This window comes from Fundulus heteroclitus, chromosome 1 (assembly GCF_011125445.2).
Source record: "Fundulus heteroclitus isolate FHET01 chromosome 1, MU-UCD_Fhet_4.1, whole genome shotgun sequence".
NCBI lineage: Eukaryota > Metazoa > Chordata > Actinopteri > Cyprinodontiformes > Fundulidae > Fundulus > Fundulus heteroclitus.
In genome coordinates this window covers 9,606,063-9,724,583 of record NC_046361.1, presented here as the reverse complement: position 1 = coordinate 9,724,583, position 118,521 = coordinate 9,606,063, and the positions used below count along the sequence as shown (strand labels likewise).

Below are 118,521 nucleotides of genomic sequence, written 5' to 3'. Positions count from 1 at the left end.
TTTGACACTCTTTTACAGCATTTTTTTCTCTAATCCACTTCAAAACAAATCAAACCGCAGGCATTGATGAAGTAACCTTGAACCTTAAGCCTCTGTTGCTTCTTTACACCTTTTCCGCACAGTCCTGTGTCTTTCTATGGCATCCCTATTTGAAAAGTAAGGGACATTGACATGACCTTCCTTACCTGGCAGAAACATCATGAATAAGTTCAAAAAGCTTTCAGCTCACAGCTCTTATGGAACATGAATCCAAAAATATCATTATTTACCAATGTGGCAATGAAATACATAGACATGAAATGAAATATCAGCTGACTGCCATATCAAAAACTTACAATACGAAGATTTTGCAAGTTCAGTGGTTGAAAACAATATGCCAGACCTGACATGCTGATCTTTAATACTTGTTCCTGACTTCAGGGATTTTCTTCCCAACATAGATCATTTCTGATTTCACCTTCTTTGGATGTTCAGATTACCATCCCACTTAATGATTGTAAAAGATAAAATGCTTTCCTCTCAGCTTTTGTACACAATTTTAAGAAGGTTTTGGCACACTCCATACTCCTTAAAGATAAAATCAGTATTTACTTTAAAGGTAAGTTTGCTGTTAAAAAGGTATAATTATGTTTTTGCTTTTTTACTTTAGCCATCCGTGCTTCTTTAGGACACAGATCTCCAAATTTCCAAAAGTTATCTTTATTAACACACCTAAAAGAATCTGAACTCCTCATTATCATTACAAAAAGTGATTATTAAATGATAATTTCATGTGCTAAGGAGAAAAGCTATCCAAACTATCCTGGCCTTGTATGAGGATGCAGTTGGGCTCAACACCCAATACTTGGTTGTGCCAGTTATTGATGGAAGGAGCTGCTATCAAATGTTTGTGATAATAGGGGGCAGCAGTGGTCTTCTGGGTCTTCCACCCGAACTCACAGGATAGACTAAACATCCATTCTGTTCTGCGGACAGAATGGATCCAGGATTAGCTGGAGAGCGTTGTCGGGGATAACAGTCTCTGGGTTTCTCTCCTGGACATCTTACCCCTGCAGTCTCCTTCCTGAAAATTGGAAAACAATGGGCGGAGAAACAGATTTTCTAGTGGCGGTTATAATTCATGATTTTATCAATTAAGGCAGCCCCAAACCACAATACTACCAACACAATGACGGAATGTCATAGATGTGCTCCTTTATCCTGAAAATTCTGTATTAGCTTTACTCTGGATGCCACAGAATGCACGCCTTCCTAAAAGCACCGCTTTTTTCTCTTTCCACATAATAATCATCTTTATATGTCAGTGCAACATTCATTCCACTGAAATTTGTCCTCTGTATTTAACTCATCTCAAAGGGAGCTTTCTGGACTTAAGGGATCCAGAGTGGCAGCCTGTGGGATTTGAACGGGGATACTTGCAGCCTAAATAATAATAATAATAATAATAATAATAATAATAATAATAATAATAATAATAATAATTATTATTATTATTATTATTATTATTATTATTATTATTATTATTATTATTATTATTATTATTATTATTATTATTTATAATAAAGCCTCTGGAAAATTATTATATTTATTTTTGACAAATGTTAGACTGGCCTGGGTTTAAATTGAACTCCGATTTCCTAAAAATTTTGTTTATCAGTTAGTTTAGAGATGGAGGAAGGGAGTTGTACTGTCATATACAGCCAGGTTGATTTAGACAGCTTCTTAATACATTAAATAATATCTACTCTTGTATCGTTGTGAAATACCGCAATCTGAAACATTGAACCAAAAACAGAAAAGAAATGTTTAAAACTGTATCTGGGTCAAAACCATTTGGAAAAACCTAAAAAAAAAAAAAAATCAAATAAGACTACGTTAACAGATTCACATAGATTTGTCTCCTTTTACGCAACACAAGAGTATTTTGAAATTACAATTTTCAACAAACATGTTTGCTAACTCTATGTTTGGTCTAATTCACAGGCTCTACAACAGAGCGTGTGCTGGAAGGACCGGGATTGTGGTGAAGACAACGGGATTATTGGCTGCACTGGCGGTCATTTACATCATAGGTTATGTGACAGGATACTACATCCATCAGTGCCAATGAAGACGTTGCCAGAACAGAAGATTTCTTGACATTTTGTGCATTTGCACTATGATCTTCTGTACACTGATTTTGAGAGGAGTGTATCCAGGGAGCAGAATGGTCAGATTTTGACCCTTGACCTCCATTATGAATCACATAGGATTCAAAAGATTGTAAAATAAATAAAGAAAATTACAGAAAACCTTTTGACTGAAATTTCCTCATTATTGGATGAATTTATTTTTTGTGTTTATAATGCTTCCATTGAAAATCAAATGAGAGCTATTCATATAAGTTTAAGAATGATTGCTTTACACAATGGGAGCAGCTACAAAAATCTTTAACATACCAGCAACAGAGGTTGAACTTTGCAGTGTGTTAATAAGTGAGAATGCTATACAGCATTCTCACTTATTAAGTTCCTTCAGGTCTTGATTATTATTCCGTACGTTTTTCGGCATCTAACTACTGCATACTTCAACCAATTTAAACAATTTTCATATCAAAACGTTCAGCACGATCACGACATTACTGCTATGTCTTTTGGTAATAATAACTTTTATAATATTTAAAATATTTAACTTTTGTGAGTTTTTTGCTCTCATTTGAATGGAGAATCCTTCAAATTCTTCAAAATATTTAGCTTTTTGACAGCTTACTGCTTCAGCCTACTTTCCGCTAGAAACGCCATTCAACTTTTAAAATGTTCAAATAACCTTCAGCTATCTTCAGCTACTTCAGCTTTTTCATATATTTCACCATTTTCATATAGTACATCCTTAAAATAATTTTGCATTTTCATAAAATTCAGAAAAATGAATGCGTTGCTATGGTTGCTAGGGAGTTAATTTAGAGTGGCCACTCTGCCGTTCCTATAGATTTTCCTTCTCTGAACAACTTCTTCTCACTCGCTCAATTTTCACTCTATTCAGATTAATTATACCTCAAAACGTAGGAATTTTTGTCTGGATTCTGGAAATGTAACCATCATTGGTGTGGGATTTAGAGATTTTTTGCAAATCACCCCAGAGCACCATAAAGCCTAAAAGCTCTCCATTGATTTTCTATTGAGGTGTGGTGAAAAATCACACCTGACATTCCCAAGCGACACATGTTTTCACATCGTTGCTACTCCTAAACCGTTTTATGTACAGGCATGAGACTTTCACACATTCATGTCCAGACCCTTCTGGCGCTCAAAAAAAAAAGAAGGAATTTTGTCGATAAATGTTACGGGGTTTGCCGCAGGAACAATTTGTTCGGGAGTAGCATTTTAGGAAAATGCTAAAACAGGATGAGACTTCCATCCCCCCAAATGAGGCACTTTTCTACATCGTCGCTACTCCTAAACCGTTTCATGTACAGGCATCACACTTTCACATATGAATGTCCCAACCCTTCTGGCACTCACAAAAAAGGAATTTTGTCGATAACTGTTACGGTTTTGCCACAGGAACAATTTGTTCGGGAGTAGCGAATGTGCAAAATTCTGAAAACGCTTTGGAACTGCATCCTTCTAAATGATGCACTTTTTTCATCGTTGCCATGCCTACACTGATTTTTGTACAAACATAAAAATGAGGACCACAGTCCTCAAAAGCCTGCTGATACTCACGCTGAAAGAATTATTTTGATATGTCTTATACTTTTTCAGCTAGAGCGATTTGTTCGGGACCGATTTTAGAGGATTTTTGAATTTTCGTCAATATTCCCCTTTATTTCATGATTTTTTGCGCCTACATTAAAATATTTCAAGAAAAAAACGATAGTTTGTCTTGTTCCCCTATCGGTTCCGAAATAAACACAGAAAAAAATACGTCTCTAGCCCTAACAGTTGACGAAAAGTCCAGAGTTGTTTGAGGCAAAGTGATGCCATTTTATTCCAACTAGAAAAAGCTGTTCCTGCGTAACAGCGAGTGAGAATGCTAATCTGCAGAATGATTGAGCAGAAGATGCAGAAAACATTGAAATCAGATTTGAAGAATTTGAAAAAAATGTAAAAATTTGAAGGAATTTGAAGAATTTGAAAAAGTTTGAAGAATTGAAAGAAATAGAAGAATTTGAAGGAATTTGAAGAATTTGAAAAAATTGAAGAATTTGAAAAATTTGAAAAAATTTGCCGCCTTTGCCCCACTTTTCCGGACTTTGCACCCTTTGCCGCCTTTTCCCCCCTCTGCCCCCTTCGCCGCCCTTTGCCCCTTTCCCCCCGCCCTTGCTGCCCTTTGAAGAATTTGAAGAGATTGAAGAAATGTGTAAAATTTGAAGAATTTGAAAAAATTGAAAAAAATTGAAGAAATTTGTAAAATTTGAAAAAATTGAAATTTGTAAAATTTGAAAAAATTGAAAAATTTAGAAAAATTTGAAGGAATTTGAAAAATTTTGAAGAATTTGAAGAAATTTCAAGAATTTGACGAATTTGAAGAAATTTCAAGAATTTGAAAATTTTTTAAGAAATTTGAAAAATTTGAAGAATTTGAAAAATTTGAAGAATTTGAAAAATTTGATGTAGGCCACATTTCTTGTGGAGCTTTCTCTCTAAAGGAAGTACAGACTCTGTGAAGCAGAAGTTTGTACGAGCTTCCTAGAGCTACTTCCGGTTAGCAACATGCTAAACGTTAGCCGCTAACAAGGTTGTGTTTAGTATCACCGGGTGATTGTACTCTGTCAGTTTGGTCCAAATCCTGTACTGGGAAGTGCCTCAAAAAGGGGTGCCAATACTCAATGTCACCAAACGTGACCAAAGTTCATGGGTCAGATCTGCCTCCTTTAGCAACTCAGCCTATCCACATCTGGGCCCAGAACTCAACATTTGACCAAAATGGTCAGTAGCGCCATTTCCCACAGGTGGGTGGTGCTGTATTGCCCAATTGGGTCGTGTCTGGGCATCATGCCAGGTCCTGTTGGAAGCAAAGGCCCAATAGAGAAGCATGTGAAGTCCAAAATGGGAAAGAAAAGTGACACATGGCCGAAAGTCACTTGAAAATTTTAAAATGTCAAGAGGAAGTGACTGTGTGAATTTCAGGTTCCTACATTAATCATAGCCACTGCAGTGGATGTAGAAAGTTGGCATTCTATACGAATGGAGCCTCTCCCTCTGGCCCTCAGAGTTCCGTCGTCATGGAAACTCACTGACACACCTGCAGCCGGCCAGTCTACCGAAGTGCAGACACTATGCTCAGACTCTGCCTCATTGGGTTATAATGGAGAACTTTGCCTCGCACAACACTTTATATCTCCTGATCTGTAAATGGTATAGATGTAATTTTTTCAGCGTTTATTTCGTAACGGATAGGAGAACAAGAAAAACTATCGGTTTTTGCTAGAAATATTTTAATTTAGGCGTAAAAAGTTATGATATAAAGGGGATTTTTATGAAATTTCAGAAATCCTCTAAAAACGATCCCGAACAAATCGCTATAGCTGAAAAAGTATAAGAGATATCAAAATAATTCTTTCACTGTGAGTATCAGCAGGCTTTTGAGGACTATGGAGCTCATTTTTATGTTTGTACAAAAATCGGTGTAGGCACAGCGACGATGTAAAAAAGTGGATGATGTGGAAGAATGAAGCTCCAAAGCGTTTTAAGGATTTTGCACATTCGCTACTCCCAAACAAATTGTTCCTGCGGAAAAACCATAACAGGTATCCACAAAATTCCTTTTTTGTGAGTGCCAGAAGGGTCGGGACATGAATGTGTGAAAGTCTCATGCCAGTACATGAAACGGTTTAGGAGTAGCGACGATGCGAAAACATGTGATGTTTTCGTTTTTTAGACGTCATTTTTGAAAACCGCTCCATAGGAAATGAATGGGGAAGGTTTCGGGTTAGTGTCGCTCTGAGGTGATTTGCGAAAAATCTATAAATGCCACACCAATGAGGGTTACATTTCCTGAATCCAGACAAAAAACCCTACGTTTTGTTGTATAATTTATGTGGATAGGGTGAAAATTGAGGGAGTGAGAAGAAGTTGTTCAGAGAAGAAGAATTTGTTGAATTTCTAGAGTGCACACTCTAAAAGAGCCTCCTTGACGACCATAGCAACGCATGTTATTTGCAGAATTTCTTGAAAAGCCAAAATTATTTTAAAGACGTACTATACGAAAATGGTGAAAGATATGAAAAAGCTGAAACATACCATAATAGCGAAAAGATATTACTACATTTTAAAAGTTGAATGACGTTTATAGCTGAAAGTAGGCTGAAGCAGTAAGATGTCAAAAAGTTGAAATATTTGAAGAATTTGAAGGATTTTCCATTAATTTTCAATGAGAGCAAAAAAAGCACAAAAAGTTAAATATTTTAAATATTATAAAAGTTATAATTACAAAAAGACATAGCAGTTTTGATACGAAAATTGTTTAAATCGGTTGAAGTATGCAGGAGTAGTTAGATGCCGAAAAACGTACGGAATAATAATCAAGACCTGAAGGAACTTAATAAGTGAGAATGCTGTATAGCATTCTCACTGATAAAGAAAAACAGGAAAACAATAAGTGAGAATGCTGTACAGCATTCTCACTTGATTAATAATAATAATAAGCATATTCACACAGCTTCTGGCATAACATATGGTTGCTAGGGAGTTAATTTAGAGTGGCCACTCTGCCGTTCCTATAGATTTTCCTTCTCTGAACAACTTCTTCTCACTCGCTCAATTTTCACTCTATTCAGATTAATTATACCTCAAAACGTAGGAATTTTTGTTTGGATTCTGGAAATGTAACCATCATTGGTGTGGGATTTAGAGATTTTTTGCAAATCACCCCAGAGCACCACAAAGCCTAAAAGCTCTCCATTGATTTTCTATTGAGGTGTGGTGAAAAATCACACCTGACATTCCCAAGCGACACATGTTTTCACATCGTTGCTACTCCTAAACCGTTTTATGTACAGGCATGAGACTTTCACACATTCATGTCCAGACCCTTCTGGCGCTCAAAAAAAGGAATTTTGTCGATAAATGTTACGGTTTTGCCGCAGGAACAATTTGTTCGGGAGTAGCGTTTTAGGAAAATGCTAAAACAGGATGAGACTTCCATCCCCCCAAATGAGGCACTTTTCTACATCGTCGCTACTCCTAAACCGTTTCATGTACAGGCATCACACTTTCACACATTAATGTCCAGACCCTTCTGGCACTCACAAAAAAGGAATTTTGTCGATAACTGTTACGGTTTTGCCACAGGAACAATTTGTTCGGGAGTAGCGAATGTGCAAAATTCTGAAAACGCTTTGGAACTGCATCCTTCTAAATGATGCACTTTTTTCATCGTTGCCATGCCTACACTGTTTTTTGTACAAACATAAAAATGAGGACCGCAGTCCTCAAAAGCCTGCTGATACTCACGCTGAAAGAATTATTTTGATATGTCTTATACTTTTTCAGCTAGAGCGATTTGTTCGGGTCCGATTTTAGAGGATTTTTGAATTTTCGTTAATATTCCTCTTTATTTCATGATTTTTTGTGCCTGCATTAAAATTCAATTAAATTCAATTCAATTTTATTTATATAGCGCCAAATCATGAAACATGTCATCTCAAGGCACTTTACAAAGTCAAGTTCAATCATATTATACAGATTGGGTCAGATTATACAGATTGGTCAAAAATGTCCTATATAAGGAAACCAGTTGATTGCATCAAAGTCCCGACAAGCAGCATTCACTCCTGGGGAAGCGTAGAGCCACAGGAAGAGTCATCTGCATTGTACATGGCTTTGCTGCAATCCCTCATACTGAGCAAGCATGAAGCGACAGTGGGAAGAAAAACCACCCATTAACGGGAAGGAAAAACCTCCGGCAGAACCGGGCTCAGTATGAACGGTCATCTGCCTCGACCGACTGGGGTTACAGAAGACAGAGCAGAGACACAACAAGAGAAACAAAAAAGCACAGAAGCACACATTGATCTAGTAATCTGTTCTACATTAGATGGAAGTAGCGGGTGAGCCGTCTTCTCTGGATGATGTCACAGTTAACAGAACGCCTACTATGAAGAAAAAGAGAGAGAGCAAAAAGTTAAAAGCTGAAATGACGACAGTCATTTGAATGTAATACAATGCAAAACTGGAGAACAGTAGACTGAAGAACAGTAGAAATCAGTAGAGTGAGAAAATTAGACCCTGATGTCCTCCAGCAGCCTAGGCCTATCACAGCACAACTATAGAGATAGCTCAGGGTAACATGATCCACTCTAACTATAAGCTTTGTCAAAAAGGAAAGTTTTAACATTAGTCTTAAAAATAGATAGGGTGTCTGCCTCACGGACCAAAACTGGGAGTTGGTTCCACAGGAGAGGAGCCTGATAGCTAAAGGATCTGCCTCCCATTCTACTTTTAGAGACTCTAGGAACCACCAGCAGACCTGCAGTCTGAGAGCGAAGTGCTCTGTTAGGAACATACGGGATAATCAGAGCTCTGATATATGATGGAGCTTGATTATTAAGGGCTTTATACGTAAGAAGGAGAATTTTAAATTCTATTCTTTAAAAATATTTCAAGAAAAAAACGATAGTTTGTCTTGTTCCCCTATCCGTTCCGAAATAAACACAGAAAAAAATACGTCTCTAGCCCTAACGGTTGACAAAAAATCCAGAGTTGTTCGAGGCAATGTGATGCCATTTTATTCCAATTAGAGCTCGTTGACCATAAGTCTCTGCCTGCAGTAGACGAACACCTGCAGGCGTGAGTGAGTTTCCATGACAACAGAACTCTACTGGCCAGAGGTTACTACAGGTCAGGGACAGGCTGCCTTTGCTTAGAATTATTCCGTCGGCGTCTAACTACTCCCGCATACTTCAACTGATTTCATCAATTTTGGTGTCAATACGTTCGGCTCGTTCCCGGCATGCCTGCTATGACTCATGGTTATGCTAACTTTTACACTTTTAAAAAAATTAAATTTTTTGTGCGATTTTTTTGGCTGTTCCCATTGAAATCAATGCAAATTGCTTAAAATTCCTTCACATTCCTTCAAATTCTTCACATTCCTCCAAATTCTTAAAATTCTTCACATTCTTCCTATACTTCAAATTCTTCTAATTGTTATTAATCTTCAAATTCCTTCAATTTTTTTCAAAATTTTCAAATTCCTTCGAATTTTTTGAAAATTTTCAAATTTTTCAAATTCCTTCAATTTTTTTCAAATTCTCCAAATTTCTTTAAATATGTCAAATTCTTCACATTTCTTCAAATATTTCTAATTCTTCTTTTTCTTCCAATTCTTCAAATGTTTAAAATTCTTCAACTTTCTTCAAATTCTTATTTTTTTTTTCCAAATTCTTCAAATCTGATTTCAATGTTTTCTGCATCTTCTGCTCAATCATTCTGCAGATTAGCATTCTCATTTGCTGTTACGCAGGAACAGCTTTTTCATGTTTCTACTTTACTGCATTTACAAAGCAACAAAAACAACCTGCTTCAATATGACATCAGCTAATAAACTACATTTCCCAAGATTTTCCTCTCTTTTTGCCATTAATGTTAAGATAAATTTTTAGCATGTATGTGACCCGTTCTAGTTTGACAGCCAGTTTTAAATCTGGCCATAGTTTGCTCAAGGAGGAAAGTTTTGTTTGAGTACAGAGATGGATCAGATAAGATTTATCTGCAACAACAGATATATTTTCTCATAGTTCATTGGGTAAAGGTTTGACATCAGTCTCAAGTGACATAATCTTCAAATCAATACAGGAGAGCCATTAACCAGCCCTTATCACTCCTATGTTGAATGTATAATATTTCCATAAAGAAGGTTGAACAGCCATAAGTGATACAAGTGATTCATAAACTAAGGTTCACCACAACTGACAAAAACTCAAGAAAACTACCATGAAATTCAGATTGTATTCTTTATTGGTTATCACCTTTATATTGAAAAGATGGCGCATTCTACGAAAACAAAGTTGTTGTTTTTGGTTGTTGTTGCTAAAATGCATTTAATAGCAAGAAATCATTCTAATAATCCTAATGTATGCATAAACATACAGAGATTTTCAATATGCGCTTGCGAATGTAAGAAGCCTCATCCCGAAACCTCCCATCTGCCATCTCCTGTCTCCCATGTTCATCTCACACCTATTGCTTTTTAAAATACACTTCATTTCCTCTGGAAAAAACAAAGAAAGTTCACAACATTCGATACCATTCTGGGTTATGTACTAAAAAGAAAAGGACATAAAGGAAAAAGAGACCAGATGGGGGAAATCAGGTGGAAAAAAAAACACACACACACACCAGGTAATGTGGTAACATGCATCACAACAGGAAGAAAATACAACATAAACCATAAAGAGGATTGACTGAACGGCAGACCACTTTGTGAAAATCATTGAGAAGTTTAATAGCAACTGAGCCATTTACTGTTTGCCTCTTTTTGTTACATTTACAGCTACAAGCATTTTGCACATCTGCAGTCTGAAATGATTGCATGTACTTCTGTGCCACGTAGATCTAGCTCGGTCAGATTGTATGGAGAGCATCTTTAAAGTTAATTTTATTGTCAAGTTTTGTCACAGATTATCAATGTTTTTTAGGTCTGGGCTTTGTCTGGGCGCATGAATGCACGTTGATTTAAAGCATTATAATTCTGCTTCAACGTTTAAAGCACAGTTTCCTGCTGGAAGCTGAACCTTCACATCTAGTCCCAGGTCTTTTGCACTCACTAACAGGTTTTATTCCATGATATCTCTGTATGTATGTCCATCCAGCTTCCCATCAACTCTGAGCAGCCTCACTGCCACAGTTCAAGAAAAACATGTCCACAGAATGACATTACCCCCACCACATTTCAGTCTGTGGATGTTTTACCTTTGTGAATTGTTAGTTTTGCTGCAATGTAAGTATGTCAAAGGGTCAACTTTGGTCTTATCTGACTATGGCATGTTGTTGAACAGGATTGGAGCTTCCCTGATGGCTTGCAGCAAACCATGCTTTATTGCCAAACACACACACACACACACACACACACACACACACACACACACACACACACATATATATATATATATATATATATATATATATATATATATATATATATATATATATATATATATATATATATATATATATATATATATATATTAAAGTGTGCTTTATATATCACTAAAGAAAGCAAAAGGAAAAGATCTCAAGGCATCTATTGAAAATATTTTCCTCTGGGCTGCCGTACCAATTGTTTTAGCAACACTTAGCAACAGTTTTCAGTATTAAGCGGAACATCTTTTACTTCAAACCTACAGTGAAAATGAATTATACATATACAGTATATGTAGCCTACATCTGATGAGTGGTAACCTACCAGTTATTGAGTCAAAGCTGTTGTTGTGCTTGGGATATTCCATTTGGGAGTAGACAAAGTGGACAATGCAATATTTTGTTCAGCTCTGACGAGGACTAGTTCAAGCACCTTGATATCTGCATCCATCTTTTACCTCTACTAACTGAATTGTTGATAATCTGAAATACACGTTCCGGATAGTAATTTATTGCAGTCATGATGAATTGGAGCTTCCATACAATTTAATGGCAACTCTGACATCATTTATACTTGTCAGAATGTAATTAGAGATGTCTAAAATTGATATTTTGGCTGGTCAAAAATATAATTAGATATATAAATACGTCTAGTCATTGATAATTTGCAGATATCTTGAATGTAAGTTTGGTAAAGCCAATTGTATGGTAGAACGGCCTGCCATATCGCACCCTTTCAAACATAAGGTAAAAATGAATTAGATGAATGAATGTTATATAAAAAAAATTCCTTTAAAAACTGTTGACACTGCAGTGCTACTTGGACAGCTCAGTATGCTGTGATATGGTATTTGTCTTAAAATGTTACGAACCATAGCATTTTATCAGTGCTAGGAGAGCATTCGTTGTGCAAATATATTATTTCCTGGCGGTATAGGGGGATAGCCATAGACATTATATATATCTTTATGACTATGGGCACAGCAGCTCCACCATAGATATCCATTATAAAAGCCTTTATTATGGATATCTATGAGCTCCACTGCTGTGGACCCGCGCGCCTGTAGCTCATTTCCTGTATCTGTGGGGAACTCCGCCATGGTGACGTCACAGCTCTCAGACGTAAGAGGAGGAGGCGGGTTTCAGAGGAGCTGCTCCGCTCTCAGACAGCGAAGTCCACGGCGTGTCTGAGCAAAATGAAACATGGATGAGGAGGTCGGCGAAAGTTGGGAGGAAGCTGCCCATAGCGGGGTAAATAATTAAACACACAGCGGGCCTCCGGGTTTGGATTGATACGCTCCGTGGAGCTCCGTAATTCGGAAGGGCTTTCCTGTGGAAGTTGTCTCAGCGACTCCCACGGGCCAACAATGTGGCTACAGGCTAATGCTAGCTCGGAGAAACTTAGCTAGTCGGCTAAGAATCGCCACTTACTCGGCTAACGGGGCACGGTCGGCTAACTTGATTAGCAACGCGCTTAAATTGGGGTGAAATCCACGCAGTCCTTAGCAGTGGTTGGCCAGCTAACGCGCACAGGCGCAAATGCTAAGGCTAATGCTAACTAGGGTAACGCCGTGTTGGCCAGAGCCGCGTTGAAAACTGAAGCTCAGCCAGCGTGTTGGTGGCAAACACACGCAGAACACCGCAGTGACTCCCGACTCCTGTTCAGTTCATCATCTGCGCCCTGGAGAGGAGAAGTTTGGAGGTTTTAGACAGCGAGCCGCGATCTCTGTTGATCAGACGAGAGCGAAACTGTTTCCTAATAGAACCACAAACAACCTGCGGAGCAGTAAAAGTCACAAGGAAACTTGGTTTGTTTCTCAGAGTTAGGAAAAGTCTTGACTTTTGTGACTTGGACGCGGAGAGGATGTTGAGCAACCCCCCCTCTGTCAACTAGTGCCCTGAGTTACCAAACTGCTCCCTAACTTTTTTTTTCTCGATCATAACTTTATCAGTACAGCGATCAAGTACAAAGTACATCAGTGTATTTAAAAGAAAAAATGTTTTGTATCATTAATATTTTAAGTTTTTTAATATGCAGAGCCACGTACGAGAAAATAAACCCCAGGCAGGTAAACAAGATTTTTAACAGTTATACCTAAAAAAATAAATAAAATAAAAGTAAAAAATAATAATTATGCATTTCACCACGTTTAAAGGATGTGAAGAACATGGATGTAGGTTAGACTATTACATTATGGGCTAACAAATGTACGTTAAATCTACTTTTAAAAAATACGTGAAGAGTTGTAGCTCAAAACCTTTGATGTTCAGCACAAATAGGCCTAAATCTCATGAAATAGAAAGATGTTACTTAACATATATTAATTTATTAATGTACCCTTTTCTGGTTAAAGTAAACAACCAGCAACGTCTGCAGCTAAGCTGCTCTGAAACAAGAGTATTGGTTTTTATTCTTTGTTTTAAAGTAGAAATTATTGATACATTCTGAAGTTAATATAAAATACTTCAAATTTGTTTTCTGGGTATCAATTTTAGTTTGGGCTCAATCAACGAGAAATAATATATCGCATTGTGTTAGTTTTTAGGTACTCATACACATTATCAGCGGATTTTGTTGATTTAAAAAAAAAAAAAAACTAACCAATTGGACATAAATGGGACACAGTTTTGTTCGACCAGAAGTTAGAGGTGTATGAAATTGACCTAATGAATCAGAAAGTTGGGTTCACAAATTTTGTGATGCTGGTCGTTTGAAGCTCCAACAACTGCATCCGGTTGAGAAACATTAGTACCAAGCAGCTATGTTGGGAACGCTTTTTTTTTTTTTTTTCCCCAGTGTCCTGTCTAGCAATATGGCAATAGGAATTGATATCTCAATGCCAGGTAGAGCTCGACAGATTTTGCTTTTACAAGTGGAGCGAACAGCTTTCGCCATAGTGCTCCACTTGATTTATGCTTGTAAATAGCTTTATTGTGATTCCTGCAAGGAGAATTTCAAATTATATGGACATGACAATGGGAGAGTAAAGGAAGAACAAGAAATGAAAGAGAAAGAAGAAAAAAAAGAGTAGAGGTGAAAGAAAGAGAAGATAAAAGGGAGAGAATGATAAAATGTCCTCTGTCTGCTCCATCACCTGGAAAGAGACACAAAAAGAACAGCACAACCAACAGACATAAAGCAACAGATGCACTCGAATAACACCTTGATGCCATTGCTAAATCATATATATTATTCTGTAAGCTGACATGTGTAATGTGATACTTGAAAAAAGAAAGTGAAAGAACATAAATAAATAAATTATAAGATTACTGTATATAAGTGAACACTTAATACCTGGGACCCAGCACCTGTGGGAGTTTGTGAGAGTGGACTAGTTTAGGTGAAAATTATCCAAAAGGAAATAGCTTGATAGTGATTGTGGAGAACCGAAGGCCCGCCTTCCCCGGGAACGTTTTTTTAATAAAATCACGGCAGTGGGGTTTTCAGTACCTGTGAGTGGCGACAGATGCCAGCAGGGGTCGTAGAAATGTGTGTGTATTTATTTATTTATCATAAGATGTGGCATTCAGTAAGATCACAGCTTGGGATCAACGTCTTTTCCAAGAGAGACCCGGGTGCGAGAACGGCTCTGCATTAAAGCGCTGAACCAACAGCTCCTAATTGTTTTGGAAAGCAGTCTTCACAGCTGTTCTGGTCAAGGACACGGTGACTCTTAATTTGGTGGCTATAGTTGACGTGTTCCTATTTTCAGAAGAATATCATTTGCCTGTTTCTGCCCATTAACACAGAAATCAAGAGCTGAACCAGTTATTTTTAAACAGTAGAGATTCATTTTCTTGTCCTTTTTTTTTTCTTATTTAGAAATAGGACGACATCTAACCGAGAACCGACTCAAGACCCGAATGATGCTCCTGACTCCTCAACTGAGCCATTTACTGTTTGCCAAAGCTTGATCAAGAATGGTCCTCGGGGAAGGCTGGGTGCCATAAAGAGTTTTAAAGAAGGAAAACGGGGAGAAAAGGGTAGGTTTGATATGATTTGTTAAAGAAAAGGAGAGGGGTTGTTCTTCAATTAAAAAAATTTAATTAATTGCCTAGCGTTGGCCTTCAAGGTCACTGGAGTTATACAGACTCTTTAGTCTTAGCTACTGCTTTTGTAATCACTTTTGCACCCGTGCACTTACCCAGCCTAATTCCTAATTTGCCGTCTAATTGTATTTATCAAACTGGGCTGATTCCTAACCAGTACTTTATGTCTGATGTTAGCTAAGTGAACTCTCGGCGTATGACTTGGCAGCTGCTCCCTTGTGTATAAATATCTTGTAACCGAATCCTGCTTACCTCCCGCTAATCCTCTCTCCAGCCTGCTACCTACTTCGCTTTTTCCTGTCCCAAATCAATGTTGGTTCACGTGAATTCCTGTTTGCCCTGCTTTCCCCTTCAGGAAATGGATAAACGGTTGGAAGAGAAGCTTCGGATCAGCCCGAGAGAAAAGTAAGAGCCGTAAACGCGTGGAGTAAATGGCCCAGAGAGACAATTGTTTGACTTGGGGCTGAAAGCTGCACTTCATTGTTTACTGTCATACATAAACACTGGAACAGCAGTCAAACTTCTCTAGAAAAATAAAAAGAGGCATTTGTCAGCGCTGTGTGTAAAAATATAGCAGATCTCAGAACTTTTTCCACATAAGTGATCATTGCTGATTAGATCTTGGCCATTCGTTACCAGCCTTCAAGAAATGGCTTAAAATTTTAAAGGAAGACAACTAAGAAGCAAGTAATTAAATCAATTCTGATCATGTATTTCTAAAGGATCTGTGCTTCTTTCTCAGGGAGTCCAGTAACTCTTCCCGATCACCGTTAAAGACAACCATGGTGATCCAGGACAACTCTTTACCAGCAGGACCCCCGCCTCAGATCCGAATTTTGAAGCGACCAGCAAGTAACGGGTCACTGGCGTCCTCCATGAATCCCAACAGGCCTACTCCGCAGGTCAAGTCTCTCGCCCAGCGAGAGGCAGAGTATGCCGAGGCCAGGAAACGAATACTGGGTAGCGCCTGCCCAGAGGAGACTCCTCAGGAAAAGCCCAACACTGACAGGTGACTATGGAGGTTCACAAGCTTTAGCGTTAAAAGGGCTTTTATGCTACGATGGGATCAGGAAGATTTGTTTAATGTCGTCATCTATTTGATTGCAAACAGCTTTATTTCAGACCTGCATAACCAATAATCAGTACTTATCTGGGAAAAAGCGCTGCTCCTAGGCCACATTCTCACTGCAGGTCTTAATGCTCAATTTCTCATTGGTTCTGACATCTTTTTATGAGGTTGTTTACAGTACTTATAAAATCCTGCCTGTGCCTGACTCTAGTGTGAACTGTTCGCTTCTTCAAATTGACCCACATGTGCCGAAGAACAATAACAAGGGCTTCACGGCAGTGAACATTGAACAAATAGGTTTTAAGGTTTAAAGTGTCCAGTCGTTTGAGTCGGCGGGTACTGAGGGGGAAACGCACGGATAAAAAGAGCGAAACACTCTTCACAAAGCTTTGGCAGCACAGAGGTCTGTTTTGATGCTGCCAGGAACGGTGGGGCGGCGATTTTAACAACTTCACAGACCAAGTTCATTCATAGCTTTAGGAAGTCGAGGGCAACTTTTTATTATATACAGGGTTTCCACAGGGTCTTAAAAAGTCTTGAATTTGAACCTCAAAATTTAAGGCCTTTAAAAAGTGTTCAATTCATAAAATCATCATGTTCAAGTCTTACATGTTTTAATAGGCCTTAAATATCTAACGCCCCTTTAATGCTGCCTAAGATGCACAATACAATGCTCCTTTGACTCTGAGTTGTGCTTTATTAAATGTATTTACAACTGTTTGATCATAACGTCATTCAATATTTAAAAATGAAATAACCAGACATAAAGTTATGTGCAAATTTGGAAATCTTGCAGAGTAAAATAAGTTATACCAAAACAACTTATTTCCAGAACACAAATTCATGCAGAAGAAACTTTTCCAAATCCAGTTTTATCTACATCAAACTTATGAAAGCAATACCTACAGTAGATAATGTCTATTAATCAGAAGTGCTAAGTCCTTCCATTAATAATATCTGTTCACAGTATATTTATTTGAGCCAGGGCCAAATGGGAAATATGGGATAAATGGGAAATAACGTTTAAATAACAAAGCTTATGTATAACCAGGAAGTCTCCCTGGTTAAATAAGTCTACTTTTAATTCAGTGTTACTCATGGTGAGTAGAGTTGGCATAAATTTTACTCAAGAATAGCAATATATCCTAACAATATCATTTAAGTAAAAGGAAAGATTACTTTGAAGTGAAACTACTCCTAAAAGTTTTTTTTTTTCTAAAAAGTTACTCAAGTAAACGCACATCTGTCTGTCTGATCTTCTTCAAAAGGTCTTTAAAAGTCTTAGAGTTGAGTTGGTGATACCTGCTGAAACCCTGTAAACATGTCAGCGCCTCTCCTCTTGACTCCTAAGGCAGGACACTCCTAATGGCCGCCAGGGGGCCATCATTAATCCTGTCCAGGTCTGTGCCTCCCCAGACCAACACTGATCCACCACCAAACAGATGCTGCAGGCTCGTATATCAAATTTAAACGGTAATTCATCTTGACCAGCTTGAACCAAGGAGTAAACATTACCGTCTATAGCCACAAGAGGGCTCCCTAGCCTTGTGAAAACTATCCTTTTCTTCTACCGCTTAAAAATGAATTGAAACGTTAACTTATAGACAACAAAGACTGAACACATGTTTGTATGTTGTTTCAGTCTGCATTCACACGACAGAGCGTTGCGTGGTGCAGCTCGAAGGATCCAGACCGCAACAGAACCTGTTATTGGGCTGTCAGTGACGCTAATAACAGTTAGCGCTAGCTTACAGCTCTGTTGTCTGGGTGGGTTACAACTTCACTGATGAACATCAGCTTTATGTTGCCCTGAAACAATCGTGTCGTACTGTTAGCTTAGCACGCAGCACCATTACGCTCATCGTCTGATTTAGGCGTAATTCTGACAGCTTTCAGTGTAACAGGCCATGACGCTGAAATGCGTTGGATAAAACCTTGCTGGTTGGAGTTGCTAATTTACCCCATTCATCCTCCCAGGTATGATCCATGTCTGGTTGTGGATGCTGCTGGAATTTAATAAGTTGTTTTACCAGATTAAATGTCAGTTTTAGTCTGGGATTGTGTGAAATAAATGTCTAAATAAATGCGTTTAGTCCGGTGCGACTTAAATGTTTGTTTTCCTCTTTATGACGCATTTTTTTTTGACTGATGCGACTCATAGTCTGAGATATACGGTACTGCTTGGAGCTGCAGTCAAGCCATGGGGTCTTGTAAATGGGTGCCATTTGCTCACCATCACTATACTGAGAGAAATATTTATATTTTTAAAAGCTTTGACGCTTTTTTCATAGTCATGTCAACTAATTGTTGCTCTGCTGGTTGAAACTTGTTGCTTTAACTTTTGGAAAGTTTTGTAATGAATGTTTCTGTTTTGTTCTTCTTGTTTACATCTTTGTAAGTAAATCTGAAGATTTACTTGTTTTAACAGGACAGTCATTTTAAAATAGTTCTTTTTATATTTAGTTTAGAGCATTTATTCACTAAGATCTTTACAACTTTTACAATTAATTGTGTTCTTGAATCAGTACAAAACATTTGCAGTTAGTAAAAGCCCATTATGTTGTAATAGACATTCAGTAGGACAATAGAAAATAATAAAAAAACTGTTTTTTTTCCCCCTCCCATATGTAAAAGGTTAGGGTTTGCTTTAAATTAATGCCTTAAGTTTTAGTTTCATTATAGATCAGTTTGTCTTGCTGCAGAGCAGCACTGGTGTTGTGATTGCGCCCTCTAGTGGAAGGCTGAAGACATTCTCCTGTGATCCACCTTTTTATTTAGGGATAAACTGATTGACTTGGTGTGGGGCTTGGTTTTGCTTTTTGACTCTCAGCTATTTTTAATTCAGTCTGATGAATAAGATAGTTAATCACTGTATCCCACACTCCATGCTTGTCTTGACAAGGACCTAAAAGATTTGAGACACCGATAAAGACGATTGGACTCGCGTAACACAGACCTCGTATTTACGTGGCTCTGAGAGCAGCGCAGAGTGCCAATGTATGAGAGCGAATAAACAAAACACATCAGTAGAGACTCTTAAGACACTAAAATAAACCAAAGTTAGATTTCAAAAATGTTTTTGGAGTGATAATGGTGGTAATTTAAGAGCTAAGGTGGAACCAGGTTTAAAAAGCTGCAGAACACGTCGGTCCACTAAACTACAGCTAGGTTTGTCAGGAGGCCTAAAACTTGTTTTTTTGATTGCAGTCTGAATAGAAGGAAGCACTGTTGATTGGATGTTTTAATTATAATTAACACTTATACAAGTTACAACAAACTGAATTAGATGATGTAAATGTTTCCATATGTTATTCTGGCCCCTGCAGACGGAGCTCGTGTTGTGAGTAGTGTTGAACACATGCTGAACAGGAAGCAGAGGACGTACGGGGAATAAGCTGCTGTGTCTAACTTAGCCCGCCTTTTCTCTCTTCCCTCAGGCCAGTGCGCAATAACTCCACAATGCCTTCAGAGGACACCAGATCAAACAATCACACTGTCCGGCAGCCCGCCGGCCCAGACGGCACCCAGGGGTTCCGACAGCACAGATAAGCCGGTCTCTGGGACCACGGAGGAGAGAGAGAGGTTAAGAGCTGGCCCAGATCAAACACCATACTGTATTCTTTAATCGTCCTCCCATCAGTTCCCTCATATCAGCCGGACGCGCCGGCCTTCCCCCTCACAGCCGGGCGAATCAGTCAGGGAACGAGGAACCGGCTCACCTCTCTCTCCTGCTCATGTTCATTTGGCACTGTGATTATGGACATACTCTGGACTCACTGTGATTACCCCCCCCCCCTCCTTTAAGAGACGCCCCTCAGCCTCCAGCTCTTTTTTATTTTATATTTTTTTGGTTGTGTCTGTCTAGGGACGCGAGAAGAGCAGAAGCAGAGACTTGGAACATGAGGGGTTGAACGATGAGGCGACACAAAGGGGTCCTATCAAAACTAGATTAGCTCGTTCTTGTACAGCAGCTTCTTCCCAGCAATAATCCCAGACATCACTGTTCATCACGTTTTTCTTTTTTCTTTCTTTTAATCACCTGTCTTTACTTAAGGGATGCACTGATGTCTTATGAATACAGATCACGGTTCTCGCACACCTTTAAGCCCGCGCGCTGAATTGGCACCAGAGGTTAAACGTAACGGGGAATGAGTCACGTTTCTCTAGCTTCTCATCTGGCGGCAGGTCGGAGCTAAAAGCAGCTCTGAGCTGTAGCGTGTTGTCTCTTTATGTAAGCGACACGTTAAATGCTGAACGCTGTTCAAAGAGTCAATGCACACCTTACTATAAGAACTGCCATTTGTTGTTTAAAATCGGAGGTCATGTGTGTCAAGTTGTATATCTGACAAGTTTTGTTTACTTTTTTTTTTTAAGCTTTTAGCAGTCTTCCTCTGACAGTCGCATACTTTCTGTTTCAGAGTAAATTAAGAGCGAAGAGGAGAGAATGGATCCAGGTCGGGCTTCAAGTAGCCTTTTCTCCCCCTTTTTTTTTTTAATTTTTTTTTTTTTATATATGAAACGGCAGCAGAACAAGCAGTATTTTTTTTTTTTTCTTTTTATATATAAACCAAAAGCGCCGCATTTAAAAGAAATTGAGCCACATCTTCATGATTTGAAAATGGTGTAGGGGGAATTTTAGAGAAATTTTTGAATTGCATTCACTGCTGTCCCGTTTCCAATCCCGTCAATAATATTTCTTCACGTCCTCCTCTGAAGTAAATCTCAAGAACTCAGGTCCACGTGAATGAGACTGAATGAATGAAATGAACGAAGATTGTATTTTTCCAGCGGGTTTGTTTTCTCAGAAGACTAAAGTAACGTATTTAAGTTAACGGTTGGCACTTAAAACGGTGCTCTGTTGAGCTTAATGTATCAGGAGACGTAGCTTTGTCAAGGTAAAGTCATTCTAGTCCTTTTTTTTTTTTTTTTTTTTTTTTTTTTAAATAATGTTTGCATCTGGGTGTCAGAACTGTAACTTTGCCCCCTGTAGGACTGTTCAGTACTGCTCAACCCGAGCGGCTCGTTCAGGCTGGGAACCAGGGGACTGGACCGCCTGGCGCTCCCAGGAAATGTTTTCTCACCTTTAATTGTTCAGAGGAGATCTCAAAGCCATACTTTGTGGTGCAAGATCATCGACACAAAAGACTCTTGTGGTAATGGGTGAATTCAGCTTGTGCCTCTTGTATCACATCTTTACTTCCTGGTTGTTGATTTCTATTCCTTTTTTTTTTTTTTGCTTTTAAAAAATATATATATTTAAAGGGGGGATTCTCAATAATGTTGAAGAGATTTTAGATGAGGAAATCTAGTGGCAGAGCAGGAGGAGGAAGTACAAACTGCCTGTAAATACTGATTTAATAAATTGATTTACTAAAAATCGGATTTCGTGTGCATACTTGCTCTGTAACAAACCTCTTGCTGACCAGAAAATCCACCTATAGGTGTCAAGAACGGGGAAGGCAGGGAATCTTCTTGGCTTGTCACCGTAACGCACAATCATGTGAAAACTGGTTTTTAACTTTAGTGTGACTACAAATGAAGACAAACAGAAATGGGAATCACTTGTGTATTGTCCGATTACATATAAAAACCCACAGAAATTGCAAAGAAAATCTCCCAGTTTTCACAGTTGTGTCAAAGTCCACATATGACTTATTTTGTCATTGTGCTCTTAAATAAACTTAGGAAAAGTCAGCAAAAATCTTTTCACAGTAAATATTTTCAGCACTGCTGCAAATGAAAAAGGCTGAGCTGCCTGTATCAGGTCGGATGAAATTACTTTACTGGACCATTTAGAGGAAAATCGGAGCAAATGTGAGTTATGGCTGTTACTAAACTCTCATTCAAGCTAGCATTAAGATCATTCACACTGTACGTTGTACAGTCATGGCCAAAAGTATTGAGGATGACATATTATGTTTTCACATGATCTGCTGCCCTCTGGTTTTCATGTGTGTATGCCAGATGTCATCACACGTACAGAAATACAATTGCAATCACATGAGTAACAAAAGCTTTTAATGACAGAATGAGTTAATGCAGCAAGTCAATATTTGCAGTGTTGACCCCTCTTCTTCAGGACCTCTGCAATTCTCCCTGGCATGCTCTCAATCAACTTCTGGACCAAATCCTGACTGATAGCAGTCCATTCTTTCACAATCAATGCTTGCATTTTTTCAGAATTAGTTTTTCCACCTGTCTCTTGATGATTGGCCACAAGTTTTCAATGGGATTAAGATCAGGGGAGTTTCCAGGCCATGGACCCAAAATCTCTGTTTTGTTCCCTGAGCCAGTTGAAGATCACCTTTGCTTTATGGTAAGGTGCTCCATCATACTGGAAAAGACATTGTTCATCACCAAACTGCTCTGGGACGGTTGGGAGAAGTTGCTCTCGGAGAACATTCTGGTACCATTCTTTATTCATGGCTGTGTTTTTAGGTAAGACTGTGAGAGAGCCGACTCCCTTGGCTGAGAAGCAACCCCACACATGAATGGTTTCATGATGCTTTACAGTCGGCATGAGACCAGACTGGTGGTAGCGCTCACCTCGTCTTCTCCGGACAAGCTGTTTTCCAGATGTCCCAAACAATCGGAAAGGGGATTCATCAGAGAAAATGACTTTACCCCAGTCCTCAGCAGTCCACTCCCTGTACCTTTTGCAGAATATCAGTCTGTCCCTGATGTTTTTCCTGGAGAGAAGTGGCTTCTTTGCTGCCCTCCTTGAGACCGGGCCTTGCTCCAAGACTCTCCGCCTCACAGTGCGTGCAGATGCACTCACACCTGCCTGCTGCCATTCCTGAGCAAGCTCTGCACTGCTGGTAGCCCGATCCCGCAGCTGAAACACTTTTAGGAGACGGTCCTGGCGCTTGCTGGTCTTTCATGGGGGCCCTAGAGCCTTTTTGGCAACAATGGAACGTCTCTCCTTGAAGTTCCTGATGATGCGATAGATTGTTGACTGAGGTGCAATCTTTCTAGCTGCCATTCTCCTTCCTGTTAGGCCATTTTTGTGTAGTGCAATGATGCCTGCACGTGTTTCTTTAGAGATAACCATGGTTCACAGAAGAGAAACAATGATGCCAAGCACCAGCCTCTTTTTATAGTGTCCAGTGGTGTCATTCTTACTCAATCATGACAGATTGATCTCCAGCCCTGTCCTCATCACCACCCACACCTGTGTTAATGGAGCAATCACTGAAACCATGTTAGCTGGTCCTTTTAAGGCAGGGCTGCAATGACGTTGAAATGTGTTTTGGGGGATAAATTTAATTTTCTAGGCAAATATTGACTTTGCAATTAATTGCTGTTACGCTGATCACTCTTTATAACATTCTGGAGTTTATGCAAATTGCCGTTATAAAAACTGAAGCAGTAGACTTTGTAAATATTAACATTTGAATCATTCTCAATACTTTTGGCCATGACTGTACATCTTTCTGCTTTTTTAAAACAACGTGGCTTCAAAAGAAGTGCCTTGTGAAAGTATTTCCACCCTTTAAACATTTTCACATTCACAGTTCTCTGTCAACAGCAGCCTACCCTGCTATAAGAATTGTCATTTGTTTTTAAAGTTGGAGGTCAGGGGTTATATCGGTGAATAATTTACCTTTTTAAGCGCATACTTTGTTTCAGAGTGAATAAGAATGAAAAGGAGAGAGTTTGGTTTCAAGTAGCTTTTGGCCTTTTAATGTGAAGCAGTATTTTAAAAACACCCCAAACCCATGAAAAATAAGCTACATTTTAATGATTTGAATTTTTGAGAAATTTTGAATGAAATCTTCTGTCCTGTTTAACTAATCCAAGAACCTCTGCAGTTACCATGGGCCTACTGGCTGCTTCTCAGATGAATGCTTTCTTCGCTGCCCCCAATTGGCATATATTGGTGAATTTGCAGACACTAACTGAAGGAGATGAGTCGTCTGATGGGTGCAACGTTTGATCTAGTGGCGGCCATGTTTCACAGTGAGACAGCTCCACTGATCTCCAGTTATTCACTGGATTTCTGATGGGCCTGAAAAACTGAAGTCACTGGCCGCCATCTTGCTACTCCCTTCTCTCACAGAACACCATAGCATTTGGCTGCAGCAACAAACAGTTTTCTGGCTGTGGGAAGACGTTTCACAGGTAATTTTAGTCAGTGGATGTACTAACAGTATCAAATGCTGAGAAAGTCATGTGCTGAATATTTTGCATGATATATATATATATATATATATATATATATATATATATATATATATATATATATATATATATATATAAATTCCTATTGCCACACATCTTTGTGTTTTTAGAACCATCTGTGTAAATTCCAAAAAAAGTTAAAAAACAAAGCAACTGGACTTGTTTTCCGTAGTTGAAGACGTTTCGCTTCCTCTGGAGTAATGATGAGTAACAAGCTTGTTACTCATCATTACTCCAGACTTTTTGAATTGAGAAAGCTTCCGGGAGAGGAAGCGAAACGTCTTCAACTACGGAAAACAAGTCCAGTTGCTTTGTTTTTTAACTTTTTTGGAATGACCATGACCTGGATGACTGAGAATCTTCACCAACATCTGTGTAAATGTTAAGGTAATTGTAATATGAGTTTCTAAGATATACATTTGTTTTACCCTTACTTCATTTAGCTTCCAAAAGGTTTTTCCTTTCAAAAACCCTCATGTCCACTCACCAGTCTTTACCAGTAGAGCACTAATGGAAGTTGTTTTTGTTGCACCTGTACACACACGTAATGGCCTGTATTGTTAGCCTCCCTCTTTCTACTTCTGTTCCCTTCAATCACTCAATGAAGTTCTCAGCAATAGCCACCAGACTTTGTGTTCATCTCAATATTATTCCTTTAGGTTTACAGAGTAAATTGTCATAATCTGATTCGCGGTAATAGCTTCCTAGCTTTCTGAAACTGAAAACCCAGGGTATACAGGAATTTAACCCAGAACTCACTTTGGATTTTCAATCACCCCATTTTGCAATATGGGACCCTCCAGTCCAGGGATCACCCACCTTTTTGAAACCGAGAGCTTGTTTATCGGTACCGAGTCACATGAAGGGCTACCTGTACTGACTTTTGAACTATAAGAGTCAGCACACACCAATAAAGATAATGCTTCTCTTTTTAGATATTGTCGTTTTAAAATCTATATAAATGCAAATGGAATTACAAAAGTAGAGCAAAAGCCAAAAATAACTTTTTAAATGCAGCTCACTGGAGGGTTGTGCTAGTTTTAGAACAGGCTTGATGGCACCACATGGTCCTTGGGGGGCTACCTGGTGATCAATGGCACCGTGTTGGTGACCCCTGCTCTAGTCTAACTATGAGGGATGTGGTAAAACAAAGCATCAGGCTGCATTACATTGGGAACAACAAAGAAGAGTGTCTTCACTGTAGAATAAATAAATAAAATAACTTAGAGAATAGGCTCCTCTATACACCTGCAGAGACATATCTGAACTGTCAGTTTTTAGGGAAGTTTGGTTCTGAACCCGTTATGTGGATTTCTTTGCAGTTTGGTAATTTGTAAGGCAGTTTTATTTGTTAAAAAAAGTTTGGATAAAATACTGCAGAAAAGAATCTTTTTTTTTTAAAGGCAATATTTATTGCCTATACCACTTGTTTTAATACTGACTATAATAGCTTCGTTGGACAGCCTCATTGATGTTCAAAGTCCACAGATAAACAAGACCAGTCAATTCCCAGCAGCCCAACCTTGAATGTTCCTTATAGCCCTTCATGGAAAAATTTAAAAGTTTCTCACTACGGTAACTGGCCTCCTGTAGTTACTCTCTGCACTGCTGGGAATTCACGTATTGATATTTGTCACCTTGATAATAAGTTGTCACAGTTTTAGTGTTTTTCAGTGTAAATTTCTGCCCACAGGATAAGATTTGCCTAAACTTGAGTGAGCTGTTTTACCTTTTTGATGAATGTGTAAATATTTTTATTTCTTGTCTGTAGTTCTTCTAAAAAAAACTTGATTAACTTAAGTTCACCAGAAGGGTTTTGGTTTTTTTCTTTAAATAAATGATTTAAAGTAAAAACTTGAAGTTAAACTTTATGAACTTTTTTGGACCATTTCCACTAGAGGCAGTAAGCGCTGTATTGATGTTAAGTCAACCACAAAGGGCCGAGCTTTTAACATATTGATGTTAGAACTCTTATCTGCAGATGCGTCCTTTTAATTCTTTTTATTCAAAAAAGTAACTAAAATATGTATTTGCTGAACTAAACAAATCTGCAGAATGTGCCTATTTTTTAATCTGATTACTCAATTCATCTTAATAATTAATAGAATACTCCGTTACTAAAATATTTATTAGCTGCAGGCCTATCCCAAATCATGAGAAAACGTCCCACTGGGCTTCAAGGAAAGTTGATTCTGCACCTCTCCCGTCTTCCTCATGATTATGTAGCCTATTGACCCAGACTCAGAGACATTTTAAAGGCTCAGGACACTTTGCAGGTGTTATGAGTTAAATCAGCTGATTAGGGAGTAACACCATGGGTTTTCATAATTTATAAGGCATAATCATCATAATTACAAGATGGCCTAAATCCCTTCACTTTGTGATGAATCTATAGAATATTTTACTTTGATGTTCTTAATTGTGTGACAAAAAATGTCGGCTATTCTAAGACATACCTGTAGATAACAAGCACTATCGATGGTAACTATGCTCCCTCTAGTGGCAGTCAGAGGCATATCACTTCAACTTTTTTTTTTAATGGTTTGAACCATCCACCTATCTGAAGTTTCTATTCTTCTTCCTCGTAAATGTGAAGCGAGCTGTGACGAGGCCTCGACTTTGCAGAGAACTCATCATGGTGATGATAAACATTAACACCACCCAGACAAAAGTTTAAATAAAATAACTTTTATTTGGCAGGTAAACATTGCATTGTTGGTTAGTGTGGGATGTTGTTTGGACATCCAACGTGGTTAGGCTCAGGTGAGTCCATTGCTAGGCCAGGTAAACACTAGCTGAAGGAGATGACCGAGTGGTCTGTAGAGGACAGGGTTTGATCAAGTGGTGGCCATGATGCGGAGTCGGACAGCAGAGCCTTCAGACGTTTGTACCGCTTCTTGGACGGACGCTTCCCTCGCAGCGACCGAAGGCAGTTCAGAATGCCCAAATCTATCAGCAGCTGGATAAAAAAATTATAAATTAGTCTGTAATGCAAGTTGTATTCTTTTAGGCTTGCCTGTTCTACTTTTTTCCTTATGTTAAGCACACTTAAAAGGTCAATATATTATAATTTCCTGCGTCAAGTCTGGTCAAATCAGCAGAGGTGCAGAAGAAAAAAAAAACTTAAACACCTTAAGAAAACCAAGAAACGCTGTCATCTTTAAAACATTACCACAACTTTTCAGAACTTCCTGCATTCAGTTTGGCAGTCAGCCTCTTAATTTCTAACCAGTTCTTGTTTTTCTCCCTATCAATTTTGGATCAGTATTAGTCATTTACCATATTTTCAAGTTACTTATCTGCTTCTCTGTAACATGGCCTTTATATAATGCTGAGGATTATTTTACCCTTCAGTCTGATACCTTTGCGCCATAAAATCTGTTTGCAAACTAACTTTTGCCAAAGGCAAGAAATTCCTTTATGTTTTTTTTATGTATATCCAATTCAACGCATTATATTGCATTTTTTATTGTATTTTATTTTATTCCAGATGTGAACTCAAGAATGAAAGCTGTAAATAAATGGATTTTCCTTCAACATAGTGTTAGTTTAACTGTATAAACTTTGTATAACCAGGATATTATAGGTTTTTCTTCCTTCCATGTTTATCCACATCACATTTACTCGATATAAACTTGAACTGTAAAGATTAAGGTTAGGTGGAAAATGTTTAAAAATGATTTCCCATCATCTTTTTATAGGCCACAAAAACCTGCCCTTTTAACAGACGTGTGTAAACATGACTGGTTGTCAGAAGGCCTGAACACGTCGTTGCAAAAAGAGTTTTTAAGTAATCCCTGAGTTAAATCAGACTAGCATGGTCGACGGCGTGAAGGAGACGCCTGCTCACTCCCGTGTCGACTTACCTCTACAACAAAACACACCAGGAAGTTGAGAGCAGCCACGGCAACGAGCAGCATCTTAAAGTTCATGTCAGTGAAGTTGTATAGTTTGAATATTTGTCTTAAGAGGGGACCCGGATACAGCACCAGCGAGGTCATCACGGCAAAGTGGATCAGCAGCAGACAGAGGAAGATCACTGCAAGCAAGAGAGAAAGATCCCATTTTAGGATTGATATGGTAGATGTACGAACACGACAGCGGAGAACAGTACGGTTAAAGCACGGCCTCATGTGTCTGCCAGTCATTCTGGAAACACTTTGCTGACTCACCGTTATGATAGAGAGGCTTCTTATGAGGAAAGCTCTTGGTGACCACCACCGCCATGATGATATATTGATAACCCGCTAAGGCAAACACACACGTGTTCTCCATGTTGGGCAGGTTTTCTGCTCCAAACACTGTTGAATTCAGTGGAATATACCTAAAAAAATATATATTTATAGAGTATAATGTTAGAATTATTCAACTGTGGATCAAATGTTTGATTTTAAGAAATATACAACTATTTCTCTACTGCTGCACATTTTAACTAGTAACAACAGCTGACCCTTCCTGTGTGGTGGTGATGAAGAAGGCGGCCAGCTGGCCCAGGACGATCATGCAGGTGTGAATGAAGAGGCTGCCGAACACGGGCAGGGCCAGCAGACTGGCCGGGGGTCTCCACGGGTGCAGCTCCTCGCTGGGACCTCCCCTCCCCATCACGATGGCCAGCAGAGTCACCAGGAACAAGTCACAGAACAGGAACTGCATGTCAGCCATGGTTGTCAACACCTGCAAGTAAAAGACGACGTTTATTCAAAAAAGGCGTTGAGTAATACAGGAAGTGAAATACAGGAAGTTCCCTGTTAAGAAACGTCATTAGTTTTAGTCCCAAACTTAGAGATCAGCACTGAGCCAGACTCAACGAGGCCAAAGACCAGAGCATGTAAGAAACCTTTAAGAACCACACAAAGTCAATTACTGAATCAGCAGACTTCCTACTACCGTCCTAAAAACCATGCCAGAATAGAGCTACCTGTCAAAACGGTATAATTCTTTTACTTTTAGCAGGTTAGATTATTGTAGTGGTGTCTATAGAGGCCTCTGTTAAACAAAATAAAAAAATCTACTCAAATCAGAGCCCCCCACAGGTGATTGCAGACCTGCTTCCTCTGTGTTCCCAGGACCAGAACTAAACAAGGAGAGGTGGTTTTTGGTTTTAATGTTCCTCAGCTCTGGAACCGACTGCCTGGAAACTTTAGATGAGCAGAAACTTTCGACTTTTTTACTGCAGCTTTTCCACACAGGTCAAAGACTACTTTATCAACTCGTTACAAACATGCCTTGGTGTGGCAACGTTTTTATTTATCTGATGCTTTAAGTATTTCTCATTTTATTGAAACTTTTTTAGCTTTTAATGTTTTATTGAATGCTTTTACAAGTCATCTTATATATGAATGCTACTAAACAAACTTAATTAAAGAAATAGCATTTTATATTTATATGCTACTTTGGAAATATGCAAAAATGTTAAAAATACACATTTTATGAAATGTTTATGACTTCATCAGTTTTAAAAACAGTTATATAAATGTATACAACTAGGCACAGAAAACGTCATTACAGAATATAAGCATGAAATTGATGTTCATCGTACACCAAACTGTAAAAGAAATCAGCAAAGAAAATGATTATTATACCAAGAAAAATGGGATCAGATCTTAGCCTTGGTTCAAAACCACAAGAAACTCCTCCTAATAGGATTAGATGTTGAGAAAGAGGAGTTTGTGTGTTGCTGCCCACCGTGTTGAGGATGAGGACGGAGCAGAACTGGATGAGGCTGTACAGCGCCATGTATCTGAAGAGACTGAAGGACGTCACCAGAGAGCATCTGCCTTCTCTGCAAAAACACACAAACTGATTCGTCGTCTATCGCGGCAGCAAGCATGAGATGTTCAGCTGAATTTTAAAGACCCCACCCTCCGTTTCTCCCCCCTGGAAGCTCACCTGATCAGCAGAGGCACACAGCTGATGTTTTGGGTGTTGGAAGTGAAAGGTGAAGCGACTGAAGCCTCGGCCTCAGACAGGGAAACCCCGACGTCAGCAGCTCTCAGGGCCCCGCAGTCATTGGCCCCGTCCCCACACATGCCAACTCGATAGCTGCCAGAAATTTGATTATGAAAACAGACTTTAGTTATACTATTATTATTCCATCATATCATCTTTACACTCACACTTTACAGAGATGAGATGGCAGCTTAGGATACGAGTACATATAAGTTAGGATAACACTCCTCTAAGCTGAACTTTCTCTGAGGAACAGCAGGAAGTCCTCAGCATGAATTTAATCACGATGCAACAGAGCAGTTATTACACTAGTAATGAGGTAAAAACCCAAACTTACTTCAGTTTCTGCAGCTCCTTCACCAGCTGGGTTTTCTGGTCAGGAGCCATGCGTGCAAACACAGTAGCTTTCATCAAAACCTGAAAGAGCACGCCGAGGTGTCATTTCTGGATTAATGACCTTCATTATTGGGACACTTTTGTTTCTGCACGCGTTAACATCTTCCATTACCTTTGGAAGATATTCAGGGAAGTGGTCACAGAGGGCAGCGAAGGACTTTCCATTAATAGCTAAATGATAGCTAGAACCAGCCTGGTACAGACCCTGAGGGAGCGGGATGGAAAATAAAATATCACTAAAAGATACAAGAAATACAATTTACACAGTTCTGTTAATCAGTCCTAGAGTATGTTCTAATGGCTGAACATTAACAACTAAAAAAGAGCTACAGTTAAACTACTTATGGAGGTATAACCAAACCAAATGTTTCTCTTCTGAGCAACACTCAGCATGAAGTATGTTACGGCCAGTGTGCTGACTCTGGGAGAGACTGACCTGATTCATGACATCTCTGGGGCTTCGGCCGGCAGAGGCCCCAACATCCTCCTCACTGAACCTCAGACTGGGCATGGCTTCAGCCGTGTGGGGGGTCGCAATGACAAAAATCACCTTCTCATCAGATCTCACCATCCCGCAGCTCTTTGCTACATTCACTGCCGTTAAAATATTGTCCCCTGTGCGGTGAGAAATAAAACATATAAAAACAAGCTACTTTTGAACATCCGTACCGTTTTTTCTGACTGTCATGGTACAAGCATAACCTGTAAGATGTACTAGGATTTAATGCAAAAGACCAGCACAAAGTAGAGCATAATTATGGAGGTGGAGGAGAAGTAAAACCACCGTTTACTGCGATCACAACTATAATCCTTTTATGGTCAGACTCAGAAATACTATAATAATCCCAGAGGGAAATGATTTTAATTGGCCTCTACCAACTTTGAACGCAGAGAGAAAATGTAAAATATCTCAAGCTCAGTCAGACCGGATGGAAATGCTGGAAATGGCCTATTCAGGGCAATGTAAAGGTTTGTCTTCCACCATAATTGTATTCATGCATCACAAATGCACATCACAATTTATACATTTCTGCTTGGAAAACCCTTTCTTAGTTCCACTTGACAGTTATTATTACTTTCTGTTCGTCTCCAACATAAAACCTCAAACACATCGACCTTTGTGGCTCTAAGAGGGCAAAATCTGGATAAGGTAAAGGCGTATAAATATTATTCGCAACGCAACGGTATCTACAAGCAATTACATCTATTTACGGTTTTAAACAAGAAAATCTAAGGAGTAGGTGGGCTGTGAAGATGTTCTCACCAGTGACCATGACGCTGCGAACGTGAGCGAGTGTTAGGATGTTGATGACCTCCGGGCTCTCAGGCTTTACCAGGTTCTTCATCATCAGGAAGCCCAGGAACTGCATCTCCTTCTCGACTTCCCCCCTGCAGACCAACACAAAGCAGCCTTGACATACGCAGCCACTTTCACTTTTACTGCATTTTAACAGAACGGCTTTTGCTGGTCTCACCGTTCGATGTTCGTCAGGTCAGAGTTAACATCTACTGGTTTACAAGCGAGTGCTAAAACCCTGAGGCCTTCGCTGGAGAAGTTACGCAGCGTGCTGGAGAACTGAGCTGGAACTAAAAAAAATAAATAAAAAAAAATAAGCAAATCATCCCATTTCAGTTTTAATTCACTAGAAAAATGCGATGTAGGAAAGGCAGAAACTGATTGGATTGGGGAGGACAGAAAAGCTGAACCTGTATCAGAGTCACAGAGGCTAGCCACCATCTCAGGGGAGCCTTTGAGAAAAGCCAGAGCAGAGCGCCCCCCATGGGCCACCGTCACTACGCTCATCCTCTGCAGGGCCGAGGAGAAGGGAAACCTCTTTACGATGGCGATCGCCTCACTGGAAGTCTGATGGCAGAACAAGAAAATAATTTAAGCCTATTTATTACTACTTATTTAAAGCAGCACCATGTAACTTTTAGCCACTAAGGGCGCTAGACTTGTAACTTGCAGGTTTAGCGCCCCTGAAGGCCACTGGCAACACTGCACCGTTGCAAAATTAAACAGTCTTCCTCCATGTTTTGGAATCTGATAGCAGACCACTTTGGACCAGCAGATTGAGAAGTCATGGAATTACTTAGAAAGACAAGGCCACAATGACTGCTCCAGATTAAATCCTACATCAGAGAAAGGTAAGTGTCACATCTGTTCTGTTTTGTTGTTACTCAGACTGGCGTGATTTAGCATGGGTCATGTGACCCAGAGCAGCTCTCTAGTTTACATGACCCATTCAGGGACGGGTCCGACCATCCAAAGTTACATAGGCGAGTTTTTGAGAAGGGCAGCCTTCACAGAACATCGATACGCACCAAGTGCTGTATACCTTATTTAATAAAACTCAATTTAAGCTAATACTAGGGTATACTTACATGGCACTGATTTAAACAAAATAATTCAAATTTAAATGTTTGATTTACGTAATCCTGTGGTAAAAAGGGTTTTAAGTTAATTTCTTGAAGCACATTTCTGATTAGAGTCAGTGAGAGATTGCTGATGTCAGTTATTCAAATCAGTGATTAGACTGTGATTAACAAAATTGTTGCATTTCATTTCACAAGCAACAACCAGGACTGGCGGCTGTCAGCTCTTAAGTATAAAGAAATCATATAACTAGAACCTGGCTGATGAAAGCTAGACATCATGCGCTGATCTAAGAAACTCAACCAGCTGAGAAAAAGTCCTAGGCATAGACATTAGCCTGGAATGGTAATATCAGCAAGTAGCGGATATTTAACCACAATATTAATATTGGAGTTCAATACTGGCCCAAATATTTATATCTGTGCATCACCTAATAACAAGTAATAATTAATATGCTATTTATTTTCAAAAATATACTTTACAATGAAAGAAAATGTTTTTTTTTGTATTAAAAATATCTTCCTTCAGATGTAGGAGGTCAAGAAGCACGAGGGATTTTCCTGAGAAATCAATGTAGTCCTTTGGTTAGCAATGTGTCTTCTCCAGCAACCTTGTTATCATAGTAACTAGCCAGACAGTCTTCAGTACTTTTATTACTCCATCTGGATTAAGCAGAGACATTCACCACAGCATCAGGATGTCTTGCAGCAGACCCAGTGCTCTGTCAGCTCAGCAGAAGGGCTTCAGCTGCCATTAGTGCGTCTAACACGAGTCAAAGATGTTTATATGGAGATGGTAGAAGACAAAAACAATGCAGTTTCTTACTTGAGGGTTTAAATCCTGCTTCGCTACCAACAGCTGTAAACAAATCATCGTTATCCAAGGGAAGAACTTTAGCTGGAAAAAGCTTTCCAGCCTTCATTTCCAAGCACACTCAGCCAGTCTGTCTCAGATCCCTGTGGCTCCTCCTCCTCAGCAAGTTATCCACCATGCAAAGGTTATCCCCATTGCCAATAAAAACTGCCTGAATAAATCCTCCATAGTAGCTCATGGAGCCATCCATCCATTTTTTAACACGTCTATCCCTTATGGGGTTGCGAGGGGTGCTGGTGCCTATCTCCAGCTGTCAAATGGGCGAGAGGCGGGGTTCACCCTGAACAAGCCCCAGTCTATCGCAGGGCGCTCATGGAGCCAAAAACAAGCAAACAAACAAAAACCCTCGAGTAAACCTGGTCCATGAGAACGTTGGTGGATATCTAGATGTCAGGGTGACACATTATTATTATTATTCTGTTGTTAAAAATGAGCAAAAACTAACCTGAACAACAAGGCCAAGAAAGTATCCCTGTTAGATTATAAAAGTTTTCAACAAAAGTGCTTGTAAAGAAATAAAAATAGGATGGACCCTAACAGGTCAGGCAATACATGTTTTTACTCCTCCACACTTTTTAGATCATAATAAAATCCACGCTGACATTTTATACTTCCTCTACTGGGTCAATAATACGCATCGACGTTGAGGGGATGAAGCCACATGATAATCACCATAGTTACAGAGTCTGTGAGCCAAACATCGCTGCAAACAATACAGAGATCCTGCTGTTACCGGACGGGGCGTGTCATATTTATAATCTCTTTATGGGACTCCCATTCACAGACTGGGTCTGTGTTTGAGCCTGTGGGATGGATATACGAGCTACCAGCCTCTGCTGCTCCCAGGATAAGACACGTCAGAAATAAACAGAGAAGTCGGCTCAATGACGCCGTTCCACTACATTTCACACGCGGCTTCATGTGTGAGCACACAGTGGTGCCGACGCTGAGACGCTGAGACATCTGTTTGGTTGATTTAAATCATTAACATGCAAATGCATCCCTTCTGAATGTTTCTTGCACAAAACGAGGTGAAAATAACTGTGAAAACGGCTTTTATGGCTTAAGATTTGCTCTGAGCTCTTCTGTTGACCACGTTGCTGAGACACTTACAGTTCCCAGAGAGTGAGATCTCTGAGTTGGAGGTCTCATTACAGCCAAGACTTTGTGACCTCCAAATGCAGCGTGCACAGCATCTCCTTCTCCCTCTGGTTCCTGGAGAGTCTGAGGAGGCAGAAAGACAAAAATATACAGACTTTCAAACCGATTGGTTTATCGAGATGACTGTAATCGCAAAATGTTTAAATTTCATCTCTAAAAGCAACTAATAAGAAATACACATTACAACATGGACAGTTGAAACTGATATTTCATTCATAAACCCTAATATACCTTTTTAATTTTGCCTTTTGATGACAGCTTATTCCTTTCTGTGTGGCAGTGCAGTCTTTATCAGTACAGGACCTGTTTCACTGTGGATAATATTTATTTCTTGCTCCCTGTCTGTCTCGGATGCTTCCATTTCCGTTTCACTTGCTGCTGGGACACGCAAATTTCCCCGCTGTGGAACAATACAGGCCATTGTCTTTTCTATTTCATACCAGCCTCTGCTAGCATCTTCACAAGGTCTTTCACTTTTGTCCTGGGGCAGACAGCGAACCCATCTCCTTTCTAAACAGCGCATTCTGTTGGACATTCTCATGGTATTTATTCTTGCATATAGTTGGTTGAACAGATGTTCTCATACGAGGAAGCAGGATGTTTGAGATGTGCATTAAAATACATCCAAAAGTCTGCCTCCATTTGATTCGAATGTTATGAATTAACCTCCAAGAAGCTTATGAAGCCGTGATTTCATCTTGTGGACTTTGCCGTATGGTTCGGCAGAGTAATCTTGGTGTATGTACGCTTTTGATTTTGGAAAAAATAATACAGATTTTATAAAATAGCTTTGGTATTCTAATTTACATGAACAGGTAAAGTTTAGTAAAGACAATAAGCTGTATAGGACCATACCCAGCCCGTAGACTCCACCATCTTTAGCTCCAAGGGGTCTCCCAGAGGCTCCCCCCTCAGCAGAGTAACAGTGTGGCAGCAGGCCAGCGCAGACCTCATGTGGCCTGGTGGCAGGAGTTTGGGGTCAGGGACCAGTTCTGAGAGACCAGCAGGTCCACTTTCCATTACCCCCCACACATCCAGACCCTCCTCTGTCAGTGTTCCTGTCTGGGAAAACACATTTTCTCCAATTATGCTGTTAAAACGAACATGAGTTTAGTCCACATAAACAACCCGCTATTAGATTCCCGGCTCACCTTGTCGAAGCAGAACACAGACACCTTGCCACAGACGTTTATTCGCGGAGGACTGATGCAGAAGATCCCGCGCTTCTTCAGCCTGCTCTGGGCGTAAATAGTCCCTGTGGTGATGGCAGCAGGCAAGGCTGGCGGCACTGCGATGGTCACAACATCCAGGCTCCTAATAATTAACTGCAGCCAGGTCACCTGGACAGTCACCCAGCAGAGTTAACCCCTCTGCACATTACTGGCAGAACAGACGATACATCATCTTCTCATTAGAGCACTTACATTGGTTCTGAAGAGGATCACAAATATGTAAATGGTACCGATGAAAGCTGAGGAAAATGTAGGAAGAGATTAGGGAAAAAAACAGAACCTGAGTTCGTGGGTTAGTGAAGTCCCTGCTAGAGCTTACCAATCACGCCAAGGATGAGCAGGAACTTCATGGCATCTTGGTAGAAGCGGAAGTTGATAGGCTGAGGATATAAAATAGAGCTGACCAGGTTACCTTTGGCTGTGAAAAACCCTGCAGTGGAGACACAAGCAGCACAACTGGTCAGATTTTTATTTATTTACAAAATGTACAATTATAATGTGGTGTCTGTTGACAACATAACTTCTACTTCTGCATCCTCTTGAAGGGAGAGGTTGTGTTTTTTTAAGTGGGATTTTGTTAGTCAGATTGAACCGTCTAATAAGTACTCAAATCTCAAAGATGTCATTGCAGGTTAATTCCATTTTATGAACCTTTAAACCAGTGGTGTGAAACTCAAAATCCTCAAGGGCTGGTGTCCTGTATATTTTATTTGTGTCCTTTGCCCTAGACATCTGAATCAAATGGCTAAGCTGCCTCACTAGCACCAGGGCCAGATTATCCATAAGGGCCAGTGGGCCAGTGCCCAGGGGCACCAACTATGGGGGGGCACCACATGACACATGTTTTAAAAATATATTTTTCATAAATTGTTATATTATTTAGTTGAAATTGTTGAAAGACCATACATTATTCGTTTTGTGAACACTGATGTCACAATAATAATAAATGATGAATAAATCAAGATTTTTTTGATTTTAACATTTTAAAATGAGACGTTTGAATATTGCTCACTGCTCATATGCCTACATGTAGTTGTGTAAGTTAGTAAATAGTAAATTACATTACAGAAATCCCCTTGATTATGTCTGGTAAGGGGGGTGGGGGCTTTGAGGTATAGTGCCCAGGGGCACCACATTGTCCTAATACGGGCCTGCTAGCATGCAGTCAAGTTCAGCAGAGCTCTGCAGATGAGCTAGGATTTGAGTCAGGTTTGTTGAAGCAGAGTTGCATCCAAAGGTTAAAGGACCTGGAGCTTGAAACCACTGCGGTAAACAATTGCTATGTCTGCTTTGGACAGTAATCTACACAGATATTCTCCTTCAGGATTTTCTACTGAGACCTGCAGTGCTTTAGATGTTCTGAGTTCTCCCGTGACTTCTTGGGCAGGTTTGTGATTCACTCTTGCGGTAATTCTGGTAGGCTGTTCCTTTGATTGGGAATTAAATTCTGCTCTCCTCAGACAGCTGCTATTAAAGGGAGTTCATGTTTCCACCATGTGGTTGGTCACAATTAAATCATGGCTTCAAAGAGAGTAATGTACTGCATGCCAGATATACACTACTTATAATCTCTTAACAGAACCGCTCTTAAAATGTTCTGAACTCTCCCATTAATCAGTGGTGAGCACAGCTAAACAAAATGTTAGATTCACAAACTCATATTCCACAAACAAAAACATTAGCTTCACTACCGTTAAACCGATGATAAGTAAGCAGCTGCATTTGAGAAAAAAAAGCAACAGTGTGTTTACATTGGAAGCCAGTGTGTCCAGTTCTTGCAAGAGAAAAAAGCAACCAGATCTATTAGCTCTACCTTGTAAACAGTATAAATGAACAAGCACACAGTCGCTGATGATATGTAGGCGTGGCAGCACTGCTGGAAGCCTGGAACAAAGGACTGAGCGTTTCTGGAAGTCCCTTTTCTCCTCTGTCATCAGACTCTTTAATAAATGTGCATTAAATCATGACCTTTTAGGTTACTTATTTTTGTAACGTTAAAACTATAGATTTTGTTATTTTTAATGAGCACTATTTTTGAATTGAAAGCATGAATAAAAATTGGTTTTATTATGGCTGTGTAGAAACACGTTTTCCTATCCTAGACATGCTGGTTAAATGTCCCTCGTGGATTGCTTAGGCAGTAAGCAGGATGTGTTGGAAAAATAAGAGTCCAGCTGAGCCATGTGGTGAACCAAAACCCCAGCTGCGAGTCTAGTCTCCTTCCACCTCATGTGGTACCAGTAACAACCCCAGAAAGTAAGTATGTTAGTAAGTATGTTAAGTAATTTCCCCCTGGGATCATTAAAGTATGTCTGAATCTGAATCTGAAAAAGCTCGGTTATGCTAATTAAAGGGTTAGGGTCATGCAGCACACCCTTTACAGAAAGAAAAATAAATAAATAAATAAATAACAGCGGAAACCAGCATCTCAGTTACAGAGCAATGGGAGCTGACAATATTAAGACCACATCATAAGCAGGACAGTGATGTAAACGGCGGATGAATATCGTGAACGTTGTTATCGTACTTACACTAGGGTGACCATATTTTCATTTGGGAAACCCAGGACATACATAAATACATTTTAAATAAAATGATAATTTTATTTAAAATGTATTTATTAAAAAATGCTTAACATTTCCTGTAATGAATGAATAGTACAATAAAGGCCTCCCATTTGTCTCGACCCGGTCTGAAAGCGAGGAAACTCTTTTGTAAATCTTCGGTAAACATACATTTGAGCTTTGGTATGTTGTTGGCGTACTGACAGCCACGCTATCTATCTTCTGATTAAGAACAGGGCTGCCCGCACTGACGCGGCTCAGGGATTACGTCACACGCAGCGCTGTGCGCAGTGCCCTAGTGCCTGTCAATTTAATGGTCCAATGAAGGTAATTTAAAAAACAGGACATTTCCTCACTTTCTAAAAAAAAAACCCGGGACGCCCGGGACAGGACGTGAAATACGGACATGTCCCGGGAAATACTGACGTTTGGTCACCCTAACTTACATGTATCAAAACCCAATAAAGTGGACGCTAACCCGGTCCGCTAACAGTTTCTGAACAAATGAACGCAATGGACGAAAAGTTAGCGCCGCTATTAACTGTTTACGGCTATAACGTGACTGTGCCCACCACTGCCTTTCATTTCTATTTACAGTAACATTCAACCCATCCCATTCAAAGGCAGGAATTGTTCTACTGACCTGTGCTTGTGACCACAGCAACAGCGCCGCTGCCTCCTGGCCTGCCTCCCTTAGCCTGAATGATGTGGGTGCCACAGAAGAGAGTGTGTCTGCGCTCGGTCTCTGAGCTGTAGGTCCTGTCTCCGACTGGGAGCGGGGTTTTTAGCACTGGAACACTTTCCCCTGAACACAGCAATGTTTACACAAGATTTAAAACCTGCTGCTTCACAGGAAAAGTCTGAACACAGAAATGAGACCATCCGTGCTCTGATTCAGCGACACAGACTTTCCCTCCAGGATTTTGTTAGGCTTTTGTGGGACATGCAAAAATCACCACTGAAATTAAATTTAGGATTTTACACTGTAAATGTGAGCAGAAACTCATACTAGATTTAGAGGCAATTATGCAAAGGTTAAGACCCTCATATACCACAGGGTTGTAAACTAAAGACATTTTTCTTGAAGTTAAAAAGCCTCCGTCTCTGTGAGTCTGGCTACCTGTGAGCATGCTCTCGTTGACCAGACACTCCCCAGCCAGCAGGGCGGCGTCACAGGGCAGCACCAGGCCATCCTGGGGGATAATCAGACAGTCGCCAGGGACCAGCTCCACGGAGCTCACACCTTCTTCCTCTGAGAGAGAACAGAAGAGCAGAGTGTTGATGTAATACAATAATTCACGCTGGAAAAGAAGCATCCCACATGTGGCAGGTTTTCGCCATTAAAAGACCAGAAACGTTTTTGCTTGTGAAAAAATTATAAGATGTTGCAAACTCAGTGATGGCAACAAACATAATTTTATGCTGTGCCATTAAATATTGTAAAGCCAGTTTTTTTTTTTTTTTTGCAGACTTGTGATTGTGCCTAAAATGATAACCAGGCATAAATCACATGGAGCTGAGAAACGTGGTTCAAGAAAAGCAGCTATCTATGCCATTAAAGATCCTCTTGATAGGTCTCCATTTACTTTTTTCTCATTCTCATTCTTGGTGAGGATATTTAGCTTGAGAGACAAACATTCAACTTTTTATAAAGCCTCAATTCATCAGGACAGAACAAAACCCTTTTCATTTATGTGTCACTGATGTCCCCTTAAAAGCAGGCATGGTATTGCATACATTTTTAATAAGTGTATTAAAAATGTATGCATCTCTTTTTTGTTAAAAAAAAGTAAGTTGCACATGAAAACATGCTCATAGACATACCTCCCGAGTCTCTGTGTATTGTCACATTTGTAATAAACTGAGCCATGCTGCGGAGAGTGATGCTTTGCTGTGGAACAAGAGAGAATTAAAGTTTAGAAACTCATACTTGGAGATCAGCCTGAAACACTAGAATGAAATATTTTTCTCTCTGAAGTCTCACCTTTCGAGTTTCATACAGCGAGATACTGATGGAGATGACCGAGATAATAAATATGCACAAAGCATATAAATAATACTCATCGATGGTCCACAGGGTGATGCTAAACACCTGAAATATATAAAAAGGGTTGAGGACCTGCAGGAGCAAACACAGAAGGAAAAGAAATTAGACAGGAACTCAAAACAACACCTGAAATTTTCTAATTCTTACGTATCCAACTTGAATTTCCAGAAAAGCTGGGAATTTATTTTGTCAGCGAAAACTTGCTTTCAGCTGGCCGAAAGAAGGATCTGACAATTTTCCCTCAACTACAAGACAAAGCACCCGCTTTTCACACTCAAAAGGACTAAGTAAACACTGTCAGGACAAACGCTTGGTGTATATTGTTTTATTTGAAGACGAACATACAATATATAATATATGGGATATGTTTTTAAACGTCTAGGCAAATACTATGGGATGGCGGTATTTTACTGAATATCAGCCATTGGCTTGTTTTAACTGATAAAGTCTGCTGTATTTGCAACATATAAAGCAATAAAATATTTAACCCCCACAAGAGGAAGTGAGAACAACACCTGTAGCATTTCTGCTTCAGGACATGGGTGTCTATTCTTGGTGAAGATTTGATCTTAGCCAAAATAACACATTGATTTTAGTTTTTTTTCCAAGCGCCAACAAGCACCGGTCATTTCCATGACCCATTAATACTGGTTCTGATACGTCCCTAAATTAACACAGATGCCACCAACCTGCACTAAAAGTGCATGAATGATTCACATTTTAGTTTGAAAATCCAAGTTGATGCACTGTTGACCCAAGAGCAAAAAAACATGAATTAATCTGCCGCTTAAGACTTTAATAGTCACACCAAACTCAGGTTTCTAGTCTTATTCATTAAAACTGAAATTTTGTCTGAATCCATGAATCTTTTCCTTGCAATTCTGCACCAAAAATATTTTTGACCTGGTCAAAGATCTTCGGATCACCTGCCTGATCAAATAACATCCCAGAAAGTTAATATTTTAAAACATCTCTTTTAAGCCTCCCTCCATTTTGTTTTAGGGTCATTCAAACAACAATAATAAATACCATTAAAAAGGCCAATAAAAGCACTATAAAATATTTCTTTGCAAACAAATCTGTTATATATTAAAGAAATTCCCTTGTTTCGCTTTACCATTTAAGTTGCATATAAATTGACTCTAGTTTTATTCTTTTAACTCACTTCCTCAAACAGTAGCCTCATGTAAGACTTCACAGGTACATCGATAAGGTTGGCCCCAAACATGCATCTCCTGAAAAAAAAAAAAAAAAGGACATAAATAAATTAATCCGCAATTCGTTCTGGGATTAAAATGTCTCCAGCTGAAACCGCTTCTCCTACCTCAAGCTCTGCTCCTGAGGACTCAGACCCTTTTGGAAGCCGTACAAATCTCTGCAAGTCCAGTCCTCACTGAGGACACTGAAGACAGGGACAAAAAATAAAAGGGATTTACACAGAAAGAAAAGACCAAAGTATCAATGCATGTTTTTAGGCATTTGAGGTGCAGTAAATACACGTAATGTAATAGTCTGAACTGTGTGTATAAGCTTGACAATAGTTTTCAGACAGCGGTTTATGTGATAATTCAGTAGTGTTCATTTTGGACGTTTCCTAACCTAACACGACAGAAAGCCCCCTTCCTGTCCAACCAGATGTAACGCAGCCCTTCGTACAAGTAGTAGCGCAGCAGCGTTTTCTGAAACACAGCAAAAGCCACTTTAATGCATGGGCAGAATGCTAAGCTGGACATTGTTTCATTAAAACAAAAAACAAACAAAGATTACCTCCTCTTTGTGCAGCTGAACCGTGTCTCTCCAATCAGCCTCCTCCGGCTGCCCCAGCAGCTCCAAACTGGAGGAAACAACTGCATCAGCAAACATCTGCATGTTTCTACCAGGTTCTTTCAGCAGCCACATCTGAAAGTTTTAAAGATGGGGTCTAGGCTCGGAAAGCACGGCGTCTGCTTACCTGCCCGCCTCCATCTCCTCCGTGAGCACCTCGACAACATGCTGCTGGCCGAAGCTGTCCTGACAGAAAACAACCGCAGAAATTCACCCGAGTATGAGCTGGAGGTATTCATTCAGCTTTGAGAGGAACAGGTTTACGTGACACAGAAACTCAACAGGTCTGAAGTCGGAGAACAGATGCAGTGCTTTGGAAAATTATTCATACTCCTTGAGGTTTCTCCCATTTAGTCCCCGTTACGTGCTGCAGTGCCTGCCTGTCAGTGGGCGGCTCCCTGCTGCCCCTGGGTCCTGCTCAGTGGTGGGAAGTAACGAAGTACAAGTATTTCATTACTGTACTTAAGTACAATTTCCGTGTATCTGTACTTTACTTAAGTAAATTTAATAATGGATACTTTCTACTTTTACTCCACTACATTTAACAGTAAGTATCTGTACTTTCTACTTCACTACATTTCTATACAGCATTTCATTACTCGTTACATCCAAGACGCATTTCGGTTTTTTGATTTGTTCGTTAGTTTGAAAGTATCCAATGGCGAGAGCAGAATCAGTCCGCTGAACCAATCCAAAGCGGGAAATAACCATTAGGCCCTCCCTCAAGAAGAGCAGCACAGTACGCAGGACCTGCAGAATCATTAACTCCCAGAATGGAGTCCAAGGATAGTCATCCTCCAGAAGACCTGCCCCACCCATGGCCTTATTTAAAAGACTTCTTTGAAATAACTGGGTGAAAAAACCCTTCCTGGAGATTCCAATGCCGCCTTTGCCTTCCCCGAAAGCATGAAATTCTATCTTTCAAAAATTCACCATCAAATTTGAAAAAACATATTGAGGTAAGTTAAGTTGCTAAACGCTGTCGATATCGATCCCTGGAATTCTGATGCATAGAATAAAATATCTAAATCTAAACTGTCACAGGGGGTAAACACAATAAAAACATGCTTTATCTGCAGCATTGCTCATTAAAATGGTACATTACTGATTTATTAAAACTAAATACGATAGGTACACTTAAAGACATTACATAAGCCGTTAGGTATTATGGTTGGCAAGTACTTTTACTTTTAATACTTAAGTAGTTTTAAAAGCTTGTACTTTCTTACTTTTACTTAAGTAAAATAATAATGTGGTACTTTGACTTTTACTTGAGTACATTTTTGTCTGTGTATTTGTACTTTTACTTAAGTACATTGTATGAGTACTTTCTCCACCACTGGTCCTGCTATCACTTCCAGCTAGCTTCCTGCAGCATGGAGGCTGCAGCTGACTGCAGTTTGCCTTGAGGAGTACAGCACGAAGCCGGGAGAGGAGCAGGTCTCCGTGCTAGTTGGCCATTTTGGCAGCATGTGTGCTGTCTGAGGCTGGAGAAGACCTGGAGCTGCTTTAATAGACTGTAGTCACGGTGGTTGTCCTGTAAGTGGTGTTTTGATTCCATTGTGGGAAGACTAATCTTAGTTGGTGCTGTGGCTGAGCCTGAGGGAGTCTTAGGTTTTGGTCCTGTTAAATCCTCTAACCTGTGGCTTGTTTGTTTTGTTTTTTTCTCTCGATCTTTACTTCATTCTAGTTATCTTAAACCTGGTTCTTGATTTTGCAATTATTTTCTACTTCCCCCTTTTTCCTTCCAGGGTCTCTTTATGTTTAAGTTACTTTATCTTTGTAAATAAAAGCATTTATGTTATCAACTTTCCTGCTGCGTCTTCTTAATCTGGTTTATTATTGTTACTTATGACCCAATGGGCCATAAGTTATGTTATGGGCTGGACCATATCGAAAACGATACATCACAGCATAACGATAAAATAGAAATCATATTGATCGATATCCATAATTATCAACAAATTCAAAACATAGTGCAGCCATCGCCATTTTATGTTGTTGCTTAGCGACCTGTTTTTAGATACAGAACACACAACGCTTTATACAACCAACTTTATACCAAATGTGACAGTTTTTTAAAAAAGGATAAAGAACAAGCGTTCGCTGAACTCTGAGGGGGCGGAGCTTGGTTCCTGGGTCTGCGTTGTGATTGGTTGGGAGGATGTAAGGACTGTAGTATTAACCTACATGGCTAAAATGCAGAAGAAAGGAAACCGTCCAGTCCTATTGTTATTCCCTTTTATATAGCCCTAGGCTGCCTTTGGGGAACGTAACCTTTTACAAACTTCTGTGTATTTTACTGGGATGAGACGGACCAGAACAAAGGAGTACAAGACTGAAAAATGGAAGGGAAAGGACTCACGGTTTTTACTAATTAAACTATGAGAGGTGTGACCTGCCTTTGTATACACTCCTTTACTCTGGCAGCCCTCAATAAAATCCAGAGCAATCAATTCCTTTGAGAACATTTCAAAGTAGTCAGTATAGTTAACCTGTGTCAATTAATTTCAATATAAACGACTCGCTGGTTTTATAAAGAACATTAGTGAACAAACAGCATCATAAGAACTGACAGTCACAAAGTTGTAGGGGAAGTTTAACGCAGTTCGATTCATCACCTGAAGATGGAAAGAGTATGACACAGGTCCAAACCAAGCAAGACGAGTAGAGTGTTAATCAGAGAAACACCTGAGAGGGCCGGGGTAACTCTGGAGGATCCGTGGATCTCCTAAACTCATAGGATCATCTTTTAACAGCACAAAACATGAATGGAAAATAAAAATAAAAACCTGTAGAAGGTACTTTGGTCAGATATGGTCCAAACTGAATATTTTGGCCTACATGCCAAACCCAACATGTGACAGAAGACGAACACTAAACACACCCCTCACAAAGCAATTCCCACAGTAAAACATGGGGGTGGCACCATAACGCTGTGGGGCCGTTTTTTCTTCAGGAGGGATGTGGAAGCTGCTCTGTGTGGACGGGGCGAGGAACGGAGCAAAATCCTGGATGAAATCTGCAGGTGACTTCAGACTGTAGCAGAGTGTCTAAACATCCAGCCAGAGCTACAGCAGAATGGTTTGGATCAGAAAGGCACGTCCATGTGTTAGAATGGCCCAGACACAGAGATATGGCTGGAACGTGACTAAATGTGTAAACCTTCAAGGAGTATGTATATCTTTTGAAAGACACTCAACAGTGACAGTCAAGACAATATTGGTTTAAAAAAAAACAAAAAATGCACACAACGCTTGTGTTCTCTCACTCTGAGCAGCAGAACATCGGCCAAAGCCAGAGGGCAGGATCGGCAGCGCGCGAGGACAGCGAGTCGCGGGCGCCAGTGAAACACCATCAGGAGGAGGCCCAAGGACAGCAGGGCCGCCAGACGACACAGCCACACCCGCCAGCGGACCCACTTATACCCCTGGACGTCCTGAGGGAGCAGAGGCAGAGTCTGTTCACATTCATCCACATGATCACGTTGAATAACAGAGGCTGACGGTTTCTGCAGCAAAGCCCTTTAACGTCACAACTAATGTTAATACTAGGGCTGGACCATATAGAAAAAAAGCATATAGATAAAATATAGATCATATTGATTGATACCGATAATCATCAACAAATTCAAAACATATATTTTAAGTGCAACCCTGGCTATTTTATGCTGTTGCTTAGCAACCTATTTTTAGATACTGAACACACAAAGACTGAATTCAAACTCAACCCTTTATTCAACCAACTTTTTACCAAAACTGCAAGTTTTTTTTTAAAAAAAGGAAAAAGAATGCGTGCTCTCTGAACTCTTTGAAAGGGGCGGAGCTTGGTGACGGAGCGTTCCTGGGTCTGTGTTTGTGATTGGTTAGGAGGATTTATTGACTGTAGTATTAACCTACATGATAGGCTAGAATGAAGAAGGAAGCAAAACTGTTCTATTGAACTTTTTATTGAACCTTTTTTTTTAATTACTGATATACGTCTATCGATGGATACATATTGTTATTGAATTATCGTCCAGCCTTAGTTAATACAACTAACAGCTATTCTTCTTGCCTTTTTAGAGGGAAAAAGACCCTGACAAAAAAAAACAGAGAAGTGGCTGGTTTAGCTAGTCATAATGAAATCTAGTGTAACAGAGAATATTTTAAATCACTAACTTTGTATCATATAGCTTTCCATCGTTTTCTGTCAAGTTTAGTTCAGCAGAATCACGGAGAGCGAGCTTACCATGTGGGAGTCAGGACTGAGCAGGCGGTCTCGTGGACAGGGTGAAGGGAGTCCGCTCTGCGGATCCACAACACTACCTATGTGGTGGCAGGAGAGGAACTCATTACAATACCTCCATCGTAACACTCGCAGGTCAGCAATATAACACCCAACTTCAAAATCACGGTTTATTACACTGCAAGGCTCTAACTTTTATTGGGTTTTTGGGACTTGTAAAGCCCTATTCGTTCCCCTTTTTTGCCGTATTATGTTTGTGCTACAGAAGTGAACAGGAGAGGCGAGGTTTCCTTTACCAAATAGCAACACTCTTGCTTTATAGCTGTTAGTTTTGTTTGAATAAAACACTGAAGATCGCCCTGAACTAGGGCTGGATGATATTGAAAAAAAAAAAGCATATCCATAAAATAGAAATTATGTTGATAATTATCAACAAATTCAAAACATATATTCTAAGTTCAGGCCTGGCCATTTTAAGCTGTTGCTTAGCAACATATTTTTAGATACAGAACACACAAACACTGAATTCAAACTCAACCCTTTATTCAACCAACTTTTTACCAAAACTGAAAGTATTTAAAAAATAAAAAAATGTTCTCTGAACTCTTTGAATTGGGCGGCACTTGGTTCTTGGGTCTTATTGTGATTGGTTGGGAAGATGTAATGACTGTAGTATTAACCTACATGATGGGCTAGAATGCAAAAGTAAGGAAATCTGTTCTATTGAACTTTTTATTGAACCTTTTTTCTATCATCGATATAAGTCTATCGATCGATACATATTGTTATTGAATTATTGTCCAGCCCTACCCTGAACACACCGTCCCATCAGTGGAATACGGTAGTGGCAGCATCAAACTGAGGGGACGCTCTTCTTTGGCAGGGGCAGCGGACTTGGCATTGATGTAAAAAACAAAACAAAACAAAAAACAGATGCAACTAATGGTTGGAGGAAAACATGGTAAAGGTTGTAGAAGAATCGGGATTGGGACAGAAGTTCCCCTTCAAGCAGCACAGCTGTGAACTTCAGCTTCACTGCGTACTGGCATATCGTATGAAATCCCAATTAATACGTTCAAGTTTGTGGTTGGGAAGAGACAAAAAGCTCAAGTTTGTAAGGCACTGCTGTGAGCTGTAAAACAGCCGCATAACGTTTCCAATGTTCTGGTACAATGTGCCGCCATTTAAGCGCTCCTGTCAGCTGATCTCGGTTACAGAAACCGCTTGTGACCCGGAGCAAGGACGTGGCTACTTTTCAGACTCGTGCTTGCCAGATCCAGTCAATGATGTGGATTGTTGACCCACACCTGACTAACACTTTGATCATCACAGCAGCCCGCACAGCGACTACAACCACAGCCAGTCAGCTTTAACAAACCCTTCCAAGGTCACAGCCATGCATGTGAAGAGCAAGCAGGGGAGGATCCACAGCTCTGAACCAGAGCCACAGTACCGGCAGCCGATGAGCCAGTTCCCCTCGCTCTCGTTGTCGACGTCTGGACGCAAACTCGTGTCTGAGTGCGCCGACTTCCCCTGAATGAAAGCGCTCTGCTCCAAAAAAGGAGCTGGGAGGCTGACTGAAGTCCAAATGAGAGAAAATAACGTGAACCCTGAATCTTACACAAAGGCAGCACTGGCACTGAGAACGTGATGGCGCATCCGACCGTTCTTGTTTTACGCCAGCTGGCACTTCTGTCGGATCCGTTTCTTCTTGGGACAACGACCAGAGGGCAAAATGTTTTACATTTCCCAACCGATACGGTCTGACAGCAATATTCTTTGAACTGTACATCAGGGACGTAGCAGCAAACCGGAAAGTCGAGCACCCATCTTTACGAGTGACACCTCACTGGGTGCACCTTAGGAACTTAAAAACTTTTACGTGAGCGGCTGGCCTCTTTGTTTAAACCCCTCTGAGAGTGAGTGAGTGAGTGAGTGAGTGAGAGAGACACAGAGAGAGACTAAATGCCATGTTACTGACGGCAGGCAATCAACGCGAGAAATTCGCCTTCAGTAGGGGTGTGTGATATGGACTTAAAATGTTATCACGATATATTGTGGTACTATTGTGAAAAAAAGACTATTCACAGCTTCTTGCTGTTTACTTTAGGCAACCGTGAGGTTGTGACTGCGTGTCGATCAGCCCAACAGACACAAATGCTGTCCTTAAAAAACATTTACCGGTAATAGCATTAAAACAAATTTCAAATTTCATCAGGACACTGGTTACATACAGAGGTGTGATTTGTATCACCCAGCTGGAAAAAGTAACTGCATTTAATTAATTTTTTTCTAATTTATTGATATTTATTGACGCTCCCAAGAAACCAATAGTGAAGAAATAGCAAAATAATAACTAGATTCTGGTAGTACTGGCTGTTTTGGAGGTTTTCAGACATTATTAAAGGGAATTTATTATTGTCAAGATAAACTCAGATCCTTATCATAAGAGATTTTTCACGATAACGGTAAAACGATACAATAAAGGCCCACCCCTCGCTGTAAGACAGTGGCGAGGTGTGCTGTTGGTGTGACAAAAGAGCTCGTGGATGTAGTGAGACCTCATCAAGGATCAAATCTGAGCCCCTCCTTGTTTGCTGTGTTGACGGACAGGTTGACAGAGGAGGTTAGACAAGGATCTCAATAGACTGTGATGTTTGCAGATGATATTATGATCTGTGACGAGAGCAGGGAACAGGTGGAAAGGGTTTTCAGTGGCTAGGCTCAACAGCCCAGAGCAACGGCAAGTGCGAAAGAGGTAAAGAAATGTATCCAAGCAGGTTGGAACGGGTGGATTAAAGTGTCAGGTGTGTTGTGTGACAGAGTATGTGCGAGAACGAAAGGAAAGGTGTACAAGATGGTGGTGAGACCAGCAATGCTGTCCGGTTTAGAGACAGTGGCACTGAGGTAGAGGTGGAGGGTAGCAGAGATGAAGATGTTGAGGTTCTCTCTGGGAGTGATGAGGAACGAGTTCATCAGAGGAACGATTCATGTTAGCTGTTTAGGAGATGAAGCCAGAGAGACCAGACTGAGATAGTTTGGACAGGTTTAGAGGAGGGATGGTGAGTCTAGAGCAGGGGTGTCAAACATACGGCCCGCGGGCATTTTTTTTTTTTTTTTTTATCCAGTGTCCTGTCTGGCAATGTGGCAATAAGAATTGTTGTCTTAATACCAAAAAGAGTTCATCAGATTTGAATTTCACAAGTGAAGCAGTACTGCTTTTTCCATAGTGCTCCGCTTGATTTATGAATGTGAATAGTTTTATTATGATTCATGCGGGGAATATCTCAAATGATATGGACACTACAATGGGAGAGTAGGAGAGGAAAGGAAGAACAAGAAGAAAAAAAGAAAAGGTTAAAGAAAGAGGAGATATAAGAGAATGATAAAACAATTATTGTTAAAAAAAAACATGTACTTCGTTTAATTAAAAATCTGCAGATTTAATCAGCGGATGATAGAACTGAGCTTCAGATGTGGAAAATTAATTTGAAATCATTTATTCATTTTTATCTGTTTGATGTATTTTGTCATGCAGGACAGTGTTTTTAAGTTCCAAAAAATGTGAATAAATGTTTTTCCAACATTGTACAATCACTGATCAGTTCTTATGCATAATGCACAAGTAAATGTTTAACTGAATAAAAGTATTGTTGAAATTGCACATACTTTTCTTAAAAACGCTGAGGTTATTCATAATATATTGTGTAAATGTGAAATTCATTTAATATAAAAATCAACAACAAGTCCACTTTTATTAGTTCTATTTAATCTTACAATGAGTTTACTCGTGTGGCCCTCTTGAGATCAGATTAAGCTGAATGCGGCCCCTAAACCAAAATGAGTTTGACACCCCTGGTCTAGAGGAAGACCAAAGAAGAGATTTACAGATGATGTTTAAGAGGACATGAAGGTAGTTGGTGTGAGTGATGCAGATGATGGGGTTAGATGAAGGCAGATGACTTACTGTTTCAACCCCTGAAAGGGAAAATCCTAAAAGAAGTTGCTTCCACGTGATTGGCTGAGTATCTACCTGTTGATCAGGCCTACCCAAATAAAGTGGCCAGTGAGCATGTGTGATTGACGTGTAATAAAATAAGTCCCTACGTTCATTTCTATTCATATTTTAAGTTAGAATTATCAAAACGGCGTTTCAGAGTGACTAATATTTTATTTGGAAAAGCTCGGCACGTGTATGACGATATGAAAACGCAGACTTTCAACAGCTAGGCGGCGTGAGAAAAAGTGTGGCGGCGAACCTTTCCACGGTCAGTAAACGCACCGCGGTGGCAAACTTGTTAATTCCGAGAGGAGAAAACACAAATAAAGATATAAAACTTCGGAAAAAATAAAACATAAAGCACGTCGTTTCGCTCCAGCCTAACCCTATACAAAGGCATCGTTTCATTAGGTAGCGCCGAAGCGAGACGCCATAAATTGAAGTTAATAAGTAAGGTTGTCTGACCGGGACCGCTCACTTCCGCTTCCAATTATTGGTAAAATACCGAAACGAAACCAGCTCCCTACGGCCAGGAGGAAGGAAACACGGCTTACCGTCAAAGCGAGACTGGTTGTAAAGCAAGCCCCTTCTTCTGAAAGTCGCTGATAATATTCAAGGGACTGAATCTGAAAAAAAAAATGCGCACCTGCCAGCTGAGCTGCAGCCGCTGCCTCTGACACCGAGGCGGGAGAGACACTCGCCCAACCGGCTTGGGAGCAAATATCTGACGCCTGCCTAGCCCGGCAGCCTCCCCACTGATAAATAAGGCAAAGAAATCACGGTGGACAGCTCAGCACAACTAAGACAACAGCCATTTAATGCCACTTTTAGACCTGCTGTTGTCAAAACGTCATCAGAAATTAGGTTTAATATTATATGTGGTGCTAAGATAACACAGTCAAAATAGATAACAGTGATAGCACAAAAAGATAACTGATAATAAAAACATTAAATGAGCATAAATATTCAATAGCCATACCTCTCGTGATCTTTAATTACAGTTTTTACTCAATCCAACAAAGCGGTCTCCTGCCAACGCCATCACAAGTCAACCCTAATGTGTTTAAATGTTTTCAATCATTAAGGGAATGCTGTCCTCATAGAGGTCAACGTAAAGGTCACAATGACAGGCTATACCGCAGAAGTATCTGCACCTCTATCCTGTTCCTGAACTCACCTTAACTGCAGGAAATAACACACACACACACACACACACACACACACACACACACACACACACACACAGCTGAAATAAATAGAGTCCTCGGCTTCATGCAAATACTTCAGATATGATCTCGTGTCAATGTTTATCAAGGCTGACTTATTTTGCAAAGACACACAAAAAAAAAAAAAATCCACAGGTCTCCGCCTCAACCGAGAAATTTGCAGTCCAACTCTGCAGCGTTCTCACTATTCAGAGTGTTCGGAAATGAAGAGATCTAAAGTCACAACAGACAACCCCCTCTTCCCAGGGATAAATCAATCATTGAATTCAAAGATCTGCCATCCTTTATTCGAAAGGAGCAGAGATTCTAGATATAACTTTATAAACCCGTACGTCGTTCAGTGGATCGAGGGCGAATGGCTAATAAGCTCTTTTGGTTTCATCTCAAGCAGGCTGTTATCACCGCAGACTGAACTTGCAGCGTCAAAAAAAGGGAAACACAGCAAGTTGCCGAGACAGACACAAGACAGTCATTTGAGCTGAGAAAGCGAAAACCCGGTCCCTGACCCAAAACAGCTCAACACTGGACTTCACCACCAGTTCAACAGCTGCTGCAATCCATTTCTTTATTGCTACTATTACAAAGTAAAAAAAAAAAAACTGTGAGGAAAAGACAAATACTATAATATTTAAAAACTAGGCTTTAAATTAATTAATCAGAAGCAGCAAGTGACAGAAAAGAAGGAAAAGAAAGAAAAAAACGATGAGGTGTTGCTGATTGTAATACTATGGTTTTAAGTACATGAACATGTTTTGAAAGTTAACTTTATCTGTAAAAATATGTCCCAGTTCAGCTTTTTCTTCTTGGATACTGGTTACTATGTTGTCTGACAGTGTTCGTTTTTATTAAGTGTTTATTTTTCACCCTGTTTTAATTTAGCTTTCTTCTGACTCGCATGTGGACCAGTTGATTCTCACTAAACATGACATTATGACCCCAGATCAAACCTAAACAGCCCTAAGTGACATATTCCGGTAGTTTATTTTATTTTATTATAAAACCAAATCTTTATAGTAATGGAATATAAGCAGAATATGAAAAAACGTCTACCTCGTAGGCTATTAAAGCAGATACAAAATGCCCTTCTAAGTGGTATGAACCCAAAACATCCCATGGAGGAGGGCTCTTATATTTGGCTGAATAAAGTCAAGTTTAAAATCATCAGAGTTGCAAAACTGCAGAATGAAGCAAATTAATATATACATTAACAAATAAAAACAGTCCAAGGAACACACCGTGTATTTATCTTGGAGTCTATCTCTGACCTGACCACTAGATGTCACTGTTTGCTACACACTGATGCACAACAATCTGCTGCACCTTTGGCCAACAATAAAGTTTCTGTAAGCGACAGACGCTGTGATTATTTCCCCCAGTCACATACATACAAACATGTGTTTTTTCACGCTACCTATCCGGCGATCTTTAGCTTCGTAGCTCGTAGTTCTACATTGCAATGAGAACTCATTGGATAGTTTGGTATGTTTAATAAACCCATTAAGGTGCAGGTGTCATAGTGGCTTTTTTGCTGTGTTAGAAAATAATCTGCTGAGATCCTTGAAGTAACCTGAACGCACAGGGTGACCCTTGCTGTAATCATTTTAATAAGACAGGGGTACATGTATAAAAATATCATTTAGCGTTTAAAGTTAGGGTCAATCTACGTAGGTTGAACCCAGATTCACCCACAGATACTAAAACTGAAGTGATCATCCGCTTATTCTGCCACAAAATAATCCATGATTAAAGTCTGTAAAGGTCTGTAGATCACTCCAGTTTAATTACCGCAGTTTGAAAAAGCAACACATGAGATAAACAGCTGCTTTGATCTGTGAGCAGAGCCGGCTTGTTTATCGGTGAGGCTCACAGCAGATAAGTTGTCAGCGGTAGTAAACACTGTCCAGCAGTAACCGCGGCAGCCTGGCTGAGGCTAGCGGCTAGCAGTCACACCATGCCCGGCTCCTCTGCGGAAGAAGACCCGGCTACCTGTCCGGCAGAAACACTCACCCCGCCTGTGCATCGTCTGGCCACGATCAGAGCCTCAGCATGGCCTCCAGAACACCGCAGTCTGCCCTCTCACGGGACAGCACGCCTTCCTCCAAAACATGAAAAATCGCAGATTCAGTTGCACTCTGCTACGGCAAGCCGAATCGCCCAAAATTCACCCTTACCGCTGTTACGTCGGCGTGCGCTCCAAAGAAAAGGCGAATATCTAGACAGCAGTTTTCGTCTTCCTCCCAAAGTACGTTATATTTTAATATCAGGATAATTTAGAAACAAGCAGACAGGAATGTTGTATTGCGTTATAATTTCATTCCATCTCAATGATAAACCTAATGCTATAGTTTCAATGTCATATCGTTTTTGTACATTGTTGTTGCTACTATTCCTGGGTTTAGCGCCTTTCTCCATTTAATATCTTTTCTGGTCACACTGCAATGTCAAAGACATCACTGCTTCAAATGTACTGGATGTATTTAGGCTTTCCCGCTTAAATGTAGCCTTTCAAAAACCCTTTAAATGACAAATAGCAAGTATGACCTGCACACCTCTGAATGAATTGCTGACTCCCTCTAGTAAAAGACTAAAAAGCCCATCTGTTGTTGATTTAGCTCCTTCTACCAGTTCGGTTGGTTAGCTTTATGTTGCAGGTTACAGATACAGCACAAACTTCTTTGCTCGACCTTGCTTAACAAAAGACATAACGTCTTCTGAAAATTGTCATTTGCATTCAGTCCTTTAATCTGACCTCCCTAAATAAACTCCAGCCCAACCAATTGCTTCACAAAGCCACATGATTAAAAATGTTAATGTTAAATAAATAAAAAAGGCAAATTTGTTTCAAAATGTAAAGAAAAAAGTTTGATTTAATGTAGCCGTTTTAGTCCCAGAGTGCCATGTTTGTGAGTTGGCTCATTGCTGGTTATGAATTCAACATCATCTTGTTTTTTTTTTAACCTTTATTTCTCCCAGCACAGCAAAGTAATGATAGACTTCAGTGGATCCATTGTTCATTATGTCCAGAAAACATTTCTATCTCACTGTGTCCTTCAAGATATTTATTTCAGCTTGGATTGGAACCACATCCAAGAAAGCGTCTTTACGATTAACCATTATGAGCTCCACAAGTAGTTCCTGAATACATAACTTACGATTGCCAGACTAAATACAACATCATGCAAACCTACTGTTTTCTGGTTACACACAATTAGCAAAGCGATGGTCCACAATGTTGAAACACACAATATATATGTGATGACCAGTTTTCTTTTACTGTTTTATTTCCCTTAAACATTCACACTCAGAAATCCACCCACACAACAGACATTCATCAAAGTCTTAAAATGTGCTAATGTAGCAGAAGGTTTGAGGTCGGCTCTTCTCCTTCTCCCAGTCCAGTTTCAGGTGTCAGAAGTTATTCTAGAGCCATTTTTGCTAACAGTTGTTCATAAAGCCGCTGCTTTCTTCTCCTTGTAAGTCGCCATCATTTTCTTGATTTCTGCTATGGCCTTTCCTGGGTTGAGACCCTATGAAGAGGAACAGAACAATGAGATATGGAAACTCCTAACTTTGTGATAAAATGTCTTAGTTAAATGATTTTGGTACCTTGGGGCAAGTCTTGGTGCAGTTCATGATAGTGTGGCAGCGGTACAGGGAGAAGGGGTCCTGAAGTTTAGACAATCGCTCCTCGGTGAAGTCGTCACGGGAGTCTATCATCCACCGGTATGCCTGTGGGGAAAAGAAACCCACAGAGGTCTGGGTTTTAGAATTAAGAGTGCTACAGATTTCCTTTAGAGCAGGTGCGTCAAACTGATTTCTATACTGGGCCACTTTGGCATCATGAAGTTATTAAAAGGGCCGGTTGCACCTGTATAGATGACACTTTTGGTTTCATAATTTCATTTCAGTTCACATAGAAATATAAAAAATGCACAGTAACATAAAAGTAGCAACTTAGGCCCAGTCTATATATTTATCTGGAAAAGAAAAAGTTAATATTGGGATGGGTTACACATTAAACCCATCAATCTGCATCACTTTTTCTCTTTTTAAGACATTTCTGGCTTGTTTTAAAGTGTTGTGGGAACACTGACATCTAGTGGCAGGATGCTGTTACTACACTGGTAAAAACAAAACAAAAAAAAATCACTACAGGAGGCTCAGTTTTAGCAACTTTATGCACTTTAAAAGGATATATGTCTCTACTTTATGACATGTTATGTCTTTTTTTTTGGCTCTTGGGGGCCGGATATATTGCCTTGACGGGCCGGATTCGGCCCGCGGGCCTTGAGTTTGACACCTGCGCTTTAGAGGGTGTCTAACTTCATTGTGTATCACTATATGGTGGTGTGATATGTATAATCTGATCCAATCTGTATAATCTGATTGAATTTGACTTTGGAAAGTGCCTTGAGATGACATGTTTCATGAATTGCCGCTATATAAATAAAATTTTATTGAATTGATATACCTCGGGACTGAGTTAAAAGCTTCCTGTTTTCAACTTCCAACTGAAATGTGTAAGAGCCAGAAAACCTAAAGAGAAGCAAAATACCACGACTGAAGAACAAGGATACAATACAGTTCCTGCACAGCAACAGCAGAAAGCTCCTGCAAAGCCCGCCGCCAGGCCACTGAGACCTGTGTGGGTGTTGTTTGTGAGCAAAAAGTTTCTCAGGTAATGAAAGCACATGGTTTTACAGTGGTTCTTAAGGCCCCCCACCTACTCGGGCGTACATCATTCTGCACGAACTCGAGGCGTACTCCGTGCATACAGTTACGTGCAGAGCTCAATTTTTACGCCTGTGTATGCGGTGTCACACTATAAACTGCTTGGCGGCAAGAAGCCTTCACATCAAACTGTTTATTATGTGACACCGAGCTTGATACACTGAGCAGCTCCAAGCAGGCGGTTGCAAAGACACGCGCCATCAGACTCCCTCTCTGTTCTCACTGACAGGTGGGAGCCTGCTGGAAAAGAAACGGCTCTAGGTGCTCAGCTAGCCAATCACACATTTTACCATCCGTTCCGCCGCTTCGTCCCACTGGCAGAAAGTGTGGGAATTGTAGGAATTTGTCACAAGAAATGTAGGCAACAGTACAATCGACTATGAAGGGTAAAACATCCGCTGAGAGTCCGCGCGGAGTTCTCCAAGCTCACATTATGCGCACATTACGCCAGAGTATGTGGGAGCCTTTAATCTGTGTCCTGTCACTACAAACTGCTACCAGCTACTTTTATACTATGTATTACTACTTTGTACTATTGGGAATAGAAAAGTGATCTATCACTTTTCACCTTTACTGCATGGTTTGCTAATAAATCACCTCTATTGACGGCATAATTGTTGGTAGGAATATGCACACAGTATGTAACAACCCCTAGGCATGGCAGCAGAAATTACTATGTCTACTTGAGTTCTGCCAGAATTTTAATTTTCGTAAATTGTACTGTTTTTTGACAAGTGGTCATTCATCAGCATGATGAATCATAGACAGACCGGGCAGAAAACATTTGTTCATCCCTCCCCCGTGCTGGATGAATCACCATCTAAGTCATCTTACAAACTAAAGTTTGAGCAGCCGATTTTGCTACCGCCACTTTCCTCAATTGGTTTCAGGTCGGGGTATTACTTGGGTAACCTTCAGTAACCTTCAACCAGTTGCCCCGTGCTTGCTTTTTTCAAAAAAAAAAATTTCCAACATAAACTTTTCAACTTTTGACATGGTGAATTTCTCCAATGTGAGATCAATAAAGACTATCTTATCTTATGGAAATAAATATAACCATCATGAAATCAAAGCCTGAACTAAAAAAAAAATAGGCCAAAATTATATGTTGCTTCGACAAAAAAGCTGACAAAACAAATTAAGGTAACAAAACTGTTTCTCTTTAACTTAAGTAATTTGGTCTGTAGGTTCATGAGGAGAACCTCATATCTTCTCTGACCTGCATGAGGACAGCAGGTCCCAGGTATTTGTCTCCATTCCACCAGTAGCTCGGACAGCTGGTGCTGCAGCAGGCACAGAGGATGCACTCGTACAAGCCGTCCTGTAGAGGTAAACAGATGTCAGATACACTCTTTCCCTACCTTTGTGGTCTTCACTCCTGGACTAGCTGTACGCTTAAACAAATACGTGAAGACCGCTGTTTAGATTGCTGCGCATGTGTTAGAGGACTGATTATTTACCAGTTTCTGCCTGTCCTCCACTGACTGCAAATACTGCTCCTTCCCCTCCTTAGTGCCATCCTTCTTCTTCAGGTAAGGCTCGATGGATTTGTACTGTGCGTAAAAGTTGCTCATATCCTGGTGGGGGATAAAGACAGAAAAAAAAAAGGACCTGATTTCCAGAGATGCTCTGTCGTTCCTGAAATGTTCTGAAGCCTCCAGGAGGAGTAAAAATGCCGCACTCACAGGCACCAGATCTTTGACGACGTACATGTGTGGCAGGGGGTAGATTTTAGTGGGTTTGCTGGTATTCGCGTCGATTTTATTAAGGCACGCCAGTGTGTTGCCCCCGTTTATGTTCATGGCACATGAGCCGCAGATACCTGAGGAGGTTTGTAAATGATCAGTCTGCCAGAAAGTCCATCTGGTGACTTGCTTTGGACGTTTTGCCAGCTTAAACTGGTTAGCATGTAAACGTCAGCTAGAGTTTCTTTCCTACCTTCACGGCAGGAACGTCTGAACGTGAGCGTGGGGTCCATTTCATTCTTGATCTTGATGAGGGCGTCCAGAACCATTGGGCCACACCTGCATTAGGACCAACACGGTTAGACACATTGCCGGTGATGTTAGGTGCAGTTCTAGCGACGCTGGTTGTCATCGCCTCCTGCAGTGACTTACGTGTTCAGGTCTACTTCGTACGTCTGCATGCGGGGTTTGTCTCCCGGGGTGTCTGGATCCCAGCGGTAGACCTGGAACTTCTTCATCCTGGGTTCAGGAGCCGGAGCGGCAGCAGTCTGAGCGTAGCGCACCATCTGTGTCACAGATAGCAATCGTAAGTTGCGGTAGGTATCAACGATTGAGGATTGCAACAGTGGACAAGCTCGTTGGTGTGTCTGGAAAAGACGTTTAAAAAGCCTTAAAGTAAATTCATCCTTTATTAAAGAGGCTAGATCTCACACTGAGTTTTTTTTTTTATCCAACCTTTAATTTGAGTGTAAAGAGTAAAGAAATCATAGTTATTTTTTTTTAAATAAAATCAATATTTCCACAATTAATGGTACTCCTAAGAGCCCTTTTAAAATAAATCTAAGTGATGTGCTTTCAGAGTTTTACATTTACGTTTTATAGGTTGAGCTGAGTGTTTAGGAACTTCTAATTATTAATCCAAGACTCTCTACAAACATGCTATGACACAGAGGCCAGTTTATTTTAGCCACTTAACTTTAACTGGAACTGTGTGCTTTGGTTGGATGAGTTTATAATTGGGCTTTTTGGTAACAAACACTCCAGGTGGGTTTGGTGTGAAACAAAGATTAACTATTTGGGAAAAGTACCTTATAGTCACTAAGTACGGTGGAGGATCTGTGATGCTGTGGGGCTGATTTGCTTTTAAATGCACTGGAAACCACGTCATAAACAAATCATACAGATTTTGACCAATCTGTATGATTTGATGGAATTTTACTTTGTAAAGTGCCTTGAGATGACATGTATCGTGAATTGGTGCTATATAAATAAAAATTAATTGACTTGAAAAAGTGCATTTGTTTCTAACGATCTGATGGACTATGCAAGTAAACTGAAAATGGGTTGTCATTTATTTATTTACTTTTTATAGCAGGATAATTATCCAAAATGTGGGCAAGTGAACACAGAAATAGTCCAACAGATGTAAATTTCACTTAGTTTCATGGCCATCTCAGACCTCAGTAGTACAGAACAATGGAGCGAGTTGAAGAGAAGAAACATAGAAGAGGACCCAGGAGTGATTGTAGAAACAATGACCAAGGATCTATCTCTTTGTATATGTGAACGTTTTTATAACCTTGTTATAACACCAGACTAAGCGTTGTCCTGTTGATAAATACAATCTATGGTAAATTTTTATTAAAAATGGATTCTACAGATTTTATTTCTCTAAATGTTTTTCTGTGTGGTATCATGCTGCTGTGATAAAGGAACAATTTATGTTAAGGCTTTTTACACATCCCTGAAGGTGATGGGAAGTCTGTGTAGGGGAGCAGAAATCAAAGGTCACCTTCCTGTCTTCTCACATTGACAAAAACATTTCATACATGGCCGAATCATATCGTACATATTTTTGTTTCTTTTAATACAGTGTTACAATTGCAGCGTGTGCCATGTTATAATCATGATAAAATGAGAAGCACTCGGAGGTGTATCTGCACTTCAACTCATAAAGCAAGATACTTAACTGGGACATCTGAAGGACACGTAATTCAGAGAAACATAAAAAAAACTGACTTAAGAAGACCAAAAAGTCTAATAGTTTGCAATATTTTTCATGTTTCTTCTTTATCGCTCTGTTACAAAACACGGAGTCGCCTCCTAGTGGCAGCTTGGCTGAACTGACAAGGAAGAGTTACATCACAGCTGTCCTATGATTATCTAACTGACTCCTTCAGGACAATTTGAAAATAAAAACTTAATAACCAAAGCTAAAGTACTTTTGTTTCCCTCCAACACCCAGGCTGTTACTTGTGTACCTTATAATTAAACAAACTTGTCAAACTGAAGCTTCAAGAGGAGATAAACGACAAGTCAGTTCAATACGATTACTAATGTTATATATAAAGATCATAAACTGTTATGTTTTGGTGTCATTCTTCGATATAGTCGATCCTATTTACTCACACACCAATATACCAATAGTAAAACGTACGTAGACATGTTTACATATTGATTTACTAACTAGTGTGTCAACCTTTTTAAGTTCAAAGGTGAGAATTGCCCCGAGTTTCACCCTAGCGAGGATTAAGCAGTGAATTAAATGCACAAACTCTCAGTCAGGGACACTTCTCTCAGAGAAGAAGATGTAATCCATCATAAGATAAGATTAAACAAACTTTCTTACTCACCACCATCATGCCAGAATTCCTAAAACCCAGAACATTTCGGCTGAAGCAAACCAGGGACATCGTTGCTGGCTGTGCGGACTAACACTAATTAACAGTGGCCTGTGTGTGTCTGTGTACCACAGCGATAAACGCTCACTTATTGTCCTACTGACAGTGAAAGCAGCCTGACTCTGGACCGCGCGCTGAAGCCGCGCCCGCTGTGACTCCACGCGTAAAGGCTGCGTCACTGACGGTGCGTTCACGTGTGGTATCTCTGCTCGGTCACCAGACCACCGACACGCACGAAACTAAAACACGGTCCGGTCTAAGTATTTCACCTGTCTATTTTGCCCTCAGAATAACTTCCCTTCAGCGTACACCTGACCGAGGATGCAGATTTTAGTCAACAAGTTGAAACATTTGCAGTGATAAAGCATGTCCGACAAACCTTGAAGGCAGCACGTGAATGCGGCTCTTTCACAACTCTCATTGCTGAAACGAGGGTCAGTTACATTACGTCTATACATAGCTTTCAGGACAACGTGTAAAGTTATCTATATGAGTTTTATAATTCCTTTTACGCCGGTGGCTGTCAACCAGAGGTGACCAGCTCCTCTGGTTTTTGGAGGGGGAAAAAGCTAGAATAAAAACCCTTCCACAGAAAAAAAAGAAAATAAATAAACAGAAGCGTACCCTTTTCCACTCAAAAAGAACATAATCGACTAGTTAAATTACTTTAAATCTAAATCTGCAAGGGTTGTGAGTAATTTTGGTCTTAACTGTGTTGTTCATTTGCGGTATGGTGTCTTTGCATTTGTGTCACTCTTAACTATTTAAGAAAATCAAACAGGTTTAAATATTGGACAAAGATAACCCGAGTAAATACAATAAGCTGATCGTCTTATTTATGATGAGAAAGAAGCAAACCAACCTCTCATATAATTCCCCACACTTGTTTAGTCATGAATAAACCACAGTTTCTGCTTCCATGGCACTAACCACACCCAGGCCTGATAACTATCAGACATATAGAATCACTCACATATAACCTGTCTGAGAAAAAAGCCAAAAGACCTTAAAAGTGACACATCATGACCAGACCTAAAGAAGCCCAAGAAAAGATGAGAAGTGAACACTGAAAATCTCACTTTACTCATTTTTGATCAGCGTTTAGGAAAAGAAAGAAAAGAAACGTTTTGGAAATAACAGTAAGTAAAATTTTCTTGAAATTAGTTCATTTTTTCCTTCATTTCAGCAGGTAAATAAGCCAATGGGATGAGTATTTTGACTCCTAAAATAAGATAATTAGATACACTGCACTTCTAAAAAAAATGATGGGGACGAGTTGTTTCTATAAGATCGTATTCCACTGGCAGATCATTTAAGCTTCTTCTTCAAGGACAAATACATCGATTTCAAGAAAACTTTACTTACTTAGAGTTCCCTTTTTGAAGCGGCAGACACCACTGCCAACCAAAACAAACGCAAAGGTCCATCTAAGAGTCACCAAAGTCATTGTGATGATTCCTGCATATCATGAAGAGTTTTGGAAAATATCCTGTGGGCTACGCCGCCTCTCCATTGAATGCTGGAGATAGGCACCAGCACCCCTCGCGACCCCAACGGGGATAAAGCGTGACGGAAAACGGATGGATAGATCCTTTGGGCTGACGAGGCAAAGCAGAACACCACCCCAGCAATTAAACAGTGCGGTGGTAGGGTGATGGTCTGGGCTTGTTTTGTTGCTTGAGGACCAGAGGACCTGACAGCCACCGTTGACTGATGGATGAATTCGTCTCCCCAGCAGAAAATCCTGTGGGAGATTTTTAGTTACTGATAGTTAGTCAGCTGACGCTCAGAGACACCGGGGTGATTACAGCAGGACAAAGCCTACTTCTGAGTGGCTCCAAAGGCTAAAGTTGTTTTTGACCAGGCATTCATGGTTGAAAACCCTCCAATGCGGCTCCGTGAAAACAATCCAATATGCGCTCATGTTGACAGTTTTGTTTCATATCCTTGCTGCTGGTGTTGCTGCTGTCTGTTTTTTTCTTTGCAGGTGTTAGTGATTATCTTTACCTGGTTTCCCCATAAGGGTCGTAAGTGGATTTTTCGTTCTTGTAGCACCTGGCTGTCATTTTTCTCTATTTGTTTGCTCTGTGTCTCTGTTCTATCCTGCTCTCTCTTCCTCTGTCCTTGTTGTTCCTCTTCCCCTTCTCCTCTGTCATGTTCGGCACCAGTTTCTATCAACTAAATCATCTAGGGTGGATTTGTAGGTATAATTATGCATTACGTGTTGTCATTTCTGCTTTAACTTTCTGTTCTCTCTCTTTTCTCTTCATAGTAGGTACACCTGGTCTGACATTCTGTTAACTGTGACATCATCCAGAGAAGACGGCTCACCCTCTATTACCATCTAATGTAGAACAGATTACTGGATCAATGTGTGCTTCTGTGCTTTTTTGTCTCTCTTGTTGTGTCTCTGCTCTGTCTTCTGTAACCCCAGTCGGTCGAGGCAGATGACCGTTCATACTGAGCCCGGTTCATGCCGGAGGTTTTCCTTCCCGTTAATGGGGAGTTTTTCTTCCCACTGTCGCTTCATGCTTGCTCAGTATGAGGGATTGCAGCAAAGCCATGTACAATGCAGACAACTCTCCCTGTGGCTCTACGCTTCCCCAAGAGTGAATGCTGCTTGTCGGGACTTTGATGCAATCAACTGGTTTCCTTATATAGGACATTTTTGACCAATCTGTATAATCTGACCCAATATGTATAATATGATTGAACTTGACTTTGTAAAGTGCCTTGAGATGACATGTTTCATGATTTGGCGCTATATAAATAAAATTGAATTGAATTGAATTGAATAAAGCATCTCCTGATAAAGCAAATATGCTTGACATAACTACGGCATAAATATGCTTGGCCGGAAAAAGGGTAGAGTTTGGCGAATAGAATGTTATATGACGTAATTTAACAAAACAAATCTTTTCCAATGGTAACATTTTAAAATATTGAACCATGACTGAATAATTTTAAATCACGTTTGTATTTATTGGATTGATTAAATCACTAAGTTGGTTATATATTGCCCTGCCTGTTGCTTGAACCTTTTTGCATTATGTCATGCGACAACTGCAGAGGGATCATTAAAAATGCATGTGATAGACCAAAACACGGTAGTGCATATCGGTGAAGAGGAAGGCGGATGATACATGGCTTTTAATTTGTTAAGCAAATAAAAAATCTGAACATTGGGCATTTATTTTCAGTCCCCCTGAGTCTTTGGTTTAAATTTCTACCATCGTTGTGGATGTAGAGGCTAATATTTTTACACATTAAGTCTGCAAAAAAATTACAAGCTCAGTCAGATCGGATGGAGACATCTGTGAACATATAGTGTTGCTATGGGTTTTAATTGGATTTAGGTCTGGACTTTGATTAGGCCGTTCCAACAGATGAATACGCTAGGATTTAAACCATTACATTGCAGCTCCAGATTGTTTAGGGTTTTCTTCCAGGATTTCCTGGTATTTAGCTCCATCCATCTTCCCACCAACCCTGACCAGTGTAACGCTCCGCTCGCGTAACATCTAGCTTCTTTAGATCTATGCTGAACTATCCGAAAACCCATCGGCACATCCACATCTACCGTGTCAGCCGTTAAAACGCTGCTCTTGCCCGTTCTCACAAGAGCAGCTCCATTAACATTCGCTGCATCATCTTTGAAGCATTGACCCTCAGTGCGCTGGAATAGCTGTGGTATGCTATGCAGATCCCCCTGTTACTTTAGCATCTAGTCAAATTAAAGCCTGCAGGAGGACGTGGGATTGGAAGTTCGTTCTCTTTGATGTTCTCCTGAGAGCCTGCAGCATGAAGTTGTCCGTATATGGCGCACTCCTACGTAACAGAGTTCAGCTGCTGTGCCGTGTGCATTTTGATGACTCGCCGTGTTTCTCCCGTTTTTATTCAAAACATTCATGTCTGATGATGTTCGCTTCTTTTTTTCCTGTTTTTTTTGGGGGGGGACCTCGGTGCCTTTCTCAATGCCTTCCTCTACAGCCCCTGACAGCACAACTATAAGAAAAACTATAGGATGTAATGTGTTTTTATAACGTTGCGAACACAGACTGCGATGTAATTTAATGAGGGCTTACGCGAAGTAGGGCATAAGTTCTGACGTGGCAGGAAAGCGACGCGTGTTTTGTGACTGGACTTGGACTAGGCCACTGTAACACATCATATTGCTTTGAGCTGAAGCCAAATCCAAGCACTGTAAGTCCCTCTGTATCTCTCTGTGCTTTAAAAACTAAATATCACTGTTTGCGTCTGAGCATGATTCTTTTCTCTATCAAGTAACTTGCAAATTGACCGACTGATATCGAGTTAGATGAGATTGAAACAATTGCGTCTGCTGTTAAGGCAAAGACTTTATGCGACAATGAATTTGTCTCCTCCGTCGGGAGACAGTAAGTATTTCATTAACAACCAGGCACTTCTGCTGCCGGCGAGTTGATATACCGCCTCAAAAGACAGCGTCGGCCTCTAGAGACGGCTTTTCCAGCTCAGGTTGGATAATGGTGCGAGTAAATTGGTCAATACTGTAACCTCAGCAGCGTCAGAGATATAGTGGTTCCTTTTATGAAACGGCCTTTGAGTACCCAGAGAGCTGCACATGAGCAGAGTGCTTTGGTTAGTTTAAATTGGGCCGTGTAAGGATTGATTGTTGGAAATACGATAAGGTTTAAAGTCTTCTTATTGCTTTAAATATGTATATGTTGTTGTGCTTTTTTTTTAACTGGAGACAAACGTTGAACCCGTGTGCCGATGTCCACAAGAGTGCATTGTTGCAATGTGCCTGGTAGGTGATTAGAAAAGCCTGGAAAACAGAGGATTAACATTTGAACAGAGAAATGTGCCGCCTACTCATTTAAAGATGGAAATGTTTCTGCAGCAGTAGGGGATGTTATCTCTAACTAATACAACTTAGCAGGAACTTAACCTTCCTCTTTCATCCTTGAGGCTTTTCCAGTTCTTTAGAAAAAAACTGGCCATTTTGAAGACAAGGAAGAAGTAGAGGGAAGAGAGCTATAAAAGGAGCATGAGGTTGGCAAACAAACAGAAACAGGAAACAGGAATTACAATTCCCGATGTTCTGCAGAAACGCTTTATAATGACAAAAAGGACTGGAACATTTTGTGTTTGGTAGTTTCTGGTTGTTATATCGTGCAGATGTTTCTGGGATTTTGTTGCCTTACACCTCTTTGTAAGTAAAGGGAAGGATGAGAGAAAGACGCTCGTTGGGTGAAAGAATTGTGTTCAAGGTGCCAAAAAAAATCAAACGGAGGCTAGATGTGATCTTTTTTTTTTTTTACTTGTTATGATACTTTTGTTGGTTCAAAATTTAAGTATTACATATTCCTTCTTAACTTTACATGGAACCTTTTTAATGTTTACAAACCCAACATACAGAGATATTAAGTGAAACAGGTTTCTCTCTGGGATATCAGAGAGAAATCCCAAGCCAGATCTGGCCCAACAACAGGAGAACATGATTCGATACTGTGCACTTTCCTGCTTGCATGTTCGGAGCTCCTTTTACTGGAAATGGAGAATAATTTCTGACTTTTAGGTTAGCAGAAGCTTCCAGGTTAAGGGATTTTAAAGGACTATTGCTGAACTTTCACACTTACCTCTTCAAGCGGCTCCGCGTCAGCCGGCAGCACATGTCGTGCCCAAATTTTAAGGTTTCACTCCGATGTCCATGTTTGACCTTTAAACCAACCTTTTTCTACCTATGTACAGAACCAATGCATGTCCTTCCTCTGGTGGAGTCTAAATTTTTTAATATAGAGTCAAAATCAACATAAAAGGGTTCACATTGCATCTAATTTATGTTGTTGTATTTTTTTTATATACATACAAACTATATATTATGACACTGTTATTCTGCTGGTTGTGATTCTCATTTGGGTCAGTTGAAAACTAATAAATAAGATTTTAATTTTTTTGCTGTCATCTAATCATATTCTGCTACAATAACCAAGGAGATAGTCATAGTAAAATACTTCAAACCCTCCTTTGTGTTAAGAAACATCCTTTTGCTCAATATGAAATGTCTCTTGTATGTACGAATTTGCAAAAAGGGAAAGAGACCAGCGCCTCTTCAACGCTCCAATGTTCTGTAGCAGAAATTATTTCCTTTTTATCGACAGTTTATGCGAAGATGCGGGGAGGCTGGTTTCCAAAATACACTCGCATACAGCTGAACGTATTTAGCCCTCGGTTGGTGAAGCAAAACAAATGACTGTCGTCTCCTCCTTTAACTTGCGATTACTTTAGAGGTTCACAATTTTAAGAAACCTAAGGAGGTTTTCTAACAAGTCTTTACCCTGACAACCTTCGGCCGCGCCGAGGTTGGGGTGCTCGAACCTTTTCCATTTTTCTTTAAATAAATAGAAATGTCAGAGTTTGAGAATCTTGGGGTCTCACCTTTGCTTTTAACGGATGACATGGATCTGTTGGGGTCTGAATGGCCTTCAGCGTGCAGCTGGAAACCAACCGGGGCCGTGGTCAGCTCCTCTCAGTCTGAAGCCATGGCCCCCCCCAACTGGAGAAGGCCCAGGGGCCAATCTCTGCCTCAAGCTCGGTACTTCAAGTCGTCTCGATTGTGTTATTCCTGAGTGAAGGTGATATGGGGCTTCGTTGGCTGTAAGGACCAGGGGAAGCTCTGGTCTGTCAGTGAAGAAAGAGCTGAGCCAAAAAGCAAAGCTCTTAATTTACCGGCCCGTCTGCGTTCCCTCGCCTTAGGTCATGAGATACTCGATCATGACCAAAATCATGAAATCCCACATTCGAATGACTGAAATTAGCTTTTTTCCATAGAGTGGCTGAGTTTAGCCTTAGAGATAGGATGAGAAGAAGTCCCTTCACATCATGCATTTGAATTAGAGCCCATCCCCTGCTTCCTCATACCTCCCCCCTAACAGAAGAACTGACCCAGGGTGATCACTGAGGGAGATTTATCACCTCAATATTACTCACTACACAGTAAAACAATTCTTTTAAATGCCCTCACTGGCCAAGGGACCTGCCATTACACGCAGCTGAATTATAACGGAGGACTTTTCTTCACTCCACAAGTCAGTCAGGCTCCTCCTGGACTCTGTCGGAATTAAAAAAACAAAAAAAAAACAAAACGGGACCACCTGCAGGAGTTCGCTGGATCATCACCGCTCAGAAGTAACCTCTCCACCGCGTGCGGCTGGAATGACGCAACCAAAACATCAGGGGTCACTGTTGTGCTTCAACGGCACTTTTAATAAAACAGACATTTCATCCTCACAACAGCAATGTCTGGACAGAGAGGGGGAGGGAGCGGCTGGGTGAGGGTTCCCTCTGCTGATAGGCTGGTTGCTCCTGGTGAGTGAGAAGGTTGGATAAAGGAAACTCAGTTAGAGAACATTAATGGGACTCCATGGAAAGCAGTGGATATCCTCGCAGAAGGATCCACTCGAACTTCACCACGCTTTTGTCGTGTTGCAAGTGCTACCATCAATGTGTTTTACTGGGATTTTACGTCACAGACCACAATAAAGCAGGAAATCACTGTGAAAGGCTAGGAAAGTAAATTGGCAAGTGGATGGGACTTTCCCTTCAGACAATCAGGGATCACCGGTTAAGAGGGCACAGCAAATATGCACGACCCCTAAAGCAGATCATCCCCATTGTGAAGCATAGCGGTAACAGCATCATGCTGGGGGGATGCTTTTCTTCAGCAGCTGAACGGACAGAGCTAAATAAGGGGCAATCCTGTCAGAAAACCGCATGGAGGCTTCAACAGACTTCAATTTGTTCACTGCAAATAGGGAACTAAAAGCAAGTAAAATTTTCTTGAAATTGGTGTATTTTTATAAGACTATTTGCCGATGCAATTAGTATTTTTACCCCTAAAATAAGATAATTAGGAATTCTGCTCTTGAAATAAGTTGATGGCAATGAATTGTTCCTATTTTAAGTGCAAAAATCTTATTCCATTGCCAAATAGTCCTATTTACCTGCTCAAATGGAGGAAAAATACACTCATTTCAAGAAAGGTTTACTTATTTTTAGTTCCCTTTTTGCAGTGTTTATATAACTCATAGATTTCTGTGTATACAGCACCAATTAGTTCATGGTTCAGATCAAACCATATTGATGTGTGAAAATGGGCCAGTAAAGGTCCAGACTTAAATTCAACTGAGAACGGACGTTTATAGATGCTCTCATAAAATGTTTTGCAAAGAATGTGGAGAGGGGATCAGTCTCCGTGTGCAAAGGATACGTCCTAAAAGACTGAAGATGGTTCTACAAGCTACAGGAACATTAGGTCCTTTATTCCAAAAGCAGGTCATCTCTCTCTCTGACAGGAATATTTGACCACAGCGTTCTTAGAGACATTGCTTATTAATCACCTCAGAAGAGGCACGAAGTGGAATAAGGTTTGCCAACCGCGTGTACGTTTCACTGCACTTCCCAGTCACGCACCTCTTTGTGTTGGTCCATCATACGAAATCCCAGTGAAAGACGTTGACGTGTGCGTGGCCGTAACGTGACAAAAACGTGGCAAAGTTCAAGGGGCGTGAATACTTTTGCAAAGCACTGCGGATATGTTTTGAGTCTCGTGGGCTGGGCTGGGCGCGGGACCTTTTTCTCGCGCGTCAACAGAACAATGACAGTGTAGCAGAGGGAAATCGGACCGCAGCCGCGCGCGCCCTCCTCCCTCTCACGTATTTACAGGTAAAATTAATACATTCAGTTAATTCACTAAGTAACAAAGCTAATTAATCTGTGTGGGTTTTTTTTTTTTAGCAGAAATCACATTATTTCACATCCAGTTTTCAAACAGACCCCACCTTTCTCTCCCTTTTCCCTCTAACTCCCACGGCCCACTGTTCAGTATTCCACCGAGCAGCGAGACACACAAACCCCCCTAACCCACCCCCACCCCACACACACACACACACACCTCCCCGTCTGTTGAATCCCGTGTTTTCACCTATTTACAGAAGCAGCAGTCTAACCGTCACAAAAAAAAAAAAAAAAAAACCCACCCGTTGCATTCTCCCCACCCCACACCGATAAAGTCCCACCTGATAGAGGAAAATAAAAGATCCCGTCTCCCCGCGCCACACGCTCCCCACATCTTACCCTGTTCTAAAAGAGCATGCCAAGTTAACAATAAACACAGAAAATGTCTCTATACAGAAAAAAACACTCTTAAAAATGTTTTCCCTCCTCCCACAGTGCTGGACACAGACCTAAGACGAGGTTTTTAGAGGGAACAAAGTAAAATCTCATTCCATTCGGGGATTCCTTTAAGTGCTGAGACAGGTTCGGGGGTCAAAAGAAAGTCCTGTCGGAGAGGCTGAAAGAGGGCCACGTTGTGAACAGAGGGGAGGGCAGTTTTACACGTCTCTCTGAGGCAACATCTGGCCAGGGGGGAGCCTTTCGGTAAGAACAAGTGGAGGTGTTTCTGGAAGGTACTAGAGGTTTCGGGGGGGAAGATCTACGTTTGCGTTCTCGTTTCTCTCGCTTTTTTTTTTGTTTTGTTTGCCTTTCGATTGTTAGAGTCAGAGGTGGCGGGGGCTGGGGTGGCCGTTGTGGTAGAGCTTCTGCTTGATGTGCACCATGTTGCCGCTGGAGTCCTCCAGCTGTCGGAGCTGGGCTCGGCGACGGAGGTCTCGGAGGTTGCAGAACTGCGGCAGCCACGACCAGGATGGAGTGTCTGCAGGAAGAGGAGCGGAGAGAACAGAGAGGGCAGAGGAAGCGTTTATTAGGCGTCAAACCATGACGTAGCGTCACCCCCCCCCCCCCACCCTTGTAAACACAAATCTATATTTTGCTCTCTATATGAGTGTTGCCTCTTTAGACTTTAGATTCGATGGTTTGGACTTTAGCGGCTTTCACAACAAAAAAAAGCAAAAATACACCATCAAGCATCAAAAGCCGTTCTAGTTTTTTTTTTTTTTACATAGAAAGCAGATAATCACTCCTTTGATCACTTTTTAAAAGAGTCTAAGCCAATTTTTGAGCTACACGTTGAATAGCCTCCACTGTTTGAAATGGGGATGGGAGAAATCAGTAATGGGATCCAGCTGGTTTTCAGCTTGATTGGCCCTGACCTGGTGACCGCCTGGATTAACAATCGCTACACTCTTAAAGCTAGAGCCGGGCGATTTTTTTTTTCTGGAGGTTTCCCCAAGTTCCCTTTTCGAATAACTGCGCATGTGCAACACTGTCGTACGTTGCCCTTCCACTCTTCAGGGGGTTTGCGTAAAAAAAAATCTCCCAAATCAACTCTGGATTTGGGAGATTTGGGCCACTAACACGCACACATTCATACACTGACTCACAGATCAGTAGGTAACTTGGAGTGCCTTGCCCAGGGGCACATCAACATGTGGCAGGCTGTGTTGCCAGATCTTGCAAGAGGAACAAGTTACCAGCTGTAAAAACAGGCCCAACAAGTGACCCACCACGCTGTAATACAGCGTCCGTTTCTATACTGCGTAAATGTATGTATGTGGTGTTTTATTTCTACCCACCACGGCTTTTCCTGGTTGAAAAACTGTTGTCGGGGGGTGAGGGTTGTGTGTATGCGGACAGATGTTTTAGCCGGCTCACGCTGTCTGTAATGCGCCATCGTAAGCAGGTCTCTTTATAACCCTTGTTTAGTCGCCCATTTTATAGCCCCAAAAAAGCGACAACACGGTCAAAAACAAGCCCACAAAACCGCAACCTGCGACTCACAAAATTTACAAGGGACTTCAGAAAGAAACAGGTCCAAAGTCGCTTATAATGAGCCGAGTTGGCAACACTCGTGACAGTGGAAAGCCTGCCGATTGCAAGACGACTTCTCTGCCCACTGAGGTACAGTCGTCCCGGTAGGACGCGGTGAGACGTGTCCCCAGTTCATTCAGCTGAGAAAAGAGAGACTGCAGCAAAAAACAGGAACGCCTTACAGAGAATAGCAAAGTTTCTTTCCTTTGACTTTTCGAGCTTGAGCAAGCTGGATTTGGAAATATCTGCAGCCTTTAAAAAAAAAAAAAACAAGTTAAGGTAAGGATCATGCCTCTTTGTAATAAAAGCTTTTCTTAATTTATTGGTTGAGCTAAAGATCCAGCTTTAGGTGACAACGAGAGGCCAGGGAGGAGAGCTTATATTTCAAATTTAGGGGGAGAAAAAAAGCTCAAAATGAAACCTCTTTCATATTGATGGAGGTTAAATTTGACATTTGGCTGATAAACATTAAGAGGATGTACACATTGCCTGCTAGGCGGGTAAATAGGACAAATTTTGCACAAAAAATTGCAATAAACGTTACACAATCTTCAACCAGTTAGAACCAACATAACATAATATAAACAATCCCCTTATGATGTAATTTTATGATAAAATTTGGTGATTGAAGTTTTCCTGGTACAGTAAAAAGTAAAAGTCAAGGTTTGGCAGTGAGGAGCATCACCACGGGTGGTGCTTGGATGAATGAGGCCCTGGGCTTCTACTTCTGTGCCCCATATCTCCCCAACCAACTTTTCAGTCGATGTGGTTTTCTACTTATACTTTAAAAATTTGTCTGACGTAATTTCTACCAGCATCTACAATTTTGTTTTGTCAGTTTTTTCATCTGTTCATACATTTTTTAAGCTTTTATTATTATTATTATTATTATTATTATTATTATTATTATTATTATTATTATTATTATTATTTCACTGTTATACTACCATCTTCATCAATACTTCCTGGGAGAAATGTCAGCTTCCTGGCTACGTAAGGCTTTACTGTCATTAAAATGTCAAGGTGGTCCTCATGACAAAAAGCTTTGAACACCCAATTTGTTTCTTGACCAAAAGGTACAGTGTGCAGAAAATTTGAAACCAGTATATTCATACGTTTCTTAAACTAAATCACATGAATAAATAGAACATTCCTGCTGTAAGATGTCTGAGGATATTTTTTTCGTTAGATAGAAATCGCAAATTCACAATTCAGAAGACCAAAATGCAAAAGGCCAAACGGATACAGTGCTACAGTGCACAATTTGATGCAAAAATAGATTTTGTGCAAAACCCATGAGCTCCCCCAGTAGAAACTGAGTTTTAGAAAGATGCAGATATTTTTATCTGCAAAGAAACTCCCGTTCAAACTCATTTGGTAGAGAACCTTGCTCTCGTGCTTCAGAGATTTCTTGGAACAGCGAACGTTTCAGCTCCGGACTTGTAGCAGAGACAACTCCAACACTTTTCACTGCCAAAAGGACACTAAAAGTAAGTAAAATTTTCTTGAAATGAGTGTATTTTCCTTGATTTGAGCAGCTAAATAAGACTATTTGCCAATGGAATTAGATTTTTGCACTTAAAATAAGAACATTTCATCTCCATCATCTTATTTCAAGTGCATGATCTCTAATCATCTTATTTTAGGGGGGAAAATACTCATTCCATTGGCAAATAGTCTTATTTAGCTGCTCAAATCAAGGGAAAATATACCAATTTTAAGAAAATTTTGCTTACATTTAGTTCCCTTTTTGCAGTGTTCTAACACTGTGTAATGGAGCTTTCTCCTTCAGACTGACTCAGTTTAAACCTTGGTTGAACTCAATTTATCATTTCACAGATTTGACATTTTAACGATTTATACTTCTGTACAACAGCAACTATGATTCTGAAAGTTATATTACTAATGCAGTAACACCAATTACTATTTTAAAAGTTAATTGGAGGCAATAACGAATTAGTAACTATTATTGCTACTACAGCCTTTATGAGCATCAAAATAACATTAGAAACATATAATTATTATCATCATCATTATTATACTTACTACTAAAAGAACATGAATTGCTATTATAACAGGTTGTGGTATCATTTCAGTAGCAATACTAACAGTAGCTCCATTTCTGTTTTTATAAAAAGACAGTTGGGTGATATTGACTTTTGCATATATTTTTTTTAAATGACATTTTCAGTCAGTTATTATTCTGCCCAAATCTCATGGTGGCCCAGGCTGATATTTGAATCCAATTAAGAGTTGAAACATGTTTCATGGACCACTAAAACAATGGGAAATGATCTGTAAATTAGCCCGGACCTCTTTGAAGTAAAACTACAGGAGACAGTGGACAATAACTAAATCTGAAATTGAAAAAGTAAAAATCAGAACTCGAAGCGTGACCAAAGGGCACTTGATTATTTATGTTTTTTGTTTGTTTGTTTTCACGTTTCCATCAGCTGTATATTAAAAAAAGTGAGTTATGAGCTTTTGCGCAGCGCACAGAGGAGGCGCTGCTGCTCTTCCAGTCTGCGGGCATAATGACAGAGGAGGGATAAGAGATTGGAAACGCTGGGCGATGTCGGGAACTGTTACACAGTGACACTGGCCTTGACCTTTCGCGTCCGTCTTTGTAACGGGATTAGCCGTTTTTAAACTGGAGAAGATCCTAGTAGCCATCACACTATACACACACACACACACAGAATGCTTCAAAATGGAAAGTGAGGCAGCATTTTTTTATGAGTGTGTGTGCAGAGTGTAATATGGGGAGGTGGGGGGGGGGGTGGACTGGTAATGGCAGAGCATAGATTCATGCTTGTCAGGTTATAAACTGGAGCCACCGAGGCGAAGTGAGGGCTGCGGAGACGGCAGGGAGAGCCCTAGACAGCGGGTCCGGTAAAAAAAAAAAAAATGGCTGTGCCCGAGGATGTGCGGTGGGGGGGCTTACCGGGAGGAGTGGGGGTGAGGAGGAAAAGACAGAGAGCGAGAGAGAGAGAGAGAGGGAGAGGAGAGAAGGGAAGTTATTTATAGCTGTGAATGGGTGTGCTGTCCACAAGGACTGCTCTGAAGGGTATCCAAAGGAAAGGGGGGCAACACAGGCAGGTTTCTCTCATTTCAATAAAAGGATGAAGTCAGGAGGAATAATAATGCAAAACAGAAAAAGGGAGGGCATGGATGCAATTGTTATGCTGCTTTAGAGCAGAGGGGACGTTCACGCTGCGAGCCAAGTCATCATTTTCTCACTTTTTTTTTTTTTTTTTTGAGTGTTTTCCATTCCCAAGTGTCTTTCCAAAAGAGCATCTGGCATCAGATATTAACGGCAAACTGGCGATAAGGGGTGGTGGTGGTGGGGGGGGGGGGGGGGATGTTGCAGGAGGCATTGTGAGGGAAATGGCCCAGGAGCAGATTCAATAAATGAGCAAGGAGGGAGGAGTTAGAGATGGAAAAAAAAAGAGCAATGGGAATCATTGCGCATTTCAATGCACCGTGTGTGTATGTGTGTGTGTTCCTTGCGATTCCAGCTGCTCTCCCATTCTATTTATAGCTCCACAGAAGAGAAAGTGTGTGTGTGTGTGTGTGTGTGTGTGTGTGTGTGTGTGTGTGTGTGTCAGAATGGGGGTGGAGATGTGACAGCATCTTCATCCTGCCTCCACACAGACTCTTCCCTGCTCTTTCAGCCTCACCTTCACTCCTCGTCTCAGGGAGGCTAAATGTGTCTGACCTAGCCCTGAAGTCACAGCGACAAGCGCACACGGATACAGAAAGTCAAAAAGAGACGGGGGTTTCCCGTCCCATTACAAAAAAAAAAAAAAAATACAGAATCAGGCCACATCCTCCCATTGAAGAGGTTTTTAGTTCGTCTTTTAAGAACCGAAACCTTACAGGCAAATATGTAAAGTGTACTGTTTATCAGACCAGCTTTATATAGACGTGTCAAGATAAAACTCCTGGTGACCACAATCAGATCTGGGAGCATCCCATCGGTGAGGCCTGCCAGGTTGTTATGACGGCACTCTGTGCGGATGCTCCTATTGAGTGAAGAAGACTGAAAAAGAGCTATTTTCAGGGAAAGTAAGGTATTTCAAAATGAACTCAGACAGACATGGAAGGGAGTACTTCAAAGGAAAGTGAACTTTATGTGACATGCCGAGACACATCTGAAGGCAGGTCTTGGATAAGTTCGGAGGGAGCAAGAGTTTTAGCTGATGACAGGAAGGACGTACAACGAGGGGGCTCTGTTTTATTTGAGATTTTAGGATTTGTACGCTTTTAAGCTCCCATACTAATATAAAAAGCTTGATATGGTTCAAACTAGGAACCTTAAGTCATTTTATCTGTTTTACTGTGACTCTACTCACATCTGGTGAGACATCACATCTGCTCCTAACATAAAAGATTAATGACCATGACAAGATGGCTAGAAAAATATTTTGAAGGAGTTTCTTACATCTTTTTACATTATAGTTCTTAGAACAAAATCTAATTGGCTGGGGATCAGATATCAGCCACAAAATTATGATGGCTGCATCTCGCTCTGTAACACTGGACTTCCAAACAAAAGCTAAGTGGAAAAATCTTCAATCACAGTCTCTTTTTTTTCTCTTCTTTGCTTCGACAGAAACAGGCTCCCTTGAAACTTTTTATTAAGGATCTTCTGCGTTTTCTAGTCTTTCAGAATTATTTTTCTCCTTGGCTGAAATTTTCTTCTCCTTTTTCCTTTCTCTTTCTTGGACCTGGCACAAAGTGCAGCGTGTGCTTTGAAACGAAGAAAGGAAGACAGGAGGACAAAAGATCTATAAGAAGATCTGAAAATCATAGCAGCTAGGAAGAAAAAAGACACAGTTGAAACAAAACCTTAAAGATTGATCATACTTCAGTCATACTGTATGTGAAGTTTTCATCTAATGGCCTTTTAGATAATATTAATAAATATTATTGGCTTTCAAACGTTCCTTTCTTCCAAGCAGCTTTACAAACTAAAACATTTTTTTCTAAAAAGGGTCACGTACTGCACTCAGTTAAAAAAAAAAAGGATAACTTGTGAGGAACTTCATAAATGCCAAAAACCTATTGATCAAGACCACCTGAACATATCACATATAAGCGTGGCTCCTTTGAAGCCAAACCTAAAGCAACTCTTGCACAGCGCTACGCCTCAAAGTATCAGCGGTAAATCTTACGGCTGATGCTCCCCTCATCCTGCCTGAGGAGCTTTTCCACAGCGCTCCCGGTTTCCAGGTCACATATCACCTACTTTACTCTTAAAACTGTAGATCCAGGCCAACTCCACGACGCAGGCACGTCCCCATACTGTGATTTATGGAGCGGCAGAAGGCAACAGCGGCCTCCAGGTCGTGTTTGTGAAATCTGACCGAGCAGCTTAGAATAATTTTTTAAAGGGCCGTCGCTGAGAAAAGCCGGAGAAACCAGCACAGACGCATTTGCTCCACCGTGATACAGGATGATCAACCTCTTTTGGGAAGGGAGCGCTGCACCAGACAACAGCTCAGCCGACAGGATACACAGGGCGGCGATGAACTATGCGCCGCATGTTCTGTCTCATTACGCTCCTCTCCTTTTCTTTAAAGCGACACGCATTCCTTCAGCTGTCAAGGGGGGGGAGAGAGATGACGGACACATTTCCCAGAGAGCGTGCAAGACGAAAAGCAGGAAATTAAGGCGCAACTATCAGCCTGAGTTGGATTTCAACACACAGAGCGCGGAAATGAGGCATTCAGAGCGAAGCATCAGATGGTGAGGGTGAAACAGCTCAATCTTTTTGACACCAGCCTGGCTTGAAGCACGAACCTACAGCTGAAACTGATACGAGCATCACTTAACAACACTGTTATAACCAATGTTTTCTATCATTTAAGTGTGGAAGTTCAGACTCTGACAGCGTTAACCGCTGTGAGTTATTCGGCAGACGTTTCTGGGACATACGACTGCTCAGGCTGAAGTAATTCTCAGACAGCCTTCACCTCCTTTTATCTGGATACGGTGCCAGTATACCAACTGTCTCTGTAAGAGTAACGGGGACATGTGAAACGAAAGCTTCGTCCAAAACCTCTCGGGACATTGTGCTGCCAGGACGAAAGCGAGAATTTCTCACAAATTTAGCGAAGAACCTGCTTTAAACGAGATCTTTATGCACTTCGTGACACAATTTGTTCTCTTTTTTTTCTCTCCAGGTTAATCAATAGAAACTACCAAAGGCAACATAGTCGAACAGAAAAGTTTGTATATTTTAGTATCAGTAAAATTATTTCGTAAAATTATTTTATAAATTTGTATCTTTTTGGTCCTGTATCTGGTCTACACTGAAAAGCAGGCAAAGTTGGGGGAAAAAGACCATCAAAGACTATTAAGAAGTCTACAAACTATTGCTCAGGGCCACTTTGACAGGCTCCCAGAAAATTATTGTGAAAAGAAAGCACACCCTCTGTTCACTTTGTGGCTTTATATGTTTTCCATGTTCCTGACGTTCTGGAATATACTTAGTTTTCCCACAAAGAGTTTCATTTTGCCGTTCTCTGTAACAAAAAACATGACAGTGGAATCTCCTGGAGTGTTATATTCTACAAATACGATTACATTCAAGAACGTTTAGAAACACAGAGGGAGTTGAAGGAAAATATTTCAAGAAACAAACGAAATATCTCTAAGGTATCTTTGAATATCTTGAGAAAAAAAATTGTACACACATTTGATAGAAAGGTAGCCAACGCTAACAATCAGTACAATCTTATGCAAAACATCCGGGCTGAACAGTGGTGCGGTTTGTAGCTCTTTTGCCTTGCAGCATGCAGGTTCAAATCCTGGCCTGGGGTCCGGGGAGTTTGCATGTGCTCCCTGTGTATGCTGGGTAACTGTTTGGTTAATTGGCCTCTCTAAATTGCTCTTGTGTGCATGGTTGTTTGTCCTCTCTGATGGACTGGCAACCTGTCCAGGATATAGCCAACATCTTCCCCAGTGACCGCTGAAGATAGGCACCCCCCCTGCACGGATAAGCGGGGGTAGATAATAAAAGTAACATTCAAACATTTTCTGAACAAACCCTGCCTGGTGTATTTATGGTTTGCTAGTTGCAGCGTTAGCAATAGGACCATTAAGGACATGTGCAAACAGCTGTGTAACTACTTCAGGCATTAAAGACGTATTTCATGGAGCTTGTCTCAGCTGAATTCATGTGGGGGGGAAAAAAAATACCGTCTCTTGACAGATTACTTTAATTGACTGATATTGATCCAGCATCATACCAGCCGCCTCGTACATCGTCCGCTTGGTTTTTTAAAAGGCCTCCCGACCTTGTTAGTGGATAATAAACTTCACAAGCAAACAGTGCGGATTTTTTTGTTTCACGCATTCACGAGGAAACAGAAGCCACGAACGTTTGTTCCCAGGGGATGGAAGGGATGCATGTAAATTGAAACATTTTGTCTGTTTTAAATGCAACACTCGGGTTTTATGTATGAAAAAGATTAAAATGGAGACTGTTCAAAAGTCAGAAATAACATCATAGGAAAATTCTGACCTAAGCAAAAACCCAAAGTGCATGTTTGCTGTCAGAGTGAATGGTCATCATAACAACCTGCCAAAAAAAAAAAAGGAGAAATTGTATGCTTTTGAAATAAGATTGGTGCAGAATTCAGGGTTTTTATCTTTGATCAAATAGGACAATAAATACATGGCTGGTTTTATCGCTAATGTTGTCGTGCCAATAATGGCTGATATCCACATAACAGCTATATTATCAAAGAATACACCAACTACATCGTCCTTAACACTCACCGGCACTCCTGGTAAAGATGTGTTAAACAGTTTAGAATAAATTTCATCCTAAGCTGTTTGTAATCAAGCCTTTCATTTTCAAACACTTATTTACATTTTTAAAAAAGTGGTAAGGACTAGTTTTTTTTAACAAAATCCTTTGTTAGTAGTAGAAAATAAAACAAATTATTCATGTTATGTCTAAATTATTTTTGAAGTTGATGGGAGTCAGTTAATAGAACCGGATTGATCAAACATGCTACTGGAGGGGCTCTGCAGTGCTTCCTAGCTTTCCTCCTCATCCTGTCAGTGTAGTGACAGAACGTCCGGTCAGGTTTCTTGTCAGTTTTCCCACTGCTTTACCTTCCATTGACACAAACCAGTTTAATTTGCTTTGATGTTTTCAGTTTAAATTATCAAACCTGTCATGATCTTGGCACTAGTGCTGGTCTGATTCTCCATCTGACACACCTACGCAGCTCTGTCCCGTTCTCATTAGTCTTCACCTAATCCACCAGCTCCTCTAACTATCTAACCAGCTCTCAGACCAGTCACTAGTGCCAGATTATTACGAGCCATTGTTGAGTTAAATCCAGTGTCCTGAATCCAGTCTGCCTGCTTGCCTGTTTCCTGACCTGTTTCTGCCTTCTGACCCTCTGAGCCTGCGAAGTCCGTCGAACCTGATTATTGTGCTGTCTGGATTTCTGACCTGTTTCTGTGCCCTGACTCTGCCTTCGGATTCTGAAGGCAGGAAATTCAGAAACTTGGACTGACTAACTAAACCTAAAGCCTTTGCTTGACTTCCCAACAGACTGTCAGCTGAGAAGCTGATTTTTAGGAGAATGGTAAACTCCATGCAAGCCTGCTTGCTGTGAGAGATTCACTGCAAGAGAGATCACTGGGATTCCCAAAACCTCACCATCACCACAGGAAACGGTGTGGGAACCTTTGCTGTAAAAGTTAGGATGCCTGGACCTTCCAAGTTAATGTTTAAAATCTGTCTTTAGAATGTTTATCTACTAAAAAAATGTATCCACAGTTTAATTAAAAAAAAAACATCATTGTCATGATGCAATTTTGCCAATTTTTTGAAAGCTGTTTGATAGTGTTTCCAATTAAGTTTAACAAGCAATCAAAGATTAATTGGAGGTTATAGCTCTTTTTTTAACTTTCTCTTTACATTTGTTTGGTCTCTTGCATTGCTTTGTTATTTTGCTGTACCAGTGTCCTATTCTGTATATGAGAAATGTTATGTTTAGTATCAGCTATAACAACAATATCAGATGTTTTGTTTGGTTAAATGCTAGTTCAGCATGTTAGCTCTCAAGCTAAAGCTAGCTGAGCTTAAAACCCAGCAATGATAGTTCAGTAGGCTGTATAAACTGGAATTTGAATAGTGCACTGGGAGAACAGTGGAAAAGAGAACTTGATCCAATGGGAGTTTTAAATGGCTACTTTTCTAACTTCCTGTAACAGCTAGCTGTGCTGCAGTACTGCCCTGTAGGTAAACAAAAACAAGTGGCAAATCCCATTCTGCTCTGTTATTTTTTGTTTCAGTCCTCCTCTATAACAGTGCTGCAATGCATAAAATATGTTTTCTTATAAAAACAATGTTCTTTGCTGCTGCTTGTTTAAAGGTACTGGGTGCGCACCATTTGTCAACTGGTGACGGAATTGGTGCGCCGCATTGGGTGGAGTTTGCACGCCATTTCCAAAGGAGCTTAAACCAGCCCTTACCCCAAATGGCCCAATTAGATCCGCTGGTTAGAGCAGCCGATGCACACTATGACCTTTTGACTGATAAGAAAATGACTGAATTTTTGCAATCTCAAGATTTAAAAAAAATCCTGCCTAAAATTCAATTAAATTTTATTCAGTTGTGCCAATCTCAATGCACGTTACAAAGTCAGTTCTATCGAATCATACAGACAGATCAATTAAAACGTTTTCTAAGTGAAATCCAGCAGATTCCATGATAATAAAATAATGAATAAAGTCAATGAATTAGCAGAATAGGACCAGAGTGTGCTTGTGATTCCCAGTGTTTTTTTTATTTATTTGTTGAATATTTACTCTGACAGTCCCACACCACCTCGTCATCACTGCTTCCAGCGCGATCAGCCAGCTGACGTTGAGGAATGCTCTGTGTTGGGTTTCTATGTCCTTTGCTCAACAGAATGCTTTTTCCTTTAGGTTTAAAGAATACATATGGCTCTCCAAAAAAACTGATTCATGAAAAAGAAAACTATTTTGACTCTCCTAAAAGTGAAAACTGCCATTTTAAAATGCACTTTCCCTTTATTTATATTAGCCATTTCGCTGTCATGCGCCTACATTTGAATAATCGTGCGGCTGGCGGGTTTCCAAGAAGTCTCAGTAAACTGAAAAAAAAGTCTGTGAAAAGTGCCGAACCTGAGCCAAAGAGAGGAGGGAGGTCATTTTCCAGACCTGCACATACTGCTGTGTTAACCTGGCAAGCATTTTAATCTGGAGACATGATGGATGATCATGCAAATACACTCACCGGCCACTATATTAGGTACACTTGTTTAATTGCTTCATAACGTCTTGCCAGATTTAAGCGTGCAGACAAATCTAAAAGTACAAACTGTGCAGCAGAATGCGGAAGAGATGGAAAATTAAACAAACTCATGTAAACTATAGCTCATCTTCTAAAAAAACACAATGTCACAGTCGCTGTTTGGTTTGCTATTTTGTTGTAGACTGTGATTTAAAAGTGTTAGTCTACAGACTAGAGTATGGCCAAGGAACCCCAAGCTAATGTTCTCAAAGCAACACTATTTCTGTTTCATCTGTGTTTTGAATTCACAGTTGTTCTCCAGTGATTTCCATTTGTTATCTGTACTGGTGCTGATAAAAACCCTGAACTATATGTTAAAAACCACTGCATAGGTTTATGGACAGCTTGGATGGCGAAGAAGGACTGATTTAATTCCAAAACTGAGGTGGCTATCCCTCTGGGTTCAGCAAACTCACTCCAATATCTGCAAACCGACTGACGATGGGTCCATCAAAACCCGCCAGACCCAACATGGACACGGATCATGGTGTAAAATTACAACGTTATAAAGAGTGGCACGTGTATGAGTGTCTGAATGAGCAAAAATTAAGGTGCAGCACCCAGTTCACAAATACAAAGGCCACCAAATCTAAATCCTCCAGTCTGTTTCAGCACTTTGTAGAGTGTTTTAATGTTTAGAACAGTGGCTTTGTATGTCATCTCTATGACTATTGTGACGGCACGTAAAGCAACTGAGGCGACAGCAGTAGAAACAACATGAGGCATGGCTCCATCCTGGCTTGTATTAGCAGTACAGCCTGGAGGTGGTGGTGTGGGAAATATTTTCTTTACAGACTTAGGGTTCGTAGTCCTCTCTGGTAATCTCAAATGCGTGTCTTAAACTCGACAGCGAGTTCCCTGTACTCCAGCGGTCTCCTCCGTCAGAAGACGTCAATGTCTCTCCGATAGAGCAACACCAGGATGTGACGGGACGCTGGGATTCTCAACATGGGTGTTCAGCAAAAGCATTTGAGATGTCGGTATGAACTTACATCCCTGGCGAATGCTTCCAACACCGTGTTGAAACCGCGCCATAAAGAATTATGCCAGTTTTGAAGGAAACTCAGGGTCCAACCTGATAAGGTGTACATAATAAAGTAGCTTTTGAGTGTATTTTGTGAATATCCTTCTTTCTTTGAAACATTGGTTCACTTAACATTGCATTTAACTAAAAAAAAAAAAGCATTAGGGTATTATTCTTTTCCACATCTAAACTGGATTTCTTTCCTTTTTTAAAGATTGCGACCGAGTCAGTGAGTCCCCAGCCGATTAAAAGCAGACCGTGGCCATCTTACCGTAGTACCGGCTCGCCCTCCAGGCCCTGACGGCACAGTGCAGGATTCCGTCGAGCCACAACAGCAGCCAGCTGATGCAAAAGCCCAACAGCAGCCCCAGCATCAAGTCCATCTCCTGCTTGGTCACACTGTCACTCACAAAGTAGTTCTCCGAAGAGTCCACCAAGGAGTGGTCCCCGTCGTACGGGATTACATAGTGGACATGATGCCTGGTGGGAGGACAGACAGGGGAAGAGGACAGAAGTGTTATAAGTTTTAAAATACTAACCGGCTGCACCCTGGAGGTTTGTTAAGATATTTTTGAATTTAAATAAGGCCGCACTAATCCGCACTTTACAGGAAACCCCTAAAGCCCTGTGAGGGACCACCGGGGGTCCACAGGATGCACTTTAGGCAGGAAAGCGTACGGCTGACATGTAATTTTAGATTTGTGGAAGAGATTCACCCCTCCTCTAAAAGTGAAAGAGCATCCCACATAAAAAATAATCTTTTGGATGAAAACTGTTGGGTTGCTTGTATACAAGGCATTCACTTTCAAATCCTATCCGGTCATTTACGTAAATGACATCTGAATAAAGTATAGACTATTGTGTTTCTCAAAAAGTCTTGTCCATTTATTTCTGATTAAAGAAAGAGGAAATTGTTCAATATGAAGCCAACCTTTATCGTTTTGCGACATATTTGCTTGCTGCTTAACTGTATTCACATCTCACTGAGAACTTCATGGGATCCAAACCTTATGGAAATGCTGATTGGCTACAACGCAACAAAAATGATCTCCCCATAACATTTTGCGACCACAGATCATCTAGATGGCATCACGTCGCTTCGCCGGCCTGCCCCACTGTACAACACATGATTCCGCTGGATGTGAAAACCTTCAGTGACATTCGCAGCCCTCCTGGGAGCAGATATAGGCTTCTCCCAGCCTAACGACGCCGACAGATGTCTGAAGAACATCGCGCGGGAACACAGCGGGAGCTCAGAGATCTGACAGCTGAGAGCGAGTACAGGTGCACTCTGGGACTTTACACTGATAACAGGTCTGAACTGATGGAGATTTCTGAAGACATGCGGCGGCAGGAATGTAAAGCAGCGCTTTTCAGGGAGTCAAAAAGACCAGGAGGAGATGAACGAAACTGTCAAGCTTGCCGAGATGTTCGGATTTTTCCGATGTTCTGAGAGTTGCAGATCCGGGTCAAGACACAAGTCTTAGGGCCTGAAAGCCAACACAGGGCAGCCGGGTGCACAAGGACTGTCACACTGTACATTTTCTCCTGCAGCTGACAATTACGTTGTAATTGCTCACATAAATAACTGTGATCCCTGAGATTTAACATTATACATGTAAATGGTTACAGTCACCGTGTAAAGACTTTACCTGGAGGACAAAACAATATTTTGTAATGGAAAGGGTGAGCATTTTAGACATAACCTTGTTGTTTTTACTCTCAACATTTCCCAAACCGTGGAGAGTAAAAACACCCAAACACCCACTCATCTGTTTTTATGCTCATCATTTCATTAACTAAGAAAATAATGACAAACTACTCACAGTTTGGAAAAAAATATGAAAAGTATTTGGCTTTCTCTGAAATGATCTGTTTTTTTTTTATTGAACAACATGGTGATCAAGATGTATTCTGTTTTAATTGTTTTCCTCCTCTAACCAACCAGTATTTACTTCTGATCTCTGAAAGCCCAACAACGTTTTCTATAGGAATTAAAAAATATGTACAGTATTTTACATTTATAAAAGTGCATATTTCTTCCCAACTGCTAGCAGTAGGTAAACTATAGGAAAGGAAATGTGGTTCAAACCGTACAGTGTATAGTAACGCTAGTGTTGGATATATAAATGTTGGATGATATAAAGACGACATTAGTTAATAAAGGTGCACCGAGAAATTGGTTGATGAATGGAAATCAGATGATTTTATGCTTGATTGACCTTAATCTGTGATCAGCCTTCCAGAACTAAAAATCTAATCCTTTTTTGTTTGCCATCAGTGAAACGTGCTAACAGGTAGCGCTGAGACCAACACGCTGTGGTGTGGATATCGTTACTGAGAGGGGAGGACTGAGATGTTTGAATTGTCAGTGATGCGTCTGAAGACAGAGTCAGGGGAAGATGAAACCTGTTTTCCACAGATGCAGGTAAACTGTTCATTCAGATGATCTGAGACTTGTTTTTTATGGACCTTCTGTGAAAAAAAATGTAACATCTTATTGATATGGAGCACTTCTATAGTCTGAGGTGTGCCAAAAAAAGGTTGTGAGCTATAATTTGTCTGATGGAAGAGTAAAGTATTACTCTTTTAACAGCAAAGCAATGACTCTTTTATCAGAGTTATAAAGTAGCACTTTATAACTGCTTCTGTCCTATGAATATGAGGATTGTCCTGTGATAGTAGATTTTCAGTGAAGCACTCAGAGACATCTCTTTAATGGTGTTACTGAGATTTTTTTAAACAATAAAACTTTACTCGTAAAGACTTTAACATCTTTGATTTATCCATAAAGTTAAAAAAAACAGTTTTGAATGTGCTTCCCATCACATCAAATCTGGTACCAGTCTATTTTACTTGAAGATAATTTGAAGGCCCCCCACTGTGATTTTTTCTCAGGGCCTCACACGGCGTCAGACCAGCTCTGGATGGCTGTTAGAAGGCTGCTTCAATCGACTTTGACGGGAATCAGGGAAGTTCTCATTTTGATAAACTGACTGCCTAAAAATGATTTACACATTTCTATTTCTCTGTTTCTCATCATTTAAACATGCAAGAACTTAAATGGAAACCTCGAGGATGTTCCCTGTTTGTTTGGAAACTATAGAAACAATGTTGACTTCCAGCAATTTAACTTAAAAATGAGAAATCCACCCACACTGTATGATTGACAGATTCTTTATAAACGTGGCAAAAAGCTTTTTTGCATAGAGAGGACAATAAGAAGTGGATGAGAAACAGATTCAGCAGATAAGCTCTTCGCTCTATGTCCTACTGGGGTTGAATGTCCTACTGTTGGGGATCCCTGACCTGAGCAGTTCAGACACCTGACCCCATTAATGCCGAACCATTTTCTTCAAGAATAAGGCTGAACTATATGCAGCTCTTTTTCTCTAATAAACCAAAATTCTGAATTATCTGATTCTTCATTAACCACCATAAATGTGTTTTACCTGCACCCTGGACCCCTGTGTAGACCTGTGATTCAGTCCCACTAAAACACAGAAGCTATAAAGGCAGCTGCTGCGCTTCAAGCTCCAATCTCTCCGAAAGGGTTCACCCGCGTGGCGTCCAAATCAGAAACATGGCCACAGCCAAATGAGCCGACACATAAAGCTGTGTCCTCGAGGCCGCTAAGGTGAGCGCTGGTGGGCGCATCGGCACCTCCATGCGTCTACTTCCACATGCCACTCCATGCGGCTCTCCGCTCACGTCTCGAAGGTTTCTGCTGTTTACGCGAGAGCAGATGACTGGCTCTCATTCAGGGGGGTTTCCGGGGGCCGGTGAAAGACGACGTGTGGTCACAGTAACCTGAGACAGGGGGAGTGAAGGTTTGACTGGTCATGCAGGAAACGTCGAGACTCACTTCATCAGTGGATGGGCTTTGAAATCTGTTTGACTCTTATATATTTTCAGAGATCGTGACCAGCAGCAGTCACGACCAGTTTGAACACAAAGCAAGGCGGCCATTTGTGAATCATGACACAGTGAAGCTGAAGATACGTTAAAGGGAGCTCTGGGAGATGTTCAAATCTTGGCATATAGTTTGATAACCTGACTCTGCTTCTCCAAACCTGCGGGATGTCTCCTGTTTGCTCTGATCTTCACTTTGTTCACCTGGTGTTGTCTAAAAACTGCTGAAGCCTTGACAGAACAGCTGGCCTTACAACATTAAACTGCACAAATGTGGACTAACTTTTATTAGTTAGGTGTCTTCTGAGGTCATACTGGGTTTAATTTATGGGTATTAGAGTAAAGGTGGCTGGCCACAAATGCACATCAATGTTCAGATGTTTATTTGTAGAATGATTTCTAAGGCATGTTCAGTTTGCTCCCGCTTCACATTTACGTGCCTCTTTGAGTTGATCGATCAAATAAAATACATTCCGGTTGTAATGTGACAAACTGTGGAAAGGTTAAAGGGGAATGGATACTTTTGCAAAGAACTGCACGTATAAATCAGATAAGCGTCTGTCTTGACTCCATCTATTCCTTTCGGAGAGTTCTCTAAACCGACTCGCTGAAGAAACGGCTTCCTAATGTTGCCAATGAACTCCTAACACGTTAGCCCCCACACGGCTGTTTCCTTTTATTGGTACTCTTGTCTTTGTGGTCCAGGATGAACTGGTCTGGACTAAATCCTTATAAAATCTGAGCCATTTTGGATTTTGTTTGTCAATTCAATCAAATGTATTTAAACTTTATTTACATAGCATCATTTCACAACACGTGTCATCACAAGGTGCTTAAAAAAATCTAATTTAAAAAAGATCATCCAAACAGATTGGCTAAAAAGTTTGATATCAAAGGAAACCCAGCAGATTGCGTTGAGTCATTGACAAGCAGCATTCACTCCTCCACAAAAAGCGTAGAGCCACAGTGGGCAGTCATCTGCAATGTCCATGGCTTTGCAGCAATCCCTCATACCGAGCATGCATGTAGCAACGGTGCAGAGGAAAACTCCCCTTTAACAGGGAGACACCGCTAGCAGAACCAGGCTCAATGTGAGTACCCCTCTGTCTCAGGGTTTGAGAAGACAAAGCAGAGACACAAAAAGAGCTCAGAAGCATTTATCCAGGAATACTTTCTATGTTAGAGATAGATAGAAATTTTTGTCAATATTATTGTCATATGATTGTGTAGAACAAGCCCAGAAGCCCCCTGTTGCTTCGCTTAGGACCTGTCCAGGTAAACCTCATTAATTCTAATTAAACCTAATTTCATATATTAATAATGAGCGTCTTGCTGATGTTTTTCTACACTCTGTGAGAGCAAACAGCAGGCTGCCTATCAGCAGCCAGCTGTCCCCTTTAAGCTGCAAAACACCTAAATCCATATCCAGTTACAACCACATATTTACAGATACTGTTTAAAGCAAAGCTGCCAGATAAGAAATCCGAATGAACTTTTCTTGTTGTAGGTCACTTAGAATTACTAAGGTCATTTCTATTTTCGCTCATTTGTTTAACTGTATTTTTTTGGATCAGCTGTATCCTTTTAAAGGTTTGTCCCAATAGTTTGCTGAAATGGTGGCCCATTCCTACTGGTGTAAGTGAGCCAGGTTTTTTGGGCCACCTTGTGCACCCACACCTTTTCAGCTCTGACCACAATGTTTCTGTTGGACTGAGATCAGCATTTTTCCATGACCACCCTAAAACATTGATGTCAATGTCCTTAAGTCTTAGTAACTACTTAAAGCTATAGTGGACAATATTCTTTCAGCTTCAAGTCCCGGGAGGATGATCTTATCTATTGGTTGTCCAACATGCCAATCACTGTGACGCCCTCACCTAACGCCAATGTGCGTTCCTTCGTTCCTTCCTATAGTTTCCTCTTCTAGTGTTTATGTATCAGTAAGCTCCGGTTTCGGCTGTTCATTGTAGCTCCCCTGCCCTCTCCGTATACTTTGAAAATGGCTGAAAGTCACGAGGAGCAAACTGTCTGATAGGTTTATGAGAAGAAGAGGAAGGCCTCAGAAAAATAAAAAATAAGACCAGATCCCCCAGAGGAGCGGAAGAGCAGGTAGGCTGGTCTTCCGCATGCAGTTATGCAAACACTTGGGTGTTTCTTACTTACAGTTCCAAAAAAAATCATCCACTCTACCTTTAAGCTATCAAAAGTTGTGGTTGAGATGAACTTTAAAGCCAACAGGACTTTCTTCATCAAAACCAAGGAGCTTGCAGATATGGCAAGAGGAAGAGAGGACATGAAACCTGAGGAATCCAGCAGGGAACGATGAAAACCATTTAGATTAAATACAGCAATGGTGTGATCAGTGACATGGAGGTGAGACTAATCAGAGAAATGCACAACAGCTGACAGAATCCCCAACAGCTGACAAAAGCTCCAAGTTACAATGACAGACAACTCTGAAATAACCTAATTACAAACCCAAATGGGAACCAAACAGACAGACACCTAAAGATTATGACACTGCGTACATGGTTAGGGTCATTCTCCATCTGCTTGGCCCATTTGTGCCCAACCTTTAACTCTCCATCCGATGTCTTGAGATATTGGTTCAATATCATCACATTATGTTTTTTCCTCAAGGCAATTATACTCAGTAGTACCAGCTGCCTCATTGTTGAAATAAGAGTTTTAATAGTATTGGAAATAACAAATATACCATCAGATCACAGGACATATCTCCAGAAATGAAAGTCCTTGATCCCGACTCCATTTGCAAACTTTAATCTGGCTTTTTATGTTGGATGTTGAGTAATGGCTTCTTCCTCAGTGGTTGGCATTTCAGTTCATGCCAGTACGGGACTTGTTTTGCTGGGTCTTTTGCTTCTCTTTTTGGGTTCACACGCACATTTCACACTAAATGCGCTCATCTCTGGGACACAGAGCCCATCTCCTTCCTGAACAGCACGATGGCTGGACATTCCCCCAGGTGTCTGTCCTTCCGTATACAGACCGGTCGAACAGATGAACACGGCATCTGGAAAAATTAAGCCAAGGACGAACCAGACCTGTGGACGTCCACTATTCTCTTCCTGACGTCTTGGCCGGTCTCCTTAGATTTCCACCTCATGTGACACAAGGAAGGACACTGGCTGAGGTGCGCTTAAAGAATTATCCACAGGTGGGCCTCCAGCTAATTAAGAAGCTTGTGGGGGGAAAAGTCATGACAGCATCATCTGTTTAAAGGCCATCTTAGCTTGATTTCAAAGAAAGCAATTAATACGTAAAAACCTATTGGGAAAAAAAATCAAAAAATCCATAGATAATTATTCAGAAACACTTTGACCCAAAACAGGAAAAGCTTATTCCAAACGAACGAGGAAACATGGCATTGTGTATAGGGTATGCAAATATGTGGTTTGAACTGTAGCCCTCCAACATTGACAACTGGCAAGGCAGTTTTTTTTAATTATTATCATTATTATTATTATTATTATTATTATTCTCGGTGGCACCGCGTATGTGGCCACCGCACAGCGCACTTGATGCACAGATTGTTTTAAAACGGCCTACTGTCGCTCATAGTTCATTACCTATTTATGGCTCCTGTACACACACCTTCCTGCATGCAGCAAAACCTTACAGGCAGCCGCTGTTCGTACTTATACGGCAAAACAGCGATGCAACAGCGAGATCGGGCTTTATGTAAAAAAAAAAAAAAGAAAATGGATTAATAAAACCTCAGTGGAAACCGCGTACATAAGAGCGCAAACAGGATGGCAGCCTATCAGGTTGGCTTTGCGGGGTTTCACCGCCTCAAATCTTCGAGGCCTCCTCAGGAATTAAGAACTGACGGTTTGGGGGAGAGAGGAGGGAAAAAAAACGGAGGGGAAGAGGAGAGAGCATATACGGGCAGCGCGGCGCCGTGTTTATCCCAGATATTGTGGAGGATGCTGCTATTTACCTTCCACAGTTGCAGTGACAGACGCGATCCTCCCCTCGTAGATGCGGTAGGATGTAGTTGTGAAAGCGATCCAGTAGTGCGTTCATGTCCATTAAACAGGCTATCGCCTGCAAAGAAGCAATGCCAGTCAGCTGGGACATGTCAAGCCATGGGCTAAGCTATTCACCACAGACAGCGAAGGCTTTTTTTTTTTTTTTTTTTTTTTTTTTTTTTTAACAGAAATTACAACCATGAGGAGAAAATGGCAGCTTTTTCTCTCCCGTTTCTAAGAGGGAGACTGTTGCTTGCGAAAAGGACTAATTTATTTATGACAGCAGGTAGGCTAATTATAGATAGGCTTACCTACTTCCACATGCCACTGATAGGCCTGCTCTAAGACAGGGTCTCTCAAAAATTTATCAGGTTTATGTAATTTTTTTTATAATTTATTTTTTATTATTATTTCTCTTTGGCAATCACAGCCACTGTGGGGGAAATCAGAAAAAATAAACATAATAATATTGCATCTGAGGGATGTGAGAATGTCTTACCATTACAACTGAAGCACCAAGAATCATAAAAATCATGGTGGTTGTGATCATATGCATCAAAACTTCCAAACTGACCGCCGTCCTGGAGCCCGGGCTTCTACCCGCGGCAGTGGAGACGCTCCGGCTGGGCTGTGGGCGCTCTCTCCCGGCAGGAGCCGCTCATGGAGCCGCCGCGCCGCACCTGGCTCCCCGTCCCTTCAAACTGCCCGGTTTTCCTCCGTCTCCTCCTCCTCCTACACACGGCGAGCCGCTCTCTCTCTCTCAGCCTTCACTGCACCCTCTCTCCATCCAAGTAAATCCCCCCCAGAACCACCACCGCCACCCCGGACGGTCGGACGGATGGACGGACGCGGCTGCCGCTGCTGCTGCGGCTGCTGCTGGATCCTCTGTCCGCTCCTTACAGCCGACTGCCTCTCTAGCTCCGCTTCTCCCCCTATTTTAGGTTCAAATAAGCACCACCTAAAGAAATCACAAAATGCGTCTTTTGTATCCTCGAAGGGGGGGGGGGGATACCTGGGTACCCTCTCCCCTTTTCCAAGTTCCTCCAGACCCGCTCTGCGATTCAGTGCCGGTGAATCCCGTCCTCCATCGGCGAGAACGTTTCAGAGAGCTGCACCAACTCCTCTCACGGCCATCGCCCAGCAGCCTTCCACGGAATGCCTGATGAACACCAAAACGAGGTCCAAGCGGCACCGGCCTGCACCTAGACCCACCCTGCGCTCCGAGTCCAGTCCGTATCCAGCATCGGCAACTGCATCAACGCCCGGAGCCAGACGCGCATGATTATCCCATCCTGGCTTCCAGCAGCTACCCGAGCACCCACTCCCACTGCCTGTGCGTGTGCGCGCGAGTGCGGTAGTGTGTACAGTGGGCGGTGAGAGGGAGGGGAGGTGAGAGTGGAGCAAGGGGAGGAAGGGTGGAACCAGAGGCGATTCTGGAGTCTGTGGGGGCCCCAAGCAAAAAATCCTAGGGGGCCCTACCGACCAGTGTTCATCACCATTATGCTAGGCTATAAATAATCTGACACCAACGAAAAATGTATTAAATAAAACCTTTTTTTTTATTCCAAATGTTCTAAACATGAACAACCTTGTTACTTTGGAAAATATAAAAGAATAAAAGTAAAGAATAAATTAATAAATTAAAATGAATGTATAATAAAATAAAAAAACAGTAATTCCTGTCCTGTTGGTGGTGGACGTTGCCGGAACTGATAACAAAAACAAAAACAGGGTATACTTTGTGATAAAGAATTTACAGGGCATGCTATATGTTATCAATTAAAGTAAAATGTATTGAATTATTAAACACACAGTTATCAGTGTCATAACATGGAATGGGTGCTCGATATGCCTCTGGTGTCTCTTCCTGCTCATCATGACAACCAACAGGGTGAGTGGCCACTATCCCACTGTAGGTGGATGTTGCTGGAACTGATATGACAAAAAAACAACAGGGTATATTATCCTAAATAATCTTTTCAGAGCATGTCACATGTTATCGATTGAAGTAAAATATATTGAACTCACAGTCATCAGTATCATAACTTGGAATGGGTGCTCGATGTGCTTCTGGTGTCTCTTCCTGCTCTTCATGACAACCAACAGGTTGAGTGGCCACTATCCCACTGGATGTGGATGTTGCTGGAACTATAATATGACAAAGAAATTGTGCCATAAATAATCTTTACAATTAGCAATTAAACAGTTACAGTTAACAATTCAAGTGGAACACTGGACTTACGGTTTTCATCAGCATTTGGTAGGGGCACTTTATCCGTCTGTTTTGTTAGAAATTTAAGCAATGATCCTGAGGAGAGATATGAAAGATTTTGTTAAAAATGTTTAATTGTTCTCCTTGGGCATAGCTTTCGTTATTCATTGCTATCATAGCATTCACTTAACACTATAGCTGCTGTCTCCCCGTTAGAAGACAAAGTAGCATCATTTCAATGACAGCAGTCATTTACTATTAATGTTATGCTTAAATCATTATCTGCTCCACTTACCACTGTCTTTCTTTCTTTTTGCTTCTTCTTCTTTTTTCTTCTTCTTCTTCTCGCTACCAGATGGATAGCTCCTCTTCATTTTCCTTCAGCTTAGTTACTTAATTGCTTTCAAATTTACTGAACGATAGGCCTAAAACGTCACCCGTTCGCTAGGCTACGTTCATTTTCATTAAGGGAAGTTATCCACCTGGGCTGGGCTGGGCTGGATTTTGACTGGGCAAAGCCAATGTCAATCAACATTCCATCCAATCGGAATTTTCATATGCAGTTGTGCATCTCCTCAGTTGCCACTTCATGCTCGCCTACCGGGTGTACAGTAGCTGGCTCTCGGGGGCCCCCCAGTGGCTCGGGGCTCCAAGCAGTTGCTTGGTTTGCCTGTTGACAAGGTGCGCCTCTGGGTGGAACTGCAAGCTGTCTATGGCGTGGGTCTGTGCAGGGCCGGATCTAGGAGGTTCTGGGCCCCTAGGCTAGAGCCACTGTTGGTGGCCTAAAAAAAAAGCAAAAAAAAAAAAAAAAAAACGAGGTCGCACAGTTTTACTCATATGTAAGACACGGCTGCATGTGTGATAAAATCACACATTATCGAAAGATGCATCGATTTTAATCATTCGATTCAAGTTCATTACTCACATTTAAAGAGCTTAATTGACCGAAATTTGCTTTGATTTGACTTTCAGCAATAATCCACTTTCAGTGAAAAAAAAACAAAAAACGTGAATCTTACAGAAGGCCAATAAAAAGGATTTCTGCTACAGAAAGGCCAGTTTACTGAAACGTATGTCAGTGCTGCTGTTTCTGCAACGTACAAGCTAAAGTTTATGCTAAAAGTTAAAGCTAACCTAACCATGATTACTTAACATTTACTGGTTACTGATGCCCACTTACACATCACTGTTTAACTCATTATTCTTTATTTTGTTTTAATAACCAACATGGTTATTTCATGCGAAAGGTTACATAAATGTTTATTTATGTATTTATATTACACGAAAAACTGTTTACTGCCCCCCCTCCCAAAAAAACCCCCTTTTTTTTCCCAGTGTCCTGTCTAGCAATGTGGCAATAAGAATTGATGTCTTAATGCCAAATAGGGCTCGACAGATTTTACTTTCACAAGTGGAGCAAACAGCTTTCGCCATACTGCTCCGCTTGATTTGTGCGTGTAAATAGCTTTATTGTGATTCCTGCAGGGAGAATTTAAAATTATATGGACACTACAATGGGAAAGTGGGAGAGTAAATGAAGAACAAGAAGAGAAAAAAAGAAAGAGAAGAGGTGAAAGAAAGAAGAGATAAAAGGAAGAGAATGATAAAATGTCCTCTGTCTGCTCCATCACCTGGAAACAGAGAAGCAAAAAGAACAGCACAACCAACAGACATAAAGCAACAGATACAATCGAGTAACACCTAGATACCATTGCTAAATCATATGTATTATTATTTAAGCTGACATGTGTAGTGTGATACCTTAAAAAAGAAAGTGAAAGAAAATAAATAAATAAATTATAGGCTTTCTGTATATAAGTGAACATTTAATACCTGGGACCCAGCACCTGTGGGAGTTTGTGAGAGTGCGCTAGTTTAGGTGAAAATTATACAAAAGGAAATAGTTTGATAGTGATTGTGGAGAACCAAAGACCCGCCTTAAGAAACCTTAAGCTTGTCTGCATCGTTAGCTCTACTCTTTCTTCTTGTCCTCTAAGCAATTCTCCAGAGAGTTCCTCAAGCCAGGTTTATGCTTGACGCACCCGCGAGGTCCGTATGTCCATATTAGGTTATTTTAGGTTCCACATGGCGGACAAGCCTGGCAGAGGTTCATAAATATATCTTTATGATTCGGCCCAAAAAGATCACCAGGATCAACTAATTGTTAACAATTTCTGGACAGAAATCACTGTCGCTCTTGGAAGAAAGTAAGAGGCTTAAATGTTGGAAACAACTGTGTTTTCTACTTATACGGCGACAGTGGCGCACAAGCTAGGGAGTTCCTCTTGATCCCCAGCTCTGACCGTCTCAGTCGTTGTGTCCTTGGGAAAGACACTTCACCTGCATTGTCTGTCTAGCGGTGGTCAGAGGGTCCGGTGGCGCCGATGTCTGGCAGCCTCGCTTCTGTCAGTCTGCCCCAGGGCAGCTGTGGCTACAAACATAGATCACCACCGTCAGGGTGTGAATGGGGGAATGATTGAACTTTGGAGTTGATGGCCATTTACCATTTATACGTGTAGTGGGGGGTAGTACGTTTGGCCTAAGGAGCCCTCTAGAGCTTAGGAGAATAGTGCTACTTTGGAGGAAAAGCCGATCAGAGCATAAATGCGGCAGATGTCTCATTTCCACGCGGAACGTAAGTGCATCAGGTATAAACCAGCCTTTAGGCATTTAGGTCAGCCAAGTTTGCTGGCAAATCAAGCACAGCAAAATCTGTGAACCAGGTACTGACACTTTTGGTTGTTTGTGCCGAGCTTTGCTTAAACATGTGGTTATCCAGTATTGTGTGTGCACCTTTTTTGACCACAATTTTTCCTTCCACTCAACATTTGATTATTATCCTTGTACGCAACGACCCTCTGTGGGTTACTTTTCTTGTAGAGAGTTTTAGAAACTGCCTGCTGGACAACTGTCAAGTTAGCTGTGTTCCTCGTGATTATGTAGGCCACAATGTGACCACAATAAAATATTCCTGCAACAAAAGCTATATTTTATTGGTAATATTTTAAATTTCTGTAAAAACAAATGTAGTGTTTTTGCTTGCCAAAATCATAAAAATTACGTAAATGCTTAAAATGTATTTTTTAATTTTTTTTATTAAACTAAACTTAAATGAATGTCATCTTCAATTACATAGTAATTTAAGATGCACCTGTAGACTGATGGTTAGATAGGCATCTATTTCAAGGTTTTTACACCCTATTTGCAAGAAAAGAAACTTTGAAACAATTTTTTTCTTTTCTAAAAAGATCCTCATTAACACAAAAGCAGGTAAACATGTACATTTATCAATGCAGAAAAGAAAACAAAAATCTTATAGTGACTATGCTATGCCTGTATTTGGCAGTATGATGCAGTTATAGGTAGACATGAAACATGCAGATTAAAGGTTGCTGTTTTTGGATCTGACATGTTTAGCATTGAGAGCTGAATTGGAGAATGGTTTTATGGCGTCATCACTTTCAATTAGATGTGTATTGGTTGTTTATGTTAAAATCCTAACCCCTTCTTGGAAATTAAAAACACAATATTTGCAAATCAACAACTTATTAAGAAATAATAGTTTAAAAAAAATATGTGCATATTTTCAGGCTCTGGGCTACTGCCTCTCCAAGCCTTTACTAAAGTCCAATCCCAAGGTGGTGCACTATCTAGCGACGTATCTATTCCTCTGACATCTATATTCTGTCAAAGAACAGCAGCTGTGTAATGACATATGTATTTCCACAGCTGTTTTTCACTCATCTAACAGTTTTGAAACTATGCACTTAAGAAGAAAACAACACATATGGCTACTGTATGGGTGTGTTTCTGAATTGCTAACATTACAAGAGGCACAAGAATCAAGCAGTTTGATATCAGTGAACATTACATTGGACGAGCAATTTCTCACAGATTCCAACACGAATTCTGAAGTATTTCTGAACCCCTGTGAGGGGTTCAATCTCTTATATATTAAAGTTTGACTCTGAAGATTCCCCCATACCATGATGGATACTACTGTGAATGGAGAAGCTGGAAAAAAGTGATAATTGTAATGATCGTTTTCAGCGTTTTAACTGCTTATATTCTGTTCTGAGCTTTTCCATCTAATCGTTTCTGTATATATACACCAGTTGTGAAATGATTAAATACATCATTCAGCTTGTATGACCTTAAATGGTGATTTACCAGTCCAGTACAGCATGTAGTTTGAAGTCATTGTACTATAGCACACAAGAACAACTTCTTTTTTTCCTGATAGCCAAGCAATGAGATTTTTTTTTCTGACTTCTTCCCTCTGGTGTGTTGACTGGAATGACGGCAATAGTACAGGCTGTACTGCAACTGCGTGCATGGTGGGAGTAACTGGGAAGGTTGGTTCAAAAATCTGCAGCAGGTGATTTCTAGCTCTGCAGAAAATATGTAGGGATTTCAATGACATGCACTCACTGATATTAACAGGTGAAACCTTGTGCTGCAGTCAAATTGCATTTAAGTCAACACCTTTGACAAAGGAATTTCATTGAAAACATGTAAATACAGAAGAAAGACAACATGAAAAATACAAATGCATGCAATAAAAAACAAACTCTGATCTCTTTCACTATGTCTTGTGTCCTGTGATCAAAGACTCAATGTGCAGGGAAGCTTGCTTTTCCTAGTGGGGATTTTAATTTGAACATATGAGGATGTAAACAAAACGGCAAGGCAAATAGTCTGGCTAATATCTTTAATGTCTTATTGTTAGCATCATAAAAGAAGATCTGAGCATTGCAATTTAATCCAATCTTTCTTTCTGCGGAGGATTTGCATGTATGGGTTGCACACCTTTTATTATTGCATAAATTCTACTCAGAGTACATCAATGTTTTTCATTTTCCACCATAACCACTCCACAGTTTGGACTTTTTAAGTCCAAACATGATCCCAGTTTTACACCTCAATGTCTATAAAATAATCCAAAGCACAAATAATATCCACAAACCTGATAATTACCTTGTGGCTTCTCTAACTGTAGCCTATTAATCTTGAAATGGTATATTACCGCTGTGTCAAAGATGTGCCTTTGTGACAAAGTTTGCTTTTATTCTCACATGGCAAAATGAAATGTAGATGTGCAAAATGCCACTTTAGGGACATAGGGAATATTTTTGTACTGTACAAACAATTTATCGTTTTGGACATCCACCGCATATAGCCTACTTATGTTGTCAAATTTAGTCTCTTGCAATAGACTTTGAGAAAGCAACGCATTTCCCTTATTTTCAGAACCATGGACAGCAACCATCAAAGAAGCCCTTTGCAGACTAGAAGAGGAAGAAAACGGGGTGGTCCTTAAATGATCTGATCATTTAAGACAGCTACCCGCCTAAAACAGATGTTGTAATGATATAATGAACAGACACTCCACAGAAGTGTCTGTTCATCCTACATCCTTCATCCTACAGAAAACTATAACAGATGCTGTTGTCACCCACAGGCACACTGCTATACGCTACTTAATTTCTGCCTGCCCCAGTTAAAAAACACCTCTAATTAACATCTTTGAGGCACAAAAGGGTTAATGGGAACACTTAACAACGAAGAGATTCTCAATAATCTTAGCCATTTGGGGAGATTGAAGATGTTTTTAAAGTTTAGGATGAGCAATACAAGTCAACGCTTTGAAAAAAACACAACTAATAATGACAATAAAGAGGTATAAACCACACACACTTTTTACTCGACATCTTGAATGAGTTTTGCTCTGTTTAAACCTTGGACATTCACCTTGCTTTGCTCCTGACTGTAGAAGTGAGATAGAACGCAATGGTAAGATTAAAAACAAAAGAAAACTGTAGCAGTTTTTGATTTAAAGAAAGGGATTTAAAATGTCTCATAGGAATTTGAAATCAACTCTTCCACTGCACAGAAAAAAGTGTACAGGTGGCTGTCCAAGCCAGTTCACCATGCAAGAAGACTGTAAGATGATAAAAGATAAATAATAATAATAATAATAAAAATAAAATGTGATGCTCTTGCTACTGCTGATATCAAAGTGTATCCCCATGCAATCATAAAGACATGGCACAAGTTTAACTTCCATGGGCTGTATAGGGAATAAACCTTTAGGCTCTACACAGGAACAGGAAGTCTAAAACTAAATTACTTGGGCATCAACAGAGGATATGTTTATAAAACATAAACAAATGCAACATTCTGAAAAATTCTGAAAAAAAAAACAACCTCATGCCAACTGTGAAGTATGGAACTAGAAGTGTCATGGTTTGAGGAAGCATTGCAGCAGCTGGACCTGGCCTGCCGATTATCACAGAATCCAACATTAATCACTGATCATCTACCAAGAATCAGAGGATGCCTAGGAAAATTGTGAGACTATAATGCAAAAAAAAAAAAAGTTTCAGGTGAAGCACCTTTAAAAATTACACTAACCAATAACGTACCAGTGAGTCCTGACTGGAAACTAAAAAATGAGAAGTCCTGTAATGGAGTGAAAGCCAAATTCTTTATCTCATTGAGATGATATTGGGTGACATCAAGGCTGTACATTATTATTATTATTATTGTTATTATTATTATTATTATTATTATTATTATTATTATTATTATTATTATTATTATTATTATTATTATTATTATTATTATATTACTTATACAGGTTAATTCCTTGAGACTCAGTGTCTCATTTACGAGAGAGACCTGTTTAAACACATAAAATTACATTTTACAGCAGCAAGTGTCCCAACATTTGATTTAAAATTTCATGACAAAATTCAAATATGTACAAATGAGAAGTACAATTTCTTTTAGACCCTATCACCAGTCTTTTTAATAAAACTGACTTTTTCAAGTGTAACCAGACTGCACAGTTTCAGGGCCTGCTGAAGTGTGCTCCGGCTGCAGGGTCATGAGAAATAGAAAGCCTTGTTCCCACGCCTCTGTGCGAACTGCTGGAACTCTGGGGGAAACATAGTGCTGGGAGCAGTGAAAGCGATTTTTTGTTTTGCGTCTAAAGTAATGAGACAAGTATGGTGGCACCATATGAAGAATAGATTTATAAATGAACAAATACTAGAGTCTGTACATATGTGGTGAGGGCCAGTTTACCAACGAGTACAAGGTGCAGTGGTAAGTAATGTTTTTACTGTCTGTGATGAATCTAAGTGCTCCATGATACACGGCGTCTGGCATACGTAAAGAACTGACAGAGGTGTTCATATAGGTAATATCTCCATAGTCTAAAACACTCATAAAGGTGGCAGACCCCAACTGGTTCCGGATCTAATATGAGAAACATGACTTGTTTCAAGAACAAGAATCCTAGCTTGAGCTTACGCTTTTTTAACAGACTTTCAATATGACTTTTGACGGTTAAAGTATCATCAAAATGTATACCGAGGTATTTATAGGATGATACCTCTGTATACAATTTGTGTAACAATTTTAGGCAGATGCAAGGTAAGCTTCTATCTATTAGCAAATAATAAGACTTTAGTTTTACCTGCATTCAGTACTAATCCAAGTTCTGAAAGTTGAGACTGAATGGTGTCAATAGAAGCATGCAGATGTTGAAAAACAAAATCAATAGTTTTAGAATGACTGTAGATCACAGAATCAACAGCATAGAGACGCAAAGTTGTATCTTTGAGACTCTGTCCAAGTGTGTTTTTGTAAATGGTAAATAGAGTAGGCCTTAAAACTGAGCCTTGAGGGACTCCTTTTGTAATGTTCAAATAACTTGATGTTAGACCACCAAATTGTACACACTGTTTACGCCCAGTCAAATAATATAAAACCCAAGCTGTGGTGTGATCTGTGAATCCAATGTCCAAAAGCCTTTGAAACAATATTATACGGTCCACCATGTCAAAAGCTTTCGACAGATCCAAAAATAGTGCAGCACAGTAATCTCTTGCATCAAGTGCTTCAAATACATAATTGAGTACCTTCATAGTGGTGGTAGTGGTAGCTGAAAGGGCCAGCAGATCTTCTGACATACTTGCCTGTAACATCTCATCTGTAAAGTGGGGAGTGGGACAAACTTTCCTCAGACCATGTGAAAAACTGAGAGATGGCTATAAGAAACCAAAGAGGGTAACATTAGCTAGTGTCCCAACTTCTTCCTCAGGGAGAAAATACTTTTTTTGTCAGTAAAATTTTGTTACGGTGCAATTAATTTAAGGTGCAATTAATTTATTTTTCCGGTCTATTTATGTGAACATTTCTTCACAAAGAACTAATTACTTACAATTTTTCAATTGACTGTATACAAGCCTTGAATAAGCATGTATCCTCCTCACACATTTACATATTTTTTTCGCGTTACAAATACAAATGCTTTAGTGTTTTATTTTGCTTTCATTCAATAGATCACAAGATGCTACATAATTTTTATTCAACATAATATTGTACATATAAAACTATTATATGTTTATTTTCGCCACTTTTTACCTCTGTATAAAATCCAATGGACCCAGTTTTCTTGAGATATATCCTTCGTAGTAAACAGAACCAGCAGGAATGGATGGCACAGTTCTTGTTGGTGTGTCACATAAAATATACATAAAATACGCTGAAGTTGTGGTTGCAATAATGGAATTTTTTTAAAAAGTGAGAAAAAAATCAAGGGGTACTTTTGTTAGGCACTGTAAACCTTACAATAGAGTATCAGTACCTATACGTACACACAAGAGGGAAACACATGCACTAGTGAGTACATGTGCATGCAGATAAAATGCTGTCTTTCAATCACCCTTGGCTGACTGTTCTTCACTGGTGAGATTGCTGCACATGCACAAATGCATGTGTAACCTTCAGGCCAGTGTACATCTGCCAAGACAAAAGCCAACAACTCACTAGACGTAACCCAAATCTATAGACTTGTTTGGCAAATGCACAAAAGCACTATGCAGCAGAGAAAAGTTATTTATTTTTATGGCTGCTTGTTCTATAGTTTGTCAGACAGTCTCTGTGAATAAAATTGTCCTCGCTGTGTGGTGCAGCTTCGCTCCACCCCCCACGTCATGTTCACCAACTGTGCGCTGTCATCACAAAGAGTTGAGGGTGACTGGATCTACGAGATTGGCAGAAGGTGGAGTGTTAGTCAGAGACAAGATTCCCTACTAATCTGTGACTCTGACTCCTACTTTGTCTAGAGAAATGATGGATGGATGGATGGATGGATGGATGGATGGATGGATGGATGGATGGATGGATGGATGGATGGATGGATGGATGGATGGATGGATGGATGGATGGATGGATGGATGGATGGATAGATAGATAGATAGATAGATAGATAGATAGATAGATAGATAGATAGATAGATAGATAGATAGATAGATAGATAGATAGATAGATAGATAGATAGATAGATAGATAGATAGATAGATAGATAGACAGACTTTTTATACAGCTTTGAGATGGCCACGCGTGTGCGTTACGAAACCAAACGGAGGCATTGACAGTAGAGCGGCCTTAAATAGCTTTTGGCCCCTCCGCGCTTCCGTACGTACTGACGCACTTAGAAATACGTATGCGGAACTTCGGTTGTAAACAAATACGTCGACGCGAAACGTTTTTTTCTGAACCAAAACATCCATAAACATAGAGGTTTCGCGTTATTTTCAGCATATTAAGGTAAGGGTCTGTTAGTTAAGATATATTGTGTCTCGGTGGACTGAGTGTTGAAAGAGGGTGGGCACTACCGGATATAATACATCGGTTTCCCCCCATTTAGCCGCGGCTAGTTGTCATGTTAGCCAACAGCGAAAATGAACTTCGGTTTAACCGTTTGACAACTAGTAACACTTGTGTCAGGTTATTGCGTTTTTACTCTTTGATTTCAGTGTCATCGAGCAGATTAACAAACGTAAACAAAACTTACGGTGCTGTTACTTTGCTTTTTTTATTTATCTCGGCCATTTACCTAAAAATAAAGTAAGGAACGACCCCTACAACAAACTTAAACTCAGAAAGGGTGTAGCTAGTGCCTGCGTTATTTTAAGATATGAGTCAGAGTGGTGGATATTTTTAGTGCATCATCTAAGAAATTTCACAGAAACAGCTCATTTCCAAATTAGTTCAAATTTTAGCTCTTGTTTTTATACAATTGCACTCTCACTGTGTCTTATAATATGGAACCGCTTCAAAACAGTTTGGAAACACCTTTTTCTTAAATTTCTTTAGAAATTTTAATACCAAATCGAAAGTCTTCTTTTCAGTTGAATAGTTTAGTTGGGCTGAATAAAATATATATATATATATATATTGCTTATAAAAGTTTCTCGTTTCAAAAACAAATCCAAATTTAGTTTTTAATTAGGTCATTTTAATGAGGTTATCGAGTATAATGGATAGGATAAATTATATAGCCGCTTTCTGGTTGGAATCGTTACATTTTCTTGATTTTAAAAAGGAAAAATAAAAACACCTGTGTCACATGAAAAATATAATCCCATATGAGTAAAATGATACTAGGACTAATCTTTGCTCAAATCTGATAGTGGCCTAAACAAACCGTTTAAAAGCCGCTTTGCAGATTAGGCAGGGAGGGGCCAGTTACAGGTTTCCAGGTCAACAGGGATCTGAAGAAGGTACGTTTTCAAAGCCTGTATTTAAAGCCAGACTTTAAATCCTGTAATTTATTTTAGTAAGAGGCCAGAGAAAGTGGTAAACTAACCAGAGTTTTATCTGGCTGCATGGTGCAAGGCGTCGCTCCCTGGCCTTCACTTGTTGCTGCGCACTGCCAGTCGGCTGGCTGAAAGAAGGCTGCAACACTTTTCGTCTGATTTGAAACAACAAAAATCCAATATTTGGGAAGATTGGCGGTTGGGGGGGGGGGAACCCAGACAGGCACGGTATGTAAACTATAGGAGTGGCACCGACCACTACATTTAGCAAGTGGCGAGTTGTTGAGGGGCTGACTGCAGGCTGCCTACTATGACAGATAGTTAACCATCTAACTTCAGCTTGGCAATAAATAAAAGCAATAAGTTCACATCAAAACAACATTCTTGGAAATATGAGTACAAATAACATTTTCACCCACGGTTTTCTTGCCATAAGGTCATACAGGTCATAGAGGTCGACACCTATTAGAACGATTTCCTTATATTTGACTTTGCACCTTTTAACCAATTACTTTTCTTCTACACTATATATGTATATTTCAGTAGAAGGGAAAGTAGCTAAAGGGTACGCCATTGGTAAACGCTTAAAAAAACCTTCCATATTAAATGTCCCTATTAAACTTCTACATTGTATTTCTTCAACAATAATATATAAGTTCTTTTGGTCTTTTCTAGAGGCTTGATTTTAGTATGCAAATTCTACACGCTAACACTTTTGGTTTGGAAAAAGGCAAATGAAAGTTATATATATTCAAGAATAATACCTTAAGTACTATACTGTCTGTCTCTGCCACCAGACATTGGAAACTCTAGATATGCTCGTTGCACCTTCATGAAGGACTTTTATTTTGAAACTACGTGTTTTTATTCCTAAAAAGAGAAATATTCCATCACTTATACATTTCTGTCCCCTGCCTGTCTTCATGTGTGCTTTAGCTGCACGAGAGTGGGATTGTTTAATGAAGCACCAGCTCATTACCAAAACAGGACAGGCTGTGGTGCTCTGGGCCCGAAGGAACCATTAGAGGCAACATGTCTCGAAAACAGACAGCCAAAACTGTGAGGAGCAATAAAAAGAGCGAGCTGGAGCGCAAGAGGGACGAACGGGTAGCACGGCGCGCCATCGCAAAGGACCGGAAGAACCGCCCTCAGGATAACGACGACGGGGCAGAGTACGTCAGCTTCTCCAATCAGCTCCAGGCGCTCGGGCTCAAGCTCAGGGAGGTGCCAGGAGACGGGTAAGAGGTGGAAAACTGTTTCTCAGATGTGACGGTTTTAGTGTGTTTAATCCTTTAATTTGAGATTTTTGATTAAAAATAATAGATAATTTTCACAAAACCTTTTATGCAATACATATTTCCAGTAAGGCTGTCAACAATGGATGGATATTCCCAGTCATTTTTGTTCTGTGTCTTGCTTGGGCCAGTTGAGCAATTAGGACTCCTTCCCAAAGCAAAAGGACTCTCATCATCCTTCTGCTGGTAGTTATTTGTTTTGAGCCCAATATCCATATTTCCTTGCGGCAGACAATGAATATGAACAAACATACATGCAGTGCTGCAAGAATGTTATTATTTTCCTTTTAATTTTATTTTTGGCACACACAAATTTTAAATTCACGTAGAGATTTCCTGAGTAAACATAAAACGCAGTTATCATACAATGCTTTATTTAAAGGAGCAGTGAGCAATATTTCCACCATTTTTTTTTTTGTCTTTTTAAGTGCTGTGATTGGTTAGTAGTAAAAGAAAAAAACAACAAAACAAATGCGCTTCTTGTAATCATAGGAGAGAAATTAGACTGTATTAAGAAATGTCTCATTATGATGAAAACTAGCTAAATTTATTCACTATCACGCAGGATCAAAATGTTTTGAATCGCCTTATTTAGATCCTCATCATGATTTTGATTTGTAGACTGTTATGTTCATGTCTTGCCTCATCCTTTTACTACCTTATCTATCTGCTATTAATGCGCACTCACCTGTCGGCATTTTACTGGGATCTGCTTGTATAAGGCGGCTTTATTCGGAAAAATGACCGACGTGAAATGGAGAAAAAAAAGATACATTTGAATAAATAAAAAAAACTGAACAGCAGCGCACCTGTCCGGTCATCTCTGGGAGCAGGAGGCGTGTTGAAAGTGAAATTGGTCCCTGGATCAAACAGGCAGACTTTGAATCGTTTTGCCGCAGATCAACGCGCCTTTTTCTCTGGGCGTCTTGGCACTTTTACGCACAAGCCTGGAAAGTGATGACGATTTAGGCTACTGACATTATCGTGCAATACAGAAAATACTTACACCCCTCTTTTATTTATTCTTTGTAAATTTCCCCACTGTTTATTCATGATTATCCAACATTTTTCTTATTTTTCCTCAATAAAGTAATGTGAGGTAGAGCTGTGCCTTTAACCGTTGGGCTGCTTTAAACTAATTAAAATCCCTCAGTGGGGATGATAAAGTTTCTTATTATTAATTTTAAAATTGTTAAGGAAGTTTATGTACTTGTTTCCTCCATGTTTTGGTGGTGGATCAGCTCTCTCTGTTTCCACCCTCTTCCTGCTTCAGACAGTCTTAGGCTAAAAGTCCTCACTACTCCTAATATCTTGTCACTTTAGGAGCTCTCCTAAGGCCTAAGATGCTTTGTGAATAAATGTTATCCTACCAAGGTAAAATTCTAAGAAAAACCTTAGAATTGGGGAAATGCTAAGATTTTTCCTTAGGGCTCTTTGTGAATACGGACTCTGGCTCTTGGTAAAAACGTAGTTCCCCACCGAACCTTAAAGCTAGTTGTGCCTCCCTATCAAGCATTTGTGATAACTGACAATCAGTCTTTTGTCTGAACTGGAATTAACTTTAGATTTATTTTTTTTTATTTATTTTTTTTGTCATTGCAAAGGGGGATGGTCTTATTTTAGTTCTTGCTAGTGAGAAACGTCTCTTTCAACTCTTCCAAAATAGTCTTTATCTACTTCTGAAGGTAAACGTTAAAAATACTTAGTAAAAAAAAAAAGTCTTTCTCATTATTAAATGCTGGGCTTGAGTTTGTTTCAGATAGGACCTTTTAACCCTTCCCTAATGGATGGGCTGGAACAATCGCTTCTCTGACTGAGACGGAGCCTTTTCCCTATAGCGGCTAATGAGGTACATCAGCCATTCTGCGTGATCTCTGTCCCCTACAGGAACTGCCTGTTCAGAGCTCTCGGTGACCAGTTGGAGGGGCATTCGCGGGGTCATCTGCAGCTTCGCCAGGAGACCGTGCAGTACATGATGTCCCACAGACAGGACTTTGAGCCCTTCGTCGAAGATGATGTACCTTTTCCTCAGCACTGTAAGGAAAAAGCAGAGCCGCCGCAAACGCGTACCGATTTTTGAATATTGTCACACCAGTGGTTGACTGTTCTGTGACTATTTAATTTACAGTTGAAGTTTAGCAATGAAGCGGTGACCCCTGGGGGTCTTCGTCTGCAGGTTGGAAGGGATAGATACATGGTTGTGGTTCATGTGTTTTTTAATATTTTTTTTTTTATTTTGCTTTAAATTGTATAAGAAAAAAATGTCTTTATGAATTTAAGCACTTTTTATGTTTGATTAGCTACATTATCTGTCAATTATAGATCATTTATCTACTTAGTCTTCAGTCTTCTGAGGATGTGTGACATTTTTTTGTTATATAATTGTATTGTGCTTTCCTCTTACATGTAAAAGCCAACTTATCTGTCGTATTTTCTCCCTTCCTCTTTTTCCCCAGTGTCCAACCTGGCCCAGCCTGGCACCTTTGCCGGCAATGACGCTATCGTAGCCTTCGCTCGCAGTCAGCAAGTGAAGGTGGTAATTCATCAGCTGAACGCCCCGCTTTGGGAGGTAGGCGGCAGAGCACAGGGCGAGCCAATCAGATTACGGCGCACGAGCTGGTCCGTTTAACGCACCTGTATTTCACCAGCTCATCTGTCGGGTCGTCTTTGCAGATAAATGGCGTGGAGAAGCAGGTGTGTAGAGAGCTGCACATCGCCTACCGCTATGGAGACCACTATGACAGCGTGAGGCGGATCGGAGACAACTCGGAGAGTCCCGCTCAGCTTTGCATTGAGGTACCGATTATATGACGGGGATCTAATACACAAACATTCAGAGGAAACTCCGCAGCACCCAGAGATATCCTATAAAAATCCCTATCAACGCTCAGATTGCACCACCCATCGAAAGCGCATCAAGTCACGCCTCAGTTTCATACGAAGGTGCGTCTGGATCACACGTCTCCTAATGCTTTTCTAACCAAGACGCTCTCGCTAATTCCAGACTCTGCAGAATTCCCGCGGCGAGCAGCGGGAGTTTGGAGACGGTCAGCGGGACAGGCAGAAAAAAGCCTCGCCAGCAGGGTGTGAGGAGGAAAACGTCATCCTGAGCTCCATCAAGAATCGAGGAATCCAGGGTTGGAACACAACCGTTCGCCTTGAGCTGCTTTGACTTGTCGTACGTATGCTGTGAGCAGCAACAGACGACGGAGATTGATCCCGCTCCGTTGTTTTTCCTCCGTCAGGTGACGAGGAGAACCTGCTCCAGCTAAGCGCAGCAACAATAAACGCCGAGTGGCTCGCTGGGTCTTTGCTCGGCCAGCCGTGCCAGGGGGAATGCCCCTCAGGGTCCTGTTCAGCCTGCAGAGCTGGAGCCACAGACTGCAGTGAGCATAACAAGCCAGGAGAGGGCAGCAATGTTCAGAAGTCTAAGGTGAATTCATGGATGGAATAAATTACTTGTTAGGGCCACCACTAATGTTTTTCTCTAATTTAATTAGCTTCTTTCAAAGATGAAAAAAAAATTAAGTCTTAAAACAGAATTGATACGTAGTGATACAGGAAATAATGCAAACTCAGCATGACAAAAAAAATCTTGCTCATCTATTTGAACATAAAAAAGCAGGGATGTTCAATATGTTGTAAATGTTGATGAGATTAAATTGGAAATAAATGAAGGACTGCAACTCCATAAGAAAAATAATCTTTTCTGGTTAAACCCTTTATTTAAAGGAGCTATAAGTAAGATATTTACTGTAAAATCAAGCTAAATCATTCTCATTTATCACTCAGGATGGAACTAACATTCCCTATAAACAATCAGTCCTCTCCATCAACAATGTCTTAGTCACGTTTTCTCCTTTCAAACCTAGAGGTACGGTCTGGAGCTACTTTGGCTCAGAGTGTAGCCTGTGTTTACTTCCTGGTTCCTGAGCCAATCATAGGAGAGTTCCCAGGGTTCCCAAAACAGAGCGCAGCATTTAGTATTTTATGTTGTTAAAAGAGCAACAGCTTGCAAACATGGAAGCCAGTAAGAGAAGCGGACCAGAAATTGAGCAAAATACAACATTATATACCTTTCCTGTGTTGGTAAAAATTCACAACAGCAACACGTCGTTTAAAAACGGCAAATTAGATTGTTGCTACTGCGATAGACCGGCGACCTGTAGCATTTAGCAACTTGTTTTTCATAAATTTGTGATTTGAATTCTTTAGGTATTAGTATTATGTTCATATCTAAACAACATTTAAATATTGGTATCAATATATTGATAGCATGACTACACTGCTAATTAAAATGTGTAAAGTTTAATAACCTTGGGTCCTGGTAGACTGCTGTTACAAATTAGTTTCAAACCAGCACACAGCCAAGGTGGCTGAGCTTTCCCACTCAGGCTTGTTGACATGAATGCAACACGTGCCATAGATAATATTGGGAACAATTTGTTGCCATCTGCTGGTTGGAGTTAGACTGAATTATGCCTTATGTAGACGATTTTTTATGCTCAGTAGCTGCATTTACATCTGTTATGTGATATGTTCAAATCGACAGTCTGCGTGCTTTTAGAATCTTTTTGAAAGAATAAACGCAAAATAGTTATTTTTCTTATAAGCTAATTTAGAAAGTAGGAGATTCAATGAGGCAGAAATAAAATTGACATTGACTCTTCAGAGGAAAAGTCTGTAGACCAGCGATGTGTCTCATTTCATAGAGTTCATTCAACAGCTTTAAAAAAAAAAAAAAATTCATATTTGGTCATATTTTCTGTCGGCTCGTAATTAATTCGATGCACGAAGCCTTTGTGCTGCTGTGCAGAGCGTTTGAAGCCCTCTCTGTTTAACTTGATGCACTCCCAAACCTCTTTGGCTTTTGACCCGAACTCTCTGCAACATGTTTGTTTTCCATCCCACGCAGCTTTCAAACAAGCAAAGGAAAGAGCAGCAGCGGCAGGAGAAGAAGAAGCGCCAGGAGGAGAGGCATCGACAGAAGTTTCTTCAGAGCAAAGGAGGCCACGACCAGAACCAGAACCTGCCAGAGACTGTCACCTTAGTACCAGCTCTCAACACTCTCAGTATATAGACTGGGGCGTGGTCCAAACTTCCACACTGCTACTTTTGGTACCAGTGGCTGTCCAGTTTTGCACATAGTTGAAATCAGTGATTCTATCACAGGGAACGTTTGTTTGTTTGGTTTTTTTTTTCTTAAAAGAGACCTCTATAGTTTCTTTGCAAACAGTATAATGGTGCCTGCAAGCCTGTGCGAGTGAGAACGCGTGAAAGTTGTTACAGAACACGAGTTTGGGTGTTTCTGCTGGAATCTGATTACGTTCAGTCCTGGTCTGTGTATGTAGAAGCTGCACAGATCCGATCTACTTTCTACTCTGCCTCTCCCCTTCCGGCGCTGGGCCTCTGGTTTCCGACGGCGACCTCGGTCTGTTTTCATTCGCCTGAAACGGAGCTGACGTTCATTCAGGCCATCCTTTTTTTTGTTCTCAGAGAGGGGAGAGCGGTACTGTAGTGCTCACTGTGTAAGGAACGTGGCAATACCTGTTAATAAACGATCATTTACTGCTTCTAGTGGAAGATGATATCACGTTGATCACAAAGGCACGTATATTAAGTCGTTTTTCTAACTGACATACGAGTCTGTCACAATCCTCAACCACTTTAATTTTAGCAAGTTATTTACAGATCGTCATGTCATAATTGTTTAGAGTATTACAAAATGTGCAAATGTGTCTAAAGATGATAAGCGGTCATGGAGGGAGGAACAAATCGCATCTTTCCGACAGGCTTCTGTTAACAGTTGCATAAAGATCCAACTTTTAATGCTTCCTTGCGAAGAAGATGCGCGTTGACGCAAAGCTTGTTCGTCTGTCGTGTTTTAGAGCATTTTATTCCTGAAGGATTCATAGAGTATATAAATGGCGCTTTAATTTAGATTTATTAACCAGTAAGTTTAAATCCTAACATTTTGTTTTAATTTGCAGGTAGAAAGACTGGACTTTCATAAGCGTAACGTGTGGCATTTAATCAGCTTTTTTAAAATGACTTTATTACTTTCATGACTTTTGAAAACTTTCATGCACAGGTTTTGAATTTATTTCCTCTATTGGCTACAGGGTCAAAACTATACATACACACTTGGACAAAACTGTTGGTACCCCTCTGCTAATGAAAGAGAAACCCGCACTGGTGGCTGAAATGACTTGAAACTGACGAAAGTAATGAATAAAAATTTTACTGAAAATGAACCAATAAAAATCAGACGTTGCTTTTGAATTATGGTTCGAGCTGCGCAGAAAGAACTGAGGAAAAAGATCAGAGAAGGTGGGAGGGAAAACGGCTACAGGATGAGACATCTGTGATGTTTGGAAACGCCTGAAAACCATTTCAGGTCACAGACAAAACGTCCAGGCTGTAGGTGACTTTAGCCGGGTGAATAAGCTGAATCAGCACTTTGTAAAGGTTGGCCAGCTACAGGTCGGCAGCACTAACATTGCATCTGATGAAGACCCTCGAGTGGACCACCACCTGTCGCAGTGGATACTGGACATTGGTTGAACGCAGCATGTTCTCTGATGACTCTGCAATAGCTTGCCTCATCACAGAGGAGGACCAATCAGAGTGCAGACAGTGGATCCAGAGATTTGTAGGCTGGTGCCAGCAGAACCATCTCAGGTTAATTGCAGGGAAAACAAAGGAGGTGGTAGTGGACCTTCACAGATGTAGAACCACCTTGCTGATGCAGGTGAACATCCAGGGAACTGATGTGGGGATGGTGGACTCTTCTAAGTACCTGGTTGTTCACCTGAGCAATAAACTGGACTGGAGTCATATCACTGATGCTCTTTACTGGAAGGGTTAGAGCAGACTCTACGTGCTGAGGAGGCTGAGGTCTTTTGGACTCCAGGGGCGCTCCTGAAGACCTTCTTTAACTTTGTGGCAGCATCAACCATCATCTATGGTGCGGTTTGTTGGAGCAGCAGCTTCTCTGTAGCTGAGAAAGTCATTAGGAAGGCCAGCTCTGTTCTTGATCTGACTAAGAAATATTTACACTTTCTCTCTGATGCTAATGTCCATTGGCTCACCTTTGAGCCTCTATATGTGTGTCTGGACATTCATGCATATTACAGTTTCTTATTCCATAAATTGGCTGCTGGCTCCTTTCTTGACTTGAACATTTCATTTTTACCTGAACATACGTTAGTACCCATTAATAATCAGTACCGCTCTCTCCTCTGCCTCCTGTGACCCTTGTTCAGTGTGGTCCACACCATGTCATCAAACAGCAGTGACTACCAGTTTAACCCTTTAAACAGGCAGACTGACTGGTTACATGTTTGAAAACATCTGTAACACTAATTAGAGGACACACCTCAGTTTAACACGTCACTATGTGGCAAAATATTTTCTGTCTTTTCTAGGGGTAGCATCATTTTTGTCCCAGCCTGTTTTGTTCATTTTCTTTTTTTAATGATTGTAAAACCACAATTTAAAATCAATGTCTGATTATTTTGGAGTTAATTTTCATTACATTTGGTTTTATTATTGCTTTAGTTTCGAGTTATTTCAGTGACCATTGTGGGTTTTTCTTTCCTTAACAGAAGGGTACCATCAATGATGTCCACATGTGCAGATCCACCTCATATCTGGTGTCTCTTTTTAACAAATCCCACCTTGTGTGTTTTTCATACCCATCACCAGCCTTCGGGGATAATTTACGCTTCATTTTTTACCTCTTATCACAACTATTAGGGTTTATTTTCCACATTTAAATATTAGACATGATGCTTTCTGACCTAAAACTAGACGTGAGCGTCATCCTGTTTGCCTTTAATCAGCAACCATCTACCTATTGAGTTCTTCGGTGTTGCATAGATCTTTACCGTGACACTGCCACCATACTAGACAGCTAAGCTACTCTTTGATATAAAAAAACTCACCTTAGATTCCTCCTAACCTTCTTGTCAAATGTGATCAAAGGTGTGTCTCATCAGGCCAGTAAACTCTTTTCCAGAAGACATTTGGCCTGTCGCCAACATAAAGGCATCGATTTAGGAGCAGGTGCTCATTTCTCAGTCAGCCCCCTCCATGTGGTCGGCGATGTAAGACTTGAATCCCTGTGAACGGACGCTGGTCTCCCAACAGTTTCCAGGAAATGGTGGGACTGACCACTGGCGGCTTCTGAGGCTCCTGAGCTGGAGATCACACCTGCTTTCTGGATCTGATTTTTAAACCCATGGAAGGTGTTTGATGATCCCAAGCAAACGTCCAAGCTGGTTTTGGCGTAAGTTAAGTCTACAGAACGACCTTTCCCTGACTCCAACCTTATTGGAAAAGCCCAGAAGCAAAACACGTGTTTAGGAGAACTTAACTCTGACATGAGGTTAAATATCCAGTTAGAACCAGATGGCCCCGGCCCAAATTTCTGAAGGACAGAGCACACATCTTTTAAGGTTTATTTTAGACTTTAGAAATGTTTAACATATCTGGTTTAGAGAAAAGCTACTATAAATCCAAATTGTGCATCAAATTGTTTGGGTAACTAATTGAAGCTGGTTCACCACTCTGCCCTGAAACAAGAACGCTGCAGCTGAATTATTCCAAGCCTTAACTTGATGACATTCATAACCACAGCGAGTGTCAATAAACCCCTCGCTAGAACTGACATTAGATCAGTGGAAAACTGTAGATACAACATAACTCCATGACTTAGAAGAACTGGTTTTATTACAAATATTTTCTGTAAAATTGAGAAACAACGTAGGGCTAACAGCTAATATAGTCTCTAGCAGACTTGACAAAGTATGTACACTTTCCCCAAACACCTCGTGGATGAAAGGCAACTTCAAACGCCTGCAGTCTGACTGAAATCACATTTATCAGAGAGGCATGCAGGAAATGAGGGGGAAAAAAAGCTGCCGCCAGCGTTTCAGAAGCAGGAAAAAAAGAAACTTCTCCCAGCAGCTTCCTGAAACGGCAGAACTGCTCCACTCCTGTTTTACTCGGTGTAAAGTCAGTTAAATCTGAGGTTTTAGACCAACTTCCTCTCGCTCGGACTGCTTCCTAGTCTGAACTAAAGGGAGTTGATCCTGCTGAGAACAAATTAGAGTCCGGGGCTCGGCTGGTCCTGCTCTAGAAGTCCTGTCTGATGTTCTCCTTGTTCTCGTCGCCCTGCTGTTGTCGCAGCTGACCGACCTCGTTCTCCAACTGGACGATGGCCCGCTCGATCTCATAGTTCTTGCTGACCAGCGACACCCAGCTACGGATGGAAAAACACAAGACGTCAAGACGCAGAAGACTCCCACCAAGCCTTCTTCCTCACAGAGTGACAAACACACAAGCGGTCTCAGCGACATACTTGGACTCCAGCTCGCGGAGTTTGGCCCCAGCCGCCAACTGGTCGTTCTTACGCTGCCAGTTCAAATCTTGGATTTGCTTCCTATCAAAGCGAAAAACATTATCCATGAAAACAGATTGAAAAGAACCCTTCAGCAGTCAGACGGCATCCCGTCATCGCTCACCTGAACTTCTGAAGCTCCTTCTGAGCCATCTCGATCATGAAGGCCAAGTTGCTGAGGAACGGGGAGGAAAAAGGAAACCGTCAGCCGCGTTCACCCCGCGGTCTTTGTGGAAAAAGACGGATGTCTCTCACCCGTTGTAGACTTTCCACGCGTTGGTTCCGTATTGCGACATGAGCTCCAGGTTCTCAATGCGGACCGCCTGGTGCTCCAGCTGGGCCATGGAGTTGTTCACGCACTCCTGCCACGCCGTGATGTCGTTCTTCTGTCCCGATGTGGGCGCCGGCAGCTCATATCTCCGCAAGGAGCAAAAACGAAAGCGGGTGAGATGCCAGAGACAGAGACCAGGGTTCCTCGAGTCGAATGCATGAAAACGCCTTCCTCCACCTGCTGCTCACTGCTGGTCAACTGGCTGAAACGAGGCTGTATTTCCTTATCTTACATTAAAAAAAAAGATTTGGCTGTGTGGAGAGATTTCATGTCATGGCAGCGGAACTAAAGGAGCTAACCTAAAACCTTGTTAAAGCACCTTTTGAGTCAATTTCAGCATTTGCTTTTATGTAGAGGTAATGTCAGTGACTTGGTAACATTTGCCCAATCTGTCAGATTAACACACTGAGCTATATTATACACTGGAGTGCTAATCACCGTCTGTTAGAACGAGTCGCTTTGAAGCCACCAGCCGCCATATTGGTACTCCCTATTTTCCCCCAGTAACTAGGGAATATGTGCGCTACAGCATCGAATAACGAGGATTTTCTCATGTTCAGGGGGAGCTTAAGACTTTTAAAATGTCAAATGCCATATACTTTATGTTATGTTCTAAAAATATCAAGTACTGAGAAAGTCATGTGCTGAAATATTTTGCATTTTATTCATTTAAATATATATGTTTAACATTTATAAATATATAAATAACAATATACAAAAACATATATTTACATATGTGTATACATATATATACACATACTTATATATACATATATATATATTTAATATGAATAACATGTAAAATATTTCAGCACCTAATTTCCTAGTAGTTGATAGTGTTAGTACATCCACTGACTGTAGAATTACCTGTGAAATATTTTCACTCAGCCAGAAAACTGCTTGTTGTTGCAACTAAATCCTATGGGATTCTGTGAGAGTAGGGAGTAGCAAGATGTCGGCCAGTGACTTCAGTTTTTCGGCAAAATCAGCACTCCAGTGTATTATATAGCTCAGTGGATTAACAGCCACACAGCCCCATTGGGTGGGTGACCCCACAGACTTTGTTCTGGACTCTGCTTCCCCCACGCATAAACGGTTGGATGTAGGCTTGGACTCGCAGGGATGCAGGCCCAAATCTCTGTCTGTCTAACAGACACCTGAACGTTTTGTGTCCAAACAGACTGGTGCTTTGACCTGATTATAACTCCCACCCCCATCGCCATAATGCCCCCAGCACATGGAAACAGAAGGAAGCACACATCAGGCTGCCGCCACCATATTTCAATGAGCAGGTGTTTTACCTCTTCATGCTGAGGAGCTCCATGGGCTGCCGGGATGCTAACCGCTCAAATTCGTTCCTCATAATTTCTGTCTGAAGAGCAGAGACGAGCAAAAACACACACGAGCTGTTCATTTCTCGCCACCGTGTAAAAATCGCAAAGCGCGCCCCACTTGTCCGGTGACTCCCTCACCTCAAAGGCAGAGAAGTCCGGCGTAGGCAGGTAGCTGAGGTAGTTCTTTGTGGGCCGGTACCTTCTCGTCTCTTCCTCAACCAGCGCTGCGGCCTGAAGGATCAAACAGGACTCGTGTTTGGTACATTTCCCAAAAGATTACTCTTCTAAAGAAAATCAAGAACATTGTGTATTTCAGACAAAAAGCTTGTGTCTCACCAACATTTCATTATAACTACACAATGACAAAGGCTCTTGATCTTAAATGAAATCATTCAGCTGTGGTCTACATAAAGTGGAACTCCAATGCTTTGGTTTGAATTCCTCCGTATTGTATCTCCATCAGCCCTTCTTCTGAGGTGCGTCTCAGAGCAACTCGTTTTGGTGACGTCTCTTTAAATCTAAAGGAGGCATTTCTCTGTCCGCCTCCAGGTGGTAAAGCGTTCCACTCCTCCCTGTTTGTTTGGCCATTTTTGGAATATGCTGGATGGTCTACTGAATTTTGAGGGTTAATACGCCTGACATGTTCAATTATCCACCTTATAATCCCTGAGCCTGGACTTTAAAAATCGCTGCAGAAAATAAAAATGGCCAATTTGGTTAGCATTTTCTGAAAGTTACTGATAAACAAACGTAGCCTGTTTTTTTACGCAATACTCAAAAGTGAGAAACTTAGCTCGTTGTGCAAAACCACTGGTGTGTTGTATTTACAGACACTGTCGTCTTGGTTTACCAGCATGTTTACCAGCTCACGTTTATGATTTACATCAAAGCAAGTTTTTGAAATTAATTTCTTTTGTTTGAAACTTGTTTTTTTTATGAAAACGAAGCGGACAAACAGTCAAATAAAATCAGATTTGGGATGAAATCGGGGATTTTATTTTTAAGCCATATCACCAACTTTAAACGACTTAATTACAAATAAACATGCTGCAAACATCACTGAAAGCGGTGAAAAGTGCAAAAATATTGACTTCACATCAATACTAGGTCCATTCCAGTATTAAAGTCGAAATTTACACACATTACACTTAGTTTTTTTTTCTTTATCTCCAGCTAGAAAACTATTTACTTGACAGGACACAGCAAAATCTAAATAAACCAGATCTTAAAATATTGTTTTAAAGTTTCCAAGCCTGTACGCAAAACATGTATATATTTGAATATATAGTCTGCCAGTGAGGTTCGTTTCCGAGCTTGCAGAGTTTAATTGCTAGTCGGTACACCGAGGCAGTCCGCGCTGCCATGTAGCATGGTCAGCTAGCAGGCTTCTGTTAGCCACTAACCTCATACTCACCGCTTCTCTGACACCTGGAGCATCGTAACCCTGGTCGAAATACGGCAAAGCGTCCACGAAAACCTCGCCAGCTACCGAAGCCGTCCCGGCCATCTTAAACGGGTTTGTTTTGTTGCTTAGTTTGAGGGTTCGCTTCTTTTCCACCGCTCCACCAACCTGTTAACAACTGCAAGCTTTACCGGAAGTGAACTGTTCAGATCCGGCAGGTGTTTGCGCTTACTGCCGCCTACTGGGCTGGAGGACGACTGTGCAAACTGGCTGCAGAGAAAAGCGACGATACGATCCCGCTCATAAAATCATCAACAGACTCTGTTATGTGTGTTTGTAAGGCCAGCTTCTTCAGACCATTACTGCCTTTCCGCCCTTCATGTTCCACATTTTTGTGTTATCTCCTCCTTTCTCGCGTCCTGCCGCTGCATTGCAGGCATACCAAATAAAGAGGCTGGTGGCCTACATGTGCCAGGGCAGTTTTTCTCTACAAAAACGATATATCAAGGCGGAATACTGATTGCATGTTTGACTTTATTAAATCAAAAGCGCATCCAGCATCAAAGTAGG

The 118,521-nt window shown here is 40.6% G+C and overlaps 6 protein-coding genes across 10 annotated transcripts; 2 read left to right on the top strand and 4 right to left on the bottom strand.

Annotated features, from left to right (window-relative positions):
• Nucleotides 1-12,172: 12,172 nt before the first annotated feature.
• On the top strand, nucleotides 12,173-21,564 carry szrd1 (SUZ RNA binding domain containing 1). Its single transcript, XM_012861878.3, has 5 exons — nucleotides 12,173-12,314; nucleotides 14,887-15,047; nucleotides 15,469-15,518; nucleotides 15,856-16,122; nucleotides 19,620-21,564. The coding sequence occupies exons 3-5, from the start codon at nucleotides 15,472-15,474 to the stop codon at nucleotides 19,729-19,731; spliced, it is 426 nt and encodes a 141-aa protein (XP_012717332.1). The 5' UTR covers nucleotides 12,173-12,314; nucleotides 14,887-15,047; nucleotides 15,469-15,471; the 3' UTR covers nucleotides 19,732-21,564.
• Nucleotides 21,565-27,035: 5,471 nt separating this feature from the next.
• atp13a2 (ATPase cation transporting 13A2) lies at nucleotides 27,036-54,383 on the bottom strand. 4 transcript variants are annotated; one of them, XM_012861957.3, is made up of 29 exons: nucleotides 54,247-54,383; nucleotides 47,017-47,093; nucleotides 46,058-46,225; nucleotides 42,914-42,972; nucleotides 42,730-42,796; nucleotides 42,562-42,641; nucleotides 42,287-42,364; nucleotides 42,128-42,197; nucleotides 40,900-41,034; nucleotides 40,740-40,806; nucleotides 40,036-40,167; nucleotides 39,559-39,720; nucleotides 36,671-36,781; nucleotides 36,544-36,590; nucleotides 36,271-36,459; nucleotides 35,975-36,181; nucleotides 35,072-35,182; nucleotides 32,416-32,572; nucleotides 32,184-32,295; nucleotides 31,973-32,097; nucleotides 31,145-31,323; nucleotides 30,821-30,913; nucleotides 30,650-30,729; nucleotides 30,253-30,405; nucleotides 30,049-30,145; nucleotides 28,814-29,037; nucleotides 28,536-28,687; nucleotides 28,230-28,402; nucleotides 27,036-27,322 (listed from the first exon to the last, which is right to left on the bottom strand). In XM_012861957.3, the coding sequence occupies exons 1-29, from the start codon at nucleotides 54,257-54,259 to the stop codon at nucleotides 27,155-27,157; spliced, it is 3,486 nt and encodes a 1,161-aa protein (XP_012717411.2). In that variant the 5' UTR covers nucleotides 54,260-54,383; the 3' UTR covers nucleotides 27,036-27,154. The 4 variants fall into 4 exon arrangements, with proteins under 4 accessions (XP_012717411.2, XP_021171776.2, XP_012717412.2 ...); XM_021316101.2 differs by lacking the exon at nucleotides 54,247-54,383 and adding an exon at nucleotides 51,993-52,106; XM_012861958.3 differs by lacking the exon at nucleotides 54,247-54,383 and adding an exon at nucleotides 51,568-51,677.
• Nucleotides 54,384-55,194: 811 nt separating this feature from the next.
• Nucleotides 55,195-61,425, bottom strand: LOC105925882 (succinate dehydrogenase [ubiquinone] iron-sulfur subunit, mitochondrial). Its single transcript, XM_012861959.3, has 8 exons — nucleotides 61,289-61,425; nucleotides 59,088-59,221; nucleotides 58,909-58,994; nucleotides 58,656-58,792; nucleotides 58,431-58,547; nucleotides 58,190-58,291; nucleotides 55,846-55,968; nucleotides 55,195-55,766 (listed from the first exon to the last, which is right to left on the bottom strand). Exons 1-8 carry the CDS (start codon nucleotides 61,346-61,348, stop codon nucleotides 55,686-55,688), a joined length of 840 nt encoding a protein of 279 aa, XP_012717413.2. The 5' UTR covers nucleotides 61,349-61,425; the 3' UTR covers nucleotides 55,195-55,685.
• Nucleotides 61,426-70,828: 9,403 nt separating this feature from the next.
• Nucleotides 70,829-92,740, bottom strand: tmem240a (transmembrane protein 240a). 2 transcript variants are annotated; one of them, XM_012861895.3, is made up of 4 exons: nucleotides 91,936-92,740; nucleotides 91,331-91,437; nucleotides 83,729-83,937; nucleotides 70,829-71,030 (listed from the first exon to the last, which is right to left on the bottom strand). In XM_012861895.3, the coding sequence occupies exons 2-4, from the start codon at nucleotides 91,420-91,422 to the stop codon at nucleotides 70,876-70,878; spliced, it is 456 nt and encodes a 151-aa protein (XP_012717349.1). In that variant the 5' UTR covers nucleotides 91,423-91,437; nucleotides 91,936-92,740; the 3' UTR covers nucleotides 70,829-70,875. The 2 variants fall into 2 exon arrangements, with proteins under 2 accessions (XP_012717349.1, XP_012717348.1); XM_012861894.3 differs by having other exon boundaries at nucleotides 91,861-92,737.
• Nucleotides 92,741-103,061: 10,321 nt separating this feature from the next.
• On the top strand, nucleotides 103,062-111,087 carry otud3 (OTU deubiquitinase 3). Its single transcript, XM_012862004.3, has 8 exons — nucleotides 103,062-103,194; nucleotides 105,123-105,424; nucleotides 107,369-107,517; nucleotides 107,938-108,050; nucleotides 108,155-108,277; nucleotides 108,486-108,618; nucleotides 108,727-108,914; nucleotides 110,397-111,087. Exons 2-8 carry the CDS (start codon nucleotides 105,219-105,221, stop codon nucleotides 110,559-110,561), a joined length of 1,077 nt encoding a protein of 358 aa, XP_012717458.1. The 5' UTR covers nucleotides 103,062-103,194; nucleotides 105,123-105,218; the 3' UTR covers nucleotides 110,562-111,087.
• A 3,109-nt stretch (nucleotides 111,088-114,196) lies between these two features.
• bcas2 (BCAS2 pre-mRNA processing factor) lies at nucleotides 114,197-118,160 on the bottom strand. Its single transcript, XM_012861954.3, has 7 exons — nucleotides 117,964-118,160; nucleotides 116,688-116,780; nucleotides 116,517-116,587; nucleotides 115,140-115,301; nucleotides 115,009-115,059; nucleotides 114,846-114,926; nucleotides 114,197-114,746 (listed from the first exon to the last, which is right to left on the bottom strand). The coding sequence occupies exons 1-7, from the start codon at nucleotides 118,054-118,056 to the stop codon at nucleotides 114,620-114,622; spliced, it is 678 nt and encodes a 225-aa protein (XP_012717408.1). The 5' UTR covers nucleotides 118,057-118,160; the 3' UTR covers nucleotides 114,197-114,619.
• Between the last annotated feature and the right edge of the window lie 361 nt (nucleotides 118,161-118,521).

Excerpts from the sequence above, each read along its gene's own strand:
- szrd1 (XM_012861878.3), top strand. The coding sequence starts at position 15,472 with ATGGATAAACGGTTGGAAGAGAAGCTTCGGATCAGCCCGAGAGAAAA. Across the intron at positions 15,519-15,855 it reads CGGATCAGCCCGAGAGAAAA|GGAGTCCAGTAACTCTTCCC; the intron begins GTAAGAGCCGTA and ends CTTCTTTCTCAG. Across the intron at positions 16,123-19,619 it reads GAAAAGCCCAACACTGACAG|GCCAGTGCGCAATAACTCCA; the intron begins GTGACTATGGAG and ends CTCTTCCCTCAG.
- atp13a2 (XM_012861957.3), bottom strand. Across the intron at positions 41,035-42,127 it reads TGAGGCTACTGTTTGAGGAA|GTCCTCAACCCTTTTTATAT; the intron begins GTGAGTTAAAAG and ends TTGCTCCTGCAG. Across the intron at positions 30,406-30,649 it reads AAGGAGCTGCAGAAACTGAA|CTATCGAGTTGGCATGTGTG; the intron begins GTAAGTTTGGGT and ends AATTTCTGGCAG.
- LOC105925882 (XM_012861959.3), bottom strand. The coding sequence starts at position 61,348 with ATGTCCCTGGTTTGCTTCAGCCGAAATGTTCTGGGTTTTAGGAATTCT. Across the intron at positions 55,969-58,189 it reads GACCTGCTGTCCTCATGCAG|GCATACCGGTGGATGATAGA; the intron begins GTCAGAGAAGAT and ends TTTTCCCCACAG. Across the intron at positions 55,767-55,845 it reads GCACCAAGACTTGCCCCAAG|GGTCTCAACCCAGGAAAGGC; the intron begins GTACCAAAATCA and ends TCCTCTTCATAG.
- tmem240a (XM_012861894.3), bottom strand. The coding sequence starts at position 91,917 with ATGCATATGATCACAACCACCATGATTTTTATGATTCTTGGTGCTTCA. Across the intron at positions 91,438-91,860 it reads TTGGTGCTTCAGTTGTAATG|GCGATAGCCTGTTTAATGGA; the intron begins GTAAGACATTCT and ends GCTTCTTTGCAG. Across the intron at positions 71,031-83,728 it reads GAGGGCGAGCCGGTACTACG|ACACTCCATCCTGGTCGTGG; the intron begins GTAAGATGGCCA and ends CTCTTCCTGCAG.
- otud3 (XM_012862004.3), top strand. The coding sequence starts at position 105,219 with ATGTCTCGAAAACAGACAGCCAAAACTGTGAGGAGCAATAAAAAGAGC. Across the intron at positions 108,051-108,154 it reads TGAACGCCCCGCTTTGGGAG|ATAAATGGCGTGGAGAAGCA; the intron begins GTAGGCGGCAGA and ends TCGTCTTTGCAG. Across the intron at positions 108,278-108,485 it reads CCGCTCAGCTTTGCATTGAG|ACTCTGCAGAATTCCCGCGG; the intron begins GTACCGATTATA and ends CGCTAATTCCAG.
- bcas2 (XM_012861954.3), bottom strand. The coding sequence starts at position 118,056 with ATGGCCGGGACGGCTTCGGTAGCTGGCGAGGTTTTCGTGGACGCTTTG. Across the intron at positions 116,781-117,963 it reads CTCCAGGTGTCAGAGAAGCG|GCCGCAGCGCTGGTTGAGGA; the intron begins GTGAGTATGAGG and ends TTGATCCTTCAG. Across the intron at positions 116,588-116,687 it reads CGGACTTCTCTGCCTTTGAG|ACAGAAATTATGAGGAACGA; the intron begins GTGAGGGAGTCA and ends TCTGCTCTTCAG.